Source organism: Nyctereutes procyonoides, unplaced genomic scaffold, assembly GCF_905146905.1.
Source record: "Nyctereutes procyonoides isolate TBG_1078 unplaced genomic scaffold, NYPRO_anot_genome, whole genome shotgun sequence".
In the NCBI taxonomy this organism is placed as follows: Eukaryota; Metazoa; Chordata; class Mammalia; order Carnivora; family Canidae; genus Nyctereutes; species Nyctereutes procyonoides.
The window spans coordinates 26,423,871-26,568,049 of record NW_026575132.1 but is presented as its reverse complement, the minus strand read 5'-3'; positions in this window follow the sequence as shown (position 1 = coordinate 26,568,049).

Here is a 144,179-nt window from a genome sequence, read left to right as displayed (position 1 = left end):
CAAGGTGTATCAAGACTAACTCACCAACAACAGGTCCTGGAAAGAGATCTGTCTTATAGACAAAAACAAAACTGGACTAAGTGGGAAAGCAACCTTGCAAAGGGAAGAAAAAAAAAAAGCCTATGGAAAGTAGAGGCATTTCAAGGCCTTTCCTGTTAAGTTAATAAAAGGACAATTTATGGAGTGACTCTGATCAGAGGTACGAAGAAGAGATACTTCAAAGCCCACTGATGTCATCTTCAACGAGGCAGATTTAGCAGTAAGCACACAGAAGTCAAGGCAGGGGGCAGGGAGTGTTGGGGAGGTGACCCTTGTTAGGCAGAAGCAGACCATCTGTGCTGCAAAGATATCATACACCCAAATCAAGGGGCAGGAACACCTACAGAAAGAGAGAAGCCTGTGGTGTCACCAGCCCCCGTGATCCCTGCCTCATCTCCCAACTGTGAAGCTGTGCGGCAGTACCAGGTGAAGGAGTGCTTCTCTCCTGGATGGTACTGCGATTGAGATCCTTCTATCAAACTACTCTTTATGAGAGCGTAACATGAATTATCCAAGTAACAATAGCAACAAATGAAGTCAGTGATGTTCATGGATCAGGCTTTTCTATAAGCCACATTTAAGTGCATATAAAAAGAGTAAATAATATCTATTTTATCAAACACAGATTTTTTTTTTTATTTTCAGCCTTATTCTCAGGATTTGTTTAGAATTCTTTCCAAATCACCCGGAATTGTAATTACTTCCAAGCCAAAGCCTCCTCGGGATTGATTTGGACTTGAAGCCAACGTAGAATCAAAAACGTATATTGCTTTCCCTAACTGCCAGCTGTGGTAATTTCAGCCTAGGAAATTGTGATTCTCCTCTTTTACAACTTAATTTTGAAATAACTTCTCACAACTTTCGGCCGTGCTTTCTCAGAGTTCTAGTTCTCTTCTGTCCATGAGAAGGAAACAAAAAAGTTATACCAAAAATCTCTACTACACTTTCATGAGGATATTTCCATCTGATAGAGGGTTTTTCAAGTATTATTCTTGTAAAGGGGGTAGGAAGGCCACTCTGTCATCTCATCTTACCTTCATCCTCACTCCTTCCTCAGCTCTTATTTTATGGCATTTTGCATACAGTAGTATTTCTCTCAGCAGTGGGTTAGCAATCTTCCACTTTCTGAGCTACACATTAGGATCTGTTCTGCAAGAGACCAATAGTGGACCAACACTGGGTTGCCTCCCTACCCCATTTTCTCCTGCTTCTACATCCTTTCAAAACCCAAATTCACTCAGGTATCTGTATGACTCAGAGAAAGACAACCCCACCCCCAGTTCCAGGGGTAGATCCTGATTTGTTCTTATCCAAACACGGTGATTCTATCAACAAGACATGAGAGAAAGTCTACCTGGGGCTTCAAAGAAATGTCTTCTCACTTCAAAGGAGACACTGGAAGAAGTGGGCTCTCTTCTTCCTTGGGAGATTTCCATGTCCTATTTTGAAACCTACAACTGCTATTGTCATCTTATTAACAACATGGGGATGGAATCAACAAAGAAGAGGGCATAGTCAAAAAAAAAAAAAATCATGGAGAAGCAAGCCTAGGTCCTGGTAAACTAAACTTGGAGACTTCTTTACCTCCAGCTTCTTCCTAGGTGATATATTAAATTTCCTTATGGTGAATCCAGATTAAATGGGGATTCTTCTGTTACTTGCAGCTCAAAACATCCTAATAGATAAAGATTCTCATAGCAAATAGAAAAGTTTAGCAAATGCATAAGGTTTTAGAACATGGATTTAACTTGGCCATGTGACTCTCTCCTTCGCTTGTCTTAACACAGAGACAAATTTATGTCAGCACTGTCTGCAGTGTCATGGGAGATACACAGGCCCAAGTGTTCATTTGCATTAAACTCTTCAACATCGCAACTACACTCAGTGTTTGATGGCTTTAGTAGAGCATTCTGTATAACTGGCCTGTTGTAGAATTGGAAGGGAGTTTGGGGTTTGTTCATGTGTAGTTTTTGTTTTTTTTAAGTAAACTGGAACAGCTTGAAGAAGCTAAAAAATTTCTAAGAGATAAACCTAGAAGCTACCATAATGATTTCCAAGAGAAGTAGACCATGGAGCACAAGTATCTCTTGTTCAATGCCAGGACATTAGCGGTGAAGAACTACATAAAAATCATAGAATGTGGAGCAAAAGAATGTCATTTTCTTGGGATAGAAGACTCATGGAAAAATACTCATTGGAACTTGGAATTGGAGTCAGTTACAGCCATGTCTCCTAGAGCTTTCCAGTTTCCTGTCACTCATCTCTGACCCCGTCCACAAAGCCACCTGAATCCTCCTAGGCTCTGGCACCAACTCCATACACATTCCTACTAATTATAATTAGCATTTGTGTAGATTATGGTTTTCTAAACACCTTCACTTTCATAATCTCTCTTGGTCCAGCCCATATCCCTATAGGATAAAAATTACTACATTCATTTTATTGATGTATAAACTGAGAGGAAGAGAACTTAAATAAGTTGCCCAAGGTCATACAGCTAGTAAATGGAAGAGCTGAGAACAGAGGTCTTCTAACTTCAAGTTCAAAATTTCCATTTTACTCTGCCCCCCGCTCCCCATTCCTGTAAGCTGTAACAAATTTGAAGTTATGCTACTGATCAGCAGCAATTGGTTTGAAATAAGAAATCTTTGTATTCAAATATAAACATGAATATTTGAAAATTGCTAATTTGGGCCAAATGTTGGACTTAAAATGACTGCCAACCTCTTTTGTGTTCTCAAACTCCCTTAAACCATTTGTTCTCATATAACATTTAGCCTAAGATGTAATACACAATACACATATAGTGTTTCCCATGTACAATGTTTTCCAGCTTCTAATTCATTTTAGGCCATCAAAAGAGAACATAAAACAACTCCAGAGCTCTAGACTTTTGCAATTACCTTATGGAGAGGGAAAGGGAAGAGTGGGAAGAGTTTTTACAACTGAGAAAATCCAGATTTCTTATTAGTCATGGTCTAAAAATGACAACCCCCTGCCTATCCAGCAGACCTCCCTCCACCCCACCCCCCAACCCACAAGCTGCAGTTGGCAGAGCCTGCTGCAGACCACATTTTTCTGCCTGGCAATCTACAGGCTTTCGCAGGGAACCCATTTTTGCACACGCTGGACTAGTCCCCATGGCCTCTGGGGCAGAGTACCACCCAGAAGGGCTGGAATGAAGCATGTGAGGTGCCCAGCTGCAGTTCCAGCCCCGGGCCATGGCATCTGGCCACCTATAGCCCACCAGGAAGTAGAGCCAACACCAAGGCCCCTCCTTACCCATCAGCCTTCCTCTACCAAGAGCTTACAAGTGAGCTTAATAAAGTTGCTCTGAATACTCCCCCATACTTCCCACCCCCAGCAGCCTTTGTTTATCCAGCTTGACCGCAGTCAGAAGAGTCTGGTGAATGAGGTGAGAAAGGTTACCCTCCCACCAGAGCTGGCAGAAAGTGGAGCAGCCATACCTTACAGTTCAGAAGGAAAGGCATGTGTGATTTATGAGATTCAAGAAGGGTTCCTTGCCCCCAGATGTATTTCTTCAACAACTGTTCAGCTACCTGAATATAGAGGGTAAAACTCTTGTTAAAAATTAAACCTAAAATAAAGTCGGTCCAGGATATCTTTGATGGAGAATCTCTCTTCCTCTTTCTCCCTCTCCTTTACTCTGAATTCCTCACACCATGGCCCCCAGGTTACAAACTGTACTTCCCTTTCCACAAAGTCCAAGTTCTCTCTCCATCCCCCAGCTCTACCTCCCCTGTTCTCAAACCAACACATTTTCCCTTAGGCATATAATAATGATTGCTGGAGAATTTAAACCCCCAACAGAGGCCTGTGTTCCAGATGCAAATAGCTCAGAGCAAAATGGTTAAAATATTTTTATACTCTTTCCCCAGGAGGACCATACATTCCATCCAATCAAGGTTCTAGGCCTTGGCTACATGTACAAGTATCAAAGAGTTGGTTTAAGTTTATATTTCCACTTCCATGGTGTCTTAAATTGGGAACCTTGGAAACAGACTTTAAGATAAGTTGTCTGCTGAAGGTTTGCTGGGGAGTGCTCTCAGGATATAGGGAGGTAAAGAAAGCAGGACCGGGCAGAGTGAGAAATTGACCCACAATACGGTCGCAAAAGAGACTTGAGGCAATCCAGTGGGATGGTCTAAAGCTGAGATGACCTGTGAGAATTGCCCCAAGTTGAGAGAAGAGGCCAGGCCTTTCAGTCCTTTTAGCGGCCAGTTATGGGCCTTACATTGTCCTCTAGGAGGGAATGTGCAGCTCCTGTGAGGCAGTTCTCAAAGACTGAGAGCAATTCCTATTGAAGGACCAAGCTGTGAGCCATTACATACCAATATTTCCAGGTGCTAGGGATGATTACATCAGCTCTGAAGAGAGATCTAGATGGAGTGCAACAATAGTCACTATAGCCCATCCCTTATGCATTCTGTCAAAGGAACAGTTTTCTACTATTCTGGTTGACCTTGTTTCCAGAAGAAACAAAGACCTATACAAAGACTACTTGCTGCTACAATTTATCTCAAGGCTGAATCTGATAATCATCATCCTCTTCTTCCACTAGATTTATTCTAGATTCCTTTCACTCTTGGCTAGAACCTCTGCTGGTCTAAATGGCATATCTGGTGGGATGACCCAGACCTTAATTTCTGAGGGCTCTGAGCTCCTGGTTCCCATGTCAGTCTTGGGCAATGGCTGTTGCACTTCCCTAGTTTCCATTAAGCTTGGGTCAGATGCCCTAGTGGATCACCTAGAAGTCAAACATCTTCCCTGTTGTCTTTGTGTATCAGTAGACTTGTTTTCCTGAGATGAGGGTCAATTACTCTTAACAATATGCAACTGCTTTCCTTGACTGCTGGTTCCTTGGCATAAGAAACCCAAAGTGACCAGGTGGCAGCCAGTTCAATGAGACACTTACTGTGCCACATTGTGGAAACATTTTTCCTCTGGGAACCAGGATCTTTAGACTCACAGAACCCCAAGTTGTGGGAAAGAAAAGTGGTATCTTCCTAAGTGGGTCACTCGTACTTTTACTTCCTTGGTTTCCAAACCCATGTATGCTACCCATTAAAGAATACCAGGGTGCCTGGGTGGCTCAGTCAGTTAATCGTCTGCCTTTGGCTCAGGTTGTGATCCCAGGATTCTGGGATGGAGTCTCACATAAAGGCTCTTCCCAAGGAGACTGCCTCTCCCTCTGCCTGTGTCTCTGCCTCTCTCTGTGTGTCTCTCATGAATAAATAAATAAAATATTTAAAAAAATACCGTAAGGGCACCTGGGTGGCTCAGTCAGTTAAGCATCTTCCTCCAGCTCAGGTCATAATCCTGGGTTCCTGGGATTGAGCCCCACATCAGGTGCCCTGTTCAGCAGGGAGTCTGCTTCTCCCTCCACCTCTCCCCCTGCTCATGCTCTCACTCACTCTCTCTCTCAAATAAATAAAATCTTTTAAAAAAATTTTTAAATAAACAATACCATAGTATGGTCATTGATTTAAGGTACATATCTTAAATGGAGGGTGGTGCCCCATCCCTATAGTAAATCATCTTCAAGCTGGCATCTAAAAGGCCTCTTTAATAAACCATTTCATCATTCTATCATTCCTGTGGCTTCTGGATAGTGCTGTAAATGATAAGACCAATGTGTCCCATGGCCATGTGCCCACTGTAATATCTCCTTTGCTGTAAAATGACTCCCTTGGTCTAAGGCAATGCTATACAGGGTCAATGTCCGTGGATTAAACATTCTGCAAGTTATCAGGTAGTAATACTTGCTGAGGGCCTAAAATCAGGAAAGGCAAACTCACAACTGAACAATTCTAGTCAAGATGAATAGTCTTTCAAGGTAGTTATCCAATGTATTCAACTTGCTACCAAGTGGCTAGTTGCCTCCTCAACAGATGTTGCCATATTATGGGCTCAGCTTTGGTCTCTGCCGCTAGCCAGTTGCACATTGGGCAGTGGAAATAGTTACATCAGCCTTAGTGATTGGGAGCCATGCCGTTGGGTTGCATCACCCTGATTTTGACACCATAGCAATTCTTTCATCAGTCATGCTAGCACTGAGATGGTCCATGACAGAGATGGGATGATGTTACCTGCCTGAGTCATTCTATTACTTTGTTGTTTTGTGTCTCCTGCTTGATAGATATTCTCTTGTGATCAAGTACATGCAATACAAAATTCATACTCATTGCCCTAGATCCATCTAGACCTTATTGTCCCTGATCTTCCAATCTGTCTCCCTGCAAGCCTCTGACACAAGCAGCAAGGCCATGAGTCTATGTATATTCCTGCCTAGGGCCACTTCACTCTTATATCAAGGGTTCCAACTAGAACTTTGTCCACCAGAGGCCCAATGGGGGCCAGAAGCCAGAAAAACATTGATCCTAATGTTAGTGGAATCCTGTCTGCCCACTGGCTGGTGAAGTCTGGACAAATCCAGGGTACTCTGGCACAAATATGAGCCAAGACCTTTCTCAAAAATACTTTCATTTTTAGCCTAATGTCTATTAGGCATGAAAGGAGTTTCTCACTATGATAAAACCTGGAACACCTGAGTGGACATAGGAGAAGTAATCTTTAGATCACAGGACATTTTTCAGGACCCATGTGATCATATCCTTAGAGACTTAGATCAAAACCACTAGACAAGCATCAAGAGGTCTGTTGAGCCCCATTATCCATTAATCATCTTAGTAAGTAAGTCATGTAACCTTAGTAAGTCATGTAACATCTTCAAATTTGGCTTCTTTATGTTTAAAATGGAAGTTAATGTGGATGTGGTAGAAAGCCTTGGACTAGGACTGGGCATGATCCTGGCTCTGCCAAATTCCTGTGTGATCTTGCACCAGTACTTCACCCATTCTGGGCCTCCATTTACAATCTATAAATAAAAGACAAGGAACCTCTCAGGTTCCTTCCAGTTCAAATAGTCAATATTCTTTGTATATATCCTCAACTCTAAAGCAAGTGGGTCCAACACTTCCTAAAAATGGAGTCGATTTTTATACTGACAACTTTCTTATGGAAAGTTTCAGGTGTAAAAAGAATCAGCTTGTAAAACAGATGACTGAGCATTCTCAAAATAAACATTTGCCAAAGCTAAGTTAGACAGGGAATTGCCTGGAGTTATGAGCTTCAAATGCAGCATTAAAACTCTTAATAGACTTGGAGATTCATTTGGAGATTTAGTATTTATTAATATCCCCACTGATTCTATTTTGCACTCCAAATTCAATGCAAATGCTATTTTTACCAGCATCTTTATTACATTCATTGAATGGCATGAAGGCATCTCATAGAATTACACAGAAATGTCCTAAAGTTGCTTTTAGAAATTGCTATTTTTATTCTGTAGAGTTAATTGAACCTGCTGCTATATATCTAATTTATGTAAAGCACAAAGACAGCAAGTTGTTAAACAAAAGTGTATTCAGTGCATAATATTAGGAATCGCTCCCTCTAATGTTATGGAATATAGGCTATCAAAAGGATCTTTCTCTCCTAAATGTAATAGCTGAACTTTATTTATAGTTGCATATTATATATATTAAGAGCTATGGAAGCCAATAAATACGGTGAGATGCGGCAATTTCCTCTACTAGTATTGGCAGATAAAGTTACTTAAGTCAATATTTTGGTTAATTTAAGCATTGATAACCAGCTCTTGAATATATTAATGATGATCCATTTCACTACACATCTTGATCTGGATCAATTTGTCTATCCCTTCTTTATATAGATCTAACTGGCTCAACTTCCATTCACAGATGTAAAGTACCATCAGTACACATTATTTTTTAGTACTGCTTCCCTCAAATATTGATTTTTAATTTTTTTGTCAAACAGAATGTGTGCTCTCATTTTGTGCTACTAGGATATACACAGATACACACACACACACACACACACACACACACACACACATAGCTAAGAGCCATCACATTACATGTCATTTTCCTAATAATGCAGGAGCTGATAGGCATGAACATCAATATTTTTAAGTTATTTTTGTTTCAAGAAGCTGAAGCAGACTGGCTTGCTTAATTAAGTAAAGGAGGAGAGAAAAGACATTTATTGAAAGGATCCCAGGTCACTACCCAGAATTAAAAGGAGAACTGAATAAATTCAGAAAGCAAAGGAGCCAGAGCAATCTCCTGACCCTCTGCAGGAGATAATTAACTGATATTTATCAAATATTTACTTGCATATGGCACTGTTCTACGTATTTTAAACATATATTCTCATTTATCTCTCAAAACAATATCATGAGGTAGGTAAGGCACTATCTCTCCATTTTCAAGGTGAAGCAGCTAGGGAGAGGGAAGTTAAATAACTTGCCCAAAGTCATAGAACTAATGAGTGGTAAAGCCAAGACTCCATGCTGCAAGCTGCCTTTTTTCTGGAGTATGACCAGAAGATAACTCAGCTCCATCAACTGCCCAGCTGCCATTCTCCCTGGGTCACTCTTTCAGATTTCACATTCACGGGAAAAAAAACTCCCACCACCCCTTCACCACTTCCCACCAACCTCCACCATCAGGGAGGAAGGGCCACGCTGTATGATCATGGCCCAGAGGGATAATCCCCCTGTATCCCATAGCCCCAGAGAAAGGGAAATCCTTATAAGCCCAGAAACCCAACCAAAGTATATCTATTGGGTCATTGCAGTAGGGAGACCACTGAGCCTAGCTCAGAGGAGCTGGGTTGTAATCCCCGCTCTGCTGCTAATTATATGACCTTGGCAAGCCTACTCAACTGGGGCTCCAGTTATTTCATTTATAAAGTTAGGCAACTGGACTACACTTACCCTATTCATTCCACCCCTAAAATTACTTTCTATTCAATAAAAACACAGGTTCACCCTCTTAGTCAACACGTCCTTCAGGTGCCACAGGCTTGAAAACTCTAAGCTTCACAGTTTCCTTTTCTCCACAGCAGGCCTCCAAAAGTCTTTATGAAATCATTCACAAGAGCCTCTCACCTTTGGGGACAGTTCCATGCTTTCTTCATTCAGACACCATCAAAGAGATGTGGTATTTGGATTTTGTAGCTCCAGGGTCTCCTTAGAAAGCCACCATCTGCTTATCATTTCCAGTGTATTACTTGGCCTCCTCCCCCCAGGCAGAGATGCCCTGGCACAATTCTAGCCTGAATAACAGTGAGATACACGGACTCTGTCCATACCTCATAGCCCCAAGTGATCATCCTGAAATCAATCTCTCATTGTTCCTTTTTCTGTATCTTATCAGAAAGGGAATGTCAAAGTTCAAGCAACTCAAAGGCAGCTAGGAGGTTTAAGTGAGGCTGTCCAGATGTTGTGGACAAAAATTCATATGTTGAAGCCTTAACCCCCAGTGTAGTCGTATTGGGATGTGGGACCTTTGGGAGGTACTTAGACTGAGATGAAGTCATGAGGGAAGACCCTCATGATGAGATTAGTGCTCTTAAAAGAACATGAAGAAACCAGAGTTCTCTCTGGTTTGACATATGAAGACCCAGCAAGAAGGTGGCCATCCTCAAACCAGGAAAAAGGCTCTTACCAAGAACTGAATCAGCCAGCATCCTGCACTTCCCAGCCTCCAAAACCGTGAGCAATTAACCTCTGTTGTTTAAGCCACCCTGTCTGTGGTACTTGTTCTAGCAGCCCCAGCTGACTAAGCCTGCAGGTGAACTGCTAAAGGCTGTGGATTTTAGACTTGACCACCTAAATGAAAGTGTTAGCCCTAACTCCCAATCTTTTAGCCCCACCTAACCAATTAAGTTACCAAATATAAGTCACTCCAAATATACAGCGATCCACTATTTCCCAAGAAATGCCTTTGTAGGCATCATGGTTGTAGCAGAGAGAATCGTGGCCACCAAAGATTTCAGGTCCTAATCCCTAAAAACTGCAACTACAACTTTATATGGCAAAGATTTTGCAGACGTGATGAAGTCAAGGATCTTAAAATGGGGGTGGTTATTTGGATTATCTAATTATCTGATTGCCTTAAATGCCCTCACAAGTGTTCTAATAAGACAGAAGCAAAGGAAGATCGGACGCACATGCAGAGAAGGCGCCATGATGACAGAGCAGAGAGAGATCTGAAGCTGCTGGCCTTGAAAATTGGCGTAATGTGACCACAAATCAAGGAATGCCAGCAGTCACCAGAAGCTGGAAGAGAGAAGGAATGGATTCTCCTCTAGAGCATCTGGAGAGAGCACATCCTGATACTGATTTAGAACTTCTGGCCTCCAGAACTGTGAGAGCATGAATTTCTGTTTTCAGCCACCAAGTTTGTCGTACTTTGTTACAAGCAGCCACCAGAAACGAATCCAGTACCCATTCACTTCCTCCCCTCTACTTCAGTGAGCCAGGAATACATACCTGCCCAGGGATGCAGGGCATGGCTATGCTATTTGCTTTCATCCCAAGATGAATGGGAAGTTCATTTCTGCTCTTTGGCTTTGGGCTCAGCCATATGACTTGCTTTGGCCGATAGCATGTTAGTGGATATGCTGCGAGCAGAGACTAGAGATGTGCCTGTGTGGCTGCGCTTGTCTTCTTATCCTTCTGCCATTGCCATGAAAGAATATTCCCTGGGTAGCCTGCTGGTCACAGAAGAATGAACGCTCTGGGCACCAATGTGAACAAAGCCTGCAGCCCAGAGCTCAGCCCAGAGAGCTCAGATTAGCTCAGCTCAACCTCAGGTGGCCTGTGCACACGGGAGTGATTAATGTCTGCTTGTTGTTTGACCCACTGAGAATTTATGGCTGCTTGTTATACAGGGATACACTTGAAATCATCAGATCTAGTTAAAGTTAATTTCTTAATTTAGTTATGCATATGCTTCAAGACTTATACAACATAACACATGAACACAGTGCTTTTTCCATTCTCCCACTTCTTGAAACAACTGGATTAAACTTTCACGGATTGACACAGCGATGTCTTTGTGTGACACAGTTTTCTAGAATGCACCATATTATATTCATTTTCATCCAAGTTGTGTAAGAAATTAGACTGTGCAGGTTTACACTGGAAATTTCATCCCAATACACAAGTACTCAGTCTCATAACAGCACATGAGTTTGGAGTTGGTTTTGTTTTGTTTTGCTTTGTTTTGTTTTGTTTTCATTCATCACAATTCCTATAATGTAACTTCTATTTTTTTTAAAGATTTTTTTTTTATTTAATTGAGAGAGAGAGGAACGCTGGGTGACTCGGTGGTTGAGCACCTGCCTTCAGCCCAGGGCATGATCCTGGAATCCCAGGATCGAGTCCTACACCAGGCTCCCTGCATGGAATCTGCTTCTCTCTGTGTGTCTCTCATGAATAAATAAATAAATTTTTTTTAAAAAAAATGAGAGCGAGAGAGAGAGAGTATGGGCAGGAAGGGCAGAGGGAAAAGAAGAGAAAATCTCAAGCAGACTCTGTGCCAAGTGCAGACCCAGTGAAGGGCTCTGTCCCATGTGAAGACCCAGCAAGAAAGTGACCATCTTGCAAACCAGGAAAAAAGGCTCTTACCAGGAACTAAATCAGCCAGAATCTTGGACTTCCCAGCCTCCAAAGCCCTGAGATCACAATCTGAGCCAAAACCAAGAGTCAGATGGAATCAGATGCTTAACCAACTACGTCATTCAGGCACCCCTCAATTGCTTCTTAAAATGGTCTTTAAAAGCCTGGTTAATAGTGATATCCAATGCCTGTAATCATGAGACCATAACATCTAGATCAATTACTAAATTGTGTGACATTTTTTGCCTTTTTTTTTTAACCTATTGAGTTAGGTGATTGGTTAGCATTAATCAAAGGCATTTCAAGCTATTCTCTACCAGGCAGTGATAGGGGCTTTCTCCAGTTATCTGATGAGTTTACCACAAAGCTCAGCTGAGGACTCCCAGCAATGGTTTGTATGGTCAACCAAATGTATAAAATTTGCAAAAGTAAGATATTTTAACTGCCATGTGTTAAGACCACTATACCTTTCTGTTCTAACTTATTTGTCATTAGGTTCTTCCCTTGTGTCAGGTGTTTTGGAGTGGCCACAGGCGTCTTGGAGACCTGGCCTAGGGAAAGTTGAGTCAGAACGCATTTAGTCTGAGCTCAGGGGATGTGTTTCATAGTCTGGTGGCTCACAGTCACTTCTGTGGCACAGGGAAGTTACTGCTAGCTGTCCCAGGGTAGGAACAGCTTTTTGGAACACCCCCTACTGCCCAGTGTACCAACTCACCTGGCACCAGGACCAGCGCCAGAGGTCACTTGGAGATACTCCCAGGTCCTATGGCACCCAGTGTGGAAGTGTGTGGGTAGTGGAGGAGAAACCGACTTTGAAATGTGTGGAACCAGAAGCCAGTCTGTGGGAAATTCATCCAATCATCAGAGATTTAAAATTGTAAGTAGAAGATTTGGTTCTCATTAATGCCTAATAAGAACAGAAGTTCCTTCTTATTGAGGAAATATACTCAATAATGCAGCATAGGCGATTATAAATGCACTATTGATTTTTTTTTCTTTTTGATGGGAAACATGTGACATAAATTTATCAAACTTCCTGGAGCTATTGAGGAAAACCCAAAGCAGTACCACAAACTCAGTACATCATCTGTAACAGCTCAATTACAAATGAAACTCGCTAGTGGTTTTCTCAAATCTGACAGCCAACCTGAAGGTAAAAGGCATTACCCAGAACACACTGTGAAGACCAAAGGAGCTGTTCTAAACTATTTATAATTTTCTTAAATGCCAACAAACCAAATTATCTTTATATCCTCGTTATGACAACTGATATGATAAAATCATTGTCCTATGAAAACATATATTCTCTTTTTCTGGATTTTGTAGTGCTTGTGATATTTGTCAGCTTTTAAAAGATAGATGATTTCTTGCTTCATTCCAAATAACTTCAACTCTGAGCAGATTTTGTACCCTTTTTCTTTAAGTGAGTCCCTGGAAATTGATTTCTAAAAAATGTATTAAATTCAGAGTGATAATCATAATGGTGTTTGAGTCTGATATAAGCGGATGCAGCTCTCTGCACCAGCCAACTGGCACTGCTTCTGGCAGGGCCATGCTGCGCTGCCCACATTATAGACACCACCGCCTCCAGCTCACCATTCCTTTTCTGTTACTCATGTGCATCACAGACCCAGTAGCCCCATGGAGGGACTGTCTAAAATAGAGGGACAGAAGAAAGGGAAAAAGAATTTACTAAGCTGATACTGCCATGGTCCAAATCCAGGATCCTCCATTTCCTAGGCGGTATAATCATGGGTAAGTTCCTCCAAGAATAATGATAGCACCTTTTACAGGAAGCCACTGTATTAAATCAGTTGATTAATATAAAGTGTTTAGAACAATGCATAGTACATGGTGATAAACTCAACAAAGGTCAGCTCTAATTCTATCCTTGTAGTTGTTAGGCCCATCTGCCAGGCACTGTGCAGAGTACCAGCACTTCCCTCAGTTCTCAGCCAGCCTTATAATTACCATGTGGCAAAGGACAAAATGAGTTTCACAGAGCTTCAAAATTTGCACAAAATCAAAAAAAAAAAAATTTGCACAAAATCCTGTCACATAGCTAGTATGAATGATAGAGGGAAAATTCAAATCCACGAATTCCTGACTCCACCCCACTTCTTTCCATTATACCCCTAAATCCAAAAATGGTTTTTATTATCACGTCACACAAATGAAAAAGATGAATTATGTCAAGACTAAAAATTGATGGTTGGGTTGTGAAAGGGCTTTTTCATTTAAGTAAACAAAATCAAAAATATTGGAGAAAATTTACACATATACAATACTTGTAATTTCATTCTCTACAAATCCAGAATCATTTGATTTAGGGACATAAAAGCACATTTTATGTGAACTGGCCTGCTCTTGAAATTAGTATGTTATATTAAATTAAAAGCATTTTTATTCAGAGAATCCTGACAAATTTTCCAATTGTACTGCTTTTGAGGGGTTTTTTTTCCCCATTTTTGTTACAAATGGAGCTACAAGCTGCTGAACTTTAAGGAATCCAGCATCACATCATTTCCTTTTTTTTTTTTCTTTCCAATTTATAATGAGGGAAACTGTTGAGAACAGAAAAATGCAACTACACTATAAAAAAAAAACAAAGAGCTATTATGTTATCTGGAGTTGGTTTTCTTTACAGTGAGGGGTAGAGACCAACAGCATTCATTTAGAGAAAAGGAATTGAGAGAAAGAAAGGCCTCACTTCTTTTTTTTAAAAAAAGATTTTTATTTATTTATTCATGAGAGACACAGAGAGAGAGAGAGGCAGAGACATAGCAGAGGAGAAGCAGGCTCCATGCAGGGAGCCTGATGTGGAACTCGATCCCAGAACCGTGGGATCATGCCCTGAGCCAAAGGCAGATGCTCAACCACTGAGCCACCCAGGCATCCCGAAAGCCCTCACTTCTTCATCCATGCCTCCCAATGAATGGAGCACAAAGTCTGCCATGTATAACACAATGGTCTGGTAAGTTTCTAGCAATCTGCACTTTCTGTGATTTTTTAAAAGAGTTTATCATCTACACAAAATTCTGAAATTGTCAATAATTCTATGGCAAACTATGGTAAAATGTTGAAGAATAGCACTATAGGCAGAAAAAATGGCAAAGCCAAATGCCTTCAGTTGGGGTCCATGCCTGAGGTACTTGAACTCCAAAGAGCTGAGGATGGGGTTGCAAGAGGAAAAATGGCAGGAGATAAAGATGGAGAGGTTGGTGTAAGGCCAGAGTAAGGTAGAATCCAGCAGATCATTAAGAATGTTGACTTTTATTCTGAAATGGAAATTATTAAAGAGGTTTGATTTGAAAAGTGTCATGACAATTGAAATGCTGGGAACCAGACTGCAGGAAGATAAAAGATAATAATTCTTTAAATTCTTACTATCATTAAATCTTTACTATATTTTCATCATAGTATTGCTTCCCTCCAGTACAGAGCTTTACAAACCTACAAGCCTGGGCCAGAGGTTGCATTGAATGTCCCATGGAAAACATCATTGTCCTTAGGGGGATTTCCTTCAGCCCACCTAGGGTGTTAAAAAATCTCTTGAATGAGGCACCTGGGTGGCTCAGTGATTGTCTGCCTTTGGCTCAGGTTGTGAACCTGGGGTCCCGAGATCAAGTCCTGCATCAGGCTCCCCACAGGGAGCCTGCTTCTCCCTCTGCCTGTGTCTCTGCCTCTCTCTGTGTGTCTCTCATGAATAAATAAACTTTTTTTTTTAAATGTCTTGAATGGGGGACACCTGGATGTCTCAATCAATTAAGCACCCAACACTTGATTTCAGCACAGGTCATGATGTCAGGGTCATGAGACTGAGCCCTATGTTGGGCTCCCTGCTCAGCTTAAGATTCTCTTGCATTTAAGATTCTTTCTCTCTTCTGCCTCTCTACACGCTCCCCCCCCCATTCACACATGCATACAGTCACTTGTTCTCAAAAATAATAAGTAAAAATCTCAAGTGTACTGTCAATATTAAAATGGAGAGATCTCACATTAAATCTGGAATTCTAGATTTCCTTTAAAAACCAGAACATCTGGGAACTCTGGGCCTGCCTTTCCCCAAAGCAACAATCAGCAAGCACTGAGGAATAGCTGCCCCTACTTAAACAGAGCAGGCATTCTGCAGGCACCCAGACCTTACCACTCCCTCTGCAAAGCCAAGCCCTCGCTACCATTTATCATCATTCTTCAGCTCCTGTAATTCTTTCAGTGGAGTAGTGGTTTTTGCGTAATTGGTCTTAGAACCCTTTCACACTCTTAAACATCATTAAGCACTCAAAGAGCTGTTTCTATATGTTATAACTATGAATATTTCCTTATTAAAAATTAAAATGAGTGTTAAAATACAAAGACATTTCAAGTTAACATCAATATTTTTATGAAAAACAATTTTTTTCAAAACAATAAAAGATTATGAAAAAAATGGCATTGTTTCATATTTTTGAAAATCCCTTTGTCTGGCTTAATAGAATCAGCTGGATTCTCCTCTTATGCATTTAACCTGTTGTGATATGTTGTTTTCGTTAAAGCGAATGAAGAAAATTCAGCTCCACATAGTTGTATAAGTAGCTGGAAAATGGAGACCAGTTTTCATAGCGTTTTCATACAATTGTCAATATTCTTCCTTGATTTAACCCTAAAACTCAGCAAGTGGTAACTTCTGAAATCATACCAAGGAACACCTACTCTGTACATTAAAATACATTGGTCTATCTTACACTTTGAAAGTATCTTCTATTCATACAAGACTTTATAACATGCATCGGTCATTTAGAAAATATTGGTTCACTGAGTTATCTCTGAATGTTGACATATTTCATTGTATAACATTAAAAAAAGAGAATATCACCATTGTTTTCAGTGTGACCTCATCAGAAAAAAAATCTTTAAAATATTAGGATGCTATCAAACTCACAATGGTAGATATAAGTGTTCCTAAATTCTAATGTAGCTTGAAAGCTCCAACTTTATCACTGACAACAAATTCTGACAGCTGTTTTCTCTAATATGACAAGCTAACTTCATTTATTTTTGAGAAAATGTCTGCCAGATACCCAAGCTTGAAAAACTTCAGTTTGAAAAAAAAAAAAAAAAAAATGATGTTCCATGAAAAAAAAAGAAAAAGTGGCTAGTTCAGCTTGCAACTCAAAAAAGAATTTCCCAGGTGCTTTTCCTTAGGACAGCCACCATACTTCATTGTGCAGAAGGGTTTGATGTATACTTCCAATCTTGTCAAAAAGAATCTTAAAAAAAATATGTACTTAGCAAGAGTTAAGGTCTAATAAAATTAATAATTTTATATTACTCAACAAGAATTGAAATTTAATTACAATAATTGATTAATTCATTAAAATAATCTAATAAAATAATTGATGGTTATAATAAAATTATAACCATTTCATCATGGGCATTTTTAGGTGAAACTGGCTTTTTTTAAGGTATTTTTAAGGTAAAACTATTTTTTAAAATAGTTTTGACTTCATGGACCTCCTGAAAAAAAATCTCAGGTACCCCCAGGAGTTCACAGATCACATCTGAGAACTGCTATAGTAGAGAAATACTTCTCTCTGCCCATTTCTGTATCAAAAACAGGAAAATAAAGGATGCTCTCCTGCCTGGTCCCTTACAGACCTAAGTCTGTAATAATGGCCCAAACATGTTACAATCACCACTGCCACCACAGTTGCCCTATTTTCCCACCCTAGAGTGACCACACTTCAAGCTGTCAACAGCCCTTCGCACCAGGTATGTATGAACAATAGGAGTGACACTTTGATGATTCAATGACCCAAAGCTGACACAGTTTGGAAGATGATGGAGAGCTTCTTGGAGCACCAAACATAGACCTAGCCAAGTTTCTATATTTTTGTCTCAAAGACAATGAATGAGAAGGGGAATGACTACTCATTTTTACAAAGCTGCTATTTACATATTTATTTATTTAACATTTATTAAGCCACTACTATATACTTAATCCTCCCACCTGCCCTGAAGGTTCATTTGTACCAATCTCATTTCACTCAGACTCTTAAAAGTCCACACACTGCTGGCTAGGAGGCATTTAAACCCAAGACTCAGTGACTTCCAAGCCCCACAACTTCAAACAGTCTGAAAATCCTAACATTTGTAACTGGATTTCAAAACGACAATGCATTTTTTAAATTATATACAACAGGGGAACCTGGTTGAGCATCTGCCTTCAGCTCAGGTCATGATCCCGGGATCCTGGGATCCCAACAGGGAGCCTGCTTCTCCCTCTGCCTGTGTCTCTGCCTCTCATGAATAAATAAAATCTTTAAGAAAATAATAAATTCTATACAACACATTTCTAGTGATAGTAATAATATAAAAGGGAGACCTAAGACAACAGTAAATAGTGCAGATAATAGAAAGTAATATCTCAGTTACATATATGTCATGATAAGAGCAATAACAATGGGGATGACTGGGTGGCTCAGTGGTTGAGTGTCTGCCTTTGGTTCAGGGCATGATCCTAGGGTACAGGATCAAGTCCCACATCGGGCTCCTTGTGGGGAGCCTGCTTCTCCCTCTGCCTGTTCCTCTCATGAATAAATAAATAAAATATTTTTTAAGAAGAGTAATAACGATGATAACAATTATCATTTATTCAATCATATTTATGTCTCAGGCACAATTCTAGCTTTAGGGGATAGGCAGTGATGGAAACACAGGCTCTCCACGTGCCAACCCCTAGTCTAAGCTTTGTTTGCACATTTTATAGAGTTCACTTCAACAACCCTGTTAGGCACATATTATTATCACTTCTATTATATGAAGAAATGAAGGCTCAGAGAAGTTATTTATATTGCCCAGGATCACACTGCTTATTAGGGCAGGAGTCAAAATTCGATCCCAGGACTATATACCTCCAAAGCTCAACTTGCATCAATTCAAGTTGAGCACCAAAATTATGCCTGGCCGCTCAGTCCCTGTGTTGCAAAACTTTCTGCTCTGTAGACAAGAGTAGGTGAGTACTGTTGGACTCTATCAGGCACAGCACAAATCCCAAACATGGGAAAACTAATTGGAGAAGGGTGAGCAGGTAGTGACCAAAGGTGAAGAAATAACTCATGCCCACAAGAAGGATGGTAAGGGAGACTGGAGAGAGAACCAGGGTTCCAGAATCTTCTCCCAGGAGGGTCAGTTAAACTGGTAAGTTCTAGTTTCTAACACAAACGCCCCTGGGAGTGTTAAGCGTTAGTTCTCTTTCTTGTGAGTATGAAATCATAACAATTACTAGTTCAAGAAGCTTAACCAAAGAAATCCAACTGTTCTGGTCAGGGCCATAAAAAAGAGAGGAATGAATTGCAGCTTCGGCTACTTGAGAAAGAATATCAAGAAAGAAAACTATGGTGATGCTAGATGTTTTTATATACTATATTATTTAACCTTCTCAACCCCCTGTATAGGTTTGACTAGTCCTCTTTTCTGATGAGAACACTGAGGCTGAGAGAAGTGATCCGCCCACCCAGGTCTACGGATGACAAAGCCCATCCTCTCTCCAGACTAGGGTGTGGCAGGTGCCAAATCCTGTCCATTGCCTACGTTTATAAACAAAGTTTTATTGGAACACAGCCATGCCCAGTCCTTTACATATTTTCTGTGGCTGCTTTCATGTTCCAACAGCCTAAGCTGAATAATTACAACAGAGACCACACGGCCTACAACATCAAAAATATTTCAAAGCTGGCCCTTTGCAGAAAAAGTTTGTTGACCTCCTCTCTAGAGTAGATTTCTCAAGAGCTGTGCTGTTTCTTCAAACTAAACCTTCCCAGGGCCCCCAACATACATACGAAACAGACGCAAGCCTAATATTGTTAAAATTGCATCTTATAAATTCAACTTTGCAGAACATTGACTGACTGCAAATTCAATCAGTAAGATAAAGTTAGTTTTGAGTAACACCAAATTTGAAAATAGCAAGTTTTTAGAGCTTAGTTGCAGTCTCGAAGAGCACAGGCATACTATTTATACTTCATCTAACTTTCTTCCAGGCTAGCTCACATTGACCCCAAAGCCTGAAGAGAAGTTGTTCTAGGAAGCATTTGCTTTCCATGTCAAATCTTTGACAATGTCATCATTTCTACTCATGGCCATAAAACTCAGTGAATGAGAAATAAATATTCATGGAATGACCAGATAAAAGAATTTTCACACTGTGATATAGTTACATTTTCATTTACTGTCCAATGCAATTTTTTAAATTTTTATTCTAATAATACAACACACTCAGGAATACCTTTACAAACTTCTGGTGTGGGGGCAAGGCCCTTTTTTTGAGTGTACATGAACTATTTGGAGTTCCAAATTACTCGTTTTTCCTATAAAGCACAGTGATTTGTAAAACTGATGGAGAGAGCTGTGGGTCAGGTAAGTCTAGGTCAGTTAAGAGGGTCTCTTTGCAGAAGTACTCAAAAGTTCAAGTCCTTGGTTCAGTTTATCAAACTTCTAGTTTTATCCCTTTTTCACCAATTTCCACTTTCCTTTTATTATTTGTTTATATTTTTATTTTGGTTTAGCTTTGAGGGAATACTCTTTCCAGGTTCCTGAGCTGAAAGCTTATTATATCTCAGGTTGGGTTCCCTAGAAGCAGAGCCTGGGATGAGGATTCTTGTAAAACTGGTTTGTTATAGAAGCACACACAAGAACCTATAAGAAATAGCAGGAAAGGAGTGGAAAAGTCTAACCTCATTCCACCTAATCCTCAGGGGAGCTCTGTAGCATAAATCAAGCATGGCCTGTACCATAGCCTGTCCTAACTTGTAGCAAGGAGGCAGGACCTGTGTGGGCCAACATTATAGTGTGGTCCCCACTCCCATCCAGAGTCAGATAATCCTCCTCTGAAAAAGCATGGGGTAGGGGGAACCCATTCAATCCAAGACCCCAGCAGATATAACTACAGATAGTATTGAACCCTGTATATACTGTTTTTTCCTATACCCACCTAGCTAGGATGAAGTTTGATTTAAAAATTAGGTACAGTAAGAGATTAAGAAAAATAACTAGGGCAGCCCAGGTGGCTCAGTGGTTTAGCGCCGCCTTCAGCCCAGGGTGTGACCCTGGAGACCTGGGATCAAGTCCCAGGTCAGGCTCCCTGTATGGAGCCTGCTTCTCCCTCTGCCTGTGTCTCTGCCTCTCTCTCTCTCTCTCTCTCTCTCTGTGTGTGTGTGTGTGTGTGTGTGTCTCTCATGAATAAATAAATAAAATCTTTTTTAAAAAAAAGATTTAAAACAGCTTTAAAAAAAGAAAAAAGAAAAAGAACTAATAATCAAGGAAAATAATTATAATAACACATTGTAATAAAATTTATGTGCATGTGGTCTCTCTCTCTCTCAAAATATCATACTGTACTCACTCCTCTTCCTGTGATAATGTGAGATGACAAAATGCCTAGGTGATGAGATGAATGGAGGCAAATAACTTAAGCATTGCAATTTTATTTCTGCAAGTATAGCTGCTTGCTTACAGAGTGTGCTTGGCGCTGGCTGGGCTCTGTGCGTCACACGGTGTGAATAAAGTTCACAGGCTTTTGGCTTCAGGGAGTTCATCATCTAGTAAGAGATACAGGCATGCCAGAGGCATGACTGGATCTGAGCAAGAGCACACATGCCACAATCATGAGTTTGCTTCTGCGACTTTATGTAAACCTGGGCACCCGTGAGATGGCAGCAAGAAAGGAGAGAGGGGACAATGGTGACCAGCAGAGACAGATGAGGAGACACCAAAGAAACATGCTTTCTACTTTGCATTTTTTTTTCTTTTGGCCCAAAGGCCATGGAAAAAATACCAACAGCAAATGCCTACCACGTAGCACACTTTCTAGCTGATTCTCACACATTATCACCCTTAACCTTCATACCAACCCTTTGCAGCAGGAATTAGTTTCAGCATTCTCTAAATGAGAAAACTGAAACTCAGGTCACTAATAAATTGAGGGACCAGAATTCAAAGCACATCTTTTTTTTAACCATACAACCTCGATTTTTTTCCATTGCCATATGTGGTGTGCCTCCAGGGCTTTAGGATGCACAGATTTAAGTTCGGTAACAGAAGCAGTTTGGAAAGTTACACACCTTAGCCTGAACTAATTTAGATAAATCACTCTGTAAAGCGAATCCAATCACACCCCATTCAGTCCTGACTCACCAGTAAACTGGGGTCAACCTGTCCCTCCTGGCCCTAGAGGGGAATAAAAGAGAAGAGGACAAAGGACAGAAACAGAGCCTGTGGTGGTGACTCTTGAAAAATTAGTTTGTTGCAGAGGTGCTCACAAGAACCTATGAGGAGTGAGATAGCAGGATGGGAATGGGAAAAGTCTAACCTTGCTCCCCCGAATCCCATGGGGAGCTCCATAGCATAAATCAAGAATGAATTGCACCATAGTCTGTCCTAAATGGTGGCAAGGATGCAGGACCTACACTCTTGCATTTGCCCATACAGAAGGACTGGCATGTGTAATCGTAGTAAAATTTTAACATTTTTTTAAAGATTTTATTTATTCATGAGAGACACAGAGAGGCAGAGACACAACACAGGCAGAGGGAGAAGCAGGCTCCCTGCAAGGAGCCCCAAGCAGGACTCGATCCCAGGACCCTGGGGTCACGACCTGAGCCAAAGGCAGATGCTCAATCACTCAGCCACCCGGGGTGCCCCAAATTTTAACATTTTTAATAGGCTTTTCTTTTCTTCCCCTCTGAGTACACCACTTCTGCCCTGGTCCACCTTTGCAGCCATCTGCAAGGAAGGAAATTAGAATTTATCCATGAAAGAACGCAAAAGCAAATGCAAAATAACTTATAACCTGTGTCATTGAGAAATAACATTATGCAGCACACTAATGTCTTGAATGATACCCATCCTTATACCTGCCTCTAACGCAACAAGGGTTAATTCAGGAGGTCTCAACTCACTGAGTTCTCTTGTGGTGTAGAATCATCACTTTGGGTTGTGTGTGTCGGACGTTAAACACAGAAGACACATCTGACTGGATGACCACATCTCGGATCCCATAGTTCCACTTATCTAGTATCACTATGCCTGATATTAGCAATCAAGTGTCTTGTTAGAGAATAATCATTATATGGCAATTTTTTGATAGGTGGAAAATAAAATGCCTTGCAGAGGGCCAACCTTTCACCAATTTTCACAAAGATGCTGTCACATTGGTAGCATCCCAACGCAAAAAAAAATTCCTTTTCTTTCTATTCTTCTGGGGCTTTGTACTGATTATAGCTGCAGAGATGCCATGTAACAAACAACTCAAAAAATTTCAGTAACTGACAACAGCAGGACTGCTATTGTGGATCACAAAGAAAAAGAAAAAAGAAAAAACAATTATTTACTTTTCATGGGTCTGCAATGTTTGCTGTGCTCTGCTGGACTCAGCTGGATTTGGACCAGTTTGCCATCAAGACTGCAGGTCAGGTTTTAGTTCTGCTCTATGTGTCACTCATTCCGAGACCCAGGCAAAATCAGCTGTAGCTACCTAAAGCATGTTTCTCTGATGGCAGACAGCACAGGCTCAAGAAGTTAAGCCAAAGCACACAAGTGAATTTAAAACCTCTGATCATGTCACATTCACTCATCTTCTATTGACCAAAGCAAACCTCAAAACCAAGGACATCAGAGGGGGGAGGGAAGTATCCTCCTCCCACTGGGGTGAGAAAGGGAGAGTGAATTTTTGCTAAGCAGTAACAAAGCCCTACACAGACTTAGTCCATGGCACTCTACAGTATTAGGAGGATACATTGTAGAGGAATCCCACCACTATTACAGCTCAGGGAATAGTAGAAATTATTTTCATATTGAGTCAGGTCATTTCCCATATACCACTGGTTTCTGCACACTGGGTTTTGCATACTGTTTTAAAAGAGATCAGTCTGCTGATCTTTCACTTTTTTGTGGATTGGTATAATAAAGTTAAGCAAACTAAACACTATCTATAAAGAATCTGAGAGTAAATATTTTTGACTTTGCAGGCTATCTTGTCTCTTGCAACTATTCAATCTGGCCACCACAGTGCAAAAGCAGGCACCAGCAATACTTAAATAAATGGACATAGCTATGTTCCAATAAAAACTTACTCACCAATAAATAAAAATGTCACTATTTACAGATGACATAAATAGAAAACCCTAAAGATTCCATCAGAAAATGGTTAGAACTAGTGAACAAATTAAGTAAAGATGCAAGATTCAAAATCAATACACAAAATTCTGTTAGAAAAAAAAAAAAAAACGATTACCTGTAGAGGAGGGAAGAGAACTGGGTAAGGGACAAGTATGGAAGCTTAACTCCTTTGACTATAATTTGTTTTGTAGATTTAATCTTGGAACTATGTCAATATTTTACATCATTTTAAAACATACATACATACATAAATAAAGCAATCCCCCAAGAATCAGAAAAAAAATCTGGGGATCCCTGGGTGGCGCAGTGGTTTGGCGCCTGCCTTTGGCCCAGGGCGCGATCCTGGAGACCCGGGATCGAATCCCACGTCGGGCTCCCTCTGCCTGTGTCTCTGCCTCTCTCTCTCTCTGTGTGTGTGTGTGTGTGACTATCATAAATAAATAAATAAAAAAAATTAAAAAAAAAAGAAAGAAAAAAATCTGTATCATTTCTTTACACTAATATTATCTATCAGAAGGAGAAATTTAGAAAACAATCCCATTTACAATTGCATAAAAAAGAATAAAACACATAGAATATGTTCAACCAAGGAAATGAAAGTTCTGTATATTGAAAACTACAAGACTTGAAGGAACAAATTGAAAAAGACACAAATACATGGGAAGATATCCCGTACTCCTGTGGATTAGAAGAACTGATATCCTTAAAATGTTGATACTACCCAAAGCAATCTACAGATTCAATGCAATCCCTATCAAAATCCTAATGGCATTTCTCATAGAAATAGAACAAACAATCCCAAGATTTGTAAGGCACCACTAAGGACTTCAAATAGCCAAAGCAATCTTGAGAAAGAACAAAGCTGTAGGCACCACACTCCTTAATTTCAAACTACACCACAAAGCTATAGTAATTAAAACAGTATGGTATTGGCACAAAAACAGACACATAGATCAATGGGACAGAACAGAGAGCACAGAAATAAACCCACACTTATATGGTCAAATAATTTATGACAAAGGAACAAAGAATATACAATGGGGAAAGGGTAATCTCTTCAATAAATGGTATTGGGAAAATTGGACAGCCCTGTGCAAAAGAATGAAACTGGACCACCATCTTACAACATGCACAAAAATTAATTCAAAATAGATTACAGACTTAAACATAAGACAGAAACCATAAAACTCCTAGAAGAAAATATAAGGGGCAAGCTTTTTGACATGGATCTTGATAATGATTTTTTTTAAATCTAATACCATAAGCAAAAGCAACCAAAGCAAACAAACAAGTAGGACTCCACCGAACGACAAAGCTTCTGCATGCCAAAGGAAGTCATCAACCAAATGAAAAGGAATCTACCAAATGAGAGGAAATAATTCTAAGTCATGTATCTGATAAGGAGCTAATATTCAAACTGCACAAAGAGCTCCTACAACTCAAAAGCTAAAAAGCAATCTGATTTTAAAAATGGGCAGAGGATCTGAATTTTCAAAGAAGACATATGGATGGCAAACAGATAAATGAAAACACGCTCAATGTCATTAATTTTCATTTGCACGATCAAAACCACGATGACGTATCACCTCATACCTGTCAGAGTGGCTATTAACAAAAAGACAAGAAATAATAAGTGTTCGTAAGGATGTGGAGAAAAGAGGCCCAGCACTCTCATTTCTGCCACATTCTACTGGTGAAGCTCCTCTTCTGTCATCTATGACCATGTCCTCCATGTCCAATGTAGGCCTATGTCCGAATGTCAACTTTCTTACCTCTGGGCCTTCAAATGAGATGAAATTATTTTTGATGCTTCACATTCACACTGCTAAGAAGATTTCCCCTCCTACAAGGCAACAGCAAAACCTCCTGCTCTGAAGACTTCTCTGCCCAGAAAATGGTGCTGCCATTTAGCCCCAGGTGAAATTAATTAAGGTAATTTAGTAGCAAAGGCAGGGGTTGCCTATTCTCTATCAAGTCTGGCATAGCTTAAGACATTCTAGGCATCCCCCACTAGACTGAGTGTAGGTGGGTCTCTTCTCCCAAAAGACCTAGCTCTATCCAAACATCTGGCCCCACGTGCCATGGGGGAAGCCTGACACAACAGGGCTTATAAATGGTAAGGTGTGGGGGAGTGGAGCCAAAGCAGACAGCTCCTGAGGCCCATGCACAATGTTGAGTCCAATACAATTTTCACCAATATCACACCCCCAGGGCACCTGGGTGGCTCAGTCAGTTAAGCATCTGCCTTTGGCACAGGTCATGGTCTCAGGGTCCTGAAATAGAGCCTCTCATTGGGCTCCCTGCTCAGCAAGGAGTTTGCTTCTCTCTCTTCCTCTCTCTCTCCCAAATAAATAATTTTTTAAAAAAAATTGTTAAACCAAACCCCCTAGGTGTGTGTTAAACTACACCTCACTCTTAGGCCAGAAACACCTTGAAAAATTATAATTTTAGATTTTATAATGGAGTTGCTACCCTCCTCAGGCCCAATGTAATTCTGATAATGGTAGGTGCGCTCACCAAAAGGATAAAGTTCTCCCGCACTGGCCCTCTGCGCTTCCATCAGTCCCTTCATTCTCTACATCTCAGTCTTTACCATCTGCATCTCCCCCAAACCCACAGGCACTTCCTAGACTCATCGAAGTCAAGCAAACGGCCACACTGACTTTGGGCAGGAGCTATAGCATCTGCACAAGTTCACCTTATCTACCATCACGCCCTGCCCTCCCGACCTGTCTGCACCTGGGCTCTCCCCTACACCTACTCTTCCTAGCCTCTAGCCCAAGCCAAGAAGCCAGATGGTAATTAAAGAAATAAATACCAGATTGTCACAGACACCTTTTCCAGCTCCAGTACCTACAACCACGCAAAGGAGATGATCCAGAAAAGAAATCAAAGTACGAATATCCTTTGGCCTTTAGTGAATATTGCAGAGTATCCCTCTGTCCTTCCACTGAATGAAACGAGGCCTGCCCTGTTCCACCCCATATCACATGGAGGACCTGAGGGACGGTGGATGGGGGACAGATTCCATCCAGACCCTGTACCTTTAATCCAGCCAGAAACACCCACATGCTATACACCTTCAGGACCATAAATCTGAGCTGTCAACACCCCAAAAGAGCTCACAGCAGTCATCCTATAACCTACTCACCCTAATCCTTTCTAATCTGCTGTTTGTCTGGTTACTGACTCTTGGTTCTATCTCCCATTTATAGTCCTGTTGGCTTGACAGATGCGCGTAATCTCCTGCTCTCTCGCCTCCCTGTCAAAGGCACTGTCTTGGTCTTTGCTCACCAGCTCCTGTGTTTTCTACTTTAGTATAAAACCCCCCAGAGTGCCTATGAGGACCCCAACAAGCTCAATCATGGGGACCTTAGTGGGGTAGGGGCAGGGATTCACAAAATCAGTCCTTTTTATCTTCGTGCATGGCCCATATCGGGATTCATGAAAATTTGTTGAATGACGGAGCGATGCGTAAAGACCTTGACCTCATAAGCAATTGTCCCATCAAACCCAGACAACCGGCCCACAACGAGCTATTTCCGAATGCGTTTGTGTCAAATGCTGGCGAAAAGTGATACCCAGTGGAAGACGAGCCAGACTGAACTACTTAAGGAAACAAAGCATCTTTGAGACATGAAATTAATTAACTGCTTCCAAAGGGAGTAGAAAGTAGGAGGTTAGGAGGGGTGAGAAATTTTATATAACTTTCCAAAGGACAAGGGACTTGATAGTAAACTAAGAATTTCAAGCTCTAAATTCAAACACTGCCTTCCAACCCCATGGCTTAGCTGTGTGGGATAGGCACTCAGAATCGGGATTTGGTTATGTACAAAGGGAAGCTCTGAAAGAGAAAAAAACAATAAATTAAATGCATAAATCGAGAGGATTTGGGGCTTTTTAGAAGTTACTGCACAATATTCTCTGAGGGTGATTTTAGACTAGACCTTGACAGGGTGAGATTGTGAATATAAAAGTGAGCTTTAGTCAATCAGAAGGCACTTCTGCAGAAATAAGTTTCTAGAGACTAACCAAAGGGAATTTCAAAGATCTAGTTTACATTCTCTGTGTCTTTGGGCCCATTTCCTTGGGATTTAAGAAACCATAAGGATTTTGAGATCTTGAAACAGCCGTATAAAACACTGTTTGGTATGAGTCGCACAGTATTTGGTGCCCCCAGGCATGGACATTTTATTTCGGTCTGTTCTGCTACCTAATTCCATCGCCCAGGCCTCCAGGCCTTTGCATGGTTGGCCAGCTTCCTAGACAGAAGGGAACAACAGCTATATCTTCTCTGCCCCCCATGAATCTCAGGAGCAAAACGGAAGGGAGTGAGGATATGTCAATGGATGAGGAGGTTCTGAAGTCAGGATGCTCCCAGCCCAGAAGGGATGTATATACAGGGACATCTGGGTGGCTCAGTGATTTAGTGCCTGCTTTCCACCCAGGGCGTGATCCTGGAGTCCCAGGATCGAGTCCCACGTCGGGCTCCCTGCATGGAGCCTGCTTCTCCCTCTGCCGTGTCTCCGTCTCTCTCTCTCTCTCCCTCTCTCTCTCTCATCTTTCTCATGAATAAATAAAATCTTTTAAAAAAGGAGATATATATATATATATATATATATATATATATATATATATATATACTATATCCATGAAGTCACATAAAAGTGGTCCTACAACCAGCAAAGGGGATTCTTCTGCAAGTGCCTAAACTAAAAAAAAAAAAAAAAAAAAATCTAAAAGATTCTACTAGAAGTCATGTCTTCTGTTTATTAAAGATGTCATATACCTGCTCTTAGTTCTGCCGTGTTGATCATGAAGATAGTTCAGCCCTGCTGCTTGCCCCAAATGGTATCCTGATCCTGCTGTATCCAGATCTGGCCATCAGGACACCCGCACAGCTGCAGTCTCCTTGGTCATGGGCAGTGGAGAGAGTGTCTTCTCTCTGATTCTCTTGCTCTGTGATTGTGTGTGTGTGTGTGTGTGTGTGTGTGTGCGCGCGCACATGTGCACATCTGGACGTTTTCGCTACGTCTCCCCTCCGTCTTCATCTGTGTATCTTTCTCTGTGTTTCTCTCCCTCTCTCTTTGCGTGGCTGCCTCTGCAAAGCCCCTAATTTCTCTAAATCTGTATTTTATATTTTTCTGTCCTTGTATATATGTGTTCATGTATATATTCCTCTCTCTCCGCTTCCTCTCTCTGCCTTTCACTCGGTCTCCCTTTCTTAATCTCTATTTCTTTGTCCTCCTTTCTCTCTTTTTGAATCTGATCCTAACCAAAATCATTTCATTAGAAACAGAAAAATAGGGGCACCCAGGTGGCTCGGTGGTGGAGCGTCTGCCCTTGGTTCAGGTCGTGATCCCGGGGTCCTGGGATCAAGTCCCACATCGGGCTCCCCGCAGGGAGCCTGCTTCTCCCTCTGCATGTGTTCTGTCTCTGCCTCTCCCTCTGTATCTCTCATGAATGAGTAAAATCTTTTTAAAAAAACAAAAATATCATGAAGTACTTACTGTGTGACCTAGAATATTATCCAAGAAACCAAGCTGAATTAATGGAATTACTTAGGGGGAAAAAAAAGTGTGTTCAATAAAGAGCAAATGATATTGATATGATCCTCTTAAAATATTTTTGTTCATAATGTAAATGGCAAGGTCAAAATATTCTGAACCCCAAAATCATGAGGCCACGGGCACCTGCAGCCTGCTCTGCCCGTTGCAGCAGCTCCGGGGACTGACTGGCTCCAGGCACAGTGAAAGAGGACCTCTTGGAGAACAAAAAAAGTCAATGCAGATACCAAACACCAGGAGTCAACCCCACCTGCCCCCTTCTGACTGGCCCCAGGACATTGCAAGACCCAAATGTAGCTGCTAGGAGCAGAGCCCTTGGCTCAGAGCTCTCCAGGGCGCTCCAGGTAAGGACAGCAACCCGAGAGCCAGTGGTCTCCTCCTCCCTTCTTGCTTGTGTCGAAAACCAACAGAGAAAGAGAATCAGGCCTGAAAATCCTTGGATCACACTTAGCCCTTTTAAGAAAACCCACCACACCCCCCTCTTTCTTTGCTGCCTCGGCCAGGTAACTCAGTTCCACACTTAGACATGCACATGGGCCTGTGCACGCTCACGCACACATACACACAGCCAGGTTTCTTTCTCCTTCCCATCCTTCCCATGGTAGCTAATAACTGAGAACATTTATTAAAAGCTACCTACGTGGGGATCCCTGGGTGGCGTAGCGGTTTAGCGCCTGCCTTTGGCCCAGGGCGCGATCCTGGAGACCCGGGATCGAATCCCACGTCAGGCTCCCGGTGCATGGAGCCTGCTTCTCCCTCTGCCTATGTCCTGCCTCTCTCTCTCTCTCTCTCTCTCTCTCTCTCTCTCATAAATAAATAATTAAAAAAAGAAAAAAAATAAAAGCTACCTACGTGGCAAGCATGATTTTAAACACCTTCCGTGTCTCTCATCTATGGCCCACAACATGTTATGCCAGTGCTACTATTATCTCTAATGCCCAAAACGAGGGGCCTGAGGCACAGGTGACTTAACTTACCAAAATGCATGCAACCCGCCAGGGGAGAAGCCAAGATTCCAGCTCCAGAACCAATACCGCAAACACTACTGCAGGTTGCCTAAAGCTAGCTGTTGATGATTAGCAGATATTAGCAGAGAAAGCTATGTGCCCTCTTTATTCTCTAATGAGCTCCCAGGACCCAATAGATAACAAGCTTCTTAAGATCAAACGCTTTTAGAATGCTGAGCAGCACAGAAAATTTGGGGTCACTTTGAAGGGGAACTAACTACTTTGAGTACTGGGGGGAAAAAAGAAAAATCACATTTCCCCTGACTTTTTATTTAGAGAATAATCAAGAAAATGTTTCCCCTTTCTCTCTCACTGAATACAATTTATCTTTATCAAACCAGAAAAGAATGTAGCTCCAGCTGGAAGTTTCTCACAAAGCCTTGGGAGATGAAAGGTACAGTAATAGATACACAAAGCAGTTGCTTTTTATCTGTGAAGAGCTGGTTTCATATGGTCCTTTCATAAGAGTGAAAAATAAGACATTGTGTTTATGTGGAGCATACATTTGTCTGCGTCACAACAACAACAACAAAAAAAAGGAGTATTACTGTCTACTGGGACAACCTAAATTCTTCACTGTTTGTATTGGGTCTGGCCCAGGTGCTCCATAATAGTGGAAAACCTGCTTTTTAAGCACCTCAAGTGTAAACCAAGTGGCCAATTTAGTCTCAAAGCAACTGCATTTGTTATCTGTCCTAAACAGGAGCCCACCCCATGCTTTTTACTCAGCTGAAGAAAGGGAACACTGGAAATTTCGGAAACGGGACAATTGATGGTACCTGGCTTTGTGTCAAGCAAAAGCCAGCCTCTGCATTGAAAAGTCGTGACCTTGAAAAGCTGGTTAAAATGGATGATGCGTTGGCTGCTGGCTGGAGAGCCAGGCGGGAAGTAGGTCAGCGGAGTTACAGGCCAGCCTCTGTCACTCCCAGCCTGTGCATCTCAGAAGGAAAAAAAGGAAAAAAAAGAAAAAAAAAAAATCTCAGACAGAGTAAGACACTGTGTGTGGTTCCGGGCAGCATGTCGTATTGACAAAACCTTCACCACTGAATGAAATCATCGAGGGGAAGCTGTCAGCCCCTGCCACGTCCAGGAGACTGCTTGCTGCTCGTTTAATTAATTAGGGGTTGTCCCGTGTTTTGTTTTGTTGTTTGGTGAAGTCTCTGTGGACCTCACCACCCTGTCACCTCTTACAGGCTGCCCACCAGGCACCTAATGGCCCTGGCCCTGAAGGCGGATGGGAGGAGCTAAAGAGGAAGCCCGGATCTCAAAGGGACCTTTTTTTTTTTTTAAGATTTTATTTATTTATTAAAGACACACTGAGAGGGATCCCTGGGTGGCACAGTGGTTTGGTGCCTGCCTTTGGCCCAGGGTGCGATCCTGGAGACCCGGGATCGAATCCCACGTCGGGCTCCCGGTGCGTGGAGCCTGCTTCTCCCTCTGCCTGTGTCTCTGTCTTTCTCTCTCTCTCTGTGTGACTATCATAAATAAATAAAAATTAAAAAAAAAAAACTCCCCCCCCCAAAAAAAAAGACACACTGAGAGAGGCAGAGACATAGGCAGAGGGAGAAGCAGGCTCCAAGCAGGAGGCCCCATGTGGGATTCGATCCTGGGACCCTGGGATCATGCCCTGAGCCAAAGGCAGATGCTCAACCACTGAGCCACTCAGGGACTTTGGACTTGGGGATGAAAGCCAAGCTCTGGACCCTTCCCCTCACCTCCCCACCCCCCACCCCACCTGCCCTGCTCTGAGAGGCACTGCAATGCATTGTTCAGGGACACAGCTTCTGGAATCAGAGGGCCTGGTTTTTAATCCTCTGAGCTCACTCATTAGCTGTGTGACCCCGGACACAAATCCTAACCTTTCTGTTTCCCACCGTCCTCATCTTCAAGACAGCAGGAGTGATCACACACACCTTGTGGGCTTCTCTTGTGTTGCACGTCCCACCAGAACGCCAGGAGGCAAAGTTCCCTCAAAGCTGGATACTCCAAGGAGGGCAGAACTGGTTACAAAGGAGTGTGGAGGATGCAGCCAAACCACATGAGAAGGTGCAGTGCCCCTAAGCTAACAACGGCGGTGGGGGGGGGGGGCAGGGGAGTCATTATCATGCCCAGGCCTGAGGGGGCACCCGTCAGACGTGGCTATCTACACCCAAAGAGAGGGGTGCTTGGTGAAGAGGGGTGTCTGCTGAGTTCTGAGCTTCACTGCAGGGAGGCAGCCAGGAAATGCAGGAATAAACATACTGACCCCTCTCCTCCCTCCCCCAGGGCTTCCATTCTTCCCATTGGCTGAAACCAAAAGAGAAGGGAAGTCAAGGGAACCCCCAGTGCCTTCCACTTGGGGCCCTGACCAGGGTGGGAAAGGGTAGAGAGTGACTCACAGGGGCAGATGTAAGCAAGCGCGTGTCAAGAATCCCATGAGGCAGTGGGATGCAGAGCCTAGAAAACACATTCGGTATCCACTAATGGCTTACTGCATGTCCCTGGTCACCTGTCCTTGGGTACACCATGAACTGCAGGACTTGGACAACAGGGTGGGGACTGCAGGTGCTTTGCAAATAAGGCTCTGGTGCCCGGCGAAACCATTGCTCCTTTCTCATCCTGCCTCCAGGATCCTCCCAGATCCCCTCTGGTCACACAGCTCACACCCTTCTGGTCCTAAAAGGAAACAACCTCCCAGCAGTGGGGAGGGAAGTTGGCCCACGATCCTTCAGCACCCCGCTAGCCTTAGTGACCGCAGCCACTCTCCGCATTCACCCAGCCAGTTTCCAAAATCTTTTTTTTTTTTCAAAAGATACTTTTATCAACACTCTATACATGCATGCAACATATGGAACCGTTAAGATCAGGCACTTCTAGGTAAAGTAGGGCCAGACCCACGGAGCCAAGCCCAGGGCCACAGAGAACACTCTTCCAAGACACCTGACCCACAGCACCCCTCAATGTCCCTCGCGTTGTTCTTGGTCCCCCCCGGGTCTCGCCATCCAGGTGCTGAACCAGCAGTCCTCAACTGCTCAATTACTACCCACCAGGGGATTTGGGAGCTTAAGCACTAGGACTGAAACCTTACCATTCCCGAGTGCGTAACTCATTATACAGGCCCTTTCACCCACACTACATCATTGCATCCCAACAACAAGCTTGAGCTTCCCTAAGTTCACTCCAAAGTGAGCAGCACAGCCAGGCCTGGAAACTTTTTTTTGTTTTGTTTTGTTTTGTTTTGTTTTGTTTTGTTTTGTTTTGTTTTGTTTTGTTTCAGGGCACAAGCAGGAGCCCAGCAGATTTGGTTAGGTTGTCATAAACGGTTTTTTTTTAATTATTATTATATTTATCAGTTGCCAACATCTTCTTTTCTTCTTAACACTATTTAAAATCATTGTCTGTATTTGCCTGTGTGATGTCTTCCTCCCCACCCTGAATGCTGGGCGGGCTCCCTGGAAGGAAGGCCCATGCCTGTCTCCTGCATGGCCACGTCCCCATGTCTAGCCCAACGTCTGACATGCAACCCACACATGCAATTCTTATTTGCTGAATGAAAGGGTGAATCCCTTAGTCCCATTCTTTTAGGTTATTTACCCTAACTAGGCTTCAAGGTTCCCAAGGCTAAAAATAACCAGGTTTTGACTCAGCAGCTGGCGAATGTCCAGATTACTTTTAGCTGCTAAGGTTAGGGAGAAAAGTGGGCCAGACCTCGCTGGAAGAAACTTCCCGCCGGTACCTCCTTGCTCAGCAAATGTTAAAGACTCGTGTGTCACGAATATTGACCAAGGCGGGCGCGCCTCTCAGTTTTCCCAGGAGTCTCAAGCCTCAACAGCCTGCAGTTTCTAGAAGTTTATGAATTCTTTCCCACGAGACTGTGAGCCCTTAAGGAACAAGGACTCTGCCCTACTCATCTTTATTTCCCTAGGAATTAAAAGTGCACCTGGATCAGGCGAGGCCCCAAATAATCATTTGATGAATGTTTGTGAATGATTAGCAATGCAAGCCTGAGCACTCGTGTATGGAATCCTGGAATTTTATGACCAGAGGGATTTCAGCTACCATCTAAAAACTGCTCCATCTAGGCCACCTGCCTGGCTCAGTTGCTAGAGCATTGAACTCTTGATTTTGAGTTTGAGCCCCACATTGGGTGTAGAGCTCGCCTATAAAAAATTTAAAAAAGGACGCCTGGGTGGCTCAGTGGTTGAGCTCCTGCCTTCAGCTCAGGGCATGATCCTGGGGTCCCGGGATCGAGTCCCACATCGGGCTCCCTGCATGGAGCCTGCTTGCCCCTCTGCCTGTGTCTCTGCCTCTCTCTCTCTCATGAATAAATAAAATCTTTAAAAAAAGGTTTTTTTTTTTAATGAAGCTGCTCTGTCCAATGTGTTAGCCACCAGCTATGCGTGGCAACTGAAATTAAATAAAATTAAAACATATTCCATGCTAGCACTTTTCCTAGGGTTCCGTGGCCACCGCTGCCATACAGGATGGTGCCGAAAGAGAATGCCTCCATCATCACAGAAGACCCTTTCAGACAGCGCCAAAAAGTGTCTCGGGCTATAGCAAGAGAATGGAGTCTCAGAGAAAGAAAGAAATTTCTTCCCCTGAGTCACTCAAGAAGGTGAGGAACAAAAACTGGACCAAAAAGCTAAGTGTCCTGCTTACCAGTCTGTTTTCCCACCGTTACACTGGGTCCACACGCTCTGAGGGCCTCACCTACAAGAGCCACAAAGTGACCTCCTCTTCCAGGCCAGCTCAGCTCTCTGGGGGGCCAGTAGGAAATCCTAGATGCACAGAAAACAAATGCTACACCCAGTGAGCAAATGAGGGGAAACCATACCTTCCCACAGAAAGCTAGAGGCCAAAAGATCTAAAGTATGCCCAAATGTGGGTTGCTTTTATATTTAGAGCCTTTTAAAATTGTTTTCATTTCCATGTTGGAGGTTAATACCCAAGATGGACACTTTTTTTGAAGAGTTCCTTTTGATTTTAATTTCTTAAAGTCCTCATTTGAACTCTGCTTTTTGTTTATATTATACCCATCCCGCAATTTTTATTTCTTTGCAGGTAACTTGATCCTCGAAAATGTACAGAATCCATCCACGCCCACTGCTTTTCATTAAACATCAGCTCTTCCTTTCAACGGAGTCTTTGAGGATTTTACGTCGCCTTTTCTAAATGAGTGTGTGTGTGTGTGTGTGTGTGTGTGTGTGTGTGTGTTTCCCCTGAAATTATATCAAATTAACTTCTTGAAAATGTATTCCTTTTCTTAATCTTTAAATAGCTGGGAATACATTTTGGCAAAATCTCAAGGAAACCTATAAAAGGAAAGAAACCAGCTTTACCCACTTCTCTCCAAACTGGAAGCAGAACACACAGTCTGTGTCAGGGCCTCCACACACAGATGGACCTCAGAGCGGTCAGCACCCAACTGAGGTGCCTAAACCCCAGAGGTGGGTGCAGATTCTGCATCTAAAGCAAGTCACCACATCTTGTCCCCAAAACAGGACATCCACGTCTTTGTTTTCACTAGAGCAACACTGCCAGAAGCAAGATGCAGAGAAGAGAGCGTTGGCTCAGATGGCCTGGGCTGCCAGTGGAAACATCGGCCGTGAGCAGACCCAGCAACATGCATGTAGTGGCAGCTCCTCCCAGGAGCCGAGTGGTCAACAGCAAGCCCAGAAACTGGTCGCTCAAGCTCCCAAAGATCCAAGGAGGGTGCAAAAGACTTCAAAGACCTCCTGGTGGACAAATGGAGTAGGGACAGAGAGTACTAAAAAAATTCCACTGATGAATCATATTTTTTTTTTCTGGTATGTCTCCTACAGTTTCTGATGATTTCATTATCCTCATAAGTGAAATTCTTAAAATTGCTGAAAGAAGGTGCTTATTGAAATCTATAGCTCCCCTTCCCTTGGCAGGCTTTGATATGAAACATCCAAAACACATCCAACAGCCTCTTCTTCCCTGAAGACAGGGAAGAAGAAAGAAAAGAAAAGAAAAGAAAAGAAAAGAAAAGAAAAGAAAAGAAAAGAAAAGAAAAGAAAAGAAAAGAAAAGAAAAGAAAGAAAGAAAAGAAAAGAAAAGAAAAGAAAAGAAAGAGAAAGAAAGAAGAAAGAAAGAAAGAAAGAAAGAAGAAAGAAAGAAAGAGAAGGAAGAAAGAAAGAAGAAAGAGAAGGAAGGAAGGAAGGAAGGAAGGAAGAAAGAAAGAAAGAAAGAAAGAAAGAAAGAAAGAAAGAAAGAAAAGAAAGAAAAAGAAGAAAGAGAAAGAAGAAAGAGAAAGAAAAAGAAGAAAGAAAGAGAAAGAAAGAAAGAAGGAAGGAAGGAAGGAAGGAGGAAGGAAGGAAGGAAGGAAGGAAGGAAGGAAGGAAGGAAGGAAGGAAGGAAGGAAGGAAGGAAGGAAGGAAGGAAGGAGAAAAAGAAAAAGAAAAGAAAAAGAAAAAAAGAAAAACAGGTCCCCTTACACCAGTCAGCTCCCACCTCTTAAAGAAAAACGTTACCTAAAAAGTAAGGTATTGGAACCAAAATATAGTAGCAACTTTAAAATCTGAGTCCTGCTTTTTCTTCCTAATGAACAAAGAAACACAATTCCCATAACCTGGAGCCATGTGTGCACGCAATTTCAGAGCAAGGACTGGAGTTGTCATCTAGGCCAACCTCTTTATACTGCAAATGAGAAAACGGAGGCCCAGAGAGGTTAAAGAATTTTAACAGCTAGCAGGTGGGGCGAGCCAACACCGGGGCCAGGTGTCCAGGGTCCCAATCTCCTTTGCTCAAAAGAAAAAAAAAATCATTCTGTTACTTAAAGCGAGGAGAGGACTGTTCGAACGTGGGGAATTAACGCGGCTCCTTAACCCTGCCAGTTCAGCTGTGGAGACAAACAATCAGGGTCAGCTCTGGACAAAAATACAAACTAACTGGAGAAGCAACACAAAGGAGTGTAGCAGAAAACGCACCAACCCTTTGTGTTCTGTGACCGATGGAAACAAAAGTCCCTGCGCACCTCGCAGGAATGAACATAGAGTCAGGCACGGGAAGGCACTCGGACACTGGGCGGTGCTCTGAAAACAGAAGCCATCAGGACGCAAGTGGACTTCACATGAGGGTTCGGTGCTGGCAACCTCTCCTGGGGACATACTTTTGAGCCTTTGCTGCAGTTTCACCTAGAGGCAGTCCTCTGCCCCCTTCCTCCCTTGTCCAGCCACGAGGGACAGCTCTGGGGGAGGTCAGGTTGGGATTGATCATGAGGAGCACAGTCACCTTCTTAATTCCCCTGAGCTCTTCCCCATAGTAGGGAAGGATTCAACACCATTCTGCGGCTGGGCACAGCCTTTCTTGTGCATTTTGTCTCTCTGAATTGCCTTTAGCAGTGGAGAGTATTTGTTTTACTGTTTCCGTGTGCCCTGGTTTGGGGGCATCTTTACTTTGCACACCCACACCTAAGGGTCATCTTTGGAGGACTGCCCTCGACCCCACCCCATACACAGACAGCCAGGAGTGCCTGGGAATCTACCTCTCCCAGGAGGCCCCTGATCAATGATGGACAATGGTTTGCAAGCCCAGCTCCCTTGGACAATGCCTAGAGTAACTTACACTCCAGAACACCCCTACCAATCCGAGCGAAGCCACTTTGGGGGGCCTTTCACCTGAGACTCTACCTTTGCTTGCCCCTTCATCCTCTTCCATAACCTGGGGGCAATTCCTTAGTAAGCCCCTTGCAGTCAAATCCTTCTCTTAACATCTACTTCTCAGAACCAGACCTAGAACTTCCATCTCTCTTATTCCTTTGGTAGCTGGTATGGCAAGAAGGGCCCAGGGTTACCTTTCATTTGGGAGGAAATGCTCCCCTGGCTAGGCCTTATGAGGGAAGCCCTTCTCCAGACACTTGAGCATATACTTTGTCTCTTGTGTTTCCTTGGAGAGCTTTTCACTGAAGCTTAATAGAAAAAGTGCTATTATCAATGATTAATGTCTGCCATGGGGTAGGAAGGAGCCAGGAGAGGATAGGTTGGCCCATGAATGAAGTATTTGCCATCCTTATTCTAAAGGAGAGGGCCCAAGGAGAGGGGGCATTTTTATTCCAAGCCTTCAGTTGGCCATTAGCTTAGCCCAAAGGAGTCTGGATGGGTCTGTGCATTCCAGCTCACTGAGACTACCCAGGGTTTGTTACCCAGCTAGTAATGGAGCATCCCCTCTACAGATGCCCCTTGGAAATTGTGGCGGCAGTGGGGAGCTGATGGAGGATGTGATATGGGGAGCTCCTTGGCCCACCTCATCTCGACTATTAAGGGTTGGACTAAGTGGGCTGGAGGGTGGGGAAAGCGGGCCCTGGAAGAGCTGTTTTTGCTGCAGGCAAACTCCAACACCATCGGCTCAACTTGTGGTCAGGCAAACTCGCAGGTGTGCATGTACTGTACTAAAACAGAGGCAGGGTAGCAGATATGTTTGAACATCAACCTGTAGGCAGGTAGGAAATACTGAAGTGTATAATCCAGAAAGCGAACTGGTATCAGGAATCTGGAAATAGAGTCCAAGTCCTGCAAGTCAGACACATGGGGGGTTACCAGAATGGGACTGGAGGTGGCTTTCTCACCTGAGTCTTTTTATCTTCTTCGGTTTTATTAAGGTATAACAGACATACAGTAAAGTGCACACATTTCAAGTGAACGAAAGAATTTTTACATATGTAACATTCCCATCACACTAGAAGCTTCCCCCATTGCCTCTTTCTGGTCCATCTCCCTCCCCAGAGGCAACCACAGTTCTGATGTCTATCACCATAGACCAGCTTTGCTGGTCTTGAACTTCAAATAAATGGCATCCTATGATACGGATTCTTTGTGTCCGTTTTCTTTTGCTGCGCATGATGTTTGTGAGATTCATTCAGGTCGCATATAAGCAGTTTATTCAAGTTGCCCTTGGTTGGTCTTATTCCATGGTTTGAGTACATGGACTTATCCATTTGAGTAGTTTCCAATATTTCGCTGTTGTGAGTGAACCCGCTTATGGACATTCTTGTACATGTATTTTGGTGGACATATGCACTCACTTCCCTTGATGAAAGACCTGGGCATGGAACTGGCAGGTCATAGGAGAGGCACGTTTACCCCTAGAAAGTTTGTCAAGTGATTTTCTAAAGTGACTATACCAGTTCACACTTCTCTCGGCTATGTATGAGAGTTCCACTCAACCCACATCCTCGTCAACTCTTGGCATTACCAGTCTTGTTCATTTTAGCCATCCTACTGGGTGGGTAGCAGTTTATCACTGTGGTTTTAATTTGCATTTCTCAGCTAGTACTATTTCTCATCTAGGACTGATGTAGGTGCCCAAACTGCAGTCATCTCTCCATGGCATCCTGAAGGTACTACTTTGCCCCAGCCACAAAGATTCAAATCGACCCCTCTGAGCATTTATACACAGAGTCAGTCCATGATATAGTAGATAAATAAGGATTGCAATAAGCAGGCTTCTACCACGGAGCTCAAGAGAAATAATGGCCACACGACCCCAACACATCACTGGCCGAGCAGCCACTCTGCCCCAGAGCCTCTCCTCGAGGTGGAACTTCCAGATGTTTCTCCACATCAAACTCTAGCCAAGTGCCTGTCTCACCCAGAGGAGCCGAGGAAGCCAAAATACCCACTGAGCTTGGAGAGGGGAGGCTGTGAAGCTGGAATGAAACAGAAAACAATGCCCAGAGCATACAGTATGCAGATCTATGTAAATCAAATATAAAAGCCAGAATGCAAACCTTCAAGCGATAATGCTCTCCAGCTGTCATACATGACAATCTCCATTCCAGAGACCGCTGGGGCACTGGGGAACCAGCAGGCAGCATAGTTCAGCAACGAGGGTATGCTTTTCCTCTTTCCTTTAATCTGGGAGCATGAGTTCACTGGGTCCCTAGGGATCCATAAAATATGGAAGTCTGTTGTTTTGTTAACCAGTTGTCCATTTTTATTCAAGTAAATGAGGCACAGCTTCTTCCGGTTGGTCTTTAGCTTCAGAGTCAAATGTCACTGTCCATGGCATTTGCTGCAGACATAGGAAGGGCAGCGGTAGCTGTCCTGACAATCTGCCCTGTGGGGGGGTGGGGTGGGGTTCAGTGACTGATTTGACTCAGAATCAGGAGCCTGACTTGAGCCTCAATTGCTGTTTATCTGATGACCTTGAGCCAGTCACTTCCTCTCCTTTACCTTGATTTTGCCATCTGCAGCGGAGCAGACTGGACTAGGGTCACCGCTAAGATCTCTTTCAAGGTCTAGAGCTGTCTGAGCCTGTGATTCTCCGTGAGGCCCCTCCAATCTAATTGTCAATCAGCGGGAGTCACCCGCCAAACACAAATGAACCCGTTCCCACGTAGAGCAATTAGAGCTGAGCCATTTCTGCCACACATCCAAGATGATAGAAAGCCCGACTCCGATTCTGTGCTGTATAATTGAGCATTAAGACACAACAAGGGCTCCGTGGCGGCATAATAATGCATGCCTGGCTGATTTATTAAGCATCCGACTTAGAAGTGCATTGTCCCGTAATGCTGGTACTTTAGGCAGCGCTCCATGGAAAACACTTGTGGTGCCGGCAGTTGTGTTCAGATCCTGTTACATCCCGCAACTCCCAACTTCCCCATCCCTGGCTGCAGCCTTCACCTCCCTTTCCATCCCGTTCAGAAGCCTGGATCCCACCTCGCGGCACAGCCGCTTCTGCACAGTCTGTGGCGCCCCCTGTTGGCACAGGGATCTTGTAGACGCAACAGCTTGGCAACACCAGGCTCTAGGCTGAGCAAAGGGAGTTAACGGCACTGCTGCCGGACCTTGAGAGACCTCAGCAGTAATGCCAGCCCGGAGATGAACCCCGAGAGAGGGACAGAGGCACATCCCCCCACGACCTGCCCCCTTGCCCAGCCTGATGTCCTGCAGAGCACTTATCTCTACCTGCCACATTTATATTTATTCTCACTCCGTTCCCTCTGTCTTCCCCAGCTAGACTTACAGTCCAGTGATGGAAGGCTTTTGTCTGTTTCATTCTTTATAGAACTGCAGCACCTAGGATGTAGCCTGGCATTAAGGAGGCACTCGATAATATTTGCCAAAGAAATCATGTATTTGTTCGATAAATATACAGGTGGCAGCAAGGGCTATTGAGGGAAATAAAGCAGAGTAAAGAGCGTGAGGCGCTACGAAAATGAAAAGGTTGCTATTTCAGACACAGTGGCCAGGAGGGGCTCTCTGGCAATGACACCGAAGCAGAAACCTGAAGGAAATGAGAAAAGGAGGCATTCAGATCCACAAGGGAAGAATGTTCTGGGGAGGAGAGCCAGGGCAAGGCCCCAAACAAAGGCTTAGAGTGTTTGTAGCTATCAGTAGGGCTGAAGCAAAGGTCAAAATAAGATTGGAAGAGCCAAAAGAGAGCAGAGGCCAGTCACCTGGAGCAGAGGTCACCAAACTACAGACAAGGGGTCACAGCCCACCTACCGCCTGTTTCTGGGAACAAAGTTTTGTTGGGACATAGCCACACGCGTTCATTTACATATTGTCAGTGGTTGCTTTCATGCCCACAGAGTTGAGTAGCTGCCACAGAGACCAATGGGCCCCAAAGCCCAAACTATTTATTATCTCTCCCTTTGCAGAAAAAGCATGCTGGCCCCTGCCCTTGATCCTTAAAGGCCACCGTAAGGACTTTGGCTTTTCTCTGAGGAGCATGACAAGCCATTAGGGGACTTTGAACAGAAGAACGACATGATCAGACTCACGATTTAAAAGGATGGGGGTGGCTGCTGAGTAAAGAACAAATTGTAGGGGTGAGAGCAGGGAAATCAATTAGGAAGGGAGAAATAAAGACAGTTTGGACTGGAAATGTAATCAGATTAGAAAATGCACAAAGTCCAGCCGTTCTCACAGCACACAGTGGGTTGGGTGTGTGCTGCCTTGGTCCATTTTGGCCCTCAGTGCCTGGGTTTATGTGAGGGTGCTAGGGAGTAGTCGGGGAAAAAGACGCAATTTTTTCCAAGGCAGGAGAGAAACTACAGCAATGATGCTAAAGGTTGCAATGAGCTAATACCCTTTCCCAGTGACCTCCTGTTGGCTGCATATTCTAAGCTGGGGCTGGAGTCCAGGAAAGATCCTGGTTCACTTCCTGGTGGTAGAAGCTGCTGGTGCTGGCTGGTGCTGCGGTTACCGGCTGTGCCTGGCCTACCTCACTGAGGCAGACTTCAAATGGTCTGGGGGGGGTGGAGGTTACAGGTCAGGTGGGCCCAGCCAGATGACAGTCCTCAGAGCCACGGCTGTTGACTAAGGACGCAGGAAGTCAGATGCTAGAAGAGGTGTGATACCAGCAAGAGATGGTCAACAAGAAGGTGTGAGGGTCTTACAATCAGCCACCAACCACCAAGACTGGGGATAGGGTTTCACTTCCCACCGTCTCCCTCTGCACACCAAGCACACAGGCAGCCCTTTAAATGAAAAATATTTTCTTGCTGTTCTTTTAGTCTCCTACCACACACGGGAGTCCGAGAGTGGCTCGATGAGATTATGAGGGAGCCCAAGAGGTCTTTCTTAGTGAGAAAAAGAGTAAGAGGAATGTGAGAGTCTTGACAGCCCCAGGCTTGAACTTTATAACTATAACATTAGCTGTGTGACCTCAGGCCAGTGACTTAACCCTTCTGTTCAGTTAAGAGGAAAAGAAGGCAGAGTTGCTATGAGGTTTGCAGGTAACACATAAGAAACCCTTGACTCGTATCAGCAGCTATTAATGACAAGAAAGACTTAAGTGATGGAAAAAGTACGCTTTGTCTACCAGCTGTGTAATCCTGAGAAAGATAAATAACCTATCTGAGCTTCACAGTTTCCTTATCTATAAAATGAAGCGCGTACCATCTATATAGCAGAAGATGGGATTAAATTCAAATTTACTCAGAGCAAATGGCAGATATAAGGCACTTTAGTAGACACAGAGTGATGAGTGACACTGGGGTGACGAGCAAGCTCACGCTTCCTGACTCTGGCCCCCACCGATTCCCTGCCAAGCTCTGAATCCCGGATGGGCCTGGAATTACCCTGGAGTCTGCTGAGCCCTCCACTCCTCATGTGCTGTCCCTGGGCACTCACCACAGTGCTTGTGGAGCACATGATGGACTCTGTAAATGTCTGCTTGTTAAATGAGTAAATGAACAAAGGACCGAAGAAAGGAATTATTGAAGTTCCACATCTTTATGTTAATTCCTACACCTCAACTAATACCCTTGTCACGAACATGACACTTTGCCATCCAAGCTTTAGACCCTAAGAGCAAAGAGACAGAAGTCGCCAGGGATCAACCCAACCTGTTCTCTTCTCCGAAAAATAATAATGGCAATGGCTTCTCAGTTTACTTCATAGGATAATTGAGAGGGTCAAATGAGAACCAGCATACACATGCTATAAAGGTAGGAGGACGTGCTTAAGAAACTGGGCATCACAATAGTCCAAAGTTCTCAGAAGCTTCCATGGGGCCATTTGAGGTCAAAGGCGAGAACATTGCTTACTGGAGTGGAGATGAAGCTGTGATTCTCAGGCCAGCAAGGTCTTGAATAGTGCACAGGCTATTCGATGGGTTCCTCTCCGGAGCCCCCATCCCTAAGCTTGGGAGTACAGCAGACAGAGCAGTGATTGCAGCAGAAAGAGCAGCGAGCATTTAATGAGCACCTACTATGTGTATGGCTCCACGCTGAATGCCTCTCATCACCCTCATTAAGTCTCTAAAACAGCTCTTTCAGCTGAGAATGGTCATTAGAATATTGTTCAGTAAATATTTACTTCCCACCTCCTCCATAGCAGGAATATATTCCCCACTCTGTGGATGTAGGGTTTGGCCACGTAACTCGCTTTGACCAATGGAGTGACCGCAAAAGTGACAATGCATCAGTTACAAGCCTAAGGAGGATCACAGGTTTCCGCTCACCGGCCTAGAAGATTTCGAACTCCACCACAAGAAAAGTGTGCTCCTGGCAGCCACTGTCCTCCAGCCTGGGCTGCAGAATAATAACCTGCACGAAGCAATTACAACCTGGGTCGGAGGCTCACTCTTCGGCAATCTAGAAAAGCTCTCCCCTAGTTGACTAGCAGTATGTAAGTGAGAAATTATCGTTGGCTGCCACTGAGATCTGTGTGGTCATTTCCCAAGCAGCAATAATAGATACCCTGGATAATTGATTTTATAGATGGGGAAGCCAAGGCTCAGAGAAGCTAAGTAACTGTCAGCCAGCATATAAATGGCAGATCTTCCAGATGAACTAGGACCAGGTTCTGGATTATTAGTACACTGTCCCGCCTCCTACTTGCTGAGGAGGTGCCTTTTGTGTCAAGCTATATGAAGAGAACAGCCAGAGCAATAAAAAGTAAATGAAGTCTCTGGGCCTGCTTTGATATTGAGAGTGAGCAAATCCAGAGGGGTCTGTCCTGCTCTCCTCAAGAGGCAGTTTGTCCCTCTGCAGCCCAGGAGTCCTACCCATACTAGCTGTCTTTCTCTCCATCAGGGCCCATGGCCATGAGGGGATTCCACAGAGGCCCCCAAAAAGCCTGGGCCAAGCACAGATCTCCCCACCACAGTAGTAGTACACCTAGGTTCCCCAGCTGACACTCTGATCCCCACAACCAGCAGAATAATTTCAAGAGACTCCAGCAGACTCCCGGTCTTCAGACTGTAGTGGTAAAGAATGACTGGAACGTTCTGAAACAGATTTTTTAAAGGTATGTCAGGAAAAGAGATGATCCAATCCAGCTACATTTCTGGTTTCTGTGAGTATTTTCGTCCTTACTCAGAATGACTTCTTGTGTACAAAATGACATTTTCAATTCATAAAAATATATCCTCCCCCTCCCCCAATTCGCTTAGAAGTACATCATTCTCTCCTAATGGGCACTAGGATATCATTATCTCAGTCAGAGCTTCCTTTTTCTCTCAAGAATGGAAAATTAGTGAGGAAATGAACAAAGCAGTTGTTCATTAAATGCAATTCCCCAAAAGGGGCCTGGAAGCCCAGGGAATCCCTCTGACAAGTTACCCCGAACACTAATAAAGCCCTAAGCCATACAGTAAACTGAGAATATAAGAGGCTGAGCCTGACACACACACAGGGAATGCCAGGGCTCTGCTCTGCCAGCCTTCCCTCCCTGGCTCAGGTTTCCTTCCAGCTCCAGATAACTCTCCAACCTAAGACATAGAAACACATTTTCTATGGGGCTCTCAGAAATCCACTGTATCATCCAAAGATCAAGTGTGGCTGCACATAACAGAAAATCCACTTAACGGTGATGTGGATAAAATGAGGATTATTTTTTCTCATGAAAGAGAAGTCCAGAAGTAGACATTTCCTGGCATTGATTCGGTAGCTAAGTGCATCAGGGCAAAGGCTCTGCAAGTCTCTTGGCTTCTCCCATATGGTAACAAGATGGCTACTCCAGCTTGAGACATTACATGGGCAGAAAGGAAGGACGAGAACGGTGCCAGAAGGAGGGAGGAACAATGCCTAAATTTTCCCAGAAAAGCAAAATTTTCCCAGAAATCCCTATCAGGCTTCTCCTTAGGTGTTATTAGCCAGAACTCTGTCATAGGGCCACTTTGCTGCAGGAAACCTGAGAAATAGGACTTTGTAGATGAGCACATTCGGGGCCCCAACAAATTAGCACTTGAGGAAGAAGGGGTGAAGGGTTATTCTGAGGCAGCTGGGAGTCCCTGACCAACCCACCAGCAACATTCTCAGGGTTGACATTGGAGTTGGTTGTGTTGTGTCATCCAGAGAAGGTCTGAGGGACAGCTACAAATTCACCTAATAATCAGGACCTCTTTTTCCGTCTTCACTCAGAAGACTCATTTCCCACTCTGCATGGAAGATAGAAGACAATTAATGCAAAGCAACACTTTTGAATTGAACATTCAGTTTCTGCTGTTGACGGGAAGATCGGAAGGAAAGGCAGCCTTGGGATTTTCCTTTTGAGATGACATTTGTTTTTAATAGCAAATGACTTTCATGTCCGGAGTAAGCCACTAATAGAATTAACCAAATGAAAGCAACAAAAATAAAAAGTCTAAGCATATGACCCTAGCATCTGTCAGAAAAAGGTAATCAGACAAATTGGGGTCCCCATGTGACAGATTTTTCTGGATTATCTGGAAGAGGTTTTCAGAAGCCAAGTAAATTGCCTCAGTGCAGCTGCCCTGCACTCCCTATTAATACTCTGATGCAGCAGGATAAGGATTTCAAAATGTAAATGACTGTAACTGGATAATGACTAACGCAATGAAGAAAAGGAAGGGCTACCCTGAGAACTGAAGGAGCAGGAGGGAGTAATTCGCTGGGTGCCAACATCACTTTCTCCTGTGTAGGAAAACCAGCTTCCGGGTCACATAGAATTAGAAGAAAGGAAGGAATGTCAACTCTGAGGGTATCTGTCTTCACTCCTAGAAGATGGTTTCGTGGACAGAAGATATAGATGTCTGTCACCTTCCAAATAAAATGAACTTACAGTGAATTCTTTGGTGAATGTTAATTTGCCCACAAAGACTGAATTTCTAGAGTTTTACAAACTCTGAAGAAGATCCTGCTCTGCTGCCCCAGGTCTGAGCCAGAGCAGCCCAAAGAGAAGGAGGGGGCCTTGGTGCCTCCTTTGTTGATGGAAAGAAATGCAAGACCAGGCTGCCCACTGTCATCTACACACTCAGCTCCTGGTTAGCCATGCAGGGGTGCCTGATCAGTGGCTTATTTTTAGGGGATGGATGAGGTTGTTTTTGAATCCCTGGCTTTCTTATTCTATAAAGTTTAGCTACTTCACATCTTATTTAGGTATAACATAGATGGAATATTATTGCCAACAGAAATGAACAGGCAAGATGCCTTAGTTTCTCAGGGCTACCGTAACAAAGTCCCACAAACTGGGTGGCTTGAAACAACAGAAACTTCTTCTTTCACAGTTACAAAGGCAAGAAGTTGGAAATCAATACTGGGCCAAATTCTCTTTGAAGGCTGGAGGGAAGAATCCTTTCTTGCCTCTTCCTAGTTTCTGATGGTTGCCAGCAATCCTTGGCAGTCCTTGACCCGTGGCAGCATAATCCTCATCTCTGCCTCCATCTTCATATGGATATCTTCCCTCGAGGTATCTCTGTGTGAAAATCTCTCTCTCCTAAAGGACACTATTCATTGGATTTAGAGCTGACTCTAACCTAGTATGGCCTCATCTTAACCTGACTACATCTGCAAAGACCGTTTCTAGATAAGGTCACATTCACTGGTACCTGGAGTTAGGATTTCAATATATCTTTGGGGCTGAAGGGGCTACAATTCAACCCAGAACATAGATAATAAAAAAAAAAAATTAATGACTTTTTTCAATCTGTGAGTTAACTTGAATTCTGCTATGTTCATGAGAGGATACAGACAAAATAAGCTGATGACACAATGTCTCCCTAAAACCTTACTCATCATTTTTTTTTAATGATTAAACACACCAATCTGGGATCCCTGGGTGGCGCAGCGGTTTGGCGCCTGCCTTTGGCCCAGGGCGCGATCCTGGAGACCCGGGATCGAATCCCATATCGGGCTCCCGCTGCATGGAGCCTGCTTCTCCATCTGCCTATGTCTCTGCCTCTCTCTCTTTCTCTCTCTGTGACTATCATAAATAAATAAAAAAAAAAAATTTAAAAAAAAAAAATAAACACACCAATCTTGAAGAACGCAGCAATCTGCTCTGGAAATAGACTGCACACATTAAGACCTGAACTCTAGTATCACCTCTGTCACTAGCTAACTAGGAAGTCTGGGTAGTCATGTCACCTCTCTGGACCTTCAGCTGTTAAACCTAAAAGGTGAAACTTAGACTGAATCAGAGTTTCTTGAAGGGTGGGATGTATATCATTAATTGTAAGACCAGATGGCTGAATTCAAATTCAACACCGAAAAAAAATTTTACCGGAAAATTTCATGCTATCAGTTTTATGGCCCAAATCTTACTTTAGGAGCTAAGTTCATTTTTGCTCAATAACAAACCACCCAGAAATGAGTGAGGGGCACAAGATAACAATCATTTATTAGTGTTCTCACACCTATGAGTCTACTGGTCCTGCTGATCTGGGCCAGGATCAGCTGACCCTGGCTGAGCCCACTATTGTGGCTGGAGCCAGCAGATTGACTAGGGTTAGCTGATGACACACCCAGTCATTAGCCTGGTCATTAGTTGGCTGGGGTGATGGGGTAACTGGGTCATGTGACTCTCATCATCTATCAGGCTAGCCTGGGCTTGTTCATGTGCTAGTCAAAGTTTCCAAGACTAGTAAGAGAAGGAAAGCCCAAATACGCAAGTACTTTTCAAGTCACTGGTAACATCACATTTGCTATTGTCTGATGGCCAAAGCAAATGACATGGCCAAAACCAGATTCAGTGTGGGAGGCGGCTTTACAAGAATGTAGATACAAGGCACAAACAAATTCAGGTGCAATAACCCTTCACAGACTTAATATATTTTTAGTATCTCTTTAGTACTTGCTAATCGCTGTTAGCAAACAAAAACTAGAGGTTGAGTTCAGAGAATCAGTATCTAATTAGAATTTAATAACATTATTTCACTTTCAGTGTATTTATTTTATGATTATCTTGTATATATGTCACGTGGGTTTTTGATTATTGTGGTAATACAGAGACTCCTTTTTTAAATAAATTTGTAGTTTTTCCAAGGGAGATACTTTCAAGAACATAAGTTAATAATGACATAGTTGGTACATATGTATAACAAAATCATGACACAAAATGGCTGAAATTTGGGAAACAGTGGACTAGATGATGTCCAAATTCCCTGCACGTGTACTATAATCATGAAAGTAAGGGCAAAGGCCACGTCTCCAGAAACATGCTAGAATTTTGAGACCAGCATGTCACCAGTCCTTACAAAGCCACACTGCTATTGAAGAACTTGACTTTCCACAGAGCTTGCAGCAATGAACTGAATAAAGATGAACTGGTTGGTACCAATTCTAATAGGCTGTACTCTTGGTCATGAAGCACATACTCACCCACCATGCCACACAGACTCAGGGTGGTACTGACATGCCAGTATGGTTCAGCCATGAACCTAAATGTAATAGGATGAATACTGTTGTAAGCTAAATGCCCATGCCCCCTAAAATTCATATGCTGAAGCACTAGCTCTCAATGTGATGGGAGTAGGAGGCAGGGCATTTAGAAGGTAATTAGGTTTAGATGAGATCACAAGAGTAAAGCCCCAGTGATGGAAGTGGTACCCTTACAAGATGAGGAAGAGGCACCAGGGTCCCTTGTCTCTCTGTCGTGTGAGGACACAAGATGACAAGATGACATCTGCAAGTCAGGAAGAGGGCCCTTGCTAGGAACCAAAACAGTTCGCACCTTGACCTTAGAACTTCAAGAACATCTCTTGTTTGGGCCACCCAGCACATATTTTGTTTTAGAAGCCCAAGCTGACTAAATTATTAGACCCTTTGTACTTGACACTTTGGGAAGCTATCACTTAGTTCTGAGAAATTGACATCATCTAAAGAATTTCTGGAAGTTCACTTGGCAATAGCCTTTGGGTTCCATCTGAAAATCAATTTTGTTATATTATATGTCCTTGTGTTTTTACACCATTTGATCACCTGCTTTAACCTTTGACTTGCCTCTAAATTATTTTTGGCAATTGGGGAAAAAAGCACAAAGGCTGATCACCACTGGACCTCGGACACTGAATACCCCCCCATAAAAGGAGTTATAGGAAAGTTTAAGTCATAATAGTGGCAATAGCTTAGGAATAACATACATATTTGCAATGTGATAATTTGAAAGGAATGGCATTCATTTGGATCATTTCTCTATGTTCCCTCAAAACAAATCCAAGCCCCTGCCATGTCCAGCCATAAACATATGCAACAAATCAGATCTACAAGGTTCCCTTTACAAATGTCCATGCATAAATTCTATCCCAAAGGTAGTATCTTTTGTTCCCAAATGTTCTGAAGTTCAACTAAAAGATAAGGCACTTGACCCCAACTCAGCAAAAGAGAAACTATTCCTGGACCCAGAATTCTAATTCTGAGAACACAAAGCACCTATGGTCCAGGTAGATATTTTCTTTTTTTTTTTTAATTTTATTAATTTATTCACGATAGAGAGAGAGAGAGGCAGAGACACAGGCAAAGGGAGAAGCAGGCTCCATGCAGGGAGCCCGGCGTGGGACTCGATCCCGGGACCCCGGGGTCACGCCCTGGGCTGAAGACCACGCTAAACCGCTGAGCCACCCGGGCTGCCCTCCAGGTAGATATTTTCTAGTAATACACTCCATACACAAGTAACCACACATTGAGAACTTTTAAGATACATTTAAAATATACATCCTATATATACTGTCAATTCATAAATCGTACAACCTCCATTCCCAATGTGCAGATTCCTTAATAATATTAATTTCTCCCTTCCATGTATAATGCGGAGTTGCACTTAGAGAAGGAAATGTCATTCCAATAGTATCAAAGAATTCCCCTTCCTAAATATAAAAGAAAACAACAATAACAAAAATCTAGCCAAACGCCAGCTGTTGTAGCTTAGACCTATGACAATAAAGTAGTTAACTATTTCACCATGCAGTCCTAGACAAATAAAAGATGGGAAAATAAAGTCATAGATGCCTTTTATGTCAAGTAAACAAAGTGCCCAGGTAACCCCAAATCCACAGAGACCCAATACAATCAAATTGAAATTATTTTCAGGTCTGGGAATTGATTTTACCCTATACGCAGGCCAAGAAGTTAGCTGGTTACTATTTCACAGGTGCTAGCAGAAGACATGAGACTCCTAGGTCAGAGACAAAAGACTTTATTGTTTATGGCAAGGCAAGAAGCATGAGCATCAGAATATGTGCCGGATCTCCTTGCCCCAGAATCCCATAGGAGTAATGACGTTAGCCCAGATGGATGCTGTGCACGCAACGAGTTTGCAACACAGATGAGGAACACTGAGCTTAGGGCCCATGCTGTTTTCTGGTAAGCAGTAAGCAAGCCTTTATCCCAAAGAGAGACAGTACTGTACCCCTCAATTCTGTTCACAGTGAACATAACCCTGAGAAATAAACAGTCAAAGCTTTGCGTTCTTGGCAAATCCACCAAAAAAGTACAGAGCCCATGGCAGATTGCATTGCTCAACAATAAGGAGTTCTTGATTGTTAAGTGAGAAGTGAGCTGAATATTTGCAGTAAAAACAAGCCTACAGCAGGTGTAGCCATCCTGAGACACACCGAAGATTCTACCTACCGTAATGAAGAATCTAAACCCAGTTGAGCATATGTGCATGCATTTATATTTCTCTCAGATGTGTTTCTGAAAACTCGTGAGCAAACCATATTTGTAAATCAAGTCATCTTTTAAATATTCTGGAAGGAAACCCCATAAATGAATCCTTTTATAATGGAAATATTCATCCCTTAGTTCATCTGTTTATAAATTTGCAGGGTTATAAATACTGGATTTTCTTAAAGCAAGCCATACCCATACTGGTGCAACCCTTCCATTTGTAATAAGTTGTGGTAAATCATAAAAAGCAAATCTCTCAAGCATGTCTGATTTGACCACACCCATATAAAGTCATTGACCAAATAGATCCCATCCTGATTTAAAAACTACATCTGTTTTCTTCTTTAAAATTTCCCCGTAACTATTTTTATATGCCTCAATTCCTGGGTCAAGCCAGATGCTGCTGCTTTGGGAGGATAATCTTATTTGTTGGGATTCAAAGCCGGGTTACTAAAGCAATCTCCATACACAAAATCCTTCTAATACTCCACTCGGGCTCAAATTAGCAGGGTTATAGGGAGAGATCTCCAGATTTAGACTCTTTTTTAGGCTCTTTTCTCACATATTCTCAACAGAGACGTCTTCCCCCTAGTTCCCCTCCTCTTACCAAGAATATGTTGCTCCCTCATTGATAGGAATTTGGAAATTCAACCACCACTGCTCAGAGCAATGTGGCAAACCTACAGGACTTTCCAGGAAGAAAAATGTCTACTTTTCCCTTTATTAGATTACATTTCAGAAATGTATGAACCGCAATCAGCAGCAGTGAAGTCAGGTCAAAGTGACATAAAATATTATTTCTCTGCCACACAAGAAAGCACTAATAATAAGAAAGAATTTGTAGTACCTGCCAATGCTTCTTAATAGTCCTCTAGGAATCCACACAACAGCTGAGAACATGGATGGTACCCAAAAAAATGTTGCTGAAAATGAGAACATACCCTATTTGGTACAACCTAATATACTGGTATCGCACTTCTGACATAAAATATTTCACATGCATACTTTCATTAGGTGCTCACCACAATCCTACAAGGGAGGATAGACAAATCACTTGGGTCAAAAATCAGTCAAACTGACCCTTGGTCCTTTATTCTTTCTAATACCTCCAGTTCCACATTTAGACACTGGAAGGTGGCAAGCATTTGTTGTTACCACCTATGTCTGGAGATGGAACCAAAATGAGCAATATATAGTTCACTATTCTCTCTACAGTAAATACACAGATGATCATTCAAGCGGCTAGCACCAAAGGACATACAAGAAGAAAAGTCAAAATTGTAGGACATCTCAGCCTGATGGGACTCAACACATGTTGGCTAACATGTATCTGCACCCATTGCTCATTGCCTCACCCAGCTGGGTTTTAGAGTCACCATGCCTACAATTTTGCCTAAGTTTCAATCTCGTATTTTCTTTCAACATCTTAATTTGTCAACTCTTATGACATTTTGATAACAAAACTCTAGGGGAGGCTTCCCAAACTCTACTAGATGCCTGAAAACTGTAGCTTCCATAAAGAGGTACAGATTTGGAGCTATGGTTATTAAGGGCAGAGGTCACAATAGCTTCTAGTTTACTCATTGGGAAGAATGGGGGCAAGACCAGGTGAGTCTGGGAACACAATGTGATATTGTAAGAGAGGGAGTGGGGCAGCCAGGGTGGCTCAGTGGTTTAGCGCCGCCTTCAGCCCAGGGCGTGATCCTGGAGACCCGGGATTGAGTCCCACATTGGGCTTCCCTGCATGGAGCCTGCTTCTCTCTCTGCCTGTATGTCTGCTTCTCTCTCTCTGTCTCTGTCTCTGTCTCTCTCTCTCTCTCTCTGTGTGTGTGTGTCTCTCATAATCAAATAAATAAAATCTTTGAAAAAAAACAAAAAAGAGAGAGAGTGGGCTTAGCCATTAAATAGAATTGTTTAAATAACTATGGGTAAGTTATTTAGCATCTCTGAGCCTCATTTTTGTCACCTGGAAAACTGAACAAGTAATATTTATTTCAGATGACTATCAGGAGTATTAATAGTGATTGAATGTATTTAATATATAATAGGATTTGTTGTTGCTGCTGTTGTTGCTTTAGGGTGTGTGTGTGTGTGTGTGTGTGTGTGTGTGTGTAGTCCCTGAGGGAATAAACCATATCTTATTCATTGTTGTATCTTCAACATTTAGCACAGTGTATGGAGCATGGTAAGCTCTCAACATGGCAAATATGGTGAAGGTATTGACCGAGTCAGAGACAGAGGCATTAAGTGCTATGTACGATTTGATCAAGTGAATATGGTGGGCAGTGTGGGGTGAGGATAAACTCGGTCTCATGAAAGACCCAGCAAAACAGTAGGACCTCAAGCTCAAAGCTGATATCCTGACTCTAGTGCAGGGATCAGCAAACGTTCTCTGTAAAAGGCCAGACAATAAATATGTTAAGCTTTATGGGCCATCCGGGCTCCGTCACAGCTACCCAACTCTGCCACTGTGGAGAGAAAGCAGTCGCAGACAATAAGCACATGAATGAACGTGGCTGTGTTCCAAGAAGACTTTGACTACAGACACTAAATATTGAATTTAACATCATTTTCACATATCACCAGGAATTATCCTTGTTCTAATTTTTTAACCATTAAAAAATCTAACTACCATTCTTAGCTTGTGGGCTGTACAGGAATAGGTGGCAGGCTGGATATGACCCGTGGGCTGTCGTTGGCTGATTCCTGTGCTAGTGAACTGACCCAAGGATGCTGCGATGGCACACTCACCCTCCCTCGCTGAATCCTCAAAAAGCCTCCATCTTTGCTCCCTGTAATAATTTCCTGTGGCTGCTGTGGCAAGTTACCACAAACTCAGTGACTTAAAAAAAACACAAATTTGTCCTCTTAAAGTTCTGGCAGTCAGAAGTCACAGGAAGCTAAAAATCAAGGTGTCAGTAGGTGTGGTGACTTCTGGCAAATGTGGGTAAAAATCCTTTCCTTGCTGCTTCCAACCTGGCATTTGTGGCCACATCACTCCAATTCCTGTTTCCCTTTCACATATCCTTCTCTGACTGGTCCTCCTGCCTCTTTCTCACAAAGACCCTTCTACTGGGCCCACTGGATAATCCAACATCATCTCTCCATCTCAAAATCCATATCTAATCACATCTGCAAAGTCCCATTTGCCATGCAAGGTGACAGATTCACAGGTTCTTGGAATCAGGATGCAGACATCTTGGGGACTCCGTCTCAGCCTACCACATTCTTGTTCAGGGCTTTCATGGCATCAACGCATAAAAGAGAAGGTGCCGCCACCTAGCACATAGACCCGGTGTCCACATAAACAGTGTGATTTCCCTTCCCTCCCTTCCCCCAGAACAAGGAGAAACCCAGAGTCAATATTTTTTCAACTTCTCCCCTCTCACTTCATCCTATGAATCATGACCATTAAGTTAGACACTGCCCCACTAAGTAATGTAAATGAAAATAACTCCGATTTCTTAGAAAACCCTCTCAATACTGGCCCTGTTTTCCTCTGAGTTATTTTTAAAGTTACACAAATTTTTCTCAAAGGCATACCAGAGACTTGCTTTCAGCTTCTTATCTATGCATAGCACAGACAATTGCATTATACCTAAGAGAATTAATGTGATTTAATTATATTATATTTGGTGGTAGTTTAATATCAAGCTTCCTTTGTACCAGAAATTATTTCTTGGTGAAGTTAAGATCACTTATTACGCTCATTCTTTATTCATTAAACTCATTAAGATCAGTGGGAATTGCTTATAAATAACTATACTATTGATTTGAAACATAGCAGATAAGTGAGGATATTCTAAGAGTGTGAGAGCATAATGCTTCTTAGCTATTTTCTTGGGAATTCACGCATTGGGAATCTATGTGTAGCATACTTTCCCCAAGAATAGATGACACATCATTTAAAAGTTTTCTTTTCTCTTGCAAAGACAACTGTCTTTCTTAGGGATCTCTTAAAGGGCTCTAAAGCCAGAGCCACCATATATGCTTGTATGGGCTGTTCACCTCACAAGGCTACCCACCAGAAAGGGAAGTGGGGCTGAAATCTGACCCATGCTCTGCTACCAAACTGCACATCCTGGCACAGGGCTATCAGAAGGGGGGAGGGAACCCTTCCTTAATTCACACAAAGTGACTGTATGCCCATAAACCCATGCAGACCCACTTAAGAGGTGGTGCCTTTTTCTACTTTGTAAAGACGCCTCATGGACCCAGCAGGGGCCTTGGCTGAAATCCATGTGGGTTAGCTTGATCAAGAAAGGGATATTTATTGCAAGGTTATAGGTATATTTCTTGTGACCCAAGAGCAAGAGGTACGGTAGCTATTATGTGGGATTAGAACACAAAAACAGAAAGCTGTCAGACGAGAGAGGCAATAACTAAATAAATCAATATTTACTGGCACATGTAGTCCTCACAACAACCTTGCTAGAGCAGAATAATTAATCTCATTCTATAGATGCAGCCTCTTGCCAAAGGTCACCCAGCCAATAAGTGACAGAATTTTCAAATCTAGGCACATCTGTCTGCAATGTCCTTGTGCTGTCCACTACTTCACACAGTCTCTCTCACTCTCAATGTGTGTTTTGTGTTCTTACAGCTCCTCACTGATATTTCCTCCTCTCTTGCTTCCAAGCACACAAGAGAAATGCACTGCCCCCTCGAAGTTAAATGTGCATGTGTGGTTTGCTTTGGCCAATGAAATATAAGAAGTGACATGTGTCACTTCCATTTGGAAGCTCAGAAGAACCTGTCTGATTTGCCCTCCCCTCGCCCCACCAAGGGGACTGTAGACATTTTGGGTGGTGATGTGTCTGTCAGCCTGCATCTGCGAGAAAGGACATTGTGGAATAGAGTCCTCAGCCAATCTGCAATGAACTTACAGCTCAAGTGAAAAGTAAGCTTTGACTAATTTCAGCCACTAAGGTTTGGGCTTATTTGTTACTGCAGCATAAGCTTGTCTAACCTGCCTGGTCTAACCTTCCTTGTCCAGCAGCTGGCCAGGTTCCTCACCCAGTGAACCGTACAAGTTCTTTCCTGTTCCTACTTGCCCAAAACCCTGCCATCTTTCACAGGCCAGCTAAAATCTCACCTGCCCCAAAAGCTTTCCGTAACTCCTCCAGCTGACGTTAATCCTCACATTTTATAATCATTATTGTACTCACTATCAACATCACATAAATCAGAATCCAGCTACACTGCACATAACACTTTATGTCTCATGGATGCTGTTGTCACTTGCTTCTTTCTTTAGGGCAATGTCTTAACCCTCCAACTAAATGATTAGTCCCTTGTGAGCCAGATATCATGTTATACACTTCTGCATGCCTCCCATGGTGTGGCCAGAACCTTGGCAGGTAGAGCATAGAAACCCAACAAATAGTTACGACCCCACACTGTCCTAAAAGAAGTACACTGGGGAGGGTGGAGGAGGACAAGACAAAGGGAGCAGCATTTCTTCCTCTGTGTACCTACAGATTTGAACAGCAGAACATCCTTCCAGATGGAGGGAGGAAAGAGTTAAATTTCAGTAGACTATATTCTGAGACAGCTAACATCTTCAGAGGTTATATTTCTCATTAATATAAAAGAGTTAATTATACATCTTGGAAATTCTATTCACGCCAAATCTTCTTTTAGGGTTAAGTCATGCATGATCCATTTATATTCAAGCATTAGCCCTGACAGTGTCTTGTTCTGTTGGGCCACCTTATGCACCTGCCCTAAGGATCCACAGGGGCTTTAGGAAGCTGTTCACATAGTGGAACATTTTCCCGAGAAGATGACCTACACTGCAAAATACTTTATATAACCAAAGGCAGGGCATAAATATTTTATAGCATAGAGTCCATGAAAACACATCTTCATTTCTGTAATGTGCTATCTCAGAACATATCACTGGGGGAACAGGACTTGCCTGAAAGATTCAACAACTCCAATTTGCCATAGCTCATTAGGATGCCCTAGAGAACAAGCACAACAAATAATTCTAGATCCCTGCTGCTCATGGGCTAGTTAATGTGGACTGGCCACACAATAGCAAACCTTGTCACCTCATGAAAAAAGCCACCTTGTGTGTACAAAGCGCATTTAACAAGGAATCAGACAACGTCAGCTGGAAGGAGCCCTCGAGACATATTTTTTTCTACAGGTGGGGAAAGAGGGTTCAGAGAGATGACGTGAGCTGGATTTAGACTCAATCCTTCACTGTTCCTGTCATACCCACAAAATAAAAACCTGTGGGTAAAGTGAACATAGAGAGCATATCCACTGATCAGACCTATATTGCCGGCTTTGAAGTAAAGTATCATGTCACCATTCAGGCTTTTCAGTAAGTGGTGCTGTGTGTGCCTATCTGTGAATAACTTCAAATTTCTCATTAATAATATGTTTCCATAAATACCAAACCTCACTGGAATCCCTCTCTTGGCATTCCTAAAGCTAAAATCTCCCACCATTAGTTCTTCAATAAGAAAATTATTTCCTGGTAAGTGATGAATTAGAGGCTGCAGTTTAAATTCAGCCTTCACATTATTTTTTCCTCCTTCACTGATCACCCACTTTGTTCAAAATTGGTTATACCCACCCAGATCTCTCAAGCCAAGACATCACTACACTGTGTAATTAAATTCTGATATAAATAGCAAGGCCTTGATGCAAAAGTGACCTTTTTGATTCAGAAAGTCCTTCAAAATTTCAACAGGACAAATAGGAAATTCTTAGTTTTGAGTTGTTCACAGGGCCAACAATAGCTTTGCAATCCCTTTGTCCAGCCCAAGCATACAAGGAAAGGATTCACACTTACTTACTACCAGAGGTTTCTTTTATGCTTCTTCACCAAGCACTGCAGATTTGAGGAAATCATTGTATAACCCTATTTTTAAATGTTCCTTTCAAATGTGGTTTGAATTGTTCACAGAGAAGAGAAAGGGGTGGCCCCTTTAGAGGCTGGCCTCGGCAGAAGCCCATTAAAAGGAAAGCTGAAATCATGGAGCATCTCAGCAATCCTATTGCTGGCTTCGGAAGGAGGAGTGATCTAGTGATAAACAAGTAGCTGCCTGAGAAATCCTAATTTAGAAAAAATAAGTCAAGCACTCCGCTGAAAATACTGTTGAGCCAGTAATCACCCACCCGGGGCAGCCTCTCCTGACTTCCCACTCAAAGACTATAATGGCACTGGGAAACGCCAAAACTCCAAAACTCCAAAACCAGCAAAACTCCAAAACTCTAAAACTCCAAAACCAAAACTCCAAAACTCCAAAACCAGCAGCCAAAACTAACCTAAAGGCCAATCTGATTCCGGAACCCAGGAAGAAGCTCCAGTATGTACGAAACTAGACACCCAGATTTCTCTGTGCCCCATATGCAGGATTCCTCTCCATAAAACAAGAGTCTTCAGAGATGAGAAGAAAGGGTCGGCCTGAAAAGATAGAGGATTTTACTTCCTACTCTACCCCATTTCTGGAAATCAAGGGTGTGTATCAACCAGAAAACCATGTAGGCTCTGCTCTGTCGCGGAGTCGCATTGTGACCCTCCTATGACTTTCTATGTTCTCTTTAGAAACACTAACTTTCTATATCCCCTTCAAAAACAGTGACTTTCTCATCCTCATATTAAGACCTAAGAGGTGTCCTGTAGCATTGCATCCTGGGAAATGTAGTCTCCACAGGTAACAGTGCTCCCCAACAGGGATGGAGGGTAGAGAGGAGAGGAACCTGTGTGGAGCATTCTGGGAATTGTAGTTTTCTTTGTGCCTTCCATTGTTTAAAAGTACCAATGAACCTGGCAGTGAACTCAGGGAATCTCTGGAGCTGAGTTCCCTGCCAGATGGATTTGCACTCAGAGTTGTGTCCTTCAGCTTGTCTCTAGTCTGAAGAAGTGAAGAGCATTAACCATCTGCCAGATGAACAGAGAAAAGGGCCAAAAGCAGGTAAATCAACTAATACTATCATTTGGCAAACTCTGAGCCGATATAGATCTTGCCTCATTCCGGGAGGAAAGGCAATAAATATCATAGGGTCTATGGGGAAATACAGCCAGGCAAGAGAAAGGAATAATGTCTTGAAGACTAAGAGATAGAATGTACTTCTGAAAATATTTTGCCCAGGGAGATAGAAGAAAAAAAAAAAGGAATTCAAAAGGATACAAGACAGAGTCTCTATTAGAAAGACAACATGGCAAAGAAAACAGCAGAAAGGTATGAAGAAAAAGACAAGATAAGGAAAAATGGCAGGAAACCAAAAGCAATAATATATTCACAGTGACAGTAATAAAGAGCAGAAACAATAAAATAAATGAAGTCAAGTTGGTGAAACACAAGGTTAACTAGAGATGCTTTCCCAGAATGTAGACAGAGATGAAAACAAGGAGTTAATATAAAAAATAGAAATGGAAAAATGAAGATAGGGGTGGTGTTTCTGAAGAAAATGCTGAAGTAAAACAAAAGCAATAATAAAAGATAAAGGGACTTTCTACCCACGGGTCCTGTCCCTGTGCTTTCATAAAACCACATTTTTTGCACAGAAAGAAAAAAGATAAAGGGAAACTATCTTAGGCTGAAAAAATATAAATGTGCTGTATTCCATTTGAAAGGATTCATCACAAACCAGGAAAAAAAATCAGTGAAAAATTTTCACCTACGTTAATTTGTGCAATTTTTAAAAAGCGTATGAATAAAGAAAACATCTTTCAAACATTCAAATAGGACACAATAAGTTAACTCTGAAAGAAAAAATAATTGAGTCAGTCTCAGACTTCTCTTCTGTAACACTAATTGCCAAAAATAATTAAGTAGGATCTGCAGAGTTCTAAGGGAAAAAAGCCCATTTGTCTTTTATGTATAAATACAACATAAAATTATTCTCAGATATGCAAAATCTAAAACTGTATATAATGCATCAAACTTTCCTTTTAAAAAGTCACTATGTAATTCAATCAACTGAAAGATTAAACAAAATTAAGATTTTAGGATTGAAGAAGTCAAGATGTAAAGGAACTGATAATATACATTAAAATAAGTTAACTATAGAGATAAATCTAAAATAATTGTAAATCTGGCTCTAAGCCAAATACAGAGGTCAAAATTTATTCTTGAATGAAAATTATATAATGTTTAAAAATGCATTATAACTATTGGGATTTAAAACCCAGATCATATAAACAAAGTTGGAGAAGAAAGAAAAGAGAATATGAAATTGGGCTAAATTTCAAATCTTATTAGAAGTAATTCAAAGGTACTGGTTTGGCTAGATTTTTACAATTAGAGATATATGAATGAAAATAATGTTTCTGAAGAACTTGCAGTTAATTCACTAATAGAATGTGAAAGAGGATACATACCTAGAAAAGATAAAATAATGCACTTAGAATGCAGCAATCACTTAAAGCAATCTAAATCCTTATCCATTGGTTGTTAACCAATGGATAATTGGTTGTTAACATCCATTGGATGTTAAGTAAATTATTACTATAGAACTATAGAAGGGAATAAAATGTAGCCATTTAAAGTCATATTATAGAATATTTTGTCTTGGAAAAAATGCAGAAAATATTGGAAGTAGAGGATAAACTTCAACTAAAAATGCAGAAAATATTGGAAGTAGAGGATAAATTTCAACCTATGATCCCAATTTTAAAAACATAATTTTATACATTATGTATTTTGTAGCAAAAAAATAAAATACACACATAGAAAACAAGGACCAAAAAGTTACACACCATCAGGTTAACAGTGATTATCTCTAGGCCGATAATAAGATTTTCATTTTCTTCCATTTGCTTTTCTTTTTTTTTTTTTTTTAATTTATTTATTTACGATAGTCACAGAGAGAGAGAGAAGGAGGGACAGAGACACAGGCAGAGGGAGAAGCAGGCTCCATGCACCGGGAGCCCGATGTGGGATTCGATCCCGGGTCTCCAGGATCGCGCCCTGGGCCAAAGGCAGGCGCCAAACCGCTGCGCCACCCAGGGATCCCCATTTGCTTTTCTATATATGCGTAGAGCTTATGCCAAAAGACACTTAAATATAAACACCATAAATATAAATCAAGCTCATGCTATATCAGGGGTCAGCAGTTTTTTTTCTTTAAAAGGCCAAATAGTAAATAGTTGAGACTTTATAGGTCATACCATCTCTGTCATAATTCAACTCTGACATTGTACTGCAAAAGCAGCCAGACAATATGTAAACAAATGAGCATGACTATGTCCAAATAAAACTTTATTTAAAAACTAGGCTGGATTTGGGTCCATAGTTTTCCCATCCCTATTATGTAGCAACATCTGACATGAAAGACTTAGAAATTATTTAGACGCATTATTTTTCTGTCTTCTGTAACTGTTTAGGACAAACATATCTAAACCAGTACTGTCCAAAAGAAGTTTCTGGGATGATGGAAATGGTCTCCATCTATGTTATCTCATACAGCAGTCACTAATCACATGTGGTGTTGAAATGTGACTGGTGCAAATTAGGAACTTGATTTTTCAAATTTTATTTTATTTTAATTCATTTAAACTTATATAGCCACATGTGAACCATATTGGACAGGACATGTCTAGCACACATGTTATTGTCAGTGCTTTCCATCATCCACAGCTAGGAAAGGTACAACTATATACTTTATCTCTCTAATTTCTTGCCAGACAATATAATCTCAGACTCATTGCTTCTCAGTTCTTAGCAGAACTCCCTTGAAAGGACAGAGCACCTGGGTGGCTCAGTGGTTGAGCCTTTGCCGTTGTCTCAGATAGTGATCCCGGGGTCCTAGGATCGAGTCCCATATCGGGCTTCCCACAGCGAGCCTGCTTCTCCCTCTGCCTGTGTCTCTGCCTCTCTCTGTGTGTCTCTCATGAATGAATAAACAAAAATCTTTAAAAAAGAAGAAGAAGAAGAAGAAGAAGAAGAAGAAGAAGAAGAAGAAGAAGAACTCCTTTGTTATGAATGAGGATTGTCTGAAGGGCACTTATTTCTCTTTGGACTTACCTATGTATTCGCCACTGTTCATCCAGCTCCTACTATGTACAGACACTATCCAGGCTCTGAGCAAACAGTAGCAAGCAAACCAGACAAGGTCTTCCCTCAGTTTATTCTACAAATCATTTAAAGATGCTAAAAAACATAATACAGTAAAAATGAAAAAAATGAGTAAGAGAGCCAAACATACACTGCCTATAGGGAAACAACTTAAATATAAGAATAGTAAAAGGTTGAAGGCAAAAGAATGAACAAGGGGCCCAATAAAGAAAGGCCATAGGGAATGATGGGTCTGTGGAACTGGAGAGTATTGCCTGGCAAAGGCTAGTCAAAGTTGAAAATATATTTTTAACACCCTGCAGACCAAGCAAAACCTGTCTGCAGACAAGAGCCAGACCACCAGCAGCCATGTAGTAACCACCTAAGTTGCCTTATTTAGAACCCAGAGAAGAAACGTCCATTCTGAAAAGCTACATTTCAGCTAATTGACAGGAATATATTTTTATCTTAAGGAAATGGAATCTTCCCTTAAATATAATTTACATGATAATTAAAGTTAAGTATGAAATAAATGCAAATATTTATAGTTTGATGAGTTTTACAGATGGATATCCCCATGTAACCACCACCCCAAGTGGGATTTAGATCAGGAGTTGGCCAACTATGGCCTCTGGGCCGCATCTGGCTTGGTGCCTATTTCTGAATGGCCAACCACCTAAGAATGGTTTTTGTATTTTCATATGACTGAAAAAAAATTTTGAAAGAATAATATTTCTTGACATGTAAAATACATATGAAATTCAAATGTCAGAGTCCACAAATAAAATTTTATTGGAACACAGCCATGCTCGTTCATTTACATATTGTCTATGGCTGCTTTGTGCTGCAATGGCAGAGCTAAAGAGTTGTAACCCAGACCACATGATGGGAAAAGCCTAAAATATTTACTATCTGATATTTAGCAGATAAAGCTTGCCGACCCCTGATGTAGAACATTACTGTTACCCCAGAAAATTCTCTTGTGCCCTTGTACGGTACATTCTGCATATTCTCTACTCATTCCAGGCAACAACCAATCTGATTTCTATCACTATAGATTAAATTCACCTGTTCTAGAACTTCATACAAATGAAATCATATGAAATATTTTTTCTTTTTGTCTGACTTCTATCTCTAAATACAACGTCTGTAAAACATAGCCACGTGTCATGCATCTGCAGTTTGTTCATTTTTATTGCTGTGTAGTATTTCATCATGCGAATCTACCACACTTGCGTTATCTGTTCACCTACTGACACCAGTTCTGAGTTTTCATGAATAAAATTGCTACCATTCATATACAAGTCTTTCAGCTAAACACTTAGTGAAATTAGTGGGTCATAAGATAAGTGCGTGCTTAACCTCATCAAAAACTGCCAAACTTTTCGACTCTCTTCCCAGCAATACCTCAAAGTTACCATTTTAGTACATCCCTACTAGCACTTTTTAATTTAAATCAATCTAGTGGATATAACTTGATATCTTAGTGTGGTTTTGATTTGCATCTCCCTGGTGACTGATGATGTGGAGCATCTTTCAATATGCTTATTAGCCATATATGCCTTTTCTCTTGTGAAATATCTAGATCTGTTGAACATTAACAATTATTCCTATTTTCCTATTTGCCTTGACGACTTGGAGGCTTAGAGCTCAAGGAGAGGCCAAAATATAACAACTATACAAAACATCCTGACATTTGGTGCATTCTAACCGAATCTTGGTTTCATCATCTGTTTTCACCCTTATATCGGCTCTCTCCCATTTTCTTCACCTACTTAATTTTGATCCTGTGTTTTTCAGTTTCTTTAGCATGACTCAAATCCTATTGTGGAATGAAGCAGGTGACAGGCAAAAAGAAGAAGTATGAAACCGGCTGACTTGCCTTTTCTGTACCAAGAACTGTGCTGGGCACTGGAAATACAGAGAGGAACATGTCCTCATCCTCCAGGAACTCATGGGAAAAGAAACCCGTAATTCGAAGACAAGGTAACAAACGCAGCAGCAGTGGCTTGCCCTGAAGGACAGTGGGCAACGTGGGAGCTTAGGGGACAGAAAACTTTTTGGAGATATATCTTGGCTCGGTGTTGATTGAAGAACGAGTCAGTGTGGCCCAGAAGGAAAGAGGAGCCCTAGGGATGTAATGGGAGTGTGTATGCAAGAGAGACTATTTTAAAACTAAGGAATATTTCATGCAAGATTGCATGATGCATTCTGAGAACTCACAGAATTTAGCACAGCTGCAACAAGAAATAGCAAAGGTGGAGGAAGTGAAAGGCAGTCATTTGACACCTCCTAAAGTCTCAAACCCAAAGACAAGGGCAAGGAAATATCACTCATCTTTGTTTTTGTTTTTGTTTTTGTTTCTATTATCACTCATCTTTGGTAGCAGGGCCTGCAAAGTCACATTGTAAAGGATGTGGCCATTCAGAGTGTGAAGAATTGGGGCAATTCATGCAATCTGCCACAGGGGTATTCCACAGAAGTGGTAAGTACCTAAATCAAAATCTGGACAAACAGTTGGATCAGATGGACTGGGTTTCTGAACTACATTGGGTGTGAACAGCAGCTTGGGTGCTGCGGTTTCATACCTCTGAGACACTTGAGAGAAATACAGAACAGCACAGAAGATTCAGAACTGCTAAATAGCTACAGCTCAGGTACCACCAACTACAGAGCAAGAGTTAAGTGAACGGGAGCTTCGCCTAACAAACTGAAATGTACCCACAAGGGCAGCTATCACACTATCACACTATTCTCTAGATGGAATTTTTGCATTTAGAACTAAAACGGAGATTCTGTTTTAAAAATCCACGTCAGCAGTGATTCCATTGCCCAATTATCACGAAGTGTGTGATTATAACCATTGGATAATTAAATTATAATGGCACTAATGCAATTGCGTTGTTAAAAAATATCCCTGAGTACCACACTCCCCCCAGTACTAGTTAACTACTATGCTAATGTCTTGGCACATGTGACTAATAATGAAATGAGTTATAACTGTGTGTTTGGATCACATTACATTGCTTCAAGTGTATCATAATATTTTATAGTTTAATGGGGAATCTGGCTTATAGCAATACAGGAAAAATAAATCTCGGCCAATCATCATCCATTTAAAAAAAAAATCTATATTCAGCAGCCGACAAGATTTTAACCATCAATAATAATTACCCTGAAACCTTTCTGACACAATAGGTAGATATTTAATATCAATAACATAAAATACACCCTCACTAATGGAGATATATTAAGATATTGATTAGTTATGCAAGAAGGTTTATGCTTATTCCAGTCCCACTAGTAATTATGAGCAGGCTATTGACTACTCCTTGAACCACATCTTTTAGTCCATTTCCCTTTCACTACCCCAGAGTACACTTGGCTGGCAGATAATCAGAACAAACAGACATTCCTAGAAAATGTGAACCATATGTGCAGCCCGGCGCAGCAGGCGTTTACTGAATGCCTACTAGGTGCACTTTACTGTGTTGCCAAGACCACATGGCTATGAAGGCACAGCCCCTTTGCTCGAGATGCTTACAGTCTAGTGGGGGAGACAGACAGGACCACAGAACGTGTAATGGGGAAAGATGTGCTCCAGGCATGCTGAGAAGCAGCTGAGGTGGGGACTTGGACAAGCAACTAATGACTGTAACATAAGGCAGAGGAAGCAGAAGCAGGGCTGGGAGGAAGCAGGGGAGTTGGAAGACTGCCTCCAAGAGTGGGGCCTTTTCACCATTTTTCTAAAGTTAATATGTTGACATGACAGTTGCTAGGACTCAGGGGCAGGGAGAAATATCAAAGGAAGTAATGTGAAAGCAGGACCTAGAGATGTAGACAAGAAAGACTGGAGGCTGCCCAGCAGGTCCACTACCTGACCAAGGGCAGCCCCTGACTCAGACCAGCTCCCCGTAAGCACCCTAGGGTCTGGCTAGTCCTCCCAAGGCCCAGGTCAGTACCTCAAAGGAAACACTAACACTATAGGGCTTGGAAGGAGAATAAATAAATAAATAAATAAATAAATAAATAAATAAATAAATGCTTATAAGTATTTATTTATTTATTTTCACTTTTTTTTTTTTTTTTTACAGAAAAGGACAAAGTCCTACCAAGACAGTGAGGAGGAACTGGTGGTGAGAAATCAGAAGAGACTCTGGAGGAGTGGCATTTGGGAACCAAACTTTAAAGTGATGCAAGAAACAAATGGATTTCTTTTGGTGTCAAAATTGCCTGGGATGATTTCAAATTTTCTCACTGTCTCTCTCTTTTTTCTCTCTCTGCTGGACTATTACCAGCCTCTTAGTTTCCATGCCTACACCTAGAGGTGATGGTCCTTGTCCCTACCCTAGTCCTGGATCCTTGTTTCCTGCATTTGTGGTGAGCATGGGGTCTTGAGGGGGCCCAGGACCCAACAGAGAGCCAGAGCCACCACTTTGCAGCTCCAAGCATCCTATCCAGCAGCTATTCTGGATTCAGTAAATTGCTGTATCCCTTTGGGCAGCAGGAGACCAAATGGCGCGGGTGCCACCCTGGGTGGCCGAGGTCTTCCAAGAATGAAGCTCATTAGCAATGCAAAGCAACAGGGAGAGAATATTCTTTTAGCATGGAAGACAAGCGCCAATTCCCCAGGCAAAGACTGATGTTTTATTTTTTTTAGAAACATTTTTAAAAAATAGAAGACTCCCATTTTTTCACATTCCCTTGAATGGTACAGAGGTAAATGGAGTGAGAGAAAGAAGACCCTTTTTTAAATACGATCTGTTTTCTTGTGAGCAGGCTGTTTAGAACGCCAATGCCTGCGGGCTATAGGGGAATTCAGGTGAGAGAATTTCCTTCCTTCCAAATTAGAAAACAAAAGAACTAGACCTCAAGGCCATTTCTGCTTTGAAACTCTTCCTGAACATGGTGTTTCACAATTACAACACAACGATTAACAAAGAATGATTTTCTTTCAACTAGAAGCAGAAATGAAACACAGACACCCTGCCGGTCACTCCTGGTGGCAAAGTTGCTGCAAAGCAAATAACAAAGCAGCAGAACTGACTATGGTTTTCTTATCAGAGCCAGCCAACAAGAAGTTTATATACAATGGTTTGTACAAAACCTTATTTTCCACCTCAATGCACAGAGAGGGGAGCCTCTGCTCACTACAGGGGTTAGTAGAGCATTCCTTACACATAGAAGGTGATGCCAATTAGGAAAAGGTAACCAAACCTTTTAAAGCTCATCAGAGCCCCTTAATGGCCTCTACCTAAAATTGTCATAACTTGAGGCAAATAATAATGAAGCTCCCACCTACAGTTTCACAGAGCCCTTCCAACGCACATCAACCATCTTGGGGTATCTCTTTTTCAACCAGCTAGAGAGCTCCTAGGAACAAGGCATATTCCATTCATCCTTCTATTCTCACCTCCTGCTGCAGGCTCTGCCTACTGGTCAGCAACTAGTATGTGTTTATTAAATAAATGATGTAGAATTTGATGCCCAGGGAGTTTATCACTTGCCCAAGATCACACACTGCTGATTAGTAGCAAAATCAATCCAAGTCTCCCAGTGCCCAAGCCCCTGTGTTCATTCACAATGCCTCGAAAGGGATTAAGTTGATTCATAATGGCTTCCATTTCATGACACACATGTCCCCTGGCCCAGTACTATCCATACATTGTTAATTTAATCTTTGTTACAACCCTAGAGGACAGATAGTCCCCATTTTATAAAGGCCTACCCAAAGGGCCCATCTGTCTAAAGTCACAATGCAAGGAAATGGCCAAGCTGGCTGACGTAAGTACCTTACACCAACCTGGCCCCACATGCCCTGCTTTCCCCACCCTGAGATCGCCTCCTCCCTAACCAAAAGAAACCAAACACATTTGCCAGCATGGATCCTGAATGGCCGGAGACCACGAAATGACGAAATAAGTTGTTGATGCATTTTTGGAAGGTGTAAAAATCTGTTTCCTCTTGGTGAGAATTTTATGATAAAATCAGAATCAAGCTAAAAGTAGGATGAGGGAAGGAAAAGAAAGGGAGTTTGGAGATGCTGTATGCCTGTTTAAATCCTTTTAAGGCACAAACTGAAGTCCTTTAGGGACACAAACAAGAAGAGGTGCGCTGGGACAACCCAAAGGATTCTAGGAGCGGTTGCCTGCTATGTGCCTTGGTTCTGTGAGATTAGTTATTATTTAAGAAGCACATAGAAATAAGTAAACACACTTTCAAAAGGTTGGACTTATATCTTCCTCCAAAAAGCCAACAAGGAGCTCCCGCTAAGAAATTGTCACAAACATACAAAGAATCATGTTACTACCACAGGAGTCTTTTTCCTACAGCCTGGAAATGTGATCTTTTCTGTTCAAATGTGGTTAAAATTTGTTGGGGCTGGAAAACAGATTATTCTTTCCTTGAAAGGGCAAACCGACTGCTCTGTGGCTAGTGCAAACAGGTTTTATCTTGGCTGATTTAAACTCCACTTATGTCAGGTGGGACCCAAACAATGTGTCTGCTCTGACTCCCCCTATCTTATCTAGGTAGCTGGATCGCATGGGCTATTGTGATTTGAGCACCAGGATGCTGAATCCTGGTCTTGAGGTTCAAGAACCAAACACAAGAAAAAGAACCACAATCAAATTAGAATCTTACTGACTCCAACATCATGGACTATTTGAGCAAAACAAAGCCAGAGATGATTCCGCCCAATACCCTCATTCTGAGGAGGAAACTGAGCCCCACAGGGAAGTGGCTTCTGGCCTTATAAAGCATGCAAGGAAAGGGGTTGCTTTACACCAATGTCATGAGCCCACAAGGTACCAACCCAGCACAAATAGCTATGTTGTTTGTTGTTATTATTATCATTTTTACACTGGAATTAGTTGCAAACATTTAAAAAATTGGAGATTCAGGGGCACCTCGGTGGTTCAGTCAGTTGAGCATCTGATTCTTGGTTTTAGCTTAGGTTGTGATCTCAGGGTCGTAAGGTGGAGCCCCATATCCAGCTCCTTGTTCAGCAGGGAGTCTGCTGGAAAATATCTCTCTCTCTCTCTCTCTGCCCGCCCCCTTCAAATAAATAAACAAATCTTTAAAAAAAATAAAATTAGGACGTTCAGTATGGTGGTTCTTAAACATAGAATCACCATATGGCCCAGTAACTCTACTTCTGGGTATATACATGTGAAATAAAATATATATATATATATATATATATATATATATATATATATATATTGGTCTTTGTCCCTGGTTCCTGGCACAGAGCTCTTAAAACTATTGTAATTTCCTAAATGGTAAGAACACTAGGCGAATCCTTTGTTCTAATATGTGGTCTTTGACTCAGTTCCTGAAACAAAGCCCCTAAATCCCCTGGAATTTTCTGGGTGTTAGGCATGTCTTTGGTTCTTATGAGGTGACTCTTAGTGGGCTCCTGGATAGCTTCAGGATGGGAACTGGTCACCAGAAAGACCATGATTAGAAGCTTGGACTTTCAGCTCCACAGCCCCTACATTCTCTGGGAAGGGGAGAGGGGCTGGATATTAAGCCTCCGAGATTCCCAAAGGTGTGGGCTTTAGAGAGCTTCCAGGTTGGCAAGCATATCCACATGCCACCCCAACTTGATGGGGACAGAAGGCCCTTGTGCTCAGGACACCTCTGGACCTTGGCCTATGTATCTCTTCATTTGGCTATTCATCTCTATCATATTGCATATCCTTTATAAGACACCAGTAAACATAAGTGTTTCCCTGAGTTCTGTGAGTTGTTCTAGCAAATGATTAAACCTGGGAGGGGTTCAGGGGAACCTCTGATTTACAGCTGGTTGATCAGAAGCACAAGTGACAATGTGAAACTTACAACTATGTCTGCGGGGAGAGGGGTGGGCAGTCTTGGGAGACTGAGCCCTTAACCTGCAAGGTCTGTGCTAACTCCAGTTGACATCATTGAATTGTAGGGCACCCAGCTGGTATCACAGAGAATTGCTTGGCGTGGGGGAGAAAACCCAGACAACTGGTATCAGAGGTGAAGTGAAGTAATGTGCATGTGGTAGTAGTATGAGGGTAAAGGAAAACAGTAGTGATTTTTCCTAGATGATACCCAAAGGAATTGAACACATGTCACTCAGATATCTATCTATCTATCTATCTATCTATCTATCTATCTATCTATCTATATAGATATATAGATATATATGAATATATATATATATATATATATATATTCATCTTTATAGGACCATTATTCACATTAGCTCAAAGGTAGAAGCAACCCAAGTGTCCCTCAATAGATGAACAGATAAACAAAATGTGCCATATACTAACAATGGAATATTATTCAGCCTTAAAAAGAAAGAAAACCCTGACACATGCTACAACATGGATAAACCTTAAAGACATGGTAAGTGAAAGAAGCCAATCGCAAAAGGATAGTGTGTGGTTCCACTTACATGAAGACCTAAGGGTAGTCAAATTGGAGACAAAGAGTAGAATGGTGGTTACCAGGGGCAGGTGTAGGAGGGAAATGGGGAGTTAGTGTTTGTTGGGTGCGGAGTTTCCATTTGGAAAGATGAAAACAGCTCTATGGATGGATGGTGGTGATGGTAGCACCATAGTGTGAATGTACTTTATGCCACTGCACCAAGTGCTTAAAAGTGGTTAAGATGGTAAATTTTATCTTTATGTATATCTTACCACAGTAAAAAAAAAAAAAAAAAAAAAAAACAGATGTTTCCGCATAAATATCCAGACTTCCAGTGTCTTTTGAAAAACAGAAGATCTGAGCCCACATTCTCACGGGGATCTGAGAAGCCTCTGTGCCGATTAGACAGAGGAGACACTCCTGTCTTATGTGGTCACCTCCCCTCCCACTGCACCCATCAACCTTACCAGCTGAGCTCCTGAGGCCACTGCTTCCCAAACTGAGTTGCACATTGGAATCAAATAGAGAGCCTTCAAAAAATACCCCATACCCAGGCTCCACCCCATATAACTGAATCAGAATCTCTGAAAGGTCAGGCCAACACACTGGTCATTTTTAAAAGCTTCCCAGGCCATTCTAATGTGCATCCAGAACTGCTCAGCACCACCAGCCCACAGTTCTGATTCCCAGGATTGGCCACACACTAGTATCACCTGAGGGGGCATTAGACACTATCGATGTCTCCTGTAGATTCTGACTCCATTGTTGTGGAATGTGACTATTAGGATTTTTTAAATTTCATTAGGTGGTTGACTATACAGCAAAGATTAAAAAGAACCACTGTTAGAGGCACTTGAGTTCGTATTTCCATAGAAACACAGCACTTGCTTTACCTTTACTCTTCCACTTTGCCAAGTTAAATACCTAAATAATTCATATATATGTTGCATATGTATATGTATACCACATGCATGCATACATATAAAAACATAAATGTATATATATGATTTTGTGAGACAAGTAATTTAAGTGGCACATAAAACAAGTAAACAAGTCACAGTGTGTGTGCACTTGTGCAGGTACACACTCCATCATCATGCTACCCTCCATGATTGACTCCAGACTCACCCCATAGACCAAAGATAAACCATCAGTGAGACCTACAGAACAGTGCTCACACTAGAGTTTAGTGATGAATGAGTTGAGTAATTGTATCCTCTCTAGAACTGGAGACAAAAATGACTATTTCTTGAGCACTCATGGCACCTGTGTGCTTTCCTTTACTATATCTCAATTACTCTTCCCAGGCACACGGAGGGAGACACTGCCATCCCCATTCCAGATGAGGTAAGCGTGAAGACCTACACAGTGAATACTTTGAAGGGAACACCACTCCTTTGAATTTGTAAGTTCTGGAATTTTTCTTAAAATCAGCTATAATCTTTTACAATCACACCTTGTATGTTCCCAAAATGTTCTGTTAAATAGGATTTTTGTAATGTGCTTCGCATTTTAAAGGCACTAAGGGAATTTGATATTTGTAAGGAACACTTCAGAGAACCTTTTTATAAAACAAATAACCCTTTAGTACTATGAACACTAATAAGCTCTTAATGTAGCTGTTTTGTGAGTTAGGTGTTACAACTGCAGAGCTGATTTTCTTACAGGATACTGAATCTGTTTCCAATGTATATTCCAAAGAGTATGTGTGTAAATCAGAGAATGTTTAAGAAAGAATGTTCTGGGTAGAAGCAATAAGCTTCCAAATTCTGCCCCCTAAAATAATAATAGTAATGCTAAGAAATATTCTTTAAAGATTTATTTGTTTGTTTATTTATTTGAGTGGGGAGATAGAGGGAGAGACTCTAAACAGACTCCTCACTGAATGGGGAGGAGCCCACACAGGGCTCAATCTCACAATCCATGAGATCATGGCCTGAGCCAAATCAAGAGTCAGACACTTTACTGACTGAGCCGTCCAGGTGCCCCAATAATGCTAAAGATGTCTTAAGTTTCCTTCTCCCAGTTTTCCAATTGCAAAATTTGTCATTCCTTCCTTTCAAAGAAATGCTGAATTGAATAGAATTGAAGACCACATCTCTCTGTCCTATCTAAATGGTCTTTCTATAATCAAATTTCTATCATTGTGGCAGATAGACTATCCATCAGCTGAGGGGTTGCTGGCGTGACTTGGTAGGCTAAAATAACAGCAAGGATGATCCCAAACTCAACTGCTTGTTCTGTGCTCCCCTGTTAGTTCACACAAGAAAACCTAAACTGAGCTGAAAATGGTCTAGTTAGTTGTACCATAGGCAGAGAAATAGAGGCACAGAACTTTAGAACAGAATGTTCCTTTAAAAAGAGAACTGAAAAGTAATTTATTCAACAAGTTAGGAACCAACTACAGCTGTTATAGCCTCAGGCCTCTAACAGAGATAACCTCTCGGGAGCTCCTGGTAAAAGAAGGGGATGGAATACAGAATCAACCCCTGCCACCAGGAATTTGCATTTTAAAGTATGGGCAGTCTTCATTCAGAGGCTGCCTTCATAAATGTTCAGAACTCATAATTTTACAGGTGGTGGTGACATTCCCCAGACAGCATACAAGTGTTTATTTCATCCTTCATGCCCTTGAAGAGGAGCACAGAACCAGCCTTGCTAAGGGCTGGGACCTAGGATGAGGAAAGTGACATGTGATTCTGGGGCAGAAGGAGGAAGTGAAGAAGGTAGAAATCATGAAGGTTTAGGAGGTTCAGGTGGAAAGAGATATGTTGGCCTGAACCAAAATTCTGCAATAATAAACTACAGAATGTTTGGCATTTCTCTATTTTAGTTTCTGAACTGCATTCCTACTTTGTCCCCAAGCTGCCACTCACATCTACCCTCTTCCCCACCAAGGGCTAACATCTCACCTTGATCTGCTTAAATCAGAGCTCCACTGGGAATAGAGAAATTCAGACTAACTCCCTCATAGATAACAACTACAGGCTCTGGACAAACTATAAAAACTAACCCTAAGGCCCTGGAGAGAAACCAGAGCAAGGAAAAGGGTGGGGGGAGTCTCACTTAGAAGAGCCTTGGGTGCTTTGATAATTTTCTGCCTCAAAACCAAGTCCCAGAGAAGCTAGGCAGCTAAAACCGAGATTGAAAATTGGCAGTCTACCCCATCTTGAAGAATGAGTAGACAGAGCTTGGAGTGACCACAGCAGCTAGACAGTGAGGTGGGCAATCCTGGAAAGGAAGGAGCCAAAGAGAAGCAGCCCTGAACTTTCTACCCAAATCTCTGGCTCATTACTGAATTACATGTGTGCAGTGCAGGCTCCAAGGACCCAGCTAAGGCTAGAAGAACTGAATAGATATTTCAGCTCCTGCCTATCTCAGAGGAAAGAGAATTTGGAGTTTGAGTCCACCAAATGCTGCTAACACCAAAAAATCAATACTCTTCAGAGGCACATAACAGAATTCAGAGCCTCTACAGCATATTACTTACAAAATGTATCCAGAACACAAGCCATCCTTATTAGTTGTATCATGACAGGAAATGTGACCTCTATTGAATAGAAAAGGCAAGCAATAGTGACTAACTCCAAGATGACCCAAATATTAGAATTAGTAGATAAGGATTTTAAAGCAGTTTTTATAACTATGCTTAGTGATGGAAAGGAAAATGGCTTATAATGAATAAACAAATAGGCAATTTCAGTAAAGAAATAGAATCTATTTTTTTAGACAAATAGAAATTCTAGTACTGAAAATACAACATCTAAAAATTCACTAGATGGGTTTACAGAAGATGGGAGAGAACAGGATATGGAGCCAATGAACTTGAAGATAAATGAATAGAATGATCCAGTCTGAAAAACAGAGGGGAAAAAGGTGATTTAAAAAAAAGGGAGCCAATATCAAAAAGCCTAACATACATGTAATTGGAGTTCTAAAAAGAAAAAGAGAGAGGAAAATAGGGTAAAAAAATTTTTTTTGAAACTATAAGACCAAAAAAAATTCACAGATTTGGAGAAGGACATAATTTGCAGATTCAAGAAGCCCAGTGAAGTTAAGCAGGATAAATACAGAGAAAAACACACCTAGGCTCATTACAGTCAAACTTCTGATGCCAAATATAAAGAAAATACCTTGAGTATAGGCAGAGAAAAGAGAAAAACAACACCTTACCTACAGGGCAACAATAATATGCATTATTCTTGACTTATGATGAGAAAAAATGGATGCCAAAAGATGGTACATCTTTAAAGAACATAAAGAGAGGCACCTGGTGGCCCAGTCAGTTAAGCATCTGTCTCTTGATTTCAGCTCAGGTCATGACCTCAGGGTTGTGAAATCTGGCCCGGAGTCAGGCTCCATGCTGAGTGTGGAGCCTGCCTGAGATTCCCTCTCTCCTTCTACCTTTCCCTCTGTTCCCCTCACATACATGCGCGCGCTCTCTCGTGCTCTCTCTCTCTCTCTCTAATGAACTAAAACAAAGAGCAGAAAGAAAAAAAAGTCTATTCAGAATCTATATACAACAGAAATATCCTACAAAAATGAAGGAAAAATAAAGTTTTTCAAATATATGAAAACTAAAAGAATCCATTGCCATCAGTTCTGCACTACAAGAATGTCAAAGGGAATTATTCAGACTGAAAAGAAATGACACCAAATTGCAACTTGAATCCTCAGGAAGGACTTAATACTACCATAAGTGATAAATATATGGGTAAATAATATGTATTTCTCTCTTAATCTGTTTAAGATGTATGACTAAGGCAAAAATTATAGCATCCTATTTATCAGGGTGTTTAGAAAATGTACATGAAATACATATGACAACTACAGCATGAATACTAAAGGGGGAGGGTAAAAGGGAGAAAATCTTAGAGGTTCTTACCTTTTTTTCTCAAAATAGTACAATTTTAACTATACAAATAGGCCATGAAAAATTAAGGATATAAATTGTAATCCCTAGAACAAGCTCACACATACACAAAGCACAAAATGGTATTCCATTCTTATTTAAAAATAAATAAATAAAAGCATAAGTCCACAGAAATACCACAAAACTGTTCACAGCAGACTCATTCATACGAGCCAAAACTTGGAAATAGTCCAGGTGTACATTCATGGAGCAACAGCTGAGCAACCTGTGATGTGTTCAGACAATGAATACTTAAAAATACACTAAGCAAAACCAGAAAATAACTGATATATGCAGCACAGATGCATCTCAAAAACATTATCTAAGTAAAGTTCTAGAAGACACTAAATTTAACCTGTAGTGGGAAAAAAATGAAACATTAGGATAGGACAAGGTTTGACTGGGAAAGAGAATGGAGGAGCTTTCTGGGGAGATGGTAATGTTACATATCTCCAGAACAGTTTGTATTATACTAATGTGATGGCATCTTAAGATTTGTACATTTCACAGTATGTAAACTTACCCCCAAAAATAAATTGTACCATAAACAAATACTGAACTCTAGTTAATGACATGCATGTTGAACTATATAGTAAGAGGTATACAGGTATCTTCAACTTATTTTGAATGCATTCCCTGCCCCCCCCAAAAAAAAAGAGAATGAGAAAGATGAATTGATGGATGGCTATTGGCTAGAAGGATGAATAGATGGATAAATTCGTGATAAAGCAAAATGCTAATTCCAGAACATAGGTAGTAGTTTGAGTCTTCAGCCTCCCCCAAAATGTGTGCATTTTAATCCTTCAAAGCTGTGAATATGTTACAGTACCTGACAAATGGGGATTTTCAGATGTTATTAAGAATCTTGAAGTGGGCAGCCCGGGTGGCTCAGCAGTTTAGCGCCACCTTGAGCCCAGGGCCTAATACTGGAGACCCGGGATCAAGTCTCACGTCCCTGCGTGGAGCCTGCTTCTCCCTCTGCCCGTGTCTCTGCCTCTGTCTCTCTCTCCCTCTCTCTCTCTTTGTCTCTCATGAATAAATAAAATCTTAAAAAAAAAAAAAGAAGAAGAAGAAGAAGAAGAAGCTTGAGGTGGGGGGGTTGCCTGGGTGGCTCCATCAGTTAAGCATCTGACTCTTGATTTCAGCTCAGGTCATGGGATGCAGCCCTGCGTTAGGCTCCCTGCTCAGTGTGGAGCCTGCTTAAGATTCTCTCTCTCCCTCTACCCTGCCTCTCCCCCTGCTTGCACTCTCTGTCTCTCAAAATAAATAAATAAAATCTTCCAAAAAAAAAAAAAAAAAGGAATCTTGAAGTGGGAAGATTATGCTGGATTATCCAGGTGGGCCCACTGTAATCACAGAGTCCCTAAAGAAAGAGGCAGGAAGGTCAAAGGCAGAAAAGGTGACCACACAAGCAGAGGTCAAAGCAATGTAGCCACTGCCAAGCAATATACATGTCCCCTAAAAGCTGGGAAAAGCAAGGAATAAATTCTCCTCTAGAACTCAACCCTACTGACACCTTGATTTCAGTCTTATAAGACTCATTTCAGACCTCTGACCTCCAAAACTATAAAATAATATACTAATGTGCCTTTAAGCCAGCAAGTTTGTAGTCATTTGTTACAGAAGCAACAGGAGACTCATACATAGATACATGGCTGTTCACTGCACAATTCTTTCAACTTTTGTGTATATTTGGAAATGTTTGTGATAAAATGTTGAAATTAAAAAAAAAAAAAAAACTCCCATTAGCCAAAGGTAAGGAATTAGGTAAAAGGCAAAGTAAACTATTTTCATGATAATCTCTAACAACCTCTCAACCCTCCCAAAGTTATCTGAAAGTTCTAAATAAAACCCCTGTTTGTCATTAGAATCATACTCACCTGATTATTAAAATTAGATTAAGTTATGGGGGAGGGGTAAATAAAATTTTCTGGAAAATGTGAAAGAATCAAACTTTTTATTTAAAGAATCCACCACAGGGAGAGGTCACCCTGGCCTGGTAGCTCTCCTGGATCGCATTCCATCCCATGGTAAGCTTATTTATTTTTTTCTTCTACCTGTGAATGCTTGGGATCTCCAGAATGTTCAAGGCTTATTTTTATTGTTGTTTTTCTTCCTTAGAAGAATCCAAGAATGGAAGAGAAAGTAGGACAAGTAGGGACAGGCCGCAATTACTTAACTAACTGGACCAATTGTATATATTTAAGTTGAGTGTTTATGTATCAGGGACCCTCTGGGTTAGAGAAAACAAGGCTATACTTTACTTCACCCAGATAATAATAGGTTTTGGTCCTTTTTAGGGAAGTTGGATCACTGGAATCTGGAAGTTAGTCTTCCTTGCGTCCTTCTAAAGGTGCAAACTGCCTTTGAAAAGAACAGTATAAATTCATACCAAATAGAAAACAAAAAGCAGGCAAACCTTAAAGTTGATTTTAAAATTTATAGTTTCAAAATGGCAAACAAAAGCTTCAACAAAAATTTTAAACCAAGTTTATAGCTCCAGCCATGGATAAAAATAGAACAGAGTCATGCACAGAACTCATACACAGCCTCAATAGAGTTGTGTTCTCAGGAAGGGAAAGATCTGATTTCTCAAAATCTGTTTTTCAAGCAAAATGAATAAAATATCTCAAATATTTTATCATAAGTGCCAAACATGGCAGATGGCATTTGCATGGAGATTATATAATCATATTGAAAACCAACCATAAAGTTCTAAGAATATATGCAGAGTGAAAATACCTCCACCTCATCCTCTCACAGATCAGAGCAGCTCTCCTGCAGGGAAGGCCCTCAGCCTCTGAAGGCCAGAGAGAGAAATGCAATCGGGTGAGAATTCCATTTCTCTGGCTCAAGATTCAAACTTGAATCAAGGGTTTAGTCAGTGCCAATGCTTCTCATTATCACAAATACCCACAACCGAGTGATTAAAGCCCAAAATAGCCATTGAATTCAAGAAGGATCTACTTTATAGATTCCTGCATATTATTTTCATGAAACACCCAAATTTTCAAATCAATATTTTTTGAGCGCCAATTAGTATCTTCAGCAATCACTTTACGTTTTGATTAGTGCTTGGTTTTGGTAATGTCTCATCTCAATATATGTTTTGGATAAATGAATTCATGAATGTGTGAAGTTATGTTTTAAGAAATGGTCTTGTTTTCTAATGGAACGTGAGGAAGGCTGTTTCCCTCAACAAGACCACTAGCTGCTGCTTTTCTCACAAGGATCCAGGAGCCTTCACTCCATTACACCTAACAAAAGTGGCATATTGAGCCACTTTTGAAAATTAAATCAGCTTTATGGAGCTGTAATTTACATAAAGTAAAATTCACCAATTTTAAGAGTAAATTAAATGAATTTTAACAAACGTTTATAATTATTGTAGCTACCACTACATTTATGATCAAGAAAATTGCCATCATCCAAAAAGTTTTTGCCTGCTCCTCACAATCAATTCTATCTCCCTATGCCCTGCCCCCAGGAAACCACTATCACTATTGTTATACCTTTTCTAGAAACGCATATACATTGAATCATATAGCAGGTAGTCTTTTCTATATGGCATCTTTCGCTTATCATAATGCATTTGAGTTTTAGCCATGTTGTTGTGTGTATCAATAGTTCTTTCATTTTTATTTTTCAGTAATATCCCATTGTACGGACGTACCACAACCGATGGGCATTTGGGTTGTTTTCGGTTTGGAGCAGTATGAACAAAGGAGCAATGGACCCGTAAGCATAAGTTTTTGTATGGACATGTTTTCTATTCCCCTGGTTTAATTTTTAAGAGTGGAATTACCAGGTCATATATAGTAAGGGTATATTTGACTTTATACTAAATCGCCAAACTTTCTTCCAAAGAGGCAATCCTAAACACAAACACACACACACACACACACACAGAAGCATCCTCAACAGCAGTGTATAAGAATTCCAGCGTGCAACATCCTTATCAATACTCAGTATAGTTGTTGTTTGTTTTTTTTTTTTTTTAACTTCAGCCACTCTGGTGAGTATATAGTAGTATCTCATTATGCGGTTTTAATTTGTATTCCTCGGCTAATGTCATTGAGCACCTGTTCATGTGTTTGACAGATCATTCCTGATCACTAGGATTTTGTGTGGTATATTGCTAATAACAGAATCAGAAGGATCAAATAATTTCCCCCTTGAAAATAGTCCAGAGTCATAAATCCAGAGGTATGTAGATTCTGGAATGACTGACTCAAGATAAGACCACACCTAGAAAAGATAACATACCTTAAAAAGATCCACACTTTAGAAAAACCTTTCAAAGCTAAAGCTGAATAGCTAAAGGCCAAATTAACTGTCTTCCTTCTCTTCCTTAGGGGACGGAGGAAAAAATAAGAAAAACAATCACCTCACAAATGGAAAGATCTGGAAATGATACAGCAGTTTTTTCTCTAACAGACACCCCCACATAGTATATCACTAGCTATCAGATGGCCATATGAGATCTGAAGGCTTCAGAACACTAAATTTGCCTCTCAAAAGAACCAAATGTTAAACTACACCACACATGTCGTTCGTCTCTTACAGCATTCAATTTTCTCTTCATCTTATTCTTTTTAGGTGGGATTCAAAACACCCACCAGGGATATATTTTTTTAGAGAAAGAGAACGTTGTTTTGGTAGAAAATGTGTTCAACTCCTAATCATTTGTCAAGGTTTGTTTTTTTTTTTTTATATGAGATGTAACTTTCCATCTACTTAAAGTACAGTAAATTACTCATATTCAGGACATCAAAAAATGTCACCCCTTTACTTAGGAAAAGAATAAAATCAGTCTATACAATTATCCTCTCCATCACTAACAGTCTTTTAAAAAAGTCTTAGGGAACATATCTGTATAATTCTTCCAAATTCTCTACTAGAAACTGGCATCAACCCTGGGAATCTCTTCTCCAGAGTTTCGATCTTTGTTCCAATTGTATCCTCAGACATCTGCTCTCCAGCCTTGAAGTTGAAGAATCAAGCTCAATAAATTGGACATTTTTTTCAAAAGCAGAAAGTCTCCTCAAAAGTAATTTCTATAATAACTTAATTTTTGTCATCAGAAAAGGAGAGCAAAAGATAAAAGAAACAAGGCAATAATCTATTTACCGCTGAGATTCATTCATTTGCATCACCCTTCCTTCTTTAAACTTCACCTGTACGTGTATTTGGTTGGAGAGCAGGAGATGGGTTGGCTAGCCCACATTCTGACCTCACAGGTACAGACATATGGCCATGATGAAATGAAGGAGCCTCTCTTTTGGGGACACTAGATAGATCCATCCTCTTTTATAAGCTATGGGGGATGGGAATTATATCTGTATCCAACTAGATTTTTGTTCCCATCTTTAGGATACGGAGAATACTCCATTTTCATAAATACTCAATACTTGACTTATTTCTTTGAAAAGCATATTTTCCAATGTAAGATATACCACTTTAAATCCAAATATAAATTTAAATGCCTGGGATTTGGCCAAGAAACAGATTGAGTATCAAATGAGAACATCGTGGTATTTCACACACTTATGTGTTAATTACTCCAACTAGGATTGATTCCCCAAAGATGTGTTGCTTGACATCCATCGATCAGTCCTTTTGTGGAAACCAAAGTTATCTAATCAGTTGCAAAACTCAGAATGATAAACACAGTTATGGCTTGCCCCCTCCTCTATTTTCTCATGGAAGTTCTTTGCCATAATCCATCTCTGAATCCAGCTTCAAGATCATTTAACTCTGAGTAGTTGCCCCCAGTACCACCCTGAATATACCCCAAGACCCCAGCCCCCACACCATTTGTGCACCAACCTTTATTCCCTTCATCTCTGTAGTCAGCAGCAGAAGAAAAATAGTACAAGCAGTAGAGGAAATAAGGGAATCTGAAAACAGCATTCCTGTAGTTCCTAACACCATCTTAAGTAGGGGCGTTGATCCTGCCTTTTTAAAAAATTCACCACACATGGTAATTATCTAATTCATGTCATTAGTGATGTTTTTCCAACATTGTTTTGTTTTTTTTTTTTTAAATACGTCCAAAGCATTGTTATTCCCTTAAAAATCCACCTGCCGGTATAGGATGTGGAGAGGGGGGCCAAACTCCTCTGCACCACATCTTCATGCACCAAGGCTCATGCCACTCTAAAGAGATACAGATGCAGAAGCCAGGAAGGGCCACAACCTGGAGCACTCTAGGGGTGAGCCAGTGCCTTAGAAGTCTCCAGCCCGCAGGTGCCAGTGACTTCCTTCCCCTTCACCACCTTCCCCCACCACAAGAACAGGGCTGAGACCATGCCACTTGGTAGCAGCTCTTACATTATTGATTGATTAAACAGCATTGATTAAACCAGCAAAACCTTCCAAACTCTGGGGACTCACAAAGCTCAGGCCTTCTGCGTGTCCAGGTTTTGCTCACCCCAGAGCTCAGGAGAAAAGATTTCTGGGGTCGCCCACCTCTACTCTCCCCGACTGCCAAATGTGACCATGAAGGAGAAATAACTTAAAGGAGCGAAAGAAAAACAGCTCCGAATAGGACATTTCTAATAAGACTGCTCCACTGTAACCCTCTGTGACATTTACAGTTGTAGGATACAGGAGTCCTTCCCTCTACTTGGGCTCCTTCTAAATACACATAGTTCTCACAGCTTAGAAATGAAGTAAGAAAGCAGAAGGTCATGGAATGTGTAATCTCAAGTCATAGATACTTAGAGCCAGAATGACCCAAAGGTCTTTTAATCCAACCATTTTATTTTACAGACAAAAACACTAGGACCAAGAGAGGCTAGGTATAATTTATTCAGGATTATAATCTGGTCGTCTAAAATCAATTTAATGCACCCTCCTTCCTTAACCTTCTAAGACAAAGAACTATAAGGTACTAAACCAACAATAATGGCAATGATGATGATGATGATGATGTAAGTTTGTTGTATGCTTACTACTGCCAGGCACTGTGTTGAATGCCTTTCACAGATTTCATTTAAACCTTACAACAAATCTAGAGGCACATACTCTTATTATCCCCATGTTAGAGATGAAGAAACTGAAACATGTTTAAGCCACCGGCTAGAGGTCACATAGCAACTAGATGAGAGAGCCCATGCCCTTAGCCATACATTCTATACTCACTGAAATTCAATACTCCTGTTGTGACCCTAAGCACTTCCTGAATCATCACTACATAAATTACTCTCGGTATCCTCATAGATCATATTTGGTCATGGAGAACCAGGATAACCCATTTCTCCAAAATATCACAAAACAGATGATAGCTGCCTTTCCACTTGCAGTATAGACTAACTGTTTTGGTATTCTCTGTTCTCCAAGCAAGCTGGACTGTCTACAGAAAAGCCAACTCCATTTGACATAACCTTAAGAAAACCAATCCTTGTTTGGTATTTAAAGGACTTTTCAATATTTTCTGCATACATTTATTTTACTACCAAACACGTTTTAACCTACCACCTATAGCAGGCATGAGTATCCAACTCTGCCTTTGAAAGCCTAACACCAAAATGTTCACCCATCTGACAGCATCCCAGAGCCTGGCCACCATGTGCCAGCAACCTCCAGGGTCCATGAGGATCCCAGAGCACTGTTACTCACATATCAACTTCACCCCATGCACCTAGAGAAAGAGGGCATGAACACTTGCTCTTGAAGAAGTCTGGTCTGGGATATTCTAAAATAGTATAAAATGGTAACAGAGGCATTTCAAATAAGTTCCCCATACCAGCAGTATTCCCCGTCTGGGAGCACAGAAGTGGCTGGACAGAAAGACACTCATAGAGGCAGTATGGGGGTCATGGTTAAAGTGAGTGGGCTCTGCCCTCAGGCCTCAACGTGAATCTTGGATCTTACATTTCCACACTCAGAGATCTTCAGCAAGTTATTAACCTCTGAGTCTCAATTTCCCCAACAGTATAAGGGAAAGAACAATAGCAGCTATCTCAGGAAACTAGTGTGAAGATTAAATGAGAACATATATTGAGCATCTAGCACGATGCGTAGCGCATAATACAAGTTAACTGTCATTCTTGATGTTTTTGTTTTATTAACTCCAGCAGAGAGAATTCTCCTCAACTTTAATCTAGGAGAGGAAAGGATGAGATGGGACTGAGGGGGGTGGGGGACGGGTGGGAGGTTCATAAAAAATTAGGCAGAAAAATCTAATGCTAGTGGATCCCAAAACCAGGAAAATCTAAGGAGTGACTCTAAATCTAGGCACAAAAAGAAAATCTGGCCAATTATACCTACTTTCTAAGACTTTTCAAGTATATATTTATAGCGTATGTTTAGGTGTTTATGCTTAATATATAATTAGCCATTTTTCTTCAGCATATCCCGTAATTATTTTATCAAATGCACATCTGTTTTAATTAGGCATGTACACACTTTACTATACTGTAAAATGTCAAACACACTGTAAAATAGCTCAGAGTACATTAACACATAAAAACAAAAATTCATTTGACATATCACAAACAGCTGCAAGAAGCTCATAGACTCAACCAGCTGCTACTCGACAGCTTCCAGCCAACGGCTGTTTCATTGGGTCCCTCAAAGATTGTTCCCATGCTGGAGCTGCAATGTCTGTTTTCAGTTCTCTTGCCTCAACTTGATTGTCAGACATGTTTGGGGAAGTATGTGTGGCTTGGCTGGAGCCACACATGCCAGTCAGTCCTTAGCTTGCCAAGTTGGAGAATCTAGTGCAACTAATAATACCAAATACCTCAGATCCAGAAGGGGCTTCAGCTGTCAATTAGTAGACTCCCTCATTGCACAGATGGCAACACTGGGAACCCGACGGAGGAGCTGAGTTAGTGAATGTACTAGGGTTATCCCTGGGTCATTCAGTGCCCAATCTGGTGTTCTTTCTACTCCAGTGGTTTCTTAACCTGAGTGTGCATCAGAATCATCAGAGGTACTGGCATAAATGCCAATTCCCAGAGCCCACCCTGACCAAGAATCTTGAATGGGAGGTCTGAGTACAGCCCAGGAATATACATTTTAACAAGATTGTTGGCAATTCCAAAGCTATTTTGTATGTAGAATATATATAAAGAACTCTTACAACTTAAAAAGCTATGTAACCCAAGACTCGAATGAATATTCTACAAAGGAAGATATAAAAAATGGCCAATTAGCATGTGAATAGTGATCAATTTCATAAGCCATCAGGAAAATGCAAATTAAGAACCACAATGAGATATCATTTCACATGCACTCAAATAGCCTGGATTAAAAACACTAACACCACCTAATGTTGGCAAGAATGTGGAGCAACTAGAACTTTCACACATTGCTGGTAGGAGTGGAACATAAGTTATTTTGGAAAGCTATTTGACACTTTCTTATCAAGTGAAACATACCTTTGCCCTATGACTCAGCAGTTCAATCCCTAGATATTTTCCCAAGACAAAAAAGACATATCTCCCCCCCCCCAATAGTGTAAAGAATGTTCACAGTAGCTTTACTCATATTCTCTAGGAAATAACTCACATGGCCATCAACAGAAGGAAGGATAAACAAACTGTAGTGTATTCGTAAAGTAGACTACTACTCAGCAACAAAAGGAACTATTGATATGTACAAAATCTCATTGATGTTATGTTGAGGGAAAGAGGTTGGACACAAAAGAATACACCTGTAGGATTCCTTTTCTATAAAGTTATAGAATGAGTAAAATTAGTCTATGACGATAGAATCAGAACAATGATTGCCTATGGAGAGGGAGTTGACTGGGAAGGGGCTTTCTGGAATGATAAAAATACTCTATATCTTGATAGGGGCATAAGTTACATGGATGTATATATTTTAAAAAACTCATCAAACTATATGCTTAAGATCTATGATTTTCATCATATATACTCCCCAATTTTAAAAGGAGGGAATAAATAAATAGTAAGTTCTATAGGGACATATTTTTACTAAATATTGCTATCTTCCCTACTCTGATTCTTTTTTTTTTTTTACTCCCTTACCAATATTTCTATCACCTCCCAAATAATCTACTTGTACTCAAATCCTTGTCTTGGGCTCTACTTCTGGGTAATCCCTTTGGCCACATTCTCTGAATATGATGCAATAAAACTAGAAGTTAATAAAAAATATTTAAATAAAACCAAAAAGAAACCTTTATAAACTCTTGGGAATTAAAAAGAAAAATATCCATCCTAAATAATGATAAGGTAAAACTAAAGAGCAGAATGCCAGATAATTATATACATCACATTTACAGGATATGGTTAAAGCTGGACCTTTTATAATATGTAGCCTTGAACATGTTACTTTTTTAAAATAAAATATTGAAGTTTTTTAACTCAAGAAACTAAAGAAAAAAATGACAAACTATATCTCAAGCAAGGAAAGAAGATAATGAAGATAAATACATACATAAATGAATTAAAAAAATAGAAAAACAAAATTGATAGATGATAGTAAGAACTGGTTCTTTCAAAATTGAATAAAACAAACAAATCCCTGGATAAGCTAATCAATAAAAACAGAAAGTAAAATCATAAATAAATACATTTAGGAATGAAAGATGATAGATGAATGGGTACACAGAAGACTTTTAAATTACAAGTGAAAAATTCAGCAGGTGTGTAAATAGATTAGCAAATCTCAGTGAAATGGATAACTTTTGGCAGAGTAGGGGTGGGTGAAAAGCAACAAATTGACTTGAGAAGAAGTAAGTTAATTTTTAATTACCCCTGCCAACAAAAATTCTGGAGCCATATAATTTTATAGGTAAGTTCTTATAAATCCTCGAAGAGCAGGAAATTCTCATTCTATTCTAAACTGTCCCATTACACACACACCAGAAAAAGGACTGCCCACTTTATTTCATAAAGTTATCTTCACTGTGATACCAAACATGGCCAAAATGGCACATGCACACACAGACACATCACACAAATGTAGGTGTCCAGAGAAGGGTTAACAAGCCTGACTGCTACCCTTAGAAAGATCTATTTACAAGACCGGCCCTTGACTGGCATCTGGGAACTTGGAATTCAGGAGGATTCCCATCTTCCTAATTGATAAGAGTGGCTCACCGCACCTAAACTGTTTGTGCAACAGTATGCTTTACGCTGAACACCAGCTTTCCCTCTGGCAGCCTGAAATTTTGGTACCTGCCTAGTACAGGCTGCCTATGTGATCAGCCTCCAGTAAAAAAAACCCTGGCCCCTGAGTCTGTAATGAGCTACTTTCCCAGTAGACATCATTTCACATGAGCTGTGACACTCTTTGCTGGGGGAATTAAGTGCATCTCATGTGACTCCACCAGAAGAGGACTCCTAGAAGCTTATGCCTGGTTTTCCCTTCACTGATTTTATTCTATATTCTCTTACTACACTAAATCATCACATGAGTAGGCCTAGCCACATGCTGAGTTTTGTATATCTTCTTGTGAATTAACAAGCCTGGGGATGATCAACACAAAAGGCACTAGCCCTTATGTATAGATATTAAGGTTTCAACTGAGGTGCTAATAAACATAAAAATCATAATTTTCCAAAGTCAAGTTTGAGTTTAATAATATAAGTGTTAGAAATCTAATAATAGAAAGACAAAATCTAGTGATATAGTAGTGCAGATAGGCGCAGTAAGTTTTAAAGTATATTTTTTTTACCAAAAGAGGGTTGAAAAGGCATTCAATAAAATTTAATATTAAGTCCAAAAATTACTTAAAACTGAAAACAGAATGCTTAGAACTCCCCTTCTCCTGAAGATGATGATTATCCTCAAATCTTTACCACGATCACATCAAATAATAAAATATAGTCCCTAAAGCCATCCTCATTTAAAATCGAGACCAAAATAAGAATTCCCACCATAACCACTACAATTAACACTGTATGGAAACTATTCATGATGCCATAAAATCTAAAACAAAAGTGAGAGGCATTATTATGTTCAGTAGGAGGAGATACTTACATGCCTAGAAAATTCATGTTTAGCAAACTATCTGAACACCAGAAAAGTATTTTAAGAAGTAATTAGCTTTACTTTGTACCATTTTTCAGTGATTAAAAATACAGAACAATAGGGGTGCCTGGCTGGCTCAGTCATAAAATATGTGACTCTTGATCTTAAGGTCGAGAGTTCAAGCCCCATGTTGGGAGTAGAGATTACTTAAAAAAAAAAAAAAAAATTTTTTTTTTAAACACAGAACACTAAAATAGGCCGTGCACAAAAGCTACAAAAGCTACACAGTCTAGAAATAACTTTCAAAATCAACATGAGTGATCCATCAGAAGTAAATTCAAAACTCTCTTGAGTAAAGGTTAAAGTCAAGAGTTACTTCTTAGATGAGAATACTACATAGTATCAGGTTACCAATTCTTGAGTAATTGATAGCTTTAATATGAGTGACTGAATATACAAATGGACAATGGCCAAGCGTTATATAAAAACAGAACTCTGGCCCACAAGTACAGCTACTGGCCCAGGAAGCCCACCCCTTCTCTAAAATAAACAGATCATGAAGTCAGACTTGTAGGAAGTCTCTACCCTACTAGAGTCTATTACTGTTAATAACAATCCAGGAAGTTAAAAAAATAACTTCTGTAACTATTAGCCCAAAATGACCAGGACTGGATTAATAACTGACAGCTTCCCTAATTTTGATCATTGTTCCTACATTTCCCCACTGACAACTTAGGGCCAACCAGAGAAAGCCAAATATGTACCCCTAAGCAATCACTTAAGATGCCCCACTTTCAGTTCACCTATCTCCCACCACTCTATGCCAACAGTCTCCCATCAGGGCACCCCTGAAACCCTCCCTTCTCTCCACAATAAAGTTTTTCCACTCCTCTGCCTGCCTTTGAGTCTCTGCCAAAACACAAGTGATGGTGGCTAAATCCCTTGCTACAGAAAACTCTAAATAAATAGCCTTTGTTGTTTTCATGTAGTTGGTCTTGATTTCTGTAACAATACTGATGAAAATTCCAACAAGCCTTTTGTTTAACCCTGGCAAAATAATTATAAAGCTCATCTTGCAGGATACGTATCTGAAAATAAAAACATGTCTTAAAAACGAAAATAATTACAGGGTCCCAGCTCTTGTAATATTTTAAAATAATTAATAAAACAACACACATATTTAGCCTTAAGCCCAACACCAATATGTGTAAATTTTCATTACTTAATAATAGAATCATCACAAATCAGTAGAAAAATTAAGATCTTTTCAGCCCATAAAGCTGTGACAATTACCCATTTGCGAAGAAAAGTCCAATTAAAAACATCTCAAGGGTACTTGGGTGGCTCAGTCTGTTAAACATCTGACTCTTGGTTTCAGCTCAGATCATGATCTCAGGATTGTGAGATCAAGCCCCATATCAGGCTCCACACTCAGCCCAGAGTCTGCTTGAGAGTCTCTCCCTCTCCCTCTGCCTCTCTGCCTACATGTCTTTCTGAAAGAAAGAAGAAAGAAAGAAAGAAAGAAAGAAAGAAAGAAAGAAAGAAAGAAAGAAAGAAAGAAAGAAGTCAGTCTAAAAAAAAAAATCTCAGAAATATTTCCAAGTAAATTCTAGAGAGATTTAAAAGGTAAATATAAGAAGTTGCAATGATTAAAACAAAACTATTAGAACACATAAATGAATCGTATCTAATCTCTAAAAGTCTAAAAGGAAATTTTAAAAAGGAAATAATCAAAAAATATATAATTTATGCATTTAAAAATAAACAGGACAAAAAAAGCAAAATATTTATACTAAATACCACACAAAAATTATAAATATATATATATGTATATAAAGAGCTTTGATAATCAGATCAACATATAGATAAACAATGTGTGGAAAAGTCATAAGCAGAAACAGAATGGCAAGCAAGCAAAGAAAAACAGGCAACAACTCAAGTAATAAGATGCAGCATTTTAGCTTTAAAATTAGTCATTTTCTTAAAAATAGGATTACCCAGTGCTGATGAGGTAGAGTGAAAAGGGAGCTCACTTCTGGTGGACTGTAAGTGGTACAATCTTTTTGAAAAGTGTTTTGGCAGGGCACATGACGAGCTCGAAAAATATTCATATCAGCCAAGCCATTCAGCCTAAGAACAGGAAAAACAGAGTCATGCACAAAGATGCTAAATGCGGTCCTATTTATAATAACAAAGAAGTTGGAAACAACTGAAATGCTTCAGATTGGGAGATTGGATAAGCAAATTATGGTACATTCAAAAGAAAATGATATTCCCTTATTTAAAATGTTTATAAAGAGTTTTTGGTGATATGGGGCAATGCTTATATCAAATATTAAGCCAAAAAGCACAAAAGTACTCATTTGTTCAGTTCCATATGATCTCAATTACGTCAACAATCTAACAACTATGTATATAGTATATGCATATACATATATGTGCGTGCGTGTGCCAGAGAGCGGCTTGATTGTCTCAGAACGGCAGGATAAGGGAAGACTTTTTGATTGTTTCTACTTTTTTTTTTTTTTACCACTTTTTTCAGTTTTCCATTAGAGGGGTTAGAGGAGGCAAAATTTTGTTTAAAAAAATTTAAAAATATTGGTATGAAGTTTCTCATACCAACATTAGATTTTTTTTAAGAGAAGAAACTTAAAAAAAAAAGAAAGAAAGAAAGAAGAAGAAAGAAAGAAAGAAAGAAAGAAAGAAAGAAAGAAAGAATGTATATTGGTGCCTGTGGGCTAAGAGGTTACCTGATTAATTAAATATTGCCAAAGAAGATCTCTACAAGGGGATGTATCCACCATGTAGGCCAAGATGATATAATTACCATAATGTGGGGGGACCCTTCCCCACAACCTTCCAGAAACCTCCTGCTTTTCCGATGTATGGCCAAAAAAACGGACTAGCAATCCTAGGGGGGCACTGAAATCTAAAACAGTTGTGAGAAGCTTTTAAGTTCTATTTTTTTTCTGACTTTTTGAAACCAATTTCAAGGGGTTCCATCCATGATTTGCAACTATAAAGGCGTTTTCAACCCTCTGGTTTTGTCCACATGCTGTAGAAATCAGTATGAAAGTGATAGTCTCTAATGTGATTTCACCAGGGAAAACGCCTAAGCAATGCCACATAATTTAGAACAATAGATGGTTCCAATCAATAACCTTGGCATCTTCCTAAATCTTTTTATAGCTGTTCTTGTCTTGCCCTGGAATACATATTTGGTTCTATCATCCGTGGGAGGCATGCAGCATGTTTCATCATAACATAACTGGTCAGAACTGCTCTGCATATATCAAGTGGAAAGCCATTGTCTCAAAAATCTCCACATGCCTTATTTGCAAGGAGTCTAGTTCTCTTCTGAGACTCCTCTTACCCTTTGATAATCCAAACTGGCTGAGAACATTCCTCCAGAATGGGGATTCCTATGCAGGTGACCACAGTTCTTTCCAGGAGCATCACCTAGTTCCTCGGAACTCAGTTTCCCTGAAGCAGCATCCACGTTGGGCCCCAAGGCTCCATGTTCAGTGCTTTCCTTCGCTAATATGACCACATCTGGCTACGGCTTGGGCCCAAAAAGCAGGTGAGTGGGGGGCCAGGATCTGCTAACACGCGTCCTGGGGCCCCTTTCTTCCCCTAGGATTCACACCCAGAGGTCTGGACTTTGCCTTCGGAACCATAAAAACACAAAGAACATACCTAGATGGCATCACCCCCCAAAGAAAGAGGCAGTTTTTCTGTCTTCAAAAGTGGATTGCAGGGACCCTTGAGACTTTACAAGTGACTCCAGACTACCCACTCTTCTGAGGGCTACCTTCATGGGTTTTTGGCAGAGGAGAAGGTAAAATACCCAAATGTACCTCCCTCTGCTCCAATAAAGGCCTTCCATTTCCATGGGCCTTCCCATCACCAGGCAGGGCTGCCTCTTACCCGGTTCCACACGTTAGGAATTTGAAGCTCAAACACTTGCCTAAGGTAGATGGCCAAGCGTCCTTTTATAGTTTTCTCTCTTCCAATGTAGGCCTTTGTCCTATTCCCTTCTGTCTCTTCTCTCCCCAGTCATCTTCCTCCTCTCTAGCTTCTCATTCATTAGCAATACTTCTTGAGAACAAATATTAATCTAATATTTTACTAGGACACAAAGACATTAATCCATGCTCTCAAAGAGTCTGTCATGTAGATATAGAAAGAAGACCTGCAAAAGCCATGAGACAACAAGCACTAATTTTATTTCTACTTCTCATTTCATTCTTCACCACAAACCCCACTGTCTGTGTCTTCTGCTACCAAAAACAAAACAAAACAAAACAAAACCCAAACAAAAAAACAAAACAAAAAAACTTTGACTCATTTTCTTTTACCTATCATTACTGTATGTGTACATCATACAAAGGCTGAAATATAACTACGGTTTCCAGAACAATAATATAAACATCCATGTACTTCCCATTCTACCTAAGCAATAACAGCATTTCCAGTCAATGGTTGTCTCTTAGCAGTTGAGATGGTTAATTTCTGGGGGTGCTTCAGAATGGACAAGCTTAGCAAGACTCAGCATTCTTCCAATTGGAGAAGAGTTGAAAAAAAAATAAGATGATGCAGTCAGACACGTGCTTTCTGTTGGCAGCCCTTTGGTCCAAAGACGAAGTACAGACTGATGTCAGCCAAGGGCTACAGGGCTTTGATCCTAACACACTGCAGAGGGCTCGAGGAGCCGGGGATCCGATGAACGACAAAGATGACCGCGAGCAGCTGCACACACAACAAGCTGTATCAGGAAGCATGTGGGCAGGACTGCATGAGCCTCAATGCATGAGAGTGTCCCCTGGAGGCTGCTGTCCAACAGGGGAGGAGGGCCAGGGACTCCTGGGAGAAGGGGGACCAGAGGGGAGCTTACAAGTCTCCTCAGAGCCCAGGGTCAGCAGGATGGCAGGACGTCTCTCTAAAGAGCCCTCACAACATAGGGTCTTATAACCAAAGATGTGTGGTATGCAAAGCAGGCCTGCATGGCTAAAATCATACTTATCTGGACTACTTTTTTTTTAAGATTTTATTTATTTTGCATGTGAGAGAGAGAGAGAGAGGGAGGGAGGGAGGGAGAGAGAGAGAGAGAGACAGAGAGAGACAGCTCGCATGAGCAAGGGAGGGACAGAAGGAGAAGAGAGGGAGAGAGAATCCTAAGCAGACTCCACGCTGAGCCGGGGGGGCCTGACAAGGGGCTTGATCCCACAGCCCTGAGATCACCACCTGAGCTGAAATCAAGAGTCGGACGCTTAACTGACAGAGGCCACCCAGGCGCTACTGGGCCATTTTTAAAATAATGAATACATAAAATTTTGAGTTGGACACAAGCAGGCTTTTAAGCTATTGGCTCTCAGTCTGCAGTGAAGAAATAGATAACCGAAGGGCCCTCTTTGGCCCACTTCTATAACACATACTCACCTACCCAGCATGGCAAGTGTTTGTCATCTCCCTTGGAAGAGACCTTCCATCACCCACCCTAACCCCTTCACCACTCCCACTGCCCAATCTGACTTTCAACCACTGGGTGATGCTGGGGAGAGGGGAATTCTTCCCGAAGAAGGCACTTGGACAGACCCTCAGCCTGACAGCTGGCAACAGCAGCACATCTGCCCATCAGCCCCAAGGTGCCCATATACAGCTGATATACTGCCCCAAGGGGCTGATGTATATAGAGAGGAAAGATGGGAATCTTCCCATCTCTCTGACTATTAGGGTTTTTGACCACAGGTAAACTAACAGCCTTGCAGGTATCTCTATGAGTCAGAAATGGACTTTTTCGCCTCTATTTTTAGACACACATACACACACACCTGTATGCAGACTCTTTGTAAACTTTAGAGGAAAAAAAAAAGGAGATGAAACATCTGAAAAGTAATCTGTGAGATCCTTCTCACTTTATTCCATGATTGAAATATAGAAATAATGGTAAACTTTTTTTCCAAAAATTTATTTTGAAATAGGACCTTTACATATCATGTCATCTGATGCTAATTAGTAAGGAAAAATCATTCAGCCACAAAACATTTAATGGAATGCCTAATAATTAACATTTATTAAAAATGTATTTATTTTGGCAGAATCAGATGCAAGGATATTTAAAAAGTAGTAAGTATCAGGTCAACCAGTTGCCTCAATGATGCAAGATCACTCTTATAATATACCTATGAGGTCTTACTCATCTAATGGACCCTCCATGGCACCCGTTGAAAAACAACTGCATGGTTTTACAGGGGATCCTCTCAAGAAACTCATTGATAATAGTGATAAAAAGAGCCAACCCCAAGGAAAGGCTAGGCCTCTGGGGTTGAGACCATCTCCGTGCACAAAATGGACAAGAGAATTAGGCAATTATCTAAATAATGCCTTCTCGCTTTTCCTCCTTGCTTTTATCTCAAGAAAAGCTTCAGAGAGCTCAGGCAAATATGGGTTTTGTTTATTTTTGCTTTTGGTTTATTTTCTTCATATTTATTGAATCATACAGATAAATACATTATCCAGCCCTTTACTTGGGGAAAAGCAAAGGATCAAGGAACACCTTCATGTCTTTACCAGGCACTGGCAAAAAATTACTCTGCAGCCCTGTACCGGGGCAATGTGACACATTTTTGTCAGTTTTCTTTTTCCCAGTGGGTGAAATTTAACCAATACTTTGTTAGCGAAGGTCTAGTTGTTCCCCAGAGGAAAATTATAGGAGTGAAGATATAACCTCTGCCATGCCACATTTGAGCTTAAAAGGATAGATTTCTGGGTCTAGCCACTGTTTTGAAATTAGGTTTTAAAAGGAACAGGTTTGTTGCTATGGATTTAAGGGGCAGAAGGGCCAACATTCACTTACAGTTCTCAAAAATAACAGCGAGCAAGAATATTTCCATCCTATTACAGCTCAGAAGAAGGATTAAAAAGAGGTGCGGGGGGGTGGGGGGAGCGAGAGAAGCTCCCTGTTGGACCAAAGTGAAGCACTGATGTGGCCACGAATGCTAATAACATTAACTCTGCATTATTGAGATTCACACACTCACTCACTTCATTAGCAAGAGCATCCTCCAGATCACAACAGACATAACTGGTAGCTTGAAACTAATAGCCATGGGCTGCGTGGCCATCACTCCGTCGGCTCATCTCCGGGACGACTTCCCCTGACAGCTGCTTCCCGTGTATTTCATCCAGCTGGAAAATCTGCCTTCTCCTTCTCTTCTCCCTTTAAAGCAGAAGCCTGCCAGAGGATTTCGGTGCATTAGGACAGACTTTATTAAACAACTTAATCCATCTCTGCCTGCCTAGCATGGCCTAGGGAGTCCTAATTAATCAATAAGCATTTATTGAGTGTTCCAGTGCGCATAACAGTCCTGAGTCAGGTGCTGTGGAGCCTTCAAGGATCTAGTTAGGAAAATGGAGCACACGGCGTCCTAGAAGGTTTCCTGACAGTATGAGTTAGCACGCGGGGAAGAGGGTGTAACGTTTGTGGAGGGCCTCCTGGGCACCAATGCTGCGCTGGATGCTCTATATACATGATTATTTCAGTTCATCTCTATTAATTTGCTGCCATAAGAAAGTACCATGGACTGGGTGGCTTAAGCAACAGAATGTATTTCCTTGCGGTTCTGGAGGCTAGACGTTGAAGAGCAAGGTGTTGGCAGAGTTGATTTCATTCCGTGGCTTCTCTCCTTGGCTCACAGGTGGCCATCCTCTCTCCTGCTTTCACGGTCTTTCTTTGGTACTCACTCATATCTGTGTCCAGATTTCCTTTGCCTATAAGGATGCCAGTCATGCTGGATTGGAGTCCGCTCTAAAGACCTCATTCTGACTTAATCACCTCTTTAGAGCCCTTGTCTCCAATGAGACACCGCTACCATCCAATGTACTGGGGTTAGGATTTAAACTAGGACTTGTTGAGGGGGTGGGGGGTTCAGTTCAGCCCATAACATAATCCTGCCATGGAGGTAAGAGAATATGCCAGAGAGGACTCCTTCTGCTTAAAAACAAACCCAAACAGGGCCACCTGTGGGGCTCAATCTGTTAAGAATCTGCCTTTGGCTCAGGTCACGATCCCGGAGTCCTGAATCCGGACCCACAGTGGGCTCCCTGCTCAGCTTCTCCTTCTCCTTTTGCTGTTCCCCCTGCTTGTGGTGTGTTCCCCACCCCCACCCCCGTCAAATAAATAAATAAAATCTTTGGGGAAAATATAAATAAATAAATATGAGCCAAGAAAACAGAAAATTGGACCCAAACAATGAGTTAAGATTAAGGATATAATTTTTAGTGATAAATAACAGGGAAAAAAAATCACAGAGTCTTAATAGAAGTTTGGTTCTTACTTTCAAAAAAGATAAGAAATAGTCCAAAACGGGAATGGCCCTCTAGGACAGCAGGGACCTGGGCATCTTCTGCAGTTTTTGTTCACAAAGTCACCTCGTAGTCCAAATGGCTGCTGAAATTTCAACCACCGAGTCTATATTTCACTTGGTTGCTTCTGTTCTCTCAGAAAAGCTCTCATTTCAGAGTTGTTAAGAAGCCTGCAACATACTCAGGGCTTATCTTCCCTAAGCTCCAAATCCAGTGGAAAAAAGCAAGAGCCTATCCTCTAGAAATATCAGCAAAGTTCTGCTTTTGTCCCATTGACCAGGTTTGGGTCACACGCCCATTGTTGTGGCCAGAGAAATGTGATGTCCTGACTACCTTGGCTCCAGACACCAACCCAGCGGGGCTGAGCATGTGGCTGGCATGAACTCCAGAAGGAAATGTCATTTAATGCTTTATAGGTGAACGACAAACGGATGCTGTGCAGGACAAACCACAAATGTCCACAGGGTATTTTCCACACTGTTCAATTCACATCAGGACAATGAGACTGAGAAAGGCCACGTTACTTGGCCAGGCACCCACACCACTGGTGGAATGAGGCTTCAGATGCTACCTGAGACAGCAAAGTCCTTCCACTTCTTACTCTGTTGCCTTCATAGATTCAAAGCCCAGGGATATCCCGATGGGATGGAGCAAGGTAGGAGGTGCTCCAGAAACAAGTGAGTTAATGAACCGTGGGTAAGACTTAGATGCCAGGGGAACCAAAATAAAAGTACCACAGGCAAGGAGATTTTCTTCACAGAAAATCGGGGCCTGAAGACAACCTATGGAATGGTTGTCCTGGCAAAATACCAGGGCGCCCTCAGCCACCACCACTGAGGACCACTTGGCAAATTTTCAGATCATTAGTAAATATTCCAAGGAGAAAAAAAAGAATGTGTTTTAGAACCACGTGGTGTGACCCATCCTCATGGAGGGTCAGAGTAAACAAACACAAAGACTCTAAGAAGTCCTGAGCGATTTCTTTTGGCTTGACCAGAATTTCCCAAATAACTTTTATTTGTTCCTCAAAACTTTTGGTTGTTGGTTGCTTTGTTTTGAACACCTATTAATATCTTTCGTATTCTGAGAAACCAACGTTCTTTGGAATGTACTTCAAGAGGGAGGAATTGCTGATTTAATCCAAAGCCTGCTTTTTCAGAAGAGGAACCCAACAGGTCAGGAAGGTTAAGGGGCATCACCAAGTGAGTGGCAGCCCTGAGACTAGGAGCCAGGCATCCTCTCTTGACCCAGTACAAACCGTTTGTACAAACTTGCATAGGGGTGGTGGTTTTCAAAGTACTATTATGTGAAATTATCTGATGTTGAACATGACAAAACTAAACCTGACATTGTTCTCACCTAACATTTCAGGTCTCACTGAATGACAGTGATAGGATCATCTAAGTAGATGAGCAGTTCCTGCGTTTCCAAGAATTGGGGTGTGTGTTTCCATGGGCTCTGGCCTGCACCCCACACCAACAGCAAAGATACTCAGAGTTAAATTACCCGCAGCTCTTACCCTACCTTACCTACTTACTCCTATAGGGCTAGGAATTATTTCCGCGTCCTCCCTTTTTCCTGTAAGTTTTGAGCAGATACATCAATCAGTCAATCAAGAAATATTTATTGAGTGTTTACTATGCTCTCAGAACTGTTCTAGGCTCTGTGAGGCACACAACTATAAATCAACTTGGTGATTACATACTGGATATTTACTATGTGAGAAACCCTGCTAAATATTGTAGGAGGTACAAAGTTAAACAAGCTGTTGATCCTTTCCCAAGAAGCTTCCCATCCAGTGAGGATACAAGGTAAGTGCTCAAATAAACACAATGAAAGGCAACATATGATCATGGAAGGAAACAGTTGTTTGTCGGTTGGTTGTTAATGGTGGGGGAGGCCTTGGAGCTGGAGTTCTAGCATCTGATCCAACTACACTGGCTCCTCTCTGCAGGTGAGGAGTGAAGTTATAAAAGCTGTTGGGCTCCTGATTTTGCAGCTGAATGCAGGAAAGCCTCTAACAGAGGTTCTTAACCCAGACTGCAAATTGGAATCATCTGGGGACATTTTAAAACACAGATGTCTGAGGTTTCATCCCTGACTAGCTAACTCCAAATCTTGGGGCTTAGGGCATTAAGATCGTATTTTCTTTTTAAAGCCTCGCCAGGTGACTTTGGTGGGGTCAGGGTTGAAAGCTGCTGGCCTCAAGCTTTGCAACAGGCCAGATGGGAGGCGGGGAGGCTGAGACTGGGCTAGATGGGAACAAGGGAGCAGGACCTGGACTGGGGCACCATGGTGAAGGAAGAATCCAGAGTCCTGATAGGAGGCTCATACTTGGGGCAATGAACAGAGCATCGAAGACGACTTCAAGTGACAAAGCCTAGAATGGCCACGTGGAGAATGTGCTGAGCAACAAGGATTAAAAGGTGTCAAGAACACATTAGAGTTGAACAACATGGATCGGGTCTGCCTGGAGCCTTTCTCTCCCACCCAGGGAAACTACTCCCAACCAGGGAGACCATTCCCAATCAAGGAGAGCATTCCCAACCAGGGAATGAGCATTCATCCTGAACTAGTTTTTATTTATTTTTTTCAAAGATTTTATTTATTCATGAGAGACAGAGAAAGAGAGAGGCAGAGATACAGGCAGAGGGAGAAGCAGGCTCCTCACAGGGAGTCTGATACAGGACTTGATCCCCAGACCCCGAGATCACGACCCAAGCCGAAGGCCGAGGCTCAACCACCGAGCCACCCAGGCATCCCCTGCACTAGTTTTTAAAGCACCTTCAGGGCCACTATTGTGCAAGGATCCCACAGTCAATTCTCTAAAGCATCTCCTAATCACAAGCTAGCCTGCCTCGGGGTCTTGAAATAATAACCTCAAGATGGGCTAAAGCTAGTGAGTGCTTACTGGGTGCCAGAGCTGCACTACAACTTAGGCTATCTTATCTCATCTCATCCCCCCAACAACCTCACCAAACCAGCCCAACTGCCATCACAGATAAAGAAACTGAGACACCAAGAATTTAGGGACCGGACCCGAAGTGCCACATCTTATGAGCAGAAGGACTAAAATGCTAAGGATCAATCAGATGAATGTTTTACTCCTTATTTTCCTCCGTAAAAACATATTTTGTGTAGAGCATCCATGGCCCAATTTTTGTTGACTGAAATTTTGCTGAATTTCTATTAGTGACAGTGACTGAGTTATGTAGGATTAAAGATGCATTCAGAGGGAGCCCCAGAGGATTTGGAACAGGGAAACATATATAAATTCATTTAATTCTCACAAGTCTCTGAGAAGACTGAAGTTCGGAGAGGTTCAGGATCTTTCCCAAGCACCACTGGGATAAGATGAAGTTGAGATTTGAACCCAAGTTTATCTGAATCTAAAAACCAGTGCTTTTACATCATAACCCTGTCCTGCCCCCAGTGTATCTAGGACTAACCCAGGACCCTGACCTGATGGCTGATGTCATGAACAACCCCCCTAATGTGTTTCTCTCCCCCCTCACCTCCCCACTCACATATGCCAAGCTCCCTCCTCTGCCACCTGCCCACCCCATAGTGACCCTGGCTCTGGCTCCAGCAACGGGATAGGCTCCCTTCTAAACAGACCAGTAGGTGACTTCAGGTGGCAATTGGAACAAATGGCTTGAGGACTCCTCAGGCCTGTGGGAAATTTGTTCAGGAACAAAACCCCAAAGGAATCCCTTGGCAGCACCGGCAGCCAGGTGGAGCAGAGGAAGATATCATGTTGGCGCAAAAGGACTGGACTCCTGCAACATCCACTCACCAAGTGACTGGCGAGTCTTGTTGTCAGGGGCAGAAAGCAGGCAGCCAAGCACATTCCAGCCATTCCATCACCCCCAGGCTCGGCTGTGCTCAGGCCATCTTGAGGCCAGCCAGGGAGTGTCCGGCCTGCCACCAACTGCTTCTGTCAAGCCACCTGGCTGCCAGAAGAAGGGTCTGACCAGAACCTCAAGAAGTGGAAAACTCCCCATCTCATCTCACCAGTGCCCTGTGACAGATGCCAAGGTAGGCTACAAGCTGAAACAAGTCAGGACCCCAACACCATGTGGATGGTGGGAAAGTGACTGGCCCTGGTATGAGTACAACACACTTTGCAAGACAGCTCATTGATCACACCATCCGGGAAGGTGAGCACAATCATCTAGCCTCTTGCTACCCAGTGTGTGGTCCCCAGCGCAGCCGCAGCAGCACCAGTACCACCTGGGAGCTGGTTAGAAATGCAGAAGCTCAGGGGTGTCTGCGTGGCTCAATTTGTGAAGCATCTGACTCTCAATTTCATGATCTCATGGTCGTGGGATGGAGCCCCACATCGGATTCTATGCTCACTGGGGAGCCTGCTTAAGATTCTCTCCCTCTCCCTTTGCTCCTCTTCCCGTTTGAACAGTAAATAAATAAATAAATAAATAAATAAATAAATAAATAAATAAATAAATAAATTCTTAAAAAAAAAGAAGAAGAAGAAGAAGAAGGAGAAAGGAAGAAAGAAAGAAATGCAGAATCTCAGCCCCCACCCTAGGCCCACCAAATCTGACTCTGCATGTTACCAAACTCCCCGGTGACCATACCCACACTGAAGTTGGGGGTGTGCTCATGGAGAGCACCCTTCTGGCTTTACAGGGGAGGAAGCAGGTCTAAAGAGGTCGGAGGACCTCCCCAAGGCCTCAGAGCTGGACCACGCCAGACCTGAGATGGATAGTAACCCCCCGCCACAGACCCCACTTTCCCTTTGTTGGTTCACTTACGCCTCACAACAGCTGCACGTCGTAGGCAGAGCAGAACATACTGCATACTACCCCCACTTTACTAGTGAGGAACTGAGGAACGGAGATTTTAAGGAATTGAAGGAACAGACACACCAGGAACTGACAGCCAGGACTCAGGCCAGGAACTCTACTTCATTCTGCCCAGTGTTCAAGGGCAGGGGCCCACGGACTTTTCTATAGAGGGTCAGATGGCAAATACGTTAAGCTCTGTGAACCATTCAGCCTCTGTTGTGGGTTTTTTGGGTTTTTTTGTTTTGTTTTTAAGATTTACTTATTTCTTTGACAGAGAGACAGAGCACAAGTGGGGACAGAGGGAGAGGGGGAAGCAGACTCTTCACAGAGCAGGGAGCCCAGTGTGGAGCTTGATCCCACAACCCTGGGATCATGACCTGAGCCGAAGGTAAACCCTTAACCAACTGAGCCACCCAGTTGCCCCCCTAAAAAAAAAAAAAAAAAAAAAGATTTATTTAGCCTCCATCATGATTATTCAACTCTGCCACTGTAGCAGAAAAGCCATCATATTCAATAAATGAATGGGCAGGACTATGTTGTAATAAAACTTTATTTATAAAATCAGGCACAGGGCCAGATTTGGCCCCAGCTGTAGTTTGCCCGGCCTCATATCATCCTGCTTAATGCTTACGAAGGCAGTCTCTACACCAGCCTTCCTATCCTACTCCAGTCACTGGGGAGAGGAAGGAGTGAGTGGGGCTTTCTTCCCCCAGGGCCCCTCCCAGAATCTCATATAGCACAGGATATTTGTCTGGGGAAAGAGAGGCTTTTATCCTGCCCCAAAGGGGTTTGGAACAAAACAAGGTAGACCTCACCAGGGGTGCTGCATCTGGTTAGGCAGGACTGGCCCTGAGGAGGCTGGAAGGGGCTTAAATCCTTCCTGCTTAGCCCTCACTGAGCCAAGACATGGCTTGGGACACACCAGCTGGGGAGAAGCAAGCCCTTTGCTAATTGCTCTGCCCAGAGGGGACCCTTTCTGTAAAGGGGGGGGGGGAGCTTTTCTACTTCGTGCTAGCAGCAAACTCTGGTAAATCCAGGTCCCACTGCAGGCTCAGCGCCCTCCCCAAAAGCATTCCTGCAGCAGAGACCTGCTGCAGCTGCTCTGCGAACACAGTCCTGTGGCAGGAAGGGCACACGAGACAAGAGACAAAAGGAAAGAAACCTCAGTAAGCAACGTGGGACTCGGGAACAAAGCTAGGGACCATCCTTTAATGTTTGCGTTCATTAATGTTCCGTCAATTTTAAACACTGGGGTAGAGTTTCCAGACTTTGCAGATCATTTAAAAGCTTAAGGGATTATCAAACTAGTCATTTAAAATGACATTTTCACTGCGCAAATATTATTCCATTAAAGAGCACGCATGGCACAGGCCGCCATCAGCTTTGGCAGGGTGACAAGGCCTTCCTGCATCGCATACCCCACTGTTTCTTCATAAAGCTGTCAAGCCCCCGCTTAATGAAACATATATAAACGCAATGATGTTAGCCATGTCACAGCAAGCTAATTCATTTTGGCTTTTTCCCCGTTGTGCTGCCCCATTAAGGCTTTTATCAACGTGTCCTCGTAGGATCACCCCAGCAGGTCTGCCATTGGTCCAAGGAGATGAAACCCAAGAAAGTGTTTAATTTCCAAACAGGCCTAACATCTTAAAGAAATAAATAACCAACAGACCCGGATTGAACGTAATGGTAACATGCACAAGGCAGACAAAAGGAGTTTTACAGACTAAAGAGATACTGTAAGATTAATAAACAGGCCTCATCCCTTCCCAAGGTCCTTTGACCTGAAGAGCTGCTGACCTTAGTTCTTGGGGGTAGGTTTCCTTCTTTAATTACTAAGTGACTAAAAGAGAATCCACTTGGCATAGCCAGGGCTTAGGAAAAAAAAAAAAAAAACACCTCTTGAAGCTATTTCCAGACCGTTTTTCAAGACCTGCATCTGCCTGGCTGTTCTGGCTCTGCCGTGCTTGACCTTCTCTGGGTTTGCTCACGGACTCTGGGAGAAACGGAGAGAGGCCTCACCGTGTGGCTCTCCCCTCGTCGTAGTCCAATGAGCCAAAAAATGACTTACATGGAAAATGGGGAAGCCTTCACCCACCCCAAAACCTCCAGAGGTCAGACCCTTTTAGACAACAGTGAAAGAAGACTGGCAACATGATCAACCGATGAGGACTCACAAAGCCAGACGGGGCCGCTTACCGACTGTACTAGGGGTGCCTGGACTAGAGCCATCTGAAAAATCCTGTCTCTTTTTTAAGGGTAAATAAGAGGATAGAACTGCTCAGGAAAACAAGCATTTCCAGCGACTTTCTTCTTGCCATAAAATTACTTCCCTTGAACATACATCCCTGAGGAAAATTCACAAATTGGCCCAAATGACTGGATGTCACTATTTTCAGCTGCAGAGATCTGCTTACGTCAACGACAAGCTATAAATACTGAGCCACTTGGGAACAGTGTTTACAACAATTCCACCCAGGACTAGGCTTTGACACTTGAGGCCTAGGAAGAAAGAGTTCTTGAGGAAATCCGTCAGCCTGGATGTCCCCAAGAGGAGAGGGCAGGTCTGGACTCTTCTACCTTTCCAACCACCAGCCCAGATGTGTGTACGCATGCATGCGCGTGCACACGCACGCACGTACACACACACACACACACCAAGGCCATGTGCCACCATGTGCCATGTATGACACCTGACTCAGGCATCTTCTCTCCAGGGACAGCTAAAGAAATGCCTATTCAACCTGCTTCTCATGGGAGCCACTCCTGCCCATTGAAAGAAAGCAGTATTTCCTAGAATGCAGCAGTGAAACAAAGGGTCAGATAATTTGGGGTTAAAAAAAAAATCTATCCCTTTCTGGGTGATTCAGAAGAAGTTTGTAGGGCAGCCGGGGTGGCCCAGCAGTTTAGCATCTGCCTTCAGCCCAGGGTGTGATCCTGGAGACCCAGGATCAAGTCCCACATCGGGCTCCCTGAATGAAGCCTGTTTATCCCTCTGCCCCTCCCTTGCTCTCTCTCTCTCTGTCTCTCATGAATAAATAAATAAAATCTTAAAAAAAATAAATTTGTATAAATATGTATATTCAAGGCTCTGGAAAAGTCCTATGATAAAGACACTTGCCAAATTTTGTTTTACCTGGCATTTGGCAATCTTAACTTGACCAGTGAAACTTTTTTTTTTTTTTTAAGATTTTGTGTATTTGAGAGAGACAATGAGAGTGAGAGAGAGCACAAGCAGGGGGAGGGCCAGAGGGAGAAGGAAGCAGAGTCCCCACTAAGCAGGGAGCCCGACGACGTGGGCCTCAATCCCAGGACCCCGGGATCATGACCTGAGCTGAGGCAGATGCTTAACAGACTGAGGCACCCGACCGGTGCAACTTTTATCCGAGCAATATTCATTATCAAGGAACACAGTCTTAGAAACTTTGATGGAACACTAGTTCGACACAAACGACCCCCCAAAGAAAGAAACTCTGATGACACCCAGTCCGTAATCCTCAAACAGAATATTTTCAATTCAGCATGGACACTTCCAGAAAAGGGGGCGACATATTCATGTAGGATAATCCTGATTTTTCAAAACCCAACAACCTACCCTCCCTCCACCGCACCGTTGACTGAAGCAAATACCCCATAGTGTGTGCAGCTGTGGACAACTGACACAAAGGCATTTGTGTCCAGGCCTTCCAAGCCATCAAGGGGAGAGAGAAATTTGTTGCCGGGGAAAAACCTAACTGCACACTGCCAACACCAATAGTCTTCCTCCACAACAGACTTGGTGCCCGTGCCAAAAATCACTCTCGGTTCCCTTTTTAATTCTGCCCTCCTTTATCCACTAAGACTGGGGGGAAATTATTTTGATTGGAATTGGACAGCCACCTGCAGCTAGATCTTTAGCTGTTATTAGTATTCTGTTTAAGCCCCTTTACAACAAGCTCATTGAAAAAGACAGTGGACTTTTGAAGTTGTCCAGTACTATCTCTAGTGATTTTCTCAAGTTAACAACCTCCATACCAGCCAATTGTGCCGGCTGGGGAAGGTGATAATCTCCTCCCCGGGGTCGTAGTCAGGAATTAAGGGTCTGGGATAAATTACAGAAGCAGTCTCTGCCAAGAGCTCTCTTCTCCTTGATCTTACCCCATGCTTCCTCGCTGTGTTTTTATTTTAACACAGCGCTCAGGTGCTTTTCTATCCTCTCTTTCCTACGTTCCTCCAACAATTCAGGCCCTGGTGTCTTTCCCCAGCCTCACACCCACTTGGAGCTGATCTCTTAGGTGCCCAATTCCTGATCTGGAGTGACGCCTCTAAACATTGCTTGCTTAAAATGATTTCTATCCAGTTACCCAGGATTCTTTTTCTAACAGAGAACACAAACCGCTCCCCTTCGTTTTAAAACCTCCAACACTCCAACCTCCAACACCCACTACACTTGTAATAATAAGCCTTTATACTTGCTTATTCATTTACAAAGAATCTCCATATACAAAGTCCCCATTTACCTTCACGTGGTACTGTCACAGGGACTTGGGAATATGCTTCTTGGGTGCTTATTATCCAGCCATTGAACTCAAGAGAGCCAATTTGGTTCCATTTTTCTGTATCAGTAACTGAAGGAACTCAACCAAGTCTGAGCTGGTCTCCAAGATGAATGACAAAGAGAGAATTCAAATTTATCTCCCACAAAGCCAAAGTCCTAAGAACTCAGAAGAGCCCTTAGTTCTTTGTAATACTGAGGATGAAACTCCATGGGTAGCCACAGAGAACAGGCTTTGATCCTCCAACTTTGTTCTTCCTTCCCCTCCTGCCACAGCTGAGACCCATTCCAGGAACATCCACCTTGTGCTATTTTTCTTGGGGGGGCAGAGAAGGTTGGCAGGTTTCCGTTTCCTTGCTTTAATTTTTTTTATTTTAATCAGTGGGGACTCAACCCTTCACTGTTAACACTTTTCTATCCCCAGATGAAAGCAGAAGTTAATATCACAAGAGTCGAGACAATGGAAAAGCCCAAAGGAGGCACTCCTAATAAGAAATAAATCCACCAGGATTCAAATCCTGGCTTCACCATTTAAGGGCTGGGTCACCTTGGGCAAGATTACTTAACTTCTCTGAGCCTGACAGCCTTGTCTGTAAAACGAAGATAATACTGCCTTCTTCGCAGGGTCCTTGTAAGGATCAAAGGAGTGAATAGTTTCTAGCACCTAATAAGTACTGGATGGCATTTTATTACTCTTCTGTCTGAATCAGCAGAAAAATGAGACTAATAATAGTATGTAGCCAATCTATTACTCTCCTTAGCACAACGAGCACCCAGCGGGCTTAAGGGCTATTGATGAGGTCGTACAGCCCTCCTTTGTCATAAAAAGTCCCTTCCTTCTCTTACAGAAGCTCATTATTAGAAAACTCATAGAAAGTGAGGGCTACACTCTGAAAAAGAGTATGATATATGTTGGTAAGTTTATAAGAGCTATGAAGGAAGTCTGGATTCACTTTGCTCAAACATTAAAGGCAGGGAAACTCATATTCATTGCATGTCTTCTGAAGGGCTTGATCCTTACTGCAACCACATGAGGATGGCACCGCCACACCCATCTCAGGATGACACAGGCGGCCTCAGGCTGTCCTCAAGAACTTGCCCACAGCCTTCGGGTGGCAGAGGAGGGATTCAAACCCAAATCTTACTCACCTTAAAATCTATCCTTTCTACCAAACACCCACCAAACATCAAAAAGAAGATTGTTGTTCTTTTACCTGTTTGAGAGAAAGACCTAATGTTGACTCATTGTCAACTCATTGTTCCCTGGCACCCCCATTCTACTGCAAAACATCACATTCGAAATCATGACGGATAACAGTATTAAGGCAAGAAAGAGGACAAACTAGAATAGAGGCTAGACAGTTATACCGCATCTGCCAAAATTGTACCCTATGAGGTTCTAGAAGCTTCTAGAATACTGAAAGAGCCAATGGTTCTCAAGAACCAGGACAGTGAATAATGATGAAGGCCAAGTTGAGAAATGGTCAGCAGGGGTCCTGAGTTTGTTTTTAATTTTGGTGGGTTTTTTTTGTTTTGTTTTGTTTTGTTAACCATACAAACTGCAGGGAAGCGAGCCTGCTTCCTACACCTGGGAAAACCTTCACTTAAATGATTTGCAGATGTTCGGACCGCATCATCATCATAGAACAGCACGGTCCCCAGCGAAGGCTTCTGGAAACCTAACTGAGGCTCCTTAGAGGCCAGGACAGGGCCTGGGAGCTGGACACCGAGAAGACATGAGCTCTAAGATCTGTCCATCTGTCCTCACCCATGTTGGCTTCTGTCCCGCCTCACCATGGCTGCTCACCAGTGAGCTGAAACAAAGACAGCCTGGACAAGCCAGCAGCTGGATGGCTCTGTAGCTGGTTTCTGGGGTGTCACCTGTCAGCCCTGCTCTGCTCCCCCACCAGGAGCAGACACTAGAAGCTGCACACTCGGCGCAGTGGGAGAACCAGGCCCCCAAGCCAACAGATGTGGCTCGGGGTGTTGGCTCAGCCACGTACAGGATGTGCAGCTTGACTCCATCCCCCTTCGCGCTCTTCCTCTATGAAGCGGGGTAACACCCAGGGGTGTCTACCACTGGGGCTGCCGTAAGTAGATGAGTTAAAAGACGTTATACCTGCACAGAACTTGTCGTCGGAGCCATAATAATCACTGACATTTATTGAGAACTTCCAACGAGCCAAGGCTACACACTAAGTGCTTTACGTACATCATCTCATTTAATCCTTAGTGTAGCTACATGTGTGGGAGTCCATTATTTTCCCCATGTTTACAGAGAAGGATGTTGAGAGGAAAGACTGCCAAGTCACTGGCTCAAGGTCACACCGACAGGGTCAGAGGGGAACAGAGCCAGGCAGCCTGGCTCCACAGTCCATGTTCTCACTAACCAGGATCCAAACACGGCTTCCGTTCTGCCAAAGCTCTGTCTGCAGACTCTCACCGTAGATACGCACGCTGAGTGTCTTCTGTACACCAGACACCAGTCACAGGACACGGAGATGATTAAGATGCGGTTCTTCTGTGAAGGGAGTGAGCGCTTAGCAAGGGAAGAGTGAAGTAGTCAGGGAGCTTTGGAAAAAAAGTGCTCCGTGCTATACAGCAGTGCGAGGAAGAGGAGCTAAAGATCGATCCCAAGACCATAGCACCTTCCTTGGCAAGGGCCCAACATTTGCGTCCTTATAGCACAATCAAGCGCTTCTGGACATGCATTGCTTCCTCTCCGGGCAACCCTATGAGGAAGGCACCAGTGCTAAGCTCTTGATGGATCAGAAAACTGAGCCTCAGAGATTGTATTCTCTTGCGAGGGTCATGTGGTCATCAAGTGGTAGAACCAGGATTCCTGGCTGTGGCCAGATCCTGTGCATGTGGTACTCTAGCCCTCATGTGCTACTACCTCCCATAGGGGACACACCATCGGCCCCACACATCCTCCTCTCTCTGATCCTCTTATCAACCAGGAGAGGCTCGGAGGGGAGGAGCTATTACGTGATTTGCTTGGATCAGCCACAGGGTCAAGCACAAGGTCACAGAGCATGTTTGCTGCTAACACCGTAGCCTGGGTCTCCCCGACAATGGTGCCTCGTGGCAGGCGGGAAGGTCACCCCTGGCAGGCCCGGGGAGACTTGGCAGCCTTGTACAGACACCCACTGAGGGCAGCCGCTGCTGGTACGCCCTCTCCGGGAGCCCAGCTAAGGCCTTGCCAAGTCAGAGGCACACAGCTTTTCTGTGTGAGCCATCCTACCCTCCTGCCAGCAGGCGTAGTGTGCAGAAAAGATGTGCCGACCCCTCTGTGCCTTGGACCACTCTCCCGGTCTGTTCTCTTAGCCCCGAGAATGCAGGGCCATCAGCAAAGGGCCAGGATAGAGAGCTGCAGAGGAGAGAGGCGAGGGAGCTAGGGTGTGGACTCTACTTCTCCTGTCTGGATCTGCTTAACGTCAGGGATGAGCAAAAACCTTCTAAGGGTCCCTCAAGGAATCTGCAGCCTCACCAAGGAAACAATAAAAGTCGCAGGCAATAGCTGAAAATCACGCAGTGCCAAAACGAATGCCAGTGACCTCGAGCCATGTCAAGGGTTTTGAGGACAAGTGGAAGCCCCACAGTGACTGCTGGGAAGATGTCACGAACACGGGGATTGAGCGGTGCCCAGAAGTGTGTACTGCAGCTCAGAATTTTAAATAGGGCCCCCTCCGAGCTCCATCAACACTGCTCCTCATCCGATGACAAGATAACGGCTGTTTCTGCTACAAATCGCTTTGCAACATCACCCTTCATACCTTTGGTCCCAGATTACGTCTCAGATGCTGCCTGGCCGGGAAGCAAGGCATGCTGGTCCTGCATCACCCTGGTTCCTCTCCCCCAGGGAGCCAGTTGCAGATCTTGGCCCTGGCGTGGATTTAAAACTAGGTGCCCTCAGCGGTCAGATCGGGCCTTGCCACACAGGACCTGGCACTGTCTTCTTCCTGTTTCACATTAACATAAGCATTTCTTGAGGCACCCTTTGCATTAAATTAAATTTACAGCAATAAAATGGGAGGCTCCCTCCACCAAACTCAGCCTCTTTCTGCACCCAGTTTGTATAATGGACAAAGCATCTGAACAGGGCAGACAAAGGGGCGCTACTACAGACTTCTCTATTAAATACTGAGAGTAGGGGCACCCGGTTGGTTCAGTGGTTGAGCATCTGCCTTTGGCTCAGGTTGTGATCCCGGGGTCCTGGGATCGAGCCCCACATCAGGCTCCCTGCTGTGGGGGGAGCCTGCTTCTCCCTCTGCCTGTGTCTCTGCCTCTGTCTCCCATGAATAAGTAAATAAAATCTTTTAAAAAAATAAAAAATAAAACAAATAAATACTGAGAGTAGGAAGTGTGGGAGGAAAGGCACATAACTGTTCCCCCTTCAGAGCATGGTGACCTCGTTTACAGCTGTTCTCTGGCAGCTGGAATGAGAACTTGATTTCTGGCTGAGAAAACCAGCACTATCTTTCCCTTTGTTCACCTGGCAAAGATGTCGGATACCGGATACCGCAGCCCCTGGGTCTTGCTGCAAGTCTCATCGATAGCAGTTTGCAGGATGAACATAAAGTGAGTGCTGTCCCCAAAGGGCCAAAGGTCATGGTACCGGAGACTAGATTTATAGACTGTTTCCAACAGCTCCATTGGCTCCAATGAAGGGAAAAATGCCTGTATCCCTGTGGCAAATTCCAGTTGGTATTTTTTTCCCCCAAAGAGATGCATGAGATGGTGAGCAAACACTGGACACTGTGCCAAGATTGGTAAAAATGAATAATTCCTACTTGTATTGCTTACAATTTCTTAGACTTTAACTGTTCATCACCCTAAATTTTAGTTTTATGCTCACGACACTCCAACCCCAGCAAGGCAATTTGGTGGAGAATCATATTTTAAGGAATCCATCTAAATGCTCCCAGGGTTTCCACATATTTCTGGATCACTTTTATCACTGGTAGATGGGACCAGCATGTGAGCTATCATCCTTATTCATTACCAACCTAAAATTCAGACAAGCTGAACAGAACAAATTAAGTGAAAATATTAGCTGTAAAATAAAGCCATGTGTTTCATTGCACACCCCCAGGCTGATGTTTGAGAAAAGGTAACACCTGAGTCTGGGTACCCAGTAATCTCTTTTCACAAAGCACTGAGGATGTCCCCACTTCTAAGGCCTGTGTCTTGAATCGGTTGCTTTACAGGAGGAACTCGGGATCTGTGAGTCACAGGATCAGGGAGGGACTGTGCGCTGAGGCTAATCATTGTATGCGTTCAGACACTCATTCGACCAAATTAAAAGCAACTAAAAATAAAAGAACCCGTTAGAGGTCTCCCCAGTTATACCTCACTGACCTGTCTTCCAGGTGACTGTACAGGCTGCCACATAAAAATCTTGGGAGAAATGAGAGTCAGGAAAACCATGTCTTCCCCTAAAGGCCAGCACAGAGTCTAAGATATGTGCAAAGAAGAACCTACCAGCAAAAGGAGACAGGCTACTTTACTGAGCTGTGGGGGAACCAGCTCACGTTTCCTGAGGTCCTACTGAGTCCCAAGCACCTCATACACATTTTCTCACACCAAAACCCTATGAAGTGGTGCCATTAGCACCCCCTCCTTATTTTGCAAATGAGCCACAGAGGTAGAGCTGTGCAGAGCAATTGTGAAGGTCACTCGCCAGAGGTGGGTGGCAGGGTCTAAGGCCTGCCTCATCCTAAAGCAGGTGCTGCCTCTGACCGTGACACCTAGTAAAGGCGCAATCACATAGGAAAGGGTTTTTTTGTTCAACTGAGAAATGCAGGGCAAATATAAGGGACCTGGCCTGAGAGGCTCGCTCTCTCTCTCTCTCTCTCTCTCTCTCTTTTTGCAGCCGCTACTATTTTAGTAGTGTAGCTGACTCAGTTTCGGAGCTTCCCTTTTGATAATCTTCTCTGTATTTAAAACATTAAGTGTTGCTGATAACAAATACTGACAAAACGAGACAAGAAATCAGGTGTGCCTACAGTAGCAAGCCTTGTGTTCATAAAAAATAAAAATAAAAAAAAAAGCAATGCTGGCCTCCGAGCATTGCTCAGTAGACCCTTGATCTCTTGGTGAGCATGGTAGGAGGAGGACACACAACCTGGATTCCAGTCTCTGCCCTACCATTATGAAAAACCTCAAGCTGGGCCAGCAGACTGTGAACTTCCTAAGGGCAGGAATCCTACCAGAATTACCCACCAGGAACTAGCAAGGTGCCTGACCTTCAATACACATGGGGACCCTCAATACACACATGCTACTTGATGGATTGAATGAATAAATGAAGGAACAAACAGCGACTCTGATTCTACAAGAAGCATTCATGTAGAACAGAAGTTCCGGTTCTGACATTAGCTGGCTAGGTATCTCCAAAAGTCAATGAACTTCCTCTGTGTCTACTCCTCATCTACCCAAATAGGGTAAAAATGCCTCTGCCATAGCCACTTTATGCAGATGCAATATCAAAGGAAACAAATGGGCAGACGAGCTTGGTTCGCACCTATTCGAACATAAGTCACACCACTATATCACAGAGACGAGGAACTGCAGTGCATCACAGCCCACGCCATTGCTTTACAGATGGGAAAGCTTCAGCCCAAAAAGAAGGGTCAAGAACTGGCCTTTTGCTTGCTGCTCTACCTTGCTGATGACACATTAGCTAAGTTCACGGTGCCTTTGCCAGAGACGGCCGATCTTCTTCAGGCTACTTCATTAGATGGACCATAACCTCTTCCCAAATGAGATACACTTCAGAAGCAGATTTGGACAGAAGATTCCTCCTTACATGCCTGCCTCTGCCTCCTGAATATATTGGGAGCTATTGGGCAGAGTTATCCAGAATATGGAAATATAGTCTAAACCCAGCTGATAGATTTTTTTTTAATATTTATCTACCTTTGTTTAAGAAAAAGAGAGAGAGAGAGATTGAGAGTAGAGGGGAGAGGAGGAGCAGAAGGAGACAATCCTTAGCAGACTCTGTGCTGAGCACAAAGCCTGATGTAGGGCTTGATCCCATGACCCAACACCATGAGCCAAAACCAAAGGGGCCACCCAACCAACTGTACATCCTCCGCCCCACCACCCAGCTGACAATTCTTCTAATGATGCTTGGGCAGGTCCACCATTTGGCCTGTTTCTCTCTCTGGCCTCAATCTCCACCGTCCAGGAACTCCTCTGTTCCTACCAGCTGGCATCCTCACTATCCTCTGATGTACTTAACACATGCCAATCTCTGTGGCTCCTGCCACATCATTCTTCCCTATCTCCCTCCACTTCTCCATCCACGTGCCATACATCAGTGCCTTGAGATGTGATCCCTGACAGCCATGGTCCTGGTTCCTTCTCCCTTCCTCCAGCCAGCTCACACACTGATATCTGTTATGGGTTGAATCATGTCTCCCAAAGAAATATGCTGAAGTCCTAACCCCTGGTACCTGTGAATATGACTTTGCTCAGGAATAAGGACTCGGCAGATAGAATCAAGCTAAGATAAGAACATACTGGCTGAGGGTGGGCCTTCGATCTGATGATGGCTGTCCTCATATACAGAGATGTGAAAACACAAAGGAGACACAGGGAAGAAGACCACGTGAGGACAAAGGCAGAGACTGGAGTTACACTGTCACAAGCCAAGGAATGTCAAGGATTTCGGGCAACTACCAGAAGCTAGCAAGGCAAGGAAGGATTCTTCCTTAGAGCCTTCAGCAGGAGGAAGCATGGCCCTGCAGACACCTTGATTTCGGACTTCTAGTCTCCTAAAATATGGGAGAATAAATTTCTGTCATTTTAAGCCACCCCATGTGGTACTTTGTTATATCCGCCCTAGGAAACCAACACAGCATCTCAGACCATCCCTTAGGCTTGCACGCACCTGGCTCACCACACGGTACTGGTCTCCTTGTCGCAAGCATATCATAGACCTATAAACTGCCTGAGGAGAGGAATGTCTCACAAACATCTTTGTAGTCTCTCTAGTGCCTCGTGCCTAGAGGCCTGATTAATTTAACCTCAAGCATGGTGACTGTCAGCATCTCATCAGGAACAGAGACTGCATTAGAAAGGGCCCTTGCCTTCTCCTCCGATTCAAGTTCTAGCAATGTGGCAAGGTGGAATTTGGAACATCTTTCTTTTTCTTTCTTTCTTTCTTCCTTTTTTTTTTTTTTTTTTTTGAGAGAATGTGTATGTGCAAGTGGGGGAAAAGGCAGAGAGAGGGAAAGAGAGAAAATCTCAAGCAGGTTCCATCTGCAGTGAGGGGCCCAATGCAGGGTTTGATCTCACAACCCTGTGATCGTGACCTGAGCCAAAATCAAGAGTCAGACGCCTAACCAACTGAGCCACCCAGGCGCTCCAAAAGCTCCAACTTATTGAAACAAGCTTACCTAAACTCTTTTCTTATACTTTACTGTCACCAAACCCTACACCAAATACATCCAAACTTCTTCCCCTCCCTCTCTGACCCAGGCTAGCCCTATCTACCTTACCTTCCATCCCCACTACCATTATACGTGTGTGTGCACACACGCACACACACACACACACACACACACACACTCACCTATGGCTTAATTATGTTGGACTTGACCCTGTGTTGTGGTCCTCTCAATCTTCAGAGTCAAATCCTATGTAAAATTAACTCTGAGATTCAACAGTCCAGCCCTGGCATAACTAGACAGAGAGATGACAAGTTAAACAGTCCTTGCCACTTGGCCAGCCACCCCACTCTGTGCACATGGGTGTAAGAACTTGCACTCCCCTCAACAGATCTTAATTTGAGCAGCCTCTGGTGGTTCAAGGATCTCAACACACTGAATACGTATCTAGTGTCTAAAGACATGCATTTTTCAAGCAACACCATGTTGTAAAGTCCACACCTATGCTGGACCCAAGAAGCAATAATCAGATAAAATTCGACTAGAAGTGATTTTCACTTGACCGCTGGGTAGTGTATGACTCATGGATATTGATTCCCTTCTTCTCTCCCCTGCTTATTCTCTTCTTCACCTGAATCATCCCTTGTCTTACCTCTCTGTGAATCCAAATCCTACCCAGCCTTCAACATTCAATTCAAACACGATTCCCTCCAATAAACTTTCTTTCATTCCCTAAGTAATCACTCCAGTCTCTCAGCTCCCATTGAAACCTCTCTGTTGGCATATGATTATAATTACCTTATTTTATGGGTATTTGGATCTATCTTTTATCTACTAGTTAATTCCAGACTTGAAAGCTCTAGAGAGCAACAATCAGGTCTTGTAATTTCTAAGTTTGGGGAATTTAATGAAAAAATGTAATCAAAGGGCCTACATGATGCCTAGTACATAATATGTGCTCAATAAATGTCAAATCCTTTCCTCCTTGCATATCTCTGTATCCCCAGAGAACTTTGCAAAGTCCCTTGAATCTTGTAGCTGCCTAATAAATGTTAGTTGAACACATGAATCAGTGCATAGAAATTGGTAGTGTTTCAACTAAGATCACTGAGTATAATTTGGATATTTTCATTTTCCTCAATCCCTGAATTTGTGGCCCCATAAAGGTTATTTCTGTTACAAGCCTCTGAAGCAGAAAGTAGTGTTGTGATGCTGGAGGCACATGGTGGAAGGCCAAGGTCACCCAGTAGTCAGTCCAGGAGTAATGTCAGATCACCGCAATAACCTAAGACCTCAAGAGCAGGCTGGACAAAATAAGCAGCATCGTAGCCAGCTTTTAAGCCAGTTAATTAATTCAATCGTTGTAAAGAAATGGCATACAATTAATCCTTAGTTTTGCACTCATCTCATGTCTTTGATATTCTTTTATTAATTTCTAGTATTTTCATGTTCATATGACAGATCTACACCTCATCGTACATATCACCACTTTGGTTAGCAAGTTTAGCTTGCATAGAGTTGGCACCCTTTGGTACTCTAAGTTATTAGAGGCTGCATAAAATCTAGATGTTTCTGAGAGGAAGAAGCAGAGAACAGATTCAAGAAGATCCTTCCTTCATCCCTCCTCCCAACACCACGGGACCTATGCAGTCCTCCTGAAAGGGAGTATGAAGAATCCCAAAACTCTATAGACGGCTGGTCACTTCAGAGCAGGTTTGCCCTGAGCATTGGGTTACCCTGTTTGTGTTAACAGAAAGAAAAGCCAGCCCAGAGCCCCAGACCCCCCTGGCAGAGCCCTGATTTCACACACATTTTCCCCAGATTCCTATTGGCTTGGCTGGAAACCACATATTAAAACCCACCAATCTTTCCACTTGAGTCTGATGAAAGCTTCAACAGAAACAGCTGCACTTCACATGTGGTTTAAGTTAATATCTTATCCCGACGGTTTAACTCTAGCTGGCTGGCCTGCTTTTTTAATATTCACAATCCTCTTTTGTTTCGCATTAAGAATATGTCTTTCATTACTCGCCAGAGCGGAGGAGCACAATGAAGCTGGTAGCACTTCATTTCTGAAATGTCTGAAATAATTGTTTGTATTTTGCGTTATTTAAGGAATACTCCTAGTTAGTTATCTCAGAAGCATATGAAAGTGTTAAACAACCTAATATGAACATTGCCTGACCTACGGGGAACATTTTCCTATTAAAAAGGTAAAGCCACACACTAATGGCTCAGATTTAGTTTCTAAATCCCAGAGCTTGTTGAGTCAAGCAACAAGACAAGTTCACTGTTTTGTTTCCTCCAATGGCTCTCCAAAATATCCCATCCCTTCAACAGATAGGAAAGTCTAATCAATATGTACCTAATTTCACACGTAGGCACACCACACACATATGCACACACATGCACACACACACACACACATTTCACATCCATACTAGGCTCAACTGACTTTCAAGTTCATAGAAATCATACAACTCTGCTTTCCCTGGAAGAATGTACATCGAGTTCCAAGGTTTACCCACAGCAGCTCCTCCTCATAGGATGTGATGCAATCTGGGTACATCTCTGCTCCATGATGTCATTTATTGTACAACGGTGAGCTTGAGGTGCAGGGAATATTTCACAAGTTTCTCTTTGTCCTAGTAGCTTCCTAAAAAGGCTCAAAACTGGAAAGACTTCAACAAGTCCTTTTTGCACTCATTAGTCATTAAAGATAAGGCTACATTTTTGGAAAGATCTTGAATTTTTCCCATGTTTTATTTCTGTGTTTCATCTCTCACTTTGAATAAGAAGAAGAATCACCGCAAAAAAGAAAAAGATGAAAAAAATTGCTAACTATTAATGCATTCTTTAATATGTGCCAGGCCCTGTTCCACATGCCATCTAATTTAAGCTTTATAACAACCAACCCAAGGAGTGAGGTACTGTTATTATCCCTGTTTTATAAGAGAAGCTGAAGCACAGAGAAATTAAGTAACTTACCAATATAGCGTAGTTAGTAAATTACTATGGCAAACTGTACTATGTAAATCCCAATATCTTTTTTCTCATTCTCCTCTAGTCATAGAACTATAGAAATTAGAGGTGTATTGATTTCTACTGGCTGGGTATATGACCACCCAAATAATGATGATGTGCTAATCAAAATTCTAGGACGGTCCCCAGGACCCCCCCACCCCCACCCCATAGACATGCCCTATATAATCCTCTCCTCTTGAGTATAGGTGGGACCTGTGAGTGATGACTCTTTCAATTAGGTTGCCTTGCATGACAATAACAAAGGGATTTTACAGATGTACTTAAGGTTCTAAATCAGTTGACTCTGAGTCAACTAATAGAGAGTTTACCTTGAGTGGGACTTTCCTAATCTGACGAGTGCTTTAAAGGAACAGGGCCTTTGCTGAAGCAAAAGATTCAAAGTCAGAGAGATGCTCCTGTTGGCCTTGGAGAAGCCATACTGCAGAGTGGGCCACATGGTAGGGAATATCAGGTAGCTTCTAGGAGTTGAGAATGGACCCTAGCTGACAACCAGCCAGGAAGTGGGACCTCAGTCCTATAACCACAAGGAACCACTGGGCTTGGCAAAGCACCCCGCGTCTCAGCTGAGATCACAGCCCTGGCTGACACTTTGAGCTCAGCCCAATGAGATCTTGAGTGGAGGACTCAGCTAACCCATGCCAGTACCCCTGACCCACAGAAACTGTGAGGTCACAAATTGGTTTAAGCCAGCACATTTGTGATAATTTATTACACAGCAATAGAACATGAATACAGACTACCTTTCTCAAACTCTTTTGCATCTGAATGTTGCCACGTGACTAAGTTCTGGCCAATAGCAGAAGTAATGAAAACAATTTCCCTTCCGTGCCCCACACCCTCTCCCTTTCTCTCTCTTTTCAGGCTGGAGAATAGATGTGGTGAGCCATCTTAAAACATGAGAATGAGAGCAACTACCCAAAGATGGTGGAGAATGAGGAGTCTGGATCCCTCAAATTACAGGGTTGCCTAACCAGCCCTGAACTATTTAAACCCACAATGTTATGAGAATGTGAAATAAACTTCCATCTTGCTTGTTGAAGGTGCTGTTATTTTGTTTCTGTATCAGGGGAACTGAAGCTGTACCCTACCTAACAGTGGCAGAGCTTAAACCGAATCTAGGCATCTGACCCCAGAGCCCATTCACTTAGCCCCTACACTATCCTGCCTCCCTGGCAATTTATGGCATTGCAGTAGGATTAGAATGCAACACTGTTAGAGCTAGAAAGAGACTGGACTGGTTAGGTCAGTCAAGCTAGTTAAGCAGACAGGAAAAGACACTCAGACTCCCTTGGATGATGAGGATTTATCGCAAGGCTGTGTGGAAAATGGGATGCCATAGAAGTTGCCTCATCAACTTTGCATCCCAGGTTGGAGGATCCATCAACCTCATGGAGACTTAGATCCAACTCAACATCTTTGGGCGAGACAAAGCTCAAGCAACCTGTCAGGTTTCTCGGCATTCACTCTGAAGAAAAGACACTTTGATTGGGCCAGATCTCCACCAATCAATTAAGTAGCTTGGTTATGCAGACTCTCCACAAGGTACCTCAGAGCCATCTGACTTCCCTTGCGCCAAACACAGAAATAGCTACCTGCGGCTGCAGCATGTCTCCCCATCCAATCCGCGGTAGCCAGGATAAAAGTGGGTTTCTCTTAGACCCATGTCCCAGCCATACATGAGATGCAAGAAAGAAGTGGTCTGAGCTCTTTTATCTGACAGAAGTGATGCTTGCCCATATGTGCCACTCCAGTACTGAGACATGGGTGTTCTCCCATTTCAGGGAGGAAGATCCCAGAAAGGGAAAGAGACTTGGCCTGGTAAAGAGGACAATTACTTTCCCACTCATCCGGAGTGGTCTGCATCCCCCTACCAGACAGTACTGGTGGCCATAGCTTTTCTGCTTCTGGAAACCACCCCTTAGGTAGCCTGAATACAGACCTTTACAGGATCTCCGAGAAAACGCTTTGTCTGCTGTCTATTGGTGACAACACTTTTCAGAGTCTTGTCACTTCCTGCAGGACACCATTTCAGAACCCAACAGACACATCACAGCATACAAAATGAAATGAAGAATTGAGGCAATTAACAGATTTCTTAAATTCATTTCTGACCCAGGTAGCTAGATAACTCATCAAGTCTCCATTTCACGTGTGTTGTTTTGAGGTAAATTCGACCCTAGTGTATTTACTTTTCAATAAGTCCCAAATTCAAAACCACTCAACAGAGAAACCCCTCCTGGGATTTCACAGACTCCGTAATGAAGCTCCCTTATTGAAACGAACTTAAATCTCTCCGGAGCTAGCTAACGTCCTTCTGTGCCATCCTTGGAAAATACAGAACAGCCGGTGTGCGGGGTGGAGGGGGCGGGCGCAGTAGGAGAGTGAAATAGGTACACAGACCTTGATATTAAAGTTTTCTGATTCTTCAGACTGTCCAGGTGCTTGCTTTTTGAAACTGCACATGGCTTATACTGCTATTCTTGTAGTTTAAGGGGGAAAAAAACTAAGTAAAAGCATCAAGGAAAGCCAGCGGCATTTTAAGAGATTTCACTTCTACTTGATGCTTGTATCCATTTTCTGGGAGCCAAGAGGACGTATTATATTATACAGGGTCTCTGGAAACACTTAGAGTTCAGAAAGACCTACAACCTCAATCCAAGCAGAGCAGGGAGAGCATAAAAGCAAAATGCTGACCTTATTTTCTTCCATATCACACTGGGGTAAATGGCTTGCCCCCTCCAGGCCCAGCCTCTACCAGACTCTATGCCTAGGAGGCCAATCCATCTGCACAGCATCAACGGGCTCCCACATCCTCTGACTTCTGATTGAGACTGACCAACGGTCAGCGTGGCAGTTATCTCTGTGTCAACTTGGCTGGCCATGGTAACTAGATATTCAGTCAAACAGTATTTTTAGATATTTCTGTGAATGGGATATTCTTTTGGATGAGATTAACATTTAAATCGGTGGACTCTGAGCAAAGGGGTTCACCCTACAGAGCATAGGTGGGCCTCATGCCATCAGTTGAAGGCCTGGCTAGGACGGAGACTCCCCTCCCTCCAGAGAGAATCAGTACTATCGGCAGACAACCCTTGGAATTGCACTGTGACTCTACCCTGTATCTCCAGCGTGCTGGCTTGCCCCATCAGGATTTGGGGCTTGCCAAATCACGTGAGCCAATACCTTAAATCATTCTGTGTGTGTGTGTGTGTGTGTGTGTGTGTGTGTGTGTGCGTGTGTGCATACAGATCCTGTTGGTTCTGTTTCTCTAGAGGACCCTGACCAATACTGGCAGCCGTGGTAGAAACTGAGAGGCAGGAAAGGGAGCAAGTATCTATTCCCAGCTCCTCCCCTGTGGGATCACCACAAAGTTCTTCACTCCTGACAGGCACTGTCACCACACAGCCCTGGCCACCTCTGGGTAACCACACCCTCCATCGCATTGTCAGGCCTGCAGATGATGACCAAGCCTCTCTTACTAACCCCAGTGGGACTGCACTAACCCTTAATGTTTTTTCTATACTCTGCTTACCCCTCCATAAATAATCCTTTTTATTAAACTCTCCTCAAATTAATCCTAACATGAATGTGTCAGGACCCCAAGTGACATAGGTGTCATCAGAATGTGGGGACCATTGTAAAGTTGGTGTGGCATTCAAGGCCTCTCTTTGACCTCCAGGCCTCCCTTCCGGGACCATTTTTCCACCATGTCTGTTTACCCCAATAGACATGAGACACCCCCGACAAAACACTCAGCGCTTAAGCAGACCACCTGCTGTCCCTGCCACGGCAGCTTCACACTGACACCTCTAGTCACCCCTCCGGGTGTCAGCAGCCCACATTACGTACCCCCATCCACATTACAGAAGAGTAACTTAAAAACTCATAAAAGCTGGGAGCTTCTGCCCATTATGGCTCTGCCTTATTTCATCACAGCCCCCAATTCCCATTCTAGAATCTTCTAGCTTCCATCTCACCAACCACTCAAGTTGTTTCAGTGTGTTGATTGATGCTGTTTTGCAATCCAAGTCTCCCAAGTCTTCTCCACCCCATAGTCATATTTGTAGCCAAGTGGCTACGGTATCTAGGTAGGTATGGAAATCTGTTAGAGCCAGTGACTGCTTCACTTTCTTTTCACACCATTTGCTCAAGAATATTTGAGCAGGTGTGGCATTTCTGTTTTGTTTTGGCATTTTTTTAAGACTCTCCAGAGGCTTTGTTTTTAAAAAAATAAATAAATAAATAAGTAAATGCCATAGGGGAAAGTGAAGAATGATATAGGTTTCAGAAAAAATTACACTCACTTCTCTTCTTCTGGATTTTCCTAGATTGTGTTAAAAATAGTAATACATGTTTTTTCAGCCTACCACTATGTCTACCACAGAAGTAACGAAAAGCAATGAAAAATGGAAATGAGCCACATGACAAAAATCAGTTCCCCTGAGGTTTCGGCTGAAAAAGCAAAATGGAACAAACAGAACCAAGGCTGTAGCCATACCTACAATTAGCATAATCAGCATCAATGAGGTGTCAAAATATCAGAATTAATGGGCCCAGTTCAGCCACCCAGGTAGTGGCCACCTAGTCCAAGGCACACAAGAAGGGACTCGTGAGGGAGGCCTGTGGTCAAACAATGGATTTTGAAATTCTAAAGGGAGAAGACAGAAAGCAAGGTAATGAGCCACCCAAAAAGGCAAATTGTCCATATATGTGTTCAAATAGTTAACACTAGGTAACTGGGTTTTTTGAAAACCAACACGTGTTCCTAATCTGGACTAGCCCGAAGAAAGCCTGGAAATTTACCACAGATGGCCAAAGAAAGGAAAAGGAAGAATCATTGCCTTGCCTCCTCCCACTTGGGCAACCCAGCCTGACACCCTCACTGGCGCTAAGGTCTGTGGAAAGTTCCACAAAGCCCTGCTCTCAGTTGAGGACTAATTTGATACATAATAGCTCCTAATGACATAAGTCTCACAATGCACACTCCTCGGTGCAGAGGAGACTGGCCCTGACCCCTTGTGTCCTGAGCTCAACCAAGATGGATCCTAGGCACTCATGCCATGTCATACCATGTCTGGGTTAATTTTAATTTGAAAGGAATATTATGCATTTCTTACAAGGTTTCTGGGGCAAGTTCTGGGGCTATAATTATATAGGCTTCTCCATTTCTTTTTACTTCTTTTGAGAGAGAGAGAGCAGAGGGGTCGGTGGGGGGGGGGCAGAGAGAGAGATAAAATCTTAAGCAGGCTCAATGCCCAGGGTGGAGCCCATCGCAGGAGCCTGAGCTGAAATAAGAGTTGGACACTTAACAGACTGAGCACCCAGGAGCCGCTGGCCTTGTCCATTTTGGTTGATATTACCACACATGGCAATTGGACAGACACAGATTTAAAATATCAACTCTTTGGAAAATAGTTGCATTTTATTAGAAGTCCCTTGAAGCTGGAAAAGTGGGAAGAGTTGAAGGAATGTATGTCTAATGGTGGAAAGACTGGCAGTTGGGCTAATACTTTTGGAGAGAAGATTTGCCTTGTCCACTCGTCTCCACCTCCTGTAGTGATGTGGCCCCTGGGCAAACCCTGGTCCTAGATTATGTTTCCAAAATTGAATATCAGTTCCCTCTTTCAAGCTCAGGAGAAGTAAGCAGTGAGTTGCCCTTATTCGTGCATGAGAAGAGAGAAGCCCTCCTCTAGACCTTCCCTGAGCCTCTGTGGCCTGGCACCGAGACAGAAGCTGGCAGAGACTGACTGCCTCAGGACCATCTCCTCACAACACAAACATCAGCAGCTATCTCCCCTGTATTGGTCTGAACCTACCTGTCTGCCTCATGCCTCAACATGACCAGAACATACCATCAACAAGTGGTGTGTGGACCTGGTGGGAGGACTCTTCTCTTAGAAGCATAGACACAATGACTGGCAGGGCAGCCCGAAAGCTAACTTATCTGCCAATATCCTCATTCTACATCTTCTTCTGGTCAGGAGAACATCAAACTATACCCAACCATGCATCTTACCATTACCTAATTTCCCTATTTGTTCCTTTTCAGATGATAAAAATAAAAATTTTTCAAAGAGGAAAGTATTGTTGATGAGCCTACAATTTCTAGCTTAACCCTAAAGAATTGATTATGCCAAAAACAGATCCCCCGATAAGCAAACAAATAAATAAACCTCTCCTTTTAGAGTTCATTCAGAGCAGAGTCTAAGGGAGGCTCTATACTCCCTACCGTTTTCTCTGAACTATGGGCTGGAAAGGCTCCAGCCCAATGCCCAGCAGCAAAAATCAAACTTCTATGGTTAACCCAATGAGGAACTCAATGAATGGTGGCTTTTTTTTTTCTTAAAGATTTATTTACTAATTTGAGAGAGAAAGAGCACATGCACACGCAAGTAGGGGGAGAGGCAAGGGGAAAGAATCTCCAGCAGACTCCCTCCTGAGAGTGGACCTAACTTGGGGCTCAATCCCCTAGCCTATAAGATCATGACCTGAGCCAAAACCAAGAGTCACATGCTTAACCAACTGAGCCACCCAAGCTCCCCATAGTGGCTTTTTTACGAGCTTAAGTCCAACCCCCATGGTCATCTCCAGGTGCTGTTACAGGATCATCCTGAGGGTCTCCTGTGGTCAGGCTACAACAATACATCAATCTCAACCGATCCCTGGTTCTTGGTCCCTCTCCAGAAGGGGAGTTCACCAAGATGGCTGCTCTCTAGCCACTGTGGGTTGGGTCCCAATTCATGTCAACTCTACCCCCTGTAATGTCTTCTCTACTACAACAACCTTTGGGGGACCTTAGAATTAACTTTTAAAGAGTTCCATCATCCCTTTGCCTCAGGCATAAGAGATTCACCTCTAGAATATGCAAGGCCTACCACAGGGGCCTCAGATAGGAACTTTGGCCCTTCCTCCATATAAGTTGTTGCACACAGTTCCTGGCTTAGTTTGGTTTGGGTTTATTTGTTTGTTTAGGGATATGATGCTTAAAAGTATTCATTTGTTAAATGCAACCACTGAAATATGCGATAATTTTTCAAACTTTGTCTTGGTTTTACTTCATTTTCCAATAGGTCATAATCCCCATAACTGGAAGTAACCCTGACTTCTTAATCTTCTAAAAAGCCTTTTTTTTTTCTTTTTTTAACGGAACCACATCTGCCACGTTCACAGCAGCACAGTACCAGGCTGGTAGTTGGTGATCAGTAAATATTCCTGATTCAACATCCCTCAAATGGCCATCAAGTTCCCATTATTTCTGAGCACAGGTACCAACTAGTCGGTTCTTCCTTCATTAATTTGCTCTGACAGTCTCAATCCTAAATTATCTCTCCTCTTCTCGGCAAAAAGCTACTTTCAGTCACCCTCCATGCTTATCCCCTAATCAATCCACAACACTGGCATTCTCCCACCTTCCCTTGTGATAGTCTTCTCCTCCCACCTTACAAAGGTACCACAGCAAAAATAAAGCAATTTTTCAAGCAGCAGAGGGTGAAAAACATTAAAAGCCCACACAGCAGAATACAACCCACATTTAAGTACTGAACACTTTTCAGATACAAGATAAATTCAAAACTATTCTTATACCCAAAGAAGAAGGGTTGGCTATGAATCTGCAAATCCTTCCCAACTCACCAAGTATGATCACTTGCCTCCAAAGATGACCATCATCAACATTTCCTCCATCTCTAGTCAGGAAGTGAAGTCTATACCTCCACTCCTCTCACTCTGGGAAGCTCCAACCAACTGAATAAGGTAGAAGTGACACCTCAACAGTCCTAGACATAGTCTTTCAAAGGACTGACAGTTTTTGCTTCCCCCCACAGAGCCCCAAGCCACTGCTTAAAAAGACCAGGTTATGCTGCTGGGGAGAGAGAGGCCACATGGGGATATCACTTATGTGCCAGATAGGTGAGGCAAGAAACTATCTTGCACATCCCAGCTCTGTCCATTCAAGTCATCCCATGAGATCCCAGACGTCCTGGAGCAGAGATGAGCTGTCCCTGCTGTGCCCCAGCCAAATTTCTGCTCCACAGACTCATGAAAAATAATAAAACAGTGGTTGTTGTCAGTCCCCAAGTTTTGAGATGGTTTGTTATGCGGCAATAGATAACCAGGACGCCAAGAAAGAATCCATGTCAATGAAAGATTTCAATTTCGGAGTTAGGAATTGCATTTGTATGCAAATAACAAAGGCTAGGAAATACTGCTTTAAGTATACTAGGGCTTTATTTTCTCTCATAGAACAAGGTGGTATGGCCTCCCAGCATCACGTTAGCAGAAACCAGGTCTCTGCAAATCTCTGTTCTTTCCCACGTGCAACGAGGCTGTCTGTTCCAGCTCCAGCTACCAGCATTCCAGGTGTTAGGAAGGAAGGAAGGGATGATGCCTTTATTGGAAAAGCAAAACTTTTCTAGAACTCCCCTACAGGGAGCTCTGTTTCTATCTCATTGGCTAGAGATATGTTGCATACCCACCCCGTAAAAGGGAGACTGAGAAATATAGGTGTGTAACTGGCAATGACCACCCCAAATAAGACTGGGGTTTGGTTAGTAAAGAAAGAGAAAAGGACATTGCAGAGGCAACAAACTGTTTCTTCCAGTCAATCAGGAAATCAGTTACATTAGCCAAAGTCCAGAAGCACATAAGGCTTCTGGGTCAAGCCAGTGATGTCATCAAAGACCCAGGAATTTCCCATGTCTCTATTCTGCTATTCATAGCATTGGTCTCCGCTTTGTGGGAAAGCTGCCAATAGCGATCAAGCTACATGCCTTCTTGTGCCTATCCAGCAAGAGAGTCTGGCTTCCGATCCATCTTTCTTATGAGCAAGGAAATAAGGAGTCACTTTTAAGCACTATGCTTCGTACACACTGAATACCTTTCCCTATTCCAGAGCCAACAGGGATCTCACTGCCAGAAAGGCTTTCATTCACAAGTTTCGGTTAGGCTAAGAATGAGAGCTCTGTAGTCAGTCTGCCTGGGTTTATATCCCTCCTACCACTTCTCTAGTCGCATATCCTTAAATAAGTTATTTAGCCTCTCTGAACCTAGTTTCCCTGTGTGCATAAACGGGTTAACTAACAGTATCTACTGGTATAGGTTTAATGTAAGGAATAAATAACAAAAATACATGTAAAGTACTTAGCATGGTGCCTAGAAACCAGCAAGCATTCAATAAATGTTGGCGATTATGATTATGCAGAACAGTTTCACACAGGCCCTGAGTTTTGCAAACACAGAAATAAATTTAAATCAGTTATGCACCAACCCTCCCTTCTTCTTTCTTTGCAGTTTTAATGATACCAACTTTTACACCCTGGAAGACCTAAGACACTTGTTTTCATAAGCCCCTCTTCAGAATTGACCTATTCCATCCCTCATGCTTCTACAGGTGAACTTGAAATTCTAACCATTCATCTAATGCACAGACTTGTCTTAAAAGATATCTGCAAATATACTACTAAACAATCCATTGAAGGACCCCATAATTAATCCAATTCAGTCATTATCACATCTCTACTAAACATATCATTAAACAGCTGAAACAGTGCTTTCAGGGTTGGATTTTTTTTCACAATTTATTTCAACAAGAATCTAAGTACCTAATAACCAAATCAGATTGTGCAGTGATTTCATTGTACCATAGTCAGCACTTACAATTACCCCAAAAAGCAAATCTACAGTATTATTTCAGTTTGACTGAATAATAAAGAAAGAGTATAAAACACGTTCTATAATAAAAACCAATTGCTAATGGTTATGAACAAGAACAGTTGGCATTAGTACTAAATTTACTGGCTACCAGGCATCACGCTTAATGCTTAAATGACATTACAGAGAGTTGCTATTATTATCCCCATTTTATAGATGAGGAAACTGGGAACCTAAGAAGTTATGTGACTTCATTATGATCAGAGCTCCTAAGAAGCAGAATCAGGATTCAAAAATCCAGGTCTGTTCTGACGCCGAGCACTGAGTCCTTGAATAGCAAGCACACCAATCAATGCTATATCACCTCTTTAGAGAAACAGGCAGATCCTGACAGTTCATATCCACATAGAAAGCACCGTAGGTGCAGAAACCAAAGATCTTGGAGTGAAACCAGAATCTGGATTCACTTCGTCTTCATTAGTCGTATAAACTTCCTGAGACTCAGTTCCCCCATCTCAGAGTCTGAGACAAGGCGAGAGCAGGTGCAAATATGCACAAGTGGTCCAAAGCCCCGCATGACAGTGGCCCTCAGTAAGCCTTAGCTTCTCTTTCTCTCATTTCCTTTCCTCTTTCTGTCTAATCCTCATACTGTCCTTTGAGGAAAAGCAATGATCAAGCAAGAGTTATTACTGTCACTTTCACCTTCGTCATGTTCTAAAAACACGTAGTACTCAAAACTGTTGTTGAATTAATGACCATTGATAAAAAGTGAATGTTTATACAAATTAATGCATTTCTTCTAAACAATGCCTTGTTAAGAACTCTCATTTTAATTATTCAATAATTACATCCAACATCAGACTTCAGTCCTGCCTACCATCTGTGGTGCCTCCACTCAGGGCTACATCAGTCCCAAAGCCAGGCTCGGTCCCCTCCCGGTCATGCACCTATGAGATTGTAACCAGGAAGGAATCCTCCCAGGAGGTCAGTGGCTAAGAGGGGCCTGGGAATAAGAATGGGAAATGTAGGGATCCCTGGGTGGCACAGCGGTTTGGCGCCTGCCTTTGGCCCAGGGCGCGATCCTGGAGACCCGGGATCGAATCCCACGTCGGGCTCCGGGTGCATGGAGCCTGCTTCTCCCTCTGCCTGTGTCTCTGCCTCTCTCTCTCTCTCACTGTGTGCCTATCATAAATAAATAAAAATTTTAAAAAAATGGGAAATGTAATCACCCTACTCAGGAGCAAGCCAACTGGAGTGGACAATTTACCACTGTGAGCTGGATCATCCAGTACGTCTGCACACCTCTTCGATATCTGAGGAATTCTCCACCTTATGAATGCCCATCTCCCACCATAGAAGTTAGGTACCACCAGTCAGACTAGCAAAATGGCCACAATACCCCTCATATGTCCACTTGTCCTTCCCTGTGCACTGTGACTTGGCTACTCCTTTTGAAAGGAAACGGTATTGATATCCCCACCGCTTGAATCTAGGCGTAAGTGATATTTTGGCACTTTGTAACCTATGTCTCAAGAAACCTTGTGACTTCCATTGTCATTCTCTTGAACTCATGCTGCCATGTGACGAATCCTAGGTTAGTCTCCTTAAGGACAAATGACCATGGCAGAAGAGAGAAACACTCAGCCAGAAAAAAAAAAAAGAAAAAAAAATCACTAGTAATATAAGTGAGGCCACTGTAGACCACTGGGGCCCAGTTGAGCGACAGATGGAACAGCAACATAGGTGAGAACAGTAAAAAAAAAAAAAAAAAAGCCATCTAGCTAAACACAACCCAATCTGCTGGTTATATAACCATGAGCAAATAAAATAGCTGTTTTAAGCCACTAAGTTTTGAGGTAGTTTGCTACACAACAATAAATAACTGAAACACGTATTTTTCAACATTTCTTAGGACTAGAAAGAAAACATGGAATCTAGGCTCCACTAATGAGACACACACACTCACTCCAGGTTTTGATCAAGAGTTAGTGGCTTGAAGAAGCATTCTGTTGGGAGTGGCGACAACTCTATCCGGCTTCCAAGGGGCAATGGCAGAGCTTCTAGCAGTAACATTCAGTGCCAAGATCAACAGTGTCATGTCTATGGCCCAATGGAGGATTATTTGAGGCACCATTTCTAGCTATTTGGTCTCCCAACCTGGCTTTCTGGCTCCCCTAGGGACTCCCTGAGCTTCCTGTCTTGGTTTGAGTTCACTCAAAAGCAGAGCCTAAGGCAAAAACATGGGTGTAAGCAGCTTATCTGGGACATGATCCAAGAATCAGGAGTGAAGGAGAGAGGAGAGTAAGACAGAGAAGGAGGAAAAGTTAATAAGTATGAGTAACTGGGGCTCAGTCCTACTGGGGACCCAGTGAGGAATCATCCAGAATGCACTACAGAATTGTCTCTCTCCAAAGGATGAGAGTCTGAGGCATCCATCCTCTGGCTTCCAGCCCACCGTGGGTTGAGGTTGCACCTGGAAGCACTGACTCCCCCAAACATCCAGGCTGTCCTGTGTAAGAGCTGGGCAAATTTCATGGCTTCAGGGAAAGCCCCGGACCAGAAAAGGGGATAAAAACAAAAGATACTTGAGGTGGGATGCCCTCTGTGTGCCGTGGAACTGACCGATTCAGCTGTAACTGAAATCAGAAGTGGACCAAGGAGATGAGACATAAGAACAGGATAATTTGCTATGCTAATCAGCATCCCACCAGGTGCCAGTAAATGCTTAATAACTGGCTCTGCAAGGGAAAGATGGGGCAGGGGGCTCTGGATTGTACTGTTTGGCAAATTCCATGGTGCCAATTTCCACGTGTGAACATTCCTACCATGTCTGATTTCATGCTACCAATGTGACACCAACCAGCCTACAAAATTTAACAACCGGCTCTCAGAAACCATTATGAGCTGGGTCCAGCTCACCACCGCTCAAGACTTCTTAATAAATCCCTTTTATGCTTAAGTTAATTGTAATGTTTTCAGCTAAAAACCTGAGCAACTAAAATCAATGACAAGAGGGAAGGTTACACAGGTTTGGGAAGGGGGGGATTGGGCAAAGACCAACATGTAGCATCACAGAAATGCCTTCGGGCTCCCTCCTCTAACCAAAATGGCACAAAGCCTTCCCCCGTTGGCTCAGGTCATTACCTGATCCTCCATCTAAGCAACAGAGATGCCCCAGAAATGTCACTGTAGTCTGGGCAAGAAATTTGAAGGAAAGGGCTTGGGCAGACATTAATAGAAATTCTTTTAAAGATAAACTCTGTTCAATGTCAGGAAATTCTTCTTTCCCAGAAAATCAAATCCCCCATGTAGCAGTTAAATGTTTTTCCACCAGTTTTATTCTTAGTAGAGACAGAACAATTATCCACAACCTTCTGTGGAGTGGTCTTTCACATACTTGAAGGCTTTTCTTCTCCAGAGGAAAGAGTCCAAGTTAGGTTGGCCTTTTGTCAGAAATTCAATTTTCATGCTTTAAACTTCTCTGGGGGTTTCTTTCTAATGTTGTCCAAGCTCTACGTGGCCTTATTAGCTGTAGAACCCCAGACCTGAATCCAGGCTTCTGGCTGAGCTTTGACTGCAGAAAAAATAAGGAAGAAATGGGCCTCTTAGGATCCATGCATCCCCTGGTTATTTATAGATGCCACATCATCGGGTATTTTCTAATCCAGCAAACAGCCAAAATATAAGGGGACACTTGGAGGAATAGAAGCAGTCACCTTTGTGCTTGTGATGGCCTCCTCTTTACAGTTAGAGCAGAAATGACCCGAAGTGAAAGCCCGGTCATTTCTTAGAGCTCCCCAGTAGAAGTCCTTTCTGTCTCATTGTCCCTTACCACCATGAGGACATGCCCTGGAGCCTACTAGCATCAAGCACCAGGTCACTGAAACATTTTTTAAGTTCCGAAAGGCACACTCAAGTAAGAGAATTTAGTAAATCTTAGAAGAGAAACTAAACTCAAGAACAGAGCACAAAAGTCTAAGGCATTTGTGCCTATCTCACTAATTCTCCCTCATTAATTCATGGATGCCCAGATTCAGACCCAAACAAATGATGGCCTAAAACAGCACTGTCCAATGGAAATACAATAAGCCACAAACATGAGTCACAGATTAATTTTACATCTTCCAGTAGACAGTTTCGCAAAAGGGGAAGTAGATGAAATTAATTTTAATAATACATTTTATTTGACCCAATATATGCAAAATACCATCATTTCAACATGTCATCAATATTTGAAAATTCCTAATGAGATAGTATACATTCCTTTTTTCTACTGTGTCTACAAATTCTCGTGTGTATTGTACTTAAAACACCTCTCAGTTCAGACTAGCTATAGTTCAAGCCCAAGTGGCTTGATAATAACCATAACAATAATAATAACCATATAACTTAGCTCAAATTTAAATTATTGATTCCCCAAGTGTGATCCCCAGACCAACAGCATCAGCATCACCTGGGAACTTGGTAGAAACACAAAATTTCAGGCTCAGCCCAAAAGTACTGAGTCAGAAACTTGGGGCACAGCCCAGTAAGTTGTGTTTCACAAGCCCTCCAGGTGAGTCTCATGAGCTTGAGAATCACTGGCCACATGTTGCAAAATCAGAAATGTTTAATCCGCTTTTAATTCATACTATCACTAATGTCTAATGGGGGATATGAGTCTTTAAGAAACTAACTCTCCCCGTTTTCTTGTTGCTAAGGAGCCTAAAATAGCACTTTTGGTTCCCATGAGATATATTTTTAATTCTTATTTTTGTGCCAATTAAACAAGTTTTCCACTGGCAATGTCCTATTTTTCAAATGATCCTTCTTTCCTCTTTGCCCTTGGATTTGGTTCCTTCATCTTCTTGGCTCTTCACAGTGACTACAAGCACACTCACCTTTTCATACATTTCAAAGGTTGCCAGATTTAGCAAATAAAAATACAAGACATCTATCTAAATTTGAATTTCAGATAAACAATGAAGAATGTTTTAGTATAAGTATACCCCATGCAACATTTCCCAGAAATTGCAAGAGATGTACTTACACCAGAAATTATTCATTGTTTATCTGGAATTCAAATTTAGCTGGGCATCTTGTATTTTCTCTGGCCAATCTATTCCTATCCCTCTACATCCTTCTCACTCCAAATTCCTCCAGTGACCAGACGGTGAAGTCTCCTGGGTCAGCTAGGGTGGGCGCTGAAGAGGAGCAGTACTAACTCTGAGAACTGCAGGCCTGTGCTTCACTCCCCAACAAAAAATCATTCTGGATAAAACCAGCTGCCCAAATGTATTCTTTGGCTTTTTAAGGATGGGTCCTCTGGCTTTCAGAGAATGCCAGCTGCCTCTCAGGATCAAGCTCTCATTTAAAAAAAAAAAATCAAATCAAACAAAGAGTGCACTGTCAATCAGAGCTGCACAAATGCACCCACTTAGCTCACAGCTCAAAATGGGCCTCCAGATTTGTGCTATTGAAAAGGAAATTGGCCTCACTTGCTTCGAAACAGCCCCAAAGTGGGGAAATTAATACAGAAGACGCCAACTCATAATGAAATCTGGCAAAGGCAGTGGGTTGTGTGGCATCATCCAATTACAGCAAACAGACACTGCCCAGGGGGAGAAGCAGGTCTGGACACTGAGCAAAATGAGGACCCTATGCTGTCATTACCAGCAGAGAAAGGAAATTTGTTAGAATGCTTCAAAAATTTAGAAAGTTTGGTAAATGCAAATATCCTAACAAATGCACAGGATCACTACTCCACATAGCTCCAAAAGAAATGTTCTCAATATATACCAGACCGAGCTCCTCCTGTGGACAAAGCCCCTAGAAAGCCAGATCTTGGCTTCCTCATCACCTCTTCCCTAAGCCCACCACAACCCATCTATAAATCCACATCTTTAGTGAATGTGGATGTGCCCAGAGGTGCTGTTCTTTCCCCCTCCATAGCCAGTTAGATTCAAGAAGCCTAGCCAACAGGATAGAGGCAGGAACAACACCCCAAAGGCCAAACCAGGATGACACCAAGACCCTGAGTGGGAGCGAACTTGGAAGAAAGCATGAAGGAAACAGGGAAGCAAGACAGGGAGACCAGAGGAAGGAGTGACTCCAAACTATGCTCAGCCAAGGTCAATCCACTGAACTGAAAAGCCACCTGATGGTGAAAGCCAAGAGATGTCCTCTCCCATGTTTGGACCCCATGTGGGTTCATAACCAGGTAGCATTGTCTTATTTCCCTCTGCAATCCCTTCCACACTTTGGGGAGCATAACAGAGCACAGCAAACAAATAAAAAGGGCTGTGAAACCTGTCTCAGTTCATGATTTCAGCTTGGAGTTATCTTTAAGGTGAACAATATGATTTGGGGGTGCCTGGCTGGCTCAGTCAGAAGAGGATACAACTCTTGATCTAGAGTCATCAGTTCAAACCCCACCTTGGATGTAGAGATTACTTAAATAAATAACTTAAAAAGAAAGGTGAACAGTGTGAGTTCAACCTATTTACCAAAAAGTGATTGTATGCCCTTGTGCTGTTAAAGATAGAACAGTTCGTTTGATTTTTAGCTTTTTTAAAAAGATTTTATTTATTTATTCATGAGAGACACAGAGAGAGAAGCAGGGACATAGGGAGAGGGGGGAGAAGCAGGCTACCTGTGGGGAGCCCCACGCGGGACTCCATCCCTGGACCTAGGATCATGCTCTGGGCCAAAAGCAGAGGTTTAATCACTGAACGACCCAGGCATCCCAATTCCTTTGAATTTTTAAAGAAAAACACAAGTAATACCCAAATAAGGGTTAAATATCAATTGGATAAAATGAGAAGTTTTTACCATCAAGTCACCTGATTTCCAGAGGCCAACAGAAAATAAAATAAAAAATATAGCATGGATATGGGTCTCGTATAGATGATGTAACAGGAAAGAAGAAAACTGTTATTTTTATAAGCAGAATGCATTTTGAGCCAGGAAACTGAGGAGGAAGACAGAATTTCTCTCTGAGAAAAAAACTTTTCTTTTGGTTAGAAAAACATATTAGAGTATTTGATTATGGAAGATGGGACCCCTGGAAAAGGTTTAGACAGAAAGAAAGTAGATTGTTCTAGCTAGGTGAACACCAGGATTTGGGGACTTTAGGGTGGCTGCTTACTAGTAACTGAAGGAAGAGATGTGGGAAACATAAAAAGAATAAAGTCTCACAAGGAGGGGCCACCTGACATGAGGGAGTCTCAGGACCCAAGAAGGAAGGTTAGAGAGAAATTCCCATGATGGAAAGAAAAGACCAGGAAATTTGGGATCAGGGGCGGACAACATTCAATAACATGTCTATAGTTCTGGAACATGATCCCAAAGGTGGGGTAACGTCTGCTGTATGCAAGAGCTTTGCATTGGGAACTTTGTGAAAGGGTATGGCAGCTGTGTGCTATGTTTAAGATGATGTAGGGCAGCTAAAAGAGATATAGGAAGCAAGACCGCGTGAGAGCAGGAATTTCAGCAGGAACAGGAAGTCAGTGTGGGAGGCAACCCCAAGAATATAAGCCCTCAGCGAATTTGTAGAACCACTGGGTAGAGCGCCAGACTTCCAGCAGGACCTCCGATGGAGGCTTGAAATCATGTTTATTCTATCTTAGATAAAGTTAACCCCAAGAACTAAAGATACCTGATTTATACCTCCAGAATTAAAACAACTAAATACTGGGAGGGAGGGAGGGAGGGAGGGAGGGAGGAAGGAAGGAAGGAAGGAAGGAAGGAAGGAAGGAAGGAAGGAAGGAAGGAAGGAAGGAAGGAAGGAAGGAAGGAAGGGGATAACAAAGAAAAGCCTGATAACTAAATATTTCATCTGGCATCGGTTTAGTCCTGAAGGATATACATAATTTAGACATCACAGCTAGAACAGGTAAAACTGGTACTGATGAAGGAGAAAAGTAAAATGTAAAATAAAGAGGGTGAAATAAATAGAAATAAACTTTGTTCATCACCATGTACAGAGCAGTATGTTTTCAACAGGTTAGAAGAGGCTCTCAAATCAGACCGTCCAGGTTCAAGTCCCAGCCCCACTTCCTGACTGATCATAGCAATTAAACTACCCCTCTCTGAGCACTGTCCTCACCTGAAAAAGAAGGTAATACTAGTTTCCTTACACTACTGTGAGGACTAATTGAAATAACAATGTATGCCTGTTTGAGTTCCACTTCAGACCAACATTCCCACTAAAATTATTCAGAAAAATGAACAATCCCTTTTCTTACATTAGGAATAAGATCCACAGATCTTTGGGGTCTCCTTCTGAACCCAGATCCAATGTCTCCCCTCCCCAGCTCTTTCCTGAGCTCATCCATCAGGATAAAGCAAAAATAAATAGATAAGTGTCTTCCCTACCTTCCCTGTGTGAAAGTCTGGTAGGGCTTTAATCTTCAAAAAAATACTCCTTTCCATAATTCCATTGCAGGAGAAATATGTGTGCAGCTTGTTTCTAGATGTCATGGTTGGGGTTTTTTTTTTCTTTATAAGAACTCTATTCTATTTGAAATCTGTTTATTTACACCCAGAGAGTACTTTTTAGTAATAAGGGCCCTGGCAGGTATCACTTGCTTAATGTTTAACTTAATGGTGTTTTATTAAAAAAAAAAAAAAAAAAGAAAGGCAAGGTCAAGGAAGGAAAGGCAAAAAAAAAAAATAGGTGGGAAAGAGGGGATTGGGAGAGATGAAGGGAGAAATATGAAGTATTAAAAAGCAGCAAGAAAAAAGGTAAAAAGGAGAAGTAGAGCAGAGAAAGAAAATGAACCCTTGGGCAGCAGCCTGAGGGTTGATGCCAACCACCTGTCCAGGAGAAGAAAGGACACACTCACCCAAGAGCACAACACAGAAGACACTAGGTGCATCAAGACTTTGTGATTTGGTCTGAATTCTTGTGAACACCCAGATCCTTAAACAACTCACATTTATATGCCAATATAACAAATGCACATGGAGTATTTAATGTTAACAGTACCTACCACTCAAAAGGAAAACCCAGGGTTTTCTGAACCTGTTTTTGCATTCATCATTTTTTGTTTGTTTGTTTTTAACCAGAGCTACAAAACCAAGGTTCTGGCAGATTTCACTCATCCTCACAATGACCCTTGGAGATATTGTTCACATTTTCTGGTCTCACACTGAGACTTGTATGGAAAATAAGAGGGCTGTCCAAGAAACATGACCCCAGATGTAGAGTGTATCAGCTTTAACCACTAGATAACCTTGTTTATCATAGTGTGGTAAAAGGGAAAATTTGTGTGGTTGTGTGTGTGTGTGTGTTAAAAAATTGAATGATTTTACATAAACCTTCTGATCTGTTCCCTACAATTTCTCCAAAGCTCTCAGCAGGATATCAAGATGCTTCACTGGATAAATGCCTTTCTGATCTTTGCAACTAAAGTGATCGGTTTACTCTAGGAAAAGAGTAGGAATTCTGTAGTGACAGTGCTCCAAGCCCGAAATCGGGAGACCCGAAGCTAAGAATGTGAAACTCAGAGGCCACAGCAAGCAGTGAAGTCATAGCTGGTTCCCTCAAGGTGTGATAAGATCAAGGGACGAGGTGTAAAGCATATTAAAGTCCAATTCCCAGTGCCATTCTTTTCAACAAGCTAAGTCTAATTAAGGAGATTTTCCACCTGGTCATCGGTTTTCCCATGAGTTTTGTACCTACTGCTATTAACTTCTGCTAAAAACCTGTGGGCTAACATTAGGCTTTATTGTTCCTCATGAAAATAGGGAATATGCAAGATGGAAAACATATGAGGACAAAGGGGTTATCTTGTTAGAGGGTAAGCTCCTTGTGGAAGAAACAGATTCCATGGTCTAGGTGACTACTTAGGAATGCTTGCTTAACAATGTGTTTTGTTCCCAGTTCTTAATCTATGGAGAGGAACATGACCGAGTATTTATCGCAAAGCACTATTCCAGACACCTGGGGAGGCTATAAAACCTAAGACATAGTATCCCTCCTCAAAGACCATAAAGTCAAATTGGGAAGGCAAGAAATAAAGATATGAAAAGTTAATTAAATAACAACACAGGTTAATTAATAAGACAACAACAAAGGACAAGTCATGAAGCAATGCATTTTTAATTTCCGTATGAATTGCACAGCGAATAAATACCCCAAGAGTACATAGAGATTACTTCAAGCTGTGGTGGAAATGAAAACTTTCATGAAGGAGGTAGGACTCAAGCTGGGTCTTAAAATTTGCATCAGATTTGGATAATAACAGAGCTTATGATGTGTACATGCTCTGTGATTCAAATACAGCGGCTCATTTAATAGCCCGCAAGGCCAGGATAGGGTTGATAACCTTGTCCCCATTTTACAGAAGAGGAAAGTAAGGCTAAGATTATGTACTGTCACCCAGCACAACCCAAACCCAAGTTTCACTCTGAAACTCACATTTCTAGACCACATTGCATGGCCCTTTGATACCTTGAAAAGATTTAAGCAAAACTCAGAGATGGAAATGCATAGTGGCCAGGGTGCACTGAATATACTGGTCTAAGGCAGGTGAGAAGTCAGTTGGACCCTCAAGATGAGGCTCCTGGAACATAAAGTGACAGAGCTGAACAGATAGGTTAAGTGAGATTTACCTACACTCACTTAACTGTAAACAGAGGTTATTATCATGGAAGCAAATTATGAAGGACTGAACTCAGAATATTTCTACTTCTTGTTCTCTATGTGATTCTGCAATATTGAATTCCTTTTAAGAAAAATGCCAGACCTCCAGAACTTTTCATTCTGAACCTAGGATAATCTACATATGATTTTGCATAAGTTTGCATATCAAGTTCAAGAACTCCTCCTCCCCTTGGCTACATGATGTTAATTAATTGACTACTGCAACCTCCAGCAGCTTCCCTCTCCCCTACCTCCTCTGCTTGCTGCCCGCCAAGGTGCAGTTGTTTCACTCCAGGGAGAATCTGGGGCCATTCTGGCAGAAAGCAGTTGGCACTGCTGCTTATCAGCCCAGCTCCGAGGCTCTGGAAGAGAGAACCTGCCCCACCTTGTCGGGAAGAATGACAGTGAGCACTTGCCCCTGTGATCCCTGCCTGCCCTCCCTACAGCTCAGAGGCAGAGAGGAGGTGTCCAGAAGCCCTTGGTCTTTAAATAACAACCTGGGAGAGGAAGAGGTTGGGGGAGAGGAGTCAGCCTCAGATTACCTGCAGAGAAGAAAGAAGCGTGAAAGACAGAAAAGAAAATAAGAAAATCACGGCCAGAATGGGCCTCGGGTAAGATTTCAACTTTTTCCTCTTTTGTCTTCAGGCAGTAGAAAATTGTAGAACTCAAAGTCCCACAATATCACGATAAATAGCTAACACCCCCTACCTGAAAGGGGACTACAAACTCCCCTCACTACAGCTCAGGAGAAGAACAGTTACCAAGGCCTACAAAACAGCCACAGTCTCCTGAATGCCTTGGCCAGTCTCTCTTACAAGTTATAGGAAGCATCAGCCAATTCCCTCCTCTTACCTGCTGCAGTGGAGGAACAACTAATTTCTCTCTACCTTTCTAGATTCTTGGCTGAGACACCCCCTACACACACACACCTATATTAGAAAGGCAGATTAATAGAAAAAAAAAACAACAGAAGTTTGATACCCAGAGAAACTAACTCCCTGAAATGGCCCAAGCTACCACATTAAATACCATCTCCAACTAAAAACAAAAAGGGTGTTTGGGGGGGTGGGGGCAGTTATGCGAGATTATCAGGCAAAGCAAAGTCAATAAGGGCAGAGTTGTTATTTATGTCATCATTGCCTTTTCCATTGATTAGAGTTTTTAGTGATTTGTTCATCCTCTTCTTCCAGGTAAAGCAAGGGAAATGGTAAGTGTCAATGTCTTAAAATTTCATTTATTTATTTATTTATTTATTTATTTATTTATTTATTTATTTATTTATTTTAGAGAAGTGGAGAGGAGCAGAGGCAAAGGAGAGAGTCTCAAGCACACTCCCCACTGGGCGCAGAGCCTGACTCAGAGTGAATACATGAGCCAAACCAAGAGTCGGTCACCCACCCAATCAGCTGAGCCACCCAGGCACCCCAAATGTAAATGCCTTATAATAAATTTCCCTTATAAATGTAAGTGTCTCTTATAAAAAGGTAACTTGTCCATTTTCAGAGCTTCTCCTGTGTCTGCACTGTCTTAAAAATAACCAACTAAAAATAATCCTTATGCCAAAGAGGCATATCTTGAGGTAGCATATTCTGTTGCCTTTCACTGCCCACCACCTTGGTCTAACCATCTGCACAACCCAATGTGGCAGTCAGGTCCCTTCATGCCTGTTTTCCAGAATCAGCAAAAGCCCAGATTCTCAGTTCCTGGAAAGCTGGGCATAAGTCCCCCTTCTAAACCCTTTTAGCACCTAAAACGCCTCCCCACTCAGCTTTTCTTTGGAGATGTGAGAATGACTTCAATCAAAGTGTTATCTCTCTTTGAGCTCAGAAAATGGAATGCTCAGAAGGGTGAAATAATTTTAGCAAATAGTGAATTTTAGCAAATAAGGGGGTGGCAATGCTGGGGACAGAAGGACCTTTTTTTGCCCCTAAAATCATATCGCACTTGTGAGTCACCATAAGGCTGATCTTGAAGGCAAGCCCAGCTTTAATTATTTTAAGATACTCTGAAAGAAAAAAAAAAGTTTGCTCGAAAATCTACAGCCTTGAGTCATAAAAGATTAGTAGAATGATTGGAACCAATATTTCTGAGGAATCAGATTTAAGTATTTGTCTTTTGACAAGTCTGTGTCTGGTGAGTAATGTTTGGTTTTGGGTCCCTCCCATGAGAATTAAACTATATCCATGGTGTCAGGCAAAGAGCCAACAGTGCGACCATTGTTTTTAAAACACTGAAGAACTTGCAAAGCCAGAAAAGAATAACTAAAAATACAGTTTCTTCTTAAAAATAAATAATAAGCACAATCATTTGCATAAACCATTACCATTTATTGCCTAATTAATATACAACAAAATAATCATGCATATTGCCAGATTAACTTTTAACATTATTTATTATAACCCTGAAATGTTTATGTAAATGTATTCTTTTTTTTTAAGATTTTATTTATTTATTCATGAGAGACACAGAGAGAGAGAGACAGGCAGAGGGAGAAGCAGGCTCCATGCAGGGAGCCCAATGCGGGACTCGATCCCAAGACTCCAGGATCACGCCCTGGGCCCAAGGCAGGCGCTAAACCGCTGAGCCACCCAGGGGTCCCTGTAAATGTATTCTTAGTTTTTCTCCCATTCCACAAAAGCATGTTCTAATCTCCCTGACTCAGTTTCTTCCTCTCTCCTTTGAGAAGAGCTCTGACATTGCCAGGTTTGTTCTGTGGAGCTTTTGTGAAGCAGAATTGAGGGGAAGGGGACAGAAGACAGAAAGAGGTAGAAAGAACAAACACACCACCAAGTCTAGACCGGAGGGAAGTGAGTTCTCAGAAAGTTTAGAGGCAGATCTAGGGAATGTGAGACCACTGACCACAAGAAAAAGGCAAAGGCAAATTTTTAAATTATTATCAGGGACTTTGCATCCAAGTCATGATGTTTGAAAAACTGCAAGAACCAAAGATATTATAAAATTGCCTTTTGGTTCCTGAGCTATTTCTTTGACTGCAGCTTTGAGAGTGTGTACCCCATGTGGCCACAGGTTCAGTAGTGTTGCATGGAATAAACCTTCTTAGCTTATACTTAAAATTTTAAAAACTGGAAGAGAAATTGCTCTATAGCTGCAAACTCTAACTCTCACCTCCACCTCCACCTCAACCAAAAGCCCTCCCATACTAGTATGTTCTTCCTTATATAGACATTGAGTTTTGTGTTTGCACATACAACTAGTTAAAGCTGTTTCATGAGAGCAAACAAGTTAATGGCAATAGATCAATGCTCCCAGGGTGATCTGGGTTTTCAGCTTCCCTCCCAAAGCAGTTATGAAGATTAAGTGAAATAATGCAGAGTGCTGATAACCTGCAAAGAACCATATGAATGTGACATCTCTGCAAGTGATCCTGGACAGCAAACTCTGCAAAAGATGTAGAAGTTTGAAGCAGCAATCATAATTGCTGAATTTAACATTCAGATTTCTATCAGAACTTCAAGAAAATGAAAGCAAATATATTCTGTCTAGATAAACATCTGGGGTCTCATTTCTTCTCAATACGGGAGGAAATCTGACCTAAGCCCCCATCCTACATATCAAAAGATTTCTTGTTGATCCCTAGGGGTCTTAGATGGTCACTCTTCACTCAGATTTCCTGCTACTGGCGATCTCTCATATTGTCACATGTCCCCTTCTGTGGTCACTCTCTTTCTGACCTTCTCCAAGTTAAATCTCCAAAGCCACACCCACACTAAAGTTGTTGCATATTGCAGATAGACTTTTTTTTACTAAAGGTCTGGGATTCCAGAAGGAATTCCATCCCAGCACCACAAGCAACTTAAAACCGGAGCTCCTGGGCTATTTCCTTCAACAGACAACAATTTTCTTCAGCATCCCCCTCTCCATCCAGTGGCTTCTGTCTCTGCATCACCCCCTCTTCCCATTCACTTTTCTATATCCTCTCTTCTTTACTATGTAGAGTCATCCTGTCCTTCCTTTGCCTCACCCCTTTCCAAATTAACCTCTAGAGGAGGAGGGAAGGCTTCACCGTTCACACCAAATAGGCCATTAGGATACTTTGCTAAACAAAGAGACATCTCCTCTAATGGGAAATATGCCATTGGCCTAATATGGCAAATCGTATATACCTGCTGTCAGTTCCTATTCTCAGTAGGGATTTTCTTTCTTCCTGCTCTATGTGCATGCGCTGATGGAGAGGGAGGGGCTTAAGGAGATTTTCTTGAATTATCCAGACAATGCCTTCCCCTTAGTGCTTGATTTTACAAGGTTAGAGAAAGCCAGAGTGTGCTTCAGTTTCCCTGCTGTTTTTCATGTCTGTGTAATGAAGGAACAGCTGATCCTTGTTTTTTAAAAATCCAGCAAAGTAGCCAATAGCTTAAATGTGCAAATCAAAGTTATTACACTGGCCCAAATTGGGCCACTGGCCAATCAAATGGCTCTACAGAGGCATATTCATATTCATGTTAGATCCCTCTGCTGAGAAAACAGCTGGAGGAGCATAAATAAGCAATAGCCACAAGAATCCAGCTAAACCTGTTTCTTGACAATTCACTGCAAAAGACTTAGAACATATGGTCCTTGCTTTGGATTTTTTAATGCTTACAGAAAATCGTGGTGTGGGGGGAAGAGTGACAACAGATATGAGTTCAAATCTGCTTACTGCCTCTTTCTAGCATTGAGATTTCGGATACTTCATTTTTAAACTACCTTAAATCATTTCTGGAGCCAAATTTTTTTAATATATATATATATAAATTTATTTTTTATTGGTGTTCAATTTGCCAACATATAGAATAACACCCAGTGCTCATCCCATCTCTGGAGCAAAATTAAGATGGATGATGGGCATTCGTCTGTGAAAAGGAGACAATAATATCTACATCTACCCAGCCTATTTTTCAGGGGTTATTGAACACGTTGCTACTATTGTGAAATTTTTTTTCTTTTTCTTCTACAGCCAAAAGAGACATTAACGTTAATTTTTTCTGGAAGTACGGATATCAGTGAATTTCTAAGGGGCCATTACCAAAAGAAGTTCTGAAGTTACAGAGGACACATCTTCGGAGCAAGGCAAAGGACAATAAACAAGCTCCCTCCCTACTTCCCCTGCTATTCCCACCTCTTCCAATCTCCCCTCCAATACTCCATATTTGCCATCTATCATTTCCCACCCTGTCCTTTTTTATCCTAAAGCAGTACTTGTTAAAGGCTCTGTGACCACTCCAGCTATTTCCTTTGAGGATGATAACACTGCAGCCAAAGCTTCATTATTATGCTAATCGAGCTTGGTCTGAGCTGCTTTCATAACTGCCACATTAAAGCAGCCCATGAAGGAGAGGTCTCCAGAGCCACTTGCAAGACACTGGGTGAATATTAATGAAGGATGAGTCCTGAGGAGTTGTTTTTGAACCCCAGCCATCAGGTGAAGGGGCCCAGCTTTCACTGCCATAAATAAATAAATAAATAAATAAATAAATAAATAAATAAATAAATAAACAAACAAATAAATAAACAAACAAGCAAGCCAACTATAAAATACAAATGAGAGAGAGCAAAACTTCAGAGGAAGGAAGAGAGGAGACTATTGCACAGCACAAATGCAGTCCACTGAATGGTGTGCATTGCTCTTTCAAGGTGAGCATAATTATCCATATTTTAGAAATGAAGAAACCAGTCTTCACAATTGTGAAAAGACTTACCCTGGGGAGGCCTGGGTGGCTCAGTGGTTGAGTGTCTGCCTTCGGCTCAGGCTCAGGTTGTGATCCTGGGGTCCTGGGATGGAGTCTGCATCGGGCTCCCCACAGGGAGCCTACTTCTCCCTCTGCCTCTGTCTCTGCCTCTGCCTCTCTGTCTCTCATGAATAAATAAATAAAATCTTTATTAAAAAAGAAAAAAAAGACTTATCCTGGATCCTACAGTTCCTCAGGGACAAGGCTTTGCCCCACTTCTGCATGCAAGCCAGCCAATGACAAACTGGGAAGCCAAGTTAGGTCAGACTGCTCAAAGTAAGAAATGAGAACATGATAGATCCAAATCAAGTTGAATGCCTTCAAGATTTGAACCTCAGGGGATCCCTGGGTGGCACAGCGGTTTGGCGCCTGCCTTTGGCCCAGGGCGCAATCCTGGAGACCCGGGATCGAATCCCATGTCGGGCTCCCGGTGCATGGAGCCTGCTTCTCCCTCTGCCTGTGTCTCTGCCTCTCTCTCTCTCTCTCTCTGTGACTATCATAAAATTAAAAAAAAAAAAAAAAGATTTGAACCCCAGGAAGAAATGCGCAGCTGTACACGCTGATGAAAAGATATTATCAACAACCCCTATGTTTACTTTGGCTACTTTTCAGTGGCATCTTTTGAAAAGGGGAAGGTGGGATAAGACCTGTAAGTCCCAGAGGCACTTCTAGACCACTGGGTGGACAAAGGAGAGGAAAGACCCCATACCAGCAGCATCAGGGTGTGGGAGAGGAGTCTCCCTTCCCTCCTGGCTAGAGGAGAAGGTCTGTGCTGCTCCCTCTCTCTATTCCAGTGTCCCATCACAGAAGCACCCATGAGCAGCCCACCGCAATAACTCCACTTGAGCAGCCCGCTTCAATAACTCGTATATCCTACAGTATTTCCATTCCTTTCTGCTCCTAGCCCAAAGAAATCCTGAAAACAGCATCTCTGGCTGCTACTCCCACGAGGTAGCTGTGACTACATGTTGCATATCTTTCTCACTGAGAAGACGGTGGCTCTGAAATCTTTCAGTCAAATGGGAACACTCCTCATTTATTATTAGGTGCTCAGCTTAATTCTTCTAACTAGACAAATAATGACTAATATGTGGTAGGCCATCCAACAGTACTACCAGCCCCTTTCTTCCCAGCTGGCAGATGTCTATTGATTCT